The following is a 144179-nucleotide window of genomic DNA, read 5'->3' as shown; positions in this document are numbered from 1 at the left end:
TTTTAAAATAACTTGATTGAGTGTATTCATATTCCTCTTGGAGAGGAAGAAGAAAATTTTTTTTTAGTGAATTTAAAAGATTTTTTTACAAGAAAATAATCAATAATCACTGTAATAGTGTGAATTACTTTTGTAATGTTCAAATTATCGTTCTTGCATGTAAACATCAGCTTTAGGAGGCTAATAAGTGGAAGTTTCATTTGAAGGTCGCATTTGAAAAAAAAGCACATACTTTATTTTCATGTCCATCACAGATGTATATAATTGAGGCTTTTTGCTATTATCATCTTAGAATAGGTCGTATTTTGTCTTCACATTAATTCCACAAAGCTAATGGCCCAATTGGTGAAGTTGACACTCCGCGTTTTGTGTTTTGAATGAGACTTCTTAGTATTTGATGGATCATTTCCCGTTCTTCTTAACCCACCCATTCGAGACAACAAGGGAAGAAAAGGTTGGAAAATTGAAAATTGATTTTTGACCCTTGGAAATGAAAAAAAAAAAAGAGATTAAAATATTTTAAAAAAAGTAATAAGAACTTCGTTTGAATTTTTAAATTCGAATAATCATGTATTGTGAGTTGCACACGACATACAATCTTGTATGAATAATTATAAAGATGACAATGCGGGTCGGTCTGGCTTGTTTAGGTCTGGTCCATTTAGGCTCGGTCTGCATAAGGTTCACACATTGCGGGTTGGGTTCTTTCCTGCACAATTTATGCGGGCTGCATTACTGGTTCGTCCCTCACTTGGCTTTTTTTTTTTTTAATTATTATGATAAAACTTTCAATATTTAAAAATTGAGAAACTTTAAAAAGTTCACAAAATTAAGTAAAGACTTTGGGGATTGGATGATAAATTGATAATTCAACATTTTCATCATATTTATATTCACACTATGAGATACACAATGTATTCTTAAATTTCAATACATTAAAAGATATATAATATTTGTCTTTTCCAGTTATACAATAATTTGGAACATGCAAGAGTCTATAAAAAAAAAGCTACTATACACAAGTATAATTTTTTTTTACACAAACTACGGATCAGTCCATGCAAACTACAAACTTATGCATACGAACTTATGCATGCTGAATTATTATGAGTTCACTACTATAACCTGTCCTGCATTTTTTACCCTGACCTATCCTGATTTTTTTTCACGGACGTGCATACCGATCCCATGCCCATATTTGTCATCCCTAAATAATTATATACGATATTCATGATAACGAAAGGAAAACAAGCTCGTAGAAGGACATGTGTTTATATCATTCTCTCCTACATTTCTGGCAATAAATTAAATTGAAAATAGTTATTTTCAAAAGTTTTATTTTGAAAAATGTACAATTATTTCTAAAATTAGGTTGAATTAAATCTCGACATTACTCGTCGAAAAAGAAACATAACAGTCGAAAGATTTGTATATGAAATGATAACGATAAATCATTTCTTCCATATATTCTCTATGGAATCATTTTTCACCAGTTATCCAAATGTCATATTCATTTACCATATTCGCAGACACTTTAAGATGGGTTGTTGCTTAATATGCTCAGTGGTGGCAAAAATCTGCGCACATATCTAATAAATTTTTATTTCTTTTAAACCCAGAAAAATACATTTTTTAAGAAAATATAGCAATAATATTTAAAATTAAGAAAACAGTGCCATAAACAATGGACTTAAAATATAAAGAATGAGAAAGACGTTATCCCAACAATGTTTAACATTTTATGCACTGGACAATTATCTAAAAACTGTCTCATGAAAACAACAAATATTTTGTTTTGGAAGATGATTATAATGAGAGACGAGGTAGTATGTTTGAATTGGAAATAATAAGAATAAATTATATTAGTTTAGTAGTGTGAAATTAATTCTGTTTTACTTGTATTTTTATTCAAGGAAATATATTAACCTAACACATTTTACGCCTAACGTGATTATTTCTTTTATTAAAATATATACTAATTTAGTCAGGAATTATTATGCGAAACCAATACGTTAGTTTTACCATATTATTAAAATTAATTAATATTTAATAATATATTATACAAAAGATGATTTTGTAATATATATTATACAAAATACAAAAGATGATTTCTTAACGGTGGATGCTTAGTTTTTCCCAGTAAGAGTGGATAATCATTAAACTCATTCACCTTTTCTTCAAGGGATTGAACTCGTTTACTATTTTATAAAAAATAATATCAAAAAAAGATTGTTCAATATCTACTGTTCAGAGCAATCATTCAATCTTAAAAGCATAAAATATATTTAAATTTTTCTCCATCAATGTAATAAATAAGGAATTTGACTGTATCTTCCTATAATGGTCTTATTCATAAAATGATATTGTTTGTATTTTATATTTTCGGAAATAGTAAATACGTTTAGAATATTATGAAGACTAAACAAATAATTATAAACATTAGGTCAAAGCCATCTCGAGAATTGTAGAGGCAATGTGTGCGCGTGAGTATTCTCTGAACCATCATAATTATTTACAGTACACCAAGACTAATCTGCAAACCCGGAATAAATTAAGGTGAAAAAGAGAAAAAATTATATAAAAAAAAGGTGAAACTTACCTTAATAAAAGTTTTATTTTACTTTTTACTTATTAATTAATATATTTTCCTTTTTGACCATGGACATAAAAATAAAGCATATTCTGGGTAATTTGGAAAGGGACAGAACTGGGGAAAAGTATGATCCTTTCCTTGGGGAAAGCCCACGGGTCTGACCTTTATTAATTGGGTGCTCTGCTCCACACACCTCACCGTGTACCTCTCCGTTTTCAAAATCTGTGTTCTGTGTCAAACCCAACGGTTATTTTTCACTTTCTACGGCTTCGCATCTCAAAAGGTTACACGCTTTTTCCTGCCAGGGGTAAATCAGTCACTTTCCCGTCAAGTCAGCGTCTGGTCAAATTTTCAATTTCCTCAAAAACTACACGCGCCAACATCGGAAATTAAATTAAGGTTTCCTCTCCACGTGGCATATTTTCACACTCCTCTAAAACACGGATAAATAATAAATAAATAAATACGCATAAAAATAAGAAATATATATCAATATCATAGTTGCCATACATACATACATACCGATGCAACGCCATAGATAAGTGTGGCGCATTCTCACTCCCTTGACTCTTCTTTTTCTTTATAAGCGCATTCCTTCCATCTTTTTTTCTCAAAGGCACATTTCACTCGACAACAGAGCTCTGTTCCTTAAAACACAAACATGGGAGAGGTTAGTTCTAATTTCTTCTTCCTAATTTCTCGAATCTCGTTCACTGTTCACTTCAGTTGTCGCTGATTTTTTTCTTTTTTATCAGAAAAAAGAGAAGGCGAAGAATGAGGCCGGTAATACGCCTGACTCTGGAGGAAAGCAAAACGACGTACCCGCCCCTGTCGTTCTGAGAATCGAAATGCATTGCGAGGGATGCGTCAAAAAGATCAAACGCGCCGTTCGCAGTTTCAACGGTATTACTCTCATTATTCAGATCTTGATCAAGCGTTTTCCCTTTTCCGTTTATCCATTGAGTTAACTGATAGTGAGATTACAACACTAACATTCATAGTCTGTTGCGGATGCAGGTGTGGAAGACGTTAGGGCCGATCTATTAGGTAACAAGTTAACGGTTATCGGGAAGGTCGACTCTGCCGCAGTGCGAGACAAACTAGCGGACAAGACTAGGAAGAAGGTAGAAATTATTTCTCCTCAACCGAAGAAAGATTCCGGCGCCGCCAGTAAACCACCGGAGAAAAAGGTGGAAGAGAAAAAAACAGAAGAGAAGAAACCGGCAGATAAGAAAACGGAAGAAAAACCCCCGAAACAGGTGCGTTGTTTCAATTCTTCTTTTCTCGCCTTCAGCAATACGGTTAGCGGAGCGTTGACGAAACAGAAAGCAAGTTAATTTCATTGCAATTGAAGCGTTATTTTACTGCTTTACCGTTTTCACTTGAGATTATTTCATTAATTACAATGAGTTGTTCAATTGTGGTGGTATTCATAGTTTTGCTATTTGTCCAGAGCGCGGTGGTGTTGAAGATTCGATTGCACTGTGACGGTTGCATACAGAAAATTCGAAAGATTATTCTCAAGATCAAAGGTTAGGCGTCCGAGTATCTTGACCGACATTTACAATTCTTGCGTAAATTATTTTGAATTAAATTAGGTATGGTATATTAGGATGACGATACCGGAGCCCACAATATAAAATTATAACGTAGGTTGTATATTTATTTTTGAACAACCGGCATTATGAAGAGTTAATTAATAAGGCGAGGTGTTTCTGCAGGGGTTGAATCGGTTAACATAGAGGGAGGGAAAGACTTGGTGACAGTAAATGGCACAATGGAGGTGAAGGAATTGGTAGCGTATCTGAACGAGAAGCTGAAGCGGAACGTTGAGGTGGTCCCACCTAAGAAAGAGGGTGAAAAGAAAGAGGGTAAGAATGAAGAGAAGGAGAAGGAGAAAGAGAAGGAGAAAGGGAAGAAGAAAGAAGGTGGTGGTGGTATTAAGAAAGACGGTGGAGAGAAAGAAGAGGGTGCACCGAAGGTTGAGGTTAACAAAATGGAGCACTACGGGTACGCTTACCCACCTCCTCCTATGTACTGGTACGACGGATATGCACCAGGTCAAAGTAGTACTAGCGGTGGTGGTGGTGGTTACACGGTGGGGGTTCATTCAGGGTATGATGGTAATTACGGGAATTACCATGAGCAATACCATAACGGGTATGGGAACCAAGGGTACATGGTACAGCAACCACCCCCACCTCCGTTCTACTTGAACCCTTACCATCCTCCACCGCAGATGTTCAGTGATGAGAACCCCAACGCGTGTTTCGTGATGTGAGCCACTGTTTCTCAGTACTTTATGGCTATTTTGATGTATAGACTATAAAACTACGTGCAGGCTGTAAATAACAATTTTATATACAAATTCAAAATGAGGTTTATGCTATGTTTTGTATAATAGCTTTGCTTACATCATTATGATGAATAGTGATGTGGTGATGTGGTACGGCCGGCTGACTGGAGAATCCGGTTCGGATAATTTTGTTTAAAAATTTGAGTTCTAGATAGGCCGAGTAGTTCTTGTTTGTTCTGCTTTTTTTGTGTTTTATTTTATTACGCGAACTAATGTACAAAATCAATTCCAGCAGCTTTTGAAGTTATCGATGATGCATTTTAGATTTTGTCAAAGCTGGTATTTCTGGTAGTTTGGATGACTGTATGGTTTTGGTTCCATATGTTTGTGTCTAGGTGGAAATACGTCATTGTATATGTGTTGGAGGGAATCTTTATTTGTTGGATTGTTATCTAATTTTGCGGTTAGTTGTTAATTCTTTCAAATTGTGATAACAAAGTCTAAGATCGAATCTAATCGTGTGTCTCGTTCTTCTACTACATTTCTATCCTTTCGTCAATTAATGCGTTTTTGTCACTACTTTTTCATTAACTCGGTTAACAATGTTGCGAGTCACAATATCTGTGTTTTAGGTTCATTTCATCCCCTTTCGCAACTAATCTCATGGTAGTTTCTTTTGTACTTATGATGTCACGTTCTAGATGGTTAATTTCGCGGTCCACCATAATGTCATAGGTATTTGAAAGAGAGCTACATATATTTAATTTAGAAATTTCATTTCTTACTTTTATTTTTATAATAATTTAAAAATTTTAAATGTAAAAGTATTTCTGTGAACAAAATTTATTTTAGAGATAATGTACATAGATATCGTGCAACATGTTTCTAGAATTATTAAATGTTGAAAGATTAAATTACGGCAAGACTAAATCACGATTTGACTGTACTACACCCCTTTTTTCCGGTGCAAGAAGAGAAATAAATGTATTAAAATAGAAAATAAATAATTTAAGAGAAAATATATAAGAAATTAAACCGAATATTTAGTTGTTTTGATAATATAGAAATAAAATATTCTTTAAATCATGTAATTAGATCAATTTAATAGAAATTATTTAGAGACAGATATATAAATAAAAATAGACAGAAAGATACTGTCACTATTAATTATTTTCCGCTCTACATTTATCTGTCCACTCTCCTCCGGGTTTTGGAAAATCTCTAATAAATAATTTTTTAAGATTTTAATAGTGCAATAACACTATTAAATAAAAAAGGAAGGACTTTAAGTAATTAAAGGAACAATTGAAATATAAATGTAAAAACCTTGAATAACTTGTACATGCTATTCAAATAGTTGAACTACGACACAACATCAACAATACATTAGTTTTTCTCATTTTTTGTCCCATAAATGAAAAAGTTATAGATAGTTTCTTACACGAAAAATATTACATTCAATCCATATTTGTTGAGTAAGAATAACAATTGATTCGTGATTTATGTGAAAACAATGTCCACCAAGCAATTTTCTTTTCTCTGCATCATCTATCTAACTCCTATCTTCATCATTATAACTTATTATTGGATTTTTCAAAATAATAACTCCTTATTGTTTCAAACAATATAACTCTTTCAATGTTTCGATGATCTTATCCAGCCAAAGCACACACTTTGACATTTTGTTACTTTAACCTTGTAAAGTAGCTACCACCAACCATCCACGTACTACGTTAGAAAGAATCATAGAGACTGTATCAACCGTTATTTCAAACCTAGACATATTTGAAGGACAAGATTAGGTTTTTGTCCATTTCTCTGATCACAGCATAGACATTCCCTTTGGAAAAAGTGGTGGTTAGTGTGAAAGTTCCAGGAAGGTGCATCTTGTCGCCACCACCACCATGCCACCATGGCGCTTCTCCCCAACTGTACACCACGTAAGCTTTCATCTCTCACTTCAACTTTCACGTTGTCGAATTAAAATAAATTAAATTACAATTCGCAACGTCCAATTCCACCGACGGTGACTCATGCCAACGAAGAACCAGTGAAACAGAAGCGTTCCTCCATTTTTTAGTGGTAAAATGATCTAAGAGATTAAGACTATAGCAGTTGATTAATTATGTTTATGACCATAATTAAGCCACATAGAGTCTCTGCTGGATACTATAAGAAATTAAAATTTTCTAATTATGCTGGATACCATAATTAACTTTTCTAAATCTTGTAATCAGTTTTTGTCAGTCCTAGATATGTTTCCAAACACACTATAAGAAATTAAATTTCAGAAGATAATGTAATTATTATTAGTCATAAAACTTATTTTCTTTAAGGAAAAAAGAAAAGAAAAAACGTAGTACAAGTACCTTTCTTATGTTATGCATACGTACTACATACGAATATTATAGCATATTCTTTTCAACGATATTATATTTTAACACCTTGTCGTGTGTTCTTGTCAATAATTTATCTTATCTACCTAATAACCTAATAAGAACCTTTCCTTTGCCGTTTTATATAACAATGTACGAGAACTGTAATAACATTATGTTTAGAGTATAAAATCTTTTGGACATATCCACATACATGCAAAATTTCTTTTACAGTGTTCATGATTTTTTGGATGATTGTTTTGTAATATTGCATCAGGATGGTGGATTAGGTGATGAAGACACATCATAGACATTCATTGTACAGAATACGACGCAAGGTTGTTCCTGAAATGGTGACACGTGGATTTGTACAACGTGTCTGGTTGTGAGGAAGAACTAGTTTAGAATAAGTGAAGACAACATTAAAGAGGATTTTGGCAACAACGTTTTGGTGAAATACAAGATACGAAATGAGACGATGTTGTGGTGTTGTTGGGAAGTGAGAATGAAGAGGAAGGTGAGTCATGAGTGAGGTCCCAATTATGACTCACCCTTGATTGTGACACCAAACACTGTGTCGGTTATCATCATGTTACTCGTTTCAAATGTTAACATCAACATGCATACATCATGGATCATGTGTGTCATTGGAATGATTATTGCAATAATATTGGTAATGCAGATTTGGAATGTTCTGGATGAAGAGGTTAAGGAGTTTAGCTGCAGATTTGGAATGATTATCTTAATTTAGTTAAATTGAGTTAAGCCTGGCCATCATGGGCCTAGATTTGGATTTGGTGGGTCCATTCCAAGTCATCGACACGTGGCACTTGGAGTTTGAATCTGCACGCCATAGTGGGGTTTCGTTTTACTCTGTTACACGTCTCTTATCCATGTTCCTTGTGGTTTTCAAAAATTTCGCTATTGTATATACATTTTTTAAAAATGTGTTAAATTACGATGGTTGGTTGAAAATTTAATTTATTTTTTATATTTTTCTAAGGCAACACCTTTTTCCATAACAGCACAAAAGTCTGAATTCTTAAAATACACGTACATTCCATCTAACTTTGGTCGCAATTTGATGTTACACTAAAATTTGCCCAACGTGTGGGCACAACTTGGTTTTTGAGGTGAAAAAACAAAGTTTTGAGATGGATTATTTCAATTCTTGACTTTTAGAGGTTGATGAGAATACGAATTGAAATCCATAACTTTTTAATTTTCATTTCCCACTGTCTGAATTTTCAACTATTTTGACGAAGCAAGAATTGTATATTGGGTTGAATTGGGGACATAATGGGTAGTTTTAGAAATATGAGAAATATAATTAAATGCCTTTTAAATAGACTAAAAATAAAATAATCTCTGTATTAGTCAAATATAAATGCTGTTGAAGAGGCGCTTTTCATGCAATATTGTAATTAAATGCCTTTTAAATAGATTAAAACACATTATGCCTTTTTGAGTGCACATTATGGTATAATGGTAAAAGGTATTTCCTGATTCTGAATTTGACATTTTAAAAAACATTTCGGATTACAGCAAAAAAAAAGTGTTATTCTAATAATAGTTTCGCCATTTTAGATATATTAAATAAAAGAAAAGAGCTAAATAACAAATAAATGGGTTAGGGGTATTTTCGAATAATATCAAACATATTACAGATTATGCATTATCTTTCAAAATAACCATTCGAAATAATCATAAAAAATATCCTGAAATGTGCATTCTAAAATTATGTAAAATAAACACCATTTACCTAATTTTAGAAACTATATTCCTGAAAGAAAATATATTTCAAAATGTGTTAACTGAATCCTAGACACTTTAAAAAAGAGAAGGGAATTTTGAAAATTTGAAAAATGTGAGGGTGCAGGAAATAAAGTATGGGTGGAGAAAGAAGAAGCCTTTATTTTTATATTAAGCTCTTTTTTATGCTATTTTACATTTGTAGTAATGGGCCAAAAAATGATTTTGTTGACTATTTGCACCAAGTCAGATTTGGACTTTGTTTACAAAAGCTTGTAGGGTTAGACTACTTTTAATAGATTGAATTAAATGAGTATTTTGTTTTTGTTCTAACTTGTAAGTAACGTCAAGCTTAAATTTGTCTTACATATTTTTTAAATTTCAATCACAATTTATATTTTTTGACCTAATCTCATTATGATCCCAAACAGGCTTAGTGATAAAAAAAAAAAAAAAAAAACTCAGCCTGTATAAACTTTTTTCTGGAGTCTCATTCCTAAAAGTTAGAATATGATTTTTTTTTTTATTCAAATTCGTTGTACAACTTTCTATTTAGATTAATCTCACGTCTTGTATTTTATATTTCACATTGTAATGAAATACATTTCATTACAGCAATGGCATATGGCCAATTTAGGTATGAGTATGGATAGGGTTGATTGGAGATCTAATCTTAAATATAACTTGAATTTAATATTTTAAATTTTACATTCAATTATTTATTTATTTTATCAGGTTAATTGAATTTCAAATTTTTATATTGTAGATTAATTTAGTCTGTTTTTTTGGAATTTGAATTTATATTAAATTAAACTTTTTAATAAAAGAATTGTTTTTGTTTTTAATAAATGGTATAAATTTAATAAATCTTTAACTTAAAAAAATATATGCATAATTTTCATAATTTAAAAATTTAAAAATATTAAAATATAAATTCAACCTCATTTTACTTAATTTTATTTTTCTAATATTATTTATTTATCATATACTCAATTTCACTTCACATCTCTTCAAATTTAGTAGGATTGTTTGTTATAGCCTATCTCATAACCTTACAAAAATTTATAAAAAAAAAATTAAATATGTTTTTGTCCAAGTGAATTTTGGAATTAGTCTATTTCGAAACTTTGAACCAATCTAGTCTTTTATCTTTCGAAATACGTGGATTTAGTCCTTTTAATCAAATTTTGTTAAATTTATTTAACATTTCAAGCACGTTTCATAATAATATTTGACTTAACAGTAAAGCAAAAATGTGTCAAACAGTATAAACAACTCAAATACAATCCTAAAATGCGTATAAAATGTCAAATAAATCTAACAAAATTTGATTAAAATGACTAATTTTACGTATTTCGAAGAATAAAAGACTAAATTGGTCTAAAATTTTAAAATTTACTAATTTTAAAATTTACTAAAAATGCAACATCTTCATGGTTGTACTTTAAATTCAATATATTATCATGTCTACAAAAAGTAAAAAGCTGGAAAGATAAGGGTATTATTTTCCACCAGAAACTTGAAAGTGGAGGGTACGGAAGAAGTGAAGAAGATAGTTTTTTCATTTGCTTCAACTACCAGAATTTGCTCCAACTTCCAACCACTAGTACAGTAGGTTTGACATTCCCTGCAACTCTGCAATTGAATTCAACAAAATCAATAACATCTTCCCTAATCAAATATTATGCAACTAATCAATCATGTTGGTGGTGTTGGCAGACTCTCCCATTTCCATAATCATCACACTCCTTCTCTTCTTCTTCCTCTTAAGATTTGCTATCATTTTCCTCTTTCTGCTCCTGCTCTTCCTTCTCTGCACCCACCTTGTTCACCTCATCTTCCACTGATTCTCATTCAAAATGGTGAGTTTTCCACATATTAATTTATTACTTTGGTTCTTGCATAGAGCTACACTGCTTAGGGCACCTGTACGTACCCTATCGTACCACATACCATCAAAATACTTTTGCCCCCCTCATGTACGGCTACACTTGTACCTCAGATCGTGTTTCCCCAGCCATGTGCCCGTCCACTTCTATTTATACACACCCTTACAATTTCCTCCTCCCTTACCTTTCTCGATGTGGGACTCTCAGATAACTTAATTCGTTACATCTTCCTTTGCAATTATTATTTTTCCAGTTCTGTGTTCTAGTGGGGGTGGTGGTGGTAGGTTAAGGTTACTATCACGCAGGTGTTAGTTAAGACACAAAATTAATTACCACGCACGTTCCCATCTTCTTCTATGAAAGCTTATTTTTAATTGTCTCTCACTTTTGTCTCCTTGAATTTGGGGTAAAATTAACCCCAGGATCTAAGTTTTGAGTTTAATGCATACCATCTTCTGGTAGAGAAATCGGATTCCGTTTTTGGTGTCTATTATTTTAGAAACTGTTTCTGATCAGAGAGATGTTTTAACTTCAACACAACTAACTACAGGAATTTCTTGTACACGTTGATGTATACTTGAAACGCTATATATTCACAACATAATTTGATTAGAATTTTTCTTTTCTGCTGATTTAATTCTTCAAAGCTTTTACGCTGTTACTTGTTGGGTCCTCCTCCAGGTAAAATAAAAAAGAGGATTACTTTGTAATGTATCCAGATGCTACTACTTTGTCTGCATGTGTTTGTAACATTAACTTCTCCGAAGAATTTACTACACTGTGAAATTGTCCTTATGCAACTTGGTAGAACATACCTGTGATACATGTTCATGTTCTCCATATGCAAAGGATGATATCTCACATCACTGTTGCATAACAAGGTATATGTGAGTAAAAAAGATGAAATGGTGTTCATATAAAACGCACATTAACTTATAATACACTTTCCTAAAAGTGTCTTATCAATAGTTCAGTTTTTGACTTGGTCTTTGCATCCATGTATAAACCTGAAATGGATGAATTTTTCTGTTGACAGTTTTAAAGATGGTGCTACCTTCCTTCACGTGTGAAGTGAGAGGCCCCCTAAAGCCTTACTGAATGAAGGGAAGCTGAAATAGTATTGTACCTTAGTCTTCCTTGCGTATGTTTTTTTTTCTTCTTTGCGTGTAGTGAGTTGAAAGATGATGCATCTAAGGATGGGGGCTAACTTGGTATCCAAAAGGAGTGGAACAGTGACATTAATTAACCTCCAACGAAAGCTCACATGTCATTGTCCCCACCCCGATCGATGCAATTATGAACTCCAATTCCATTGTCACCTGACTCTTATCTTTTGGCCACACATGGCACTATATATATTCCTGCGTTGCATGTAAGAACTTCCAAAAAAACTTGTTCTGGTTATTACTATTTGTTCCTCTCTGGGCATGGGTAAAACATGGAGAAGCTGTTCTTGGGGAGTGTGGATGGGAGGGCTTGGAGTCGTGGTGCCTGTGATGAGGAAACTACAAAACTCTTTCTCACGTTCAAAAGGGGTGAAGCAGGGCCATTTTGTGGTGGTTGCAACTCAAGGGTGGAAGCCTGAGAGATTCTTCATTGAATTGGGGTATTTGGATCACCCTGACTTTGTCATGTTGTTAAAGCAAGCTGAAGAAGAGTTCGGGTTCTCTCAGGTGGGAGCACTTGCAATCCCTTGTCAACCTGATGAACTCAAGAGAATCATTGGAAGGGAAAAGAATAGGAACACGGGGATTCCAGTTGCATGAAATGAGACTTCCCTTGTTGTAATTTTTCTGTTCCTGTTCTACTCACTTTCTTTGTAATAATGTTGTCGCCATATATATATATATGAAATGCAGTGTGAAGTTTGCTAAATGAAAACCTCATGCACACACTCAAACAAATATTACCTGTGTTTAAAGTAACTTTTATTCAAAAACAACTAATAATACTTGGATTACACTTTTGTTTTTATCTTCTGTTTCTCGTCAATTTCTTTTCTGTTCTTAAAATTCTGTACAGAAAGACAGTGCAAAACATTCCTCAAATTTTTATTTGTCAGTTTAACTATTACCATCTGGTTCTCTTATTAGTGTTGTCTCGTTGGGAACGGACATTTTGTTTATTTTCAATAAAGCAAAACATTTTGACCATGGATACCTACTGAATTACATGAATATTTCACAAACGAGTTCTTATATGATATATACAAGGAAGGACATTAATCTTGGAAATAAATAATAACGTAAGCAGATTAGCATGGATATTGCCCCGTAAGTGAATCGTTGTGACATTTTTAAATCTAGCCTTAGCTTTGACTAACTTATATAGTTATGATTATTTTTATGACTTCTTTCAGAATACAGATTAAACTAATATGATTTCTTTAAACACTACAAACAGCAATAGCTTATGAGAGCTTCCAAATTGCTTGTATTTCCTCTCTTTTTTATAAGACTGGTTGCAAATTTTTTGAATACTTAAGACCTTGTCAGTATATATATATATATATATATATATATATATATATATATATATATATATATATATATATATATATATATATATATATATATATATATTTAGTTGCAAAGTTACAGACACCAATTTTTTCCATGTACGTACTGCTATGAGCAGAAGAAAGAAAAATTGATGACTATGATGAAGATGGTCTTGGATATACAATATGGAATGAAGGTTTCTGATATATACAAACTCATCTGTTCCTTTTGTCTCTAGAAATCTTTTTCTTCCTACAAAATAGTATTATTTTTGTCCATTTTGTTTAGTATTGCATATCCTAAGTGAACATACACATGTTGTGAAATGAGAAGGCTTCGGAACCTTTCTTTCTTAATAAAGGGATAAGACAAGGATCCTTTTCCCCTATCTCTGTCTTCTATTTGAAAAGATTCACACATGATTCACACATCTTATTATAAATCTTGTTACCTCCAAAAAATGTTGGAAACCTATTCAACTCTTGTATATTATCTCTCACTATGCTTTGTCGGTGACTTAATTTTGTTTGTTGAAGCGTCCAAAGCTCAGGTACGTGTTATTAAACAAACATCGAACACATTTGTGAGAGTTCTTGATTCAAAATCATCGCTGATAAAATAAAGATTTACTTTTTCAGAAGTATGGACTGAGAAATTAGAGATATCATTACCAATGTGTTTCTTCAAATTTCGTCTAACATTGACTACCGATGTAAAACGGATTTGAAAAAATACTGATACATCCATTTATATATTTATGAATTGATTTTATCTTTAATGAGTACGAGACTTTCAACATATCTCGTCGTACCAATGTATATACATTTTGTAAGTAAAACTTGATATTAATAAATTATTGGACAATGGATAACATAATAAATTTAAAAAATAACATATATCGTTAGAATAAACTCAGCTTCATAACTTTAAAACTATATTAAGAAATTGATTTTAAACAAGCGAAAGACTTAAAATAGTAACTTGTTTCTATGGCTAGCAGAGCAGTCTGCAGGATTCAAACTACTGTTATTCCACCTCTGTGTACAATGCTATTGACCAGAAGTGTTAATCCTTTGTTTGGAGAGACAAAGGTGGAGCTAGAAAAGTGCATGTGATCTCTTCGAAGGAGATATGTGAACGGTGAATGTAAAGATTCTACATGTTTGAGTCAAAGAGTATATAGCTTTACGGAAAAAAGGCCATTTTTATGAAGTTAGAGTGAAAATTAGTGACTGAAAAGTTATGCGGGTGTGAGGTGGCCCAAAGTTTGAAAAAATTGTTGTCGATCAAGTTTTTGTAAGAGTATTCGTGAAACTTGGAAAGATGCTTCAGTGGCGCACTTCTTGAGTCAATAGTTCAGAAATGTAACAACATTTTATGAGGACTATGAGTAACAATGTTCATTAAATATTAATATTAACTTTAGAAAGTTGGACTTTGAAATTTACTTGAAACCTATGTTAATTACAGCAGCTTACCAAAGGCACGTTGAGCAGCAGTGCAACACATGCATGGAGCCCCACCCTGCATACATTAACACCAAAACGGAGCATCCACATTTTCTTTTCTTCCATTCTTGTTCAATATTATTTCATTATGTGTTCAATTCTTTAATTCGTTATAGTGTTGAAGATATCTGAGATTTGTATAAAATATACCCAAGTATGACGTATTGAAAAGACTGTTATGCTCCATAAATCAATGTGAAAATAATAAATAAAGAACTACGTATTTACAAATGAACATATAATGGAGACAAAAACCTGATTTTGGTTATGGTTCTGGATTGAGTGTGACCTAATGATGAATTTTGTAGTGCTTTTTAACTGCTACGTTTTTTAGTAAAAATATCAATGCGATTTAAGTTTATTTTCATAAATTATTTTTAACATGTAATTTTGATAGTTTTTTAAATAATCAGAAATGTTATTAGTGACAAGTTTTAATCGATAAAATTTATAATTTTAACCTTCAGAATGTTAATGTTAATTTTTTATAATTTATGTTAGGAAAATAAGTTTTTGGTGAATGTTAATTTTTAAATATAATGGTATGTATTGAAATATAAAATATAAATAAATAAATAAAATATATATATCTAATATAAATATAAAAGAATAGAATTAGAAATTAATTATGAATTAGTGAGAATAAAATTATGATCAATCGACTATGAATTAACAAAAACATAATCGACAAATTAATTATTGATTAATAAAAATATAATTATGACAAATTAGTTACAGATAAACAATAATAAAATTGTAATAAATTAGTTATGAATTAATAAAAATAAAATTATGATAAATTAGTTACATATCAATAGTGTTATGACGAATTAATTACAAACTCATCTCACTAAAATCGCAAATAAAATCAAATTAGTTAGAAATTATAATACTTTATTACTTCAACTAACGAAGGACAAGCAATAAATTAACTACATGAATAACGGAATTATATCTCTCTAATTAGTTATTTAGATTTAGTTATGAAATATTCTGTAAAAATTTGATAGTTAATTTATGTAAAATTTATCGACGGTTAACTACAGAATAGCTAAAAAAATTTTGTAACTAATATGCAACTTTTTTATATTTTTTATAATGTAACTCTTTTCTCTCTATTTAATATCTATTACATTGATCAGAATGTATGTATCGATTTCATTAGAGTAATATTTTTTAAAATCACTCCTAAATTCCGATTTAAGGAGATGAAACACACAAAAGAAGAATTCAATCTTTGTGTTTTGAATGTATGAAACCTAGTTTCTCTTACTGCATCATCAAGTTCAATCATGCAGACACTGGTGTAGCCCATGTGAATGAGATGAAATACATAAAAGTTGAATTTAGAATTGTGATTGAAGAAACGAAACCTAGTTTGTCTTATTGCATCACAACTTCAATCATGCAGACTCTGCTCTAACCCATGTGAATATACGAAGTTGATCATGCAAGCTTTTAAGTTTTTCTTCGTGTCAGTGCAGATTCCAGTCTCTATCCCCAGGGTATGGAGCAGGGAAGAACATGGGAACAGTTACAGGTGATTTTGACCTAAAACCAAAACTACTATACCTTCCAATTAAAGAATGAAACAACCGACATTGTGTTTTTTCATTGAAGAATAATATTTTGATTACTAAATTTTGACAACTTTATCTTATGATATGATGTGTCATCTTTTAAATAGTTTTGAAATATTAAAAATGAAAAAATTAAAAAATAAAAAATCACTTAAAAGATGACACTTAAATAAAAAAAAGTTGTTAAAATATAGTAGTCAAAAAATCATTTTCCTTTTCTATTACATAAGAACCCTCTACAAGGGAACACACAGTTCATGATTGTGTTTTTTACATGTAAAAACTAGACCGTATCATAGTTTTAATCAATAATAATTAACAATGTTAACAAAACACAATCATAGATTCTAACAGGGTGATCTTATAATGGGTGTGTGATTGATACTACTTTATAAGTGATAAGGACATCGTAGTTCAATTCATAATGGCTTATCAGTGTGTCAAAGAATTGATTTAAAATGTTACTATCATACAATCATTTAATGTAATTACATTTGAAGTGAGTATCTTGACTAAGTTTTTTTTATAATTTCAACACTCAAAATTTCATGTTAATATAGGAAAAGAAAATGCCTCCCAAAAAAAGGTTATCCTAAATTTATAAATAGGCATTCTTTTTTTACTTTTCACAATTCAATTTAATTAAACTTCCTCTCCTTATAAGAAGGCATATACACATGCATGCATGTTAACATGATATTACATTAATTAATTTTATCCATTTTTAATTTAAAATTAAATTATGTCTCTTATTTTTATATTTTATTTTATCTCAGATACTTTAAAACTTTAAGATACTTCTGAATGTGTTTGGATCTTGAGATGGTGAATTAAAATAAAGACTATAGTTTTGAGAGGAAGACATCCAACCACTACGTTGAAAACCACCAAAAGAGATAAGATATAAATAAATAAAAAAATGAAGAATGATGTTTTCTTGTTTTTCAAATATATGTTTATTAAAATATTAAAAAAAGTTAACGTAAGAAGATAAACGAAAAAAAAAAAAAACTAGAATTTGGACATGTGTTACACATGTAGGTGAATTGAGAATAAAATATTTTTTATATGTATAAAATATTTACAACTTTGACAATTTCTTATATTTCTAAAAAGGTATTTCACATTATCTATTATTTTTACAATAAAATAAAACACTTAATTTTCAAACCAAGAAGTTTCTTCATTAACAAAGTTCAAATATAACACCTTGTTTAAGAGAGACAAAATAAAGTACTACTAAAATCAATTGATAGTAAAAGGCATAAATGAAGATGAAAACACTTATTTTATTATATTATAGGGTTAAATATGTTTTTGGTCCGTCAAGTTTCAGTGAAATTTGGAATTAGTCCCTCTTTAAAACTTTATACTAATTTAGTTCTTCATCTTAAAAAATGGGTGAATTTAGTTCTTTTAACCAAATTTTGTTAAGTTTATCTGACGTTTCAAGTGCATTTTATGATAGTATTTGAATTGTTTATACTGTTTGATATATTTTGGCTTCAATGTTAACTCAAATATTATCATAAAATGCGTTTAAAATGTTAAATAAACTTAACAAAAATTGGTAGAAAGAACTAAATCTACGTATTTCTAAAGATGAAGGACTAAATTGGTATAAAGTTTTGAATAAGGACTAATTCCAAAATTCACTGAAACTTAAGGATAAAAACATATTTAATCCTATATTATATTATTGTACACAATAATATATATATATATATATATATATATATATATATATATATATATATTAGATATGAGTTTATTGATTAGCAGTCTTTTTTTGATATAACTATGAAATTAAATGTCATGAAGTCATTCTTGGACGAGAATTTTCATAACCGAATTAAATTACACATTAAAAATAAGAAAATTAATTTCAAAAACACAAACTATTGAAAGAAATTACATGTATAGAGATATTCTATCATGGTGCAAGCTTTTCTCAAAATCTAAAACTTAATCTCAGCCTCCAATCAAGAAATTGAAAGAAAACGCCGCAAAAGCTGATGAATAAAATGGCGTCGACCATATGTTGGAACAAATTTATTTACAAACACTTCTATAAATAAAAAATCAATTTCTCCATTTTAGTTAATATATGAGCTAAAAATCTGATTTTGTATTAATTAATGAAAAATGATTTATAAATTTAATCTTTCTTTATAAAAATTGATTTCATTTTTTTGGAATTGGTTATCAAAATATTTTTGCAAAAGATGTTTGTAATATGATTAAATAGAGTTTAAGCAATAAAACAGATTATTTGCCCATCGCTATTGGGCTCTGAGATCAATAGACCAACCATGAGCCCTCTTTTTTTTTTTTTCTTTTTTTTTTGTCGTTTAAAACCTCTCATCCCCTTTTTGTTTAATGTCTTCATCTTTGTTTTACGTTTTCATTTTCATTTAATATTCACATTAATAAAAACAAATAAAATTGGTAATATGTATGAATAAAAAGAGGGTATTAATAATAAATTAAATATTTGTAAATAATAATTTTAAAATTAAATCATATTTAATTATATTATTTCTTTTGTCTTCTTATTTATTAGACAGAACTATATATAGAAGAAAAAAACTTAAAGAGTATTGAGATAGGATGCTAATTTAATTTAATTAAAAGTATAGTAGTATTAAAAAATTGAGATTGATAGGAGGCACATGTCCCCATATGGTTGAAAATGTGGTTCAAGTATGTATATATAATAACATTAAAAATGGATTTTTTTATAGAATGTTGAAAGAAATGTTTCATTACTTGCAATACACACCAAAGTAGTTGAAACCCTAACCCAGTATCTTACTTCATCCCAAAAAATTCTTAGTATGTGTCAGTCAAAGAGATCAAATAAGCACATGCACAAAAAAGAGTTCAAACTATTTAGCTTTCTTACCTAACAAAATAATTATAAATTCAATTTTTTAATCAGAATATACATACAATTTTCGTTTCGATTGTGCTCAAAAATAATTTTTTTCTTAAATGTTTGTTTTTTTTTTTCTCATTTCTTTTTTGCTATCCTAACTTAATTTGTTTTCTTTCATTTTTCTTAAGTGCTTGAATTCAGTGGTCCAGAAATAAAGCTCATACCATAGTCTAGTACACTAGTTATTTAAGTCGCAGTTATTTATTTATTTTTTTTTAAAGTCACGTTCACTTTCAAATAAGACTTTTTGAATTCTTTTCACTTTTCAATCTTGGTTATCTATAATAATATCTAAGCATTTTTTGAAACTGCTACTTTTTTGGGAAGGAAAATGCTACTTAATTATCATGAAAATCATGACGAAAAAGTACTTCATGAATTATTATTTTTTATTTTAAATTTTTAGTTATATAATTTGTTAACGAATTAATTAATAAATATTTAATTTTATAAAATTTAACAGTTAATCACGATATTAAATAAATTTTAACCTTGATAATTATTAATGTTGTTAATTTTAACCTTGATAATTATTAATGTTGTTTTATTTTATTTAAAGGACAAATTATCTATAAAATATTATAATTTCTTTGATGGAAAAAAAATAAAAATTAATTAAATAATTTTAAAGTAGTTATATTGTATAATCAAAATAATTAAATAATCAAATTTAATATAATCAAATTTAGTATTTCTCTATTATTAATACTGTTTGGTGGAAATCTATATATAACTTTTTTATTCATTCTTCAATTTAACTTTCTATTTTATTTTTGATTACGTAATAAAATTATTTAATGATTTTTATATTATTTAATATTATATTGTGTTAATCATTTTTATTAATATTTATAATTTTTATAATTTTTAATAAAACTTTATTTAACTACATTACAATTACAACTATGTTAAAATTATTTTATTATTTATTTATTTTAACTTTTATTTTTAGCATCAATTAAATTATCAATTATAGTTGTATAATATTTGTGGATGTTTTTGTTTTTTAAAATAAAATAAAATTACATCAATAATTATTGTGGTCAAAACTTATTTAATGTCACACTTAATTATAAATTTTATTATTATTAATTACCTCTTAACTAGTATCCTAACGAAAAACCTCCAACTTAATTTCAATCAAATTCATTGGAAGTAAGGGACTGTTCCAATTAGTTCTACTCAATTCCTTCATCATTCGTGTGAGAGATAGAAAAAGGCAAAGAAATGACAAAGAAAGATAGTATAATAGATTAGAAAAATTGTGTTATCCAGATTAATGGGAACAAGAAGAAATGATAATTTTCTATCTACTTAATGGAAAGAGTGAGTAAAAGGAAAAAAATAATTTATGTGAATATTTTTATACTAATAAAAAAAATAGTTTTCATTGTTATTTAATGATCAATAAATTATTTAATGTTTGTAATAAATATTATAAAATTTATTTAGCTTCTTGACATTTACATTATAACTCAGTATTATGTTAATCTATTGGATTAAAAAATTTTGACATTTAAACCATCCTCTTAATTTCATTAATTTTAATTAAACTTGGTTAAAACTTAAGGTAATTGAACACATATTTAACATTTACTAATTGTAATTATTAAAGATAAAATTAAGGTTAATATATGTTGAGTCTTTCCAGGATTACTGGAGAGATATAACACAAATGAAACATGAGTCAAACCCACATATAACATTTTGACATCACTTTTAACCAAAAACCTTAAAACAACATTCTTATATGGTACTGAATTTTTTCATTTCTACTCAATATGCGACTTAGACTCACACTTAAACTCATAATACTATGCAATAAAAACTTTTTATCCTATTTTTTGTTTTATAAATTTAAAACTCTTAATTTTTCTTTGTGTATTAACAACAATTATTTCTTATTTTAATAAACACAACTGATAATTATCAAAGATTAAACACATATTCAATTACATTAACTATTAATGGAGTTTAAGATGTTAATATTTTCTAATTATATTAAAAATGAAATACGTCAATATTTGTTATACTCAATTGATTATTCATCTCTTAAAAAAATAAATTTTTACAATGATAAAAAAATAAAAAAGGAAAATAGTAGATAGCAATTCGTTCTATAAATCTATATTACCATTGGTGTAATCGATTTTAACTATTCCATCATGTTGTCCAAATTCCACTCTATATCCATTCAACGTGCTTTATTCAACCAAAAACAAATAAATGAAGAAATATTCCTTTCCAAATATTATAACATGCTAAGTAAATGTTAAGGATTGAGTTTGAATTGAACAGTCTCATTCTAAATGATTGGTACAATTAAGAAAATGGACGCATTTAAGACAACAGTAGCAATTATTTTAAGTATATATATATATATATATATATATATATATATATATATATATATATATATATATATATATATATATATATATATAACTGTACCAATGGTTTACTATATAATTAATAAGTTTTTTTAAAGTTGACATGCTCAGAACACAATGGAGAAGTGCTCGTAATTTATTTCTAATATTACTGACAGAATTATGGGCAGAGAGAGGGAAAAAAGAAAAGAAAGGAAAGGGTGTTATTGATGTATGAACACACAGGTTGAAAAATCTCATCGCGCCGACATCTAGAGGACGTACGAAGAACACCGTCATGAAAACCTTGATTTGTTGTGTGGCCACGATGTTTCTGTAGCAAACGTAATCCATGACTTTTGAACTTGACATTACTTTAATTCCACCCGACCAACACCAAATTTGCCTTCACACTTTCGTTGAGTACGTTTGTTAGTAGTTACATATTAAAAAAAAATTATATAATATGATAGTCATAAAGACAGCAAATTAGTCCGAAAAGGATAAAGTACTTTGGTTCTCAATTATGGTACAGCACATTAGGCCTAAACAAATTTGGGGCTAAGAAGAAAAGCCCCGCGTATAAAATTAGAGAACAAACCGACGCGTCAAACTTGCATTAAATGGTACGTACCTAGCTGCAGCACGCGGAAAATTAGACATGGCTCCACATGCAACCAGAGAAACTTCCTGTGTCTTTCATATGCTCTAATATTCCGATTACATTATTTATGCTTTATAAAATCCACACACACACACATATATATATGCTACGGACACTGGCACTGAAAGATCCAAAAGCTGGTTTGTTTCAACACTAACTGAATCTAGCAGCTAGCACACAGTACTATCGTCGTTGTCAATAAGCAAGAACATTGTAGAGTGATGGAGGTTGGAAAGAAGAAGATGCTCAAGTCTTTGATCTCAAAGGTCATAAAGGGTCTTCCGTTATTCTTGGCACCCAATGGAGCGCGTACGAGAAGGGTTTGCTATGTGAGTGACATTGACGAGGAAAACGAAAACGCGACATGGGTGCCGGAAGATGTTAAGGAAGGACATTTTGCTGTTATTGCAATGCATGGTGAAGAGACCAAAAGGTTCGTTGTTGAGTTGGATTATTTAACTGATCCTGCTTTCTTGAAGCTTCTGGAGCAAGCTCGTGAAGAGTATGGGTTTCGACAGAAGGGTGCACTTGCAGTTCCTTGCAGCCCTGAAGAACTTCAGAAGATTATAGAGAATAAACGACTCAATTAACAAACACTCTGTCAATATGTGTTGAGCTGTTACACAGATCTATTCACACATTTGGCAAAGGTTTGACATCTAATTATAAAATGGATGGCTTTACCTTTTGCCATTGCGAATACTCTTTTTTTCTTTTTTTCAATGTAGCTTGAACATATGACATTGTTTGTGTGATGATTTTATTCCACAAATATTACAGAAAGGAAAATATATACGATATAGTTGGTCATGTTTTAGTTTTGATCAGATATACTCGAATTTGTTGCATATATTATGGAAAATGAGTTATAACATGAGAATGCTGAAGCTCATTCAATGCATAGTGCATTATTCATGTTACAGTGATGAAGTAGCTGTCTGGTATACATATATGGCTCTCATCACTCTTACATGGTAAATCAGAAACATAATATCCAGAATGCAAGTGCAGGTATATTTTACATATATAGGATAATGCTACTCATTAAATTTATTTCTTAATTACCAGATAAAAAAAAAATCATATTTCATTAACATTGTGATGACGTAATTACAAAGTTTTACGTAACCCAGACATGTGCGCATCTCCCGAAATATTATTATTATAGGAGAAGGAAAATGAGTGGTGGATGGTTTGACGTAGACAGTTACGAAAAAAGATGGTGATTATTATTATAATCAGTGAGTGTGTATTAATTAGAAATTTGAAATAGGTTCTGTAAATAGGCATAGGAAAAATATAAGTGAAAGGGGAAAAAGAAAATTGAGTGGCACATGACGAATGGTTTCCTTTTACGCGTGAAAAGCCAAACTATGAGATTCCACTTTTTCTCCCTCTGTTTCCCGTACGTACCCTTCCGTTCCATCCATTTAGTTTAAGCTACAGTGTCGTGATTTTTGTTTCGTACACATGAAAGTTCAAAGAATTTTCGAAATTTTAAATGCTGGGAAAATTGTGATAAACAAATTTGAAGGACACCGGCGGAGAATGATTGGGAAATAGTTATGAATCATTGCGAAGTCAATTCATCACACAATTTACTCAAACACATATTTTTATATTTTATCTTTCAGGCCGAGTCTGTTTACAAGGAGGGATTTGAGTAAAGGAATTTGAGAAAAAAGAGTTATAAAAGTGGAATTGTTTGGATCACAGGAAAGATAATAAGAAATTAAATGAATTGTTTGGATAAAAAAAATGATAGTAAGGAATTAAATATGGCAAAATAGTAAATGGTGTGATAAATTTAATAAATTAAAAAAATATTTTAATTATTAAAATTAGAGAATTACTATTTTATCCATAATCATAAAAGTAAGTTAAAATAAAATATAATAAATGTAAGTTATGTTAAAATGAAATGTGAATTATTATTTAAATTAAAAAAGTTTAATATGATAAAATTATATTTAAATAAAATAGGATTGATAGAAATTAAGTTTAAATAAATTGTAGGTGAATAATTAGTTTAAAAAATATTATTATGGAATGTGGGTTAGTATTTAATATAAGAAATTAAAATTGAAAAATTTATATAAAATTAAAATGAATTTTGAATAAATTAAGTTGAAATAAAATATTGATAAATTAAGTAATAAAATATTGATTGTTTAAAGTTAATATAAATTAAAATTGAGTAATTTTATAAGAAAAAAAAAAAAATATATATATATATATATATATATATATATATATATTGTTAAAAATGTACAATGCAACATAAAAGTTTATTTTTGTACTTTAAGATAGACTGACTTTCTTATTTTCATCAGTCATGCAAGAAGAGGTCAATCTATCAAATCTATTTGTGAAATTTACTGTAAATCCCTTTAATCCTATACACTAAATTACTCTAAACAAACACAACATAAATGATAAAAAGTTACAATGAAATATTTTATATAAGAAAAGAGAAAAAAAAGAGAGATTATTGTAAACATAGTCCGTACGATGTCCCGCGTGAAGAGAAAACGACTAAACAAATGAAAATTTTGCATTAAATGACGTGTTTCAGTGCCAACAGGCAAAGACTCCTCCACACCGTCTCTCAACAAATTCATGTTTCTTTTTCTCTTTTTCTCAATCTCATTATTTTGTTTTTTTTATAAAAATCCACATTATCATCTTGTTTTCATCACAATTTCCACATTAAAATCGTGAAATTTCAAAGTTATGTGTCAAGCTAGCCAACCATATCTCTTTTCCCATCTTATCAAGACCAAAATAAATATTCTTCATCAACACCCTAAATTTGTCTTAATCATATTTAATTATTTTTAAATAAAAAAGTTTAATAATTAAACAGTTAGATTACGCACTTAGATGTAGAAGAATTTAAACAAAAGAAATGTAGAAGAGGTTGTGGTTCAAATCTTCTTACAGCTACTAACAATTAAATACAGATAAAAAAAAAATTACGCACCGGATTATATTAGTCCAAGATAAAATTCTTGCTAATGTGGATTTGAGATGTTGATCAGAGCTGGCCCAATCACTAATCAGACCAAACTACCTCATCACAAGTCCAATTCCATTCTCATATATTCATTAGATTGATGCAATAATTTTTATAATTTAAATAAAAATAGTTAAATTATTTCAAGTTGATTTAACTAATTGTTTCATTCATATTATTTATAATAATTTTATTTTTTGGATTTTTTAATCCCAAGCAGCCTGATAATATGGTCAATTATTTTTCCAAGTTTAATATTAGTAGTTTTTATATTTTGATACTCACAGCTCATGAAGCATCACATGGAGTTGTTTTCCCTTTGTTCTGAGCTCGACAATGGGGATGTTGACCATACGCCATGCTCTCATATATTCAATTCTCTCATTTTTTTATTTATATTAAATTTATGTAATTTCCATTTGCGTGTGGAAACCCTATGGCTCATCAAGTGCTTCCGGCATTAGATTATAGTATTCTAAAATGAGACTAGAAAAAGAGACCAACTCTTTAAATAATTAATCATTGGAAGCTCAATATGGAAAGAACTTTTCAACAATGCTTAAACTAATACACCAACAAGAAGACAAAGAATAACAACACGTTTTTTAATAACGGAAAGTGTTGTCATTTAGAGAGAAGGGAGGATCTATAATACCATTGCAACCAAAAGTATCGTCCGGGAAAAATCTTTCTCAACTCTACTATATGTATTCCAGATGAATCTCGACTAATACAATATTTGAAGCATGTCTAACATGATTTCTTAGATTATATAAATGATTGATTCCTCTTGTTGAAAAAATAAAATTAATTTGGTTAAATTTAGAAAGGAAGGTAAGAAAAGTTGTGGTTTAACTCTTCTCACTAATAAAAACTAACAAGAAAATTATTCCCTATCACAGTCAAAATAATCTCAAGAGAATAAGATTGAGCAAGAAATTCAGGAAAGTTGAAAGGTCTTGGTTGTGTTTATAACAAGAAAGGTGATATAATTGTAAGTCTTTAAAAGAAATAGAATAACTCTTGAAAATTCCGTGTATTAATATTTGGCAATTCCTACGTTATATTTATATTTAACAATGCTTTTTGATTAAGATATTACTATAAATTGGTTGTGAACTAATTGTAATGTTAAAGGAAGTTGCCAAATATAATTTTCTTTCTAACAATTATTGTCTTTACATTCAAGTTTTAGTAAATAAGTTTTCTAGTTATCTACCACTATAAAAATATAAAGAAAATCCATAATCAAAATCATTCATTTAATTTTATCCAAGGTTAATGATTCATTCGTTCTTTCTCAAAATTTAATGAACTTCTTATTAATAAAGATTAATCCAACCAATTTTTTTACTATTAAATATTAAATTTACCTTTTTGAAAATTTTAAAAAATATTTTTTTATTTTTTTCCTACAAAATTTATTTTTGAAAACATCTCTAAAAGTATCATTAAAAATATCGTGTATATTTTTTTAAAATAGTATTTTTATGGATGGATTGTATATTCAATCATCAATAAAATTATTAAAACATGAATTAGATTGGATTTTCAATTATATCTTTAACAAATCAAAATAATTTAAATAAATATTAGGCTATTACTTCTTGCACCATATCCCTACACCCTATCATTTCGGAATTTATTTTCCATAACATATTAAAACAAATTTATAAATTTTGTTCAAGTAGACAATTACCTCACTTCTATTAAGTAAATAATTTTCTAGAAGTTTTTTATGGGTGCACCAAGAAATTTGATAGGGTGGAGGAAGTCCTTGTCTAGATATTTTGATCCGATCCATTACGATCTAACAAAAATTGAACTGATCCATTTATTTGACGCTCCTAATTTGAACACGGGTGTTGATTCCTGCACCCATACAAATTTTTTCATCACCACGTCAAAACAGTTATCAGAAACTTTTTAACAGGAAAGCTGATTGCTATCCGTAAAAACAAAACCGGAACTATTTTTGTATTCCAGAAAATTAATTCCGGAAGTGTTTGGGTGCTGGAAGAAAAATGATATTGTGCTGCACTAGCTCGAGGGACGGTTGAAAGAGAACCTTTTCTCTTCAGAAACTTCTGTTTAAGTTCATGGTTGTTTGGAAGTGAAAGTGAAAAATCAGTAACTTAACAGTTTTATGCAAATGGTATTTTTCCTAACCAGGCTGAAATATGCGAATCGCATATGTAAAAATATAACTTCATCCTTGAATTCAAGACTTCTATCGTTAACATCCATTGATTCACAAATCATAATTTACATCCTTGCAACACCAGCTTTGAATTTGAACACCCCATTTTATATTGGGCAAAATTATTGGTAATCATCACACACTCAAGGACTCATTCCTCTAAATGATTGAGATAACTTGCTGTCCTTTTCGACAGACAAAGCATATAACTCCACTAAAATGTTTACTGATGCTTCATTTAGCAAATAATTTTTTAGGACATGGTTGAAAGTGCAAGCTAACTCTTTATAAGTATGATTCAAATAATAACATCCTGTCTAAATTACTATGTCAAGTGGTCAGTAAAGGAAGTACAAGATACAGAAGAAAACTGCCAGACTCATGCATCAAACAACGGACACTCAAATGCGAATCCCAAATTTTTAATTTTCTAGAGTAAATTTTTTCCTCCTCGTGTGAGGGATAGCAGTCCTCATTGTCTCAGCTTCGCATCCAGTTCCACAGGAAAGACCTTACCTCGGTGATTGAAGATCATGAAGTCTAGGTTGGCAGGTAAAGAGACAATCCTGCATAGAGAAAATCAGCTTATGGGGATCCACGTAATTCCATACTATGTAATATTTGTCACTAGTGCCAGAATATAGGACTACTATATGAAGGCATATCCCTCAACCAAGCAAACAACACAACCAAAGAAATGACAATGGTTTTCAAGAAAAACTTTTCAGATAAGTGCCTTTAGATAAATAGCTAAATACCCAGGTGACAATATGATCAAGAATTTTGAAGTAAGGCCCGTCCAATTTATAATTGTAAATGAAATAAGGGGGTCCATACAGATCCAAAGCAGTAGGTTTATTCAGGATTCCATCAAAAAAACTTCTATTCTATATGAAATAATCAGATTTTTTTAGATAAAGTGTCGGAACCTATGGACAAATATAAAATCAAACAAGTTATTAAGCTAATAAAAAGAACTAGAAACTAAGTCAATGTCTTACCAAATATAATCTACGTGCATAAAATTTCCCTTTTTCTTTCTCATTTTTTATTAATGATGTGGATAGTGAGTATATTAGTCAAATCAAACCCAGCCACCCATAATCTACCAACAGAGTATGAATTCAGAACTTGACAAGAGTAACTTAAGTGACCCCTAATAATGGACTCCGGTAACAGAACTGGATTAGAGTATGGAAATAAAACAGTGTACATTGACACAAAAATCCCTATTTCTTGATCTGTATCAATGAAATACAAGTTCTGAGGCAAAATTGAAGATACAACGATAGTCCAGACGAAATAACCCTTGTGCCAGGTACTCGAGATCTGGGCTCTCCTCTACTTGATATTTCAATTAAACCCCAACTGTCCTGAGTTCCCTCCCCACTTTTATTTTTACAGTTCCCATTTGCCTACTAACTGTCTATTAAGCAGACTTACGAGAGGTCCTGATACCTTACATCAATGAAGACATATCAACAATTATTGGTTTCATACATACAGATCATACCTCCTACAATCTCCATTCTAAACCATCAAGGAAGGCATCCACTTCATAAAGCATGATAGAAAACAAAAGATTTGATTGGTACATATCACACAGGAAAATCACAAGAAGAGATTTGCATTAATTAATCATAATCCTATCAAATTATGCCCCTAACGTGAGATCAAAACACACGAAAATAACTAAATAAAATGACAGAAGCCCAAAACAACACCTACTGTGAGAAACTTAAGTTAGTACAATATATACTTCGATAAACGCTTCCAAAGGAAAAGAAAAATACAAAAAATTTCTTCATAAGGGTGCCTAACATAAAGTTCAATCTTCCAAAACTAATAATTAAAAATTTAATTCTCCTAGAAGATTCACTACGTCTAATCCAAACAAAAACATAGAAATAAGAGATGTTATTTCACAATCAGTTTCATCAGTTCACATTCATCTGGTTACAGCTACATCCATCCTAGCATTAATTTTAGTTACCTGTTCTCCTCGGAGTGAGGGTGAATGGATTTAAACTTCCCGGGCACAGTGAGCGCAGCCCAGAAACAAAGCATAAGCCCAACAAACAGCTCAATCACCACCTGCATTATTCCAGAAAAAAAAAATGAGATACATTACATGAAATTAAACCCTAGGTTGCAGCATTAATGAAATTACGTTGTATGGAGGCCCTGAAAACTCCTCCTCTGTAATCTTCAACAGACCCCTGTCTGGAACAAAAATCAGATCCAATTTCAGATCCACGAGCCCTAACGCTCAAACACATAATCAAGAGTAAAACAATCGTAAGAATCGGTAGTAGAATACAGTGGATAGTTGAATAAGCGGCGTGAAATAGAACCAGAACACCGAAGACTCCGACGGTTAAAGCTAGACCCATCTATACGATTTTCTTCGCCTTCCTCTACAACACCTTCACAGGGTTTTCAATCGCCGGCCACAAACGCTAATTTTCGGTTTTACCCGATGCTCGCCTACTATTAGTTTATATTTTCAATTCTTTTAACTACTAAAACATATAAATATACGTTATAATAAACTATACATAATATTTTTAAATAATTGTTAGTAATTTGAAATCACGATGATTTTATTAGATTATCTTAGTTTATAATATCTTTTAAGAACAAAACTTTGTTAAAAAAAGTTAATTGATATTGGTGAAGATTTTATTTGATTAACATAAATCAATACTATTTTATAGTTTATTTCATCACAAATATTTAAAATATTTAGAATTAGAGTTATTTTTATAATGTTGGTTGAAATTTTCTTTATCAACAACAATTGAAAGAGGAAAAAAGTAACTTCAAACTTAAACACAAATTATGCGAATTTTTAAATTAATTTAAAGATGTTAAGTTATAATCCTAGTTCTGAAAACTCGATTTGGCACGCTAGTTTAACTAATCAAATTGGAAACCAAGGTGGTAATGAGTATAATAATTGCATCTTATTGAATATTTTTAGAATAGGTAAAAAACTGACGGATTAAATCAGTTTGAACAAATAACTTTAGAAAGAATTTATATATATATATATATATATATATATATATATATATATATATATATATATATTATTCTCCATATGAATATAGATGTCTTGTATCATCTCACAAATCTGATTTTTGGTCCAACATGAACAGTTGCAACACAGCAAGAACAATCACGGGCCACCGATAAAAAATGGGCCCAAAAGCAGCCCTCCTACTAATACAATAAACTAACCATAAAATCCAAACACGGCTTTATCTGGTGTTTACTTATATACACATATACCGAATCGGATAAGATACGACATATATCCTATATATCGATACATTTATTTTTAAAATTACGATATGATACGTGATAATATGAATATTAAAAAGTGTATAATGATTCTGACAAACATAATAAATATATGATTGTTAATGTGTAAATTCAAATTTTCTAATTAGAAACCAATTATTTTGATAGTCAAAACATGATAGCTAATGTTAGTGACCAATTTTAAAACCAATTATATTTTAAATATCAATTTAGAGATCAACTATCATTTTTTAAAACTATTTTAGTTATCAATTTAGTAACTTTTTAGTGACTAATTATTTTTGTCACTAAAATTTGTCACTGCTCAAATATTTTATTATACTGTATTACAATTTTATAAATTAGATACTTCATTGATAAGTATCATTAAAATATTATAAAATATCAAATATAATACTTGTTAAACATAAATACGTGATCTAAATTAAAATATTGTTCCATCATAACTATTCACGAATCTAATTAAGATTGCAAAATCTAAGACACCATAAAACAACCTCAATCTGTCCGTAACAAAAACAAAACCTAAGGACAGGCAGGTATCTAGTTCGTACATATCGTGCTTTTCTCATGGTCGGATATTAGGGTTGGGCAAAAAATCTAATTTTATTAATCCAATCCACTTTTGCTCCAATCCAATCCATTTATAATCCATTTTATTAAAAATCCAATCCATTTAAAATCCATTTAATGGATCTAGATTTCAATCTAATATACATTTTATATATTTTATGGATTGGATATCCATTTTATAAATCAAGATTTTTAAATATGGATAATCCAAAAAATCCAATCCAAATTTTCAATTTAAATTTTTAGTTGGGTTAGACTAAAGGTTGAGATGTAATATGCTAAATTCAGACATGGACAGGCCTTGCTCGACGACCTATACAGATCGGGCAGGCCCGACAACCATAAAAGGTTGGGTAGGCCTAAAGATATGAACGGGCTAGGCGGTCCCGACAAATCAAACGAGTCAATCAAGCCCAACGATCTGAAAAATTCAAGTGAGCCCGATGATCCGAACGGAGCAGGTGGGCCCAATGACCTGATGAGCTAGGTGTGCCCGAAGACTCGAACGGGCTAAGCGGGCCCGATGACCCGAATGGGTCAAGCGGGCTCGAAGAACCGAACGAATCAGGCAGGCCCTAAGACCCGAATAGGTCAGGCGGGCCTAATGACCCGAACGAATCAGGCGGACTCGAAGAATCGAACGGGTAAGGCGGGCCCGAAGACCCGAATGGGTCAGGCGGACCCGAAGACCCGACAGGGTCAGGCGGACCCGAAGACCCGAACGGACCAGGCAGGACCAATGACGAAAACAGGTCAGGCAGCCCAAAGACCCGAACGAGTCAGGCAAGCCTAAAGACCTGGACGAGCCCAACGACCCGAACGGGCCCGAAGACCCGGATGGGGCGGATGACCTGGACGGGCCAAACGACCCAGACGGGTCTGACCAGCCTGTTCGCGTTGTCGAGCCTGTTCGTGTTGTCGGGCCCGTCCGGGTTGTCTGGCCCGTCCAGGTCGTCGAGCCCGTTCGAGTTGTCGGGCCCGTTTAGGTTGTCCTGGTCATCGGGCCCGTTCGGGTCGTTGGGCCCGTCCAGGTTGTCAAGCCCATCTAGGGCATCCAGGCCTTAATGATACAAGTTTTAAAAAATTCAATTTAAATTTATTTTATAAAAAATGGATTCTGGATTTAGAACTCTATCCAAATATTTGGATTGGATTTAAATCTTGATCCAAATATTTGGATATGGATTTTAATCCAAACTACTTTTGCTAAAAAAATAGATTTGGGTCAAAAATTTAATCCAATTATTTAGATCTAAAATGGATGTGGATTAGATCATTAAAAATCGAATCCATGTCCACCCCTATCGGATATCATTGGGCTTAAACATAAGTAATAATCGTCCGACAAACGTCACATATCATTTCACTGTTTTTCCTTGGGCTCCTTGGGCACTTTTAGTTCACGATAGGCCTTTATTCTAAGCCCGAAAGTATTTATTTATATATTTAAGGCTCACTTCTAAGTATCCAGGCAGTTTATTTCATCACCACCAATTTTTTTTTTGTACACCCCATAAGTACATTGACATAGTAGTTTTACGATGTCTCTTCTCTGCCACCAGCCTCCGGCAGGGAGCTGGTGTGAGGACCACCGCTTGTAATGAGGCGAACCCGAAGACTTCGAACCTCTACCACCTCCCAACGTTGTCCGAGTTTCTCTTCATCATAAAGCTCCACCAAAAGAGTTGCTCCTAACCACAGGGAAGATAATGGGTCGGATTACTTAAGATTTGACTTGTTGGACATCTGTCTAAAAAATACCCGACAAATTTAAAAAATTAGAAGTATTGATGATTATCCGTAAATATTAAAAAATTATATTTTATCAAAATTTAAAATAAAATTAAAATAAAATTACAAAAATACAATATATATTATAAATTAAATTAAATATAAATTTAATTTAATTTTAATTAAATCTAACCTAATAAAATATAAAATAAATCTTAATTTTAATTAAATTTAGCTCAATACAATATAAACTTAATTTTATTTTTATTTTTATTTTTTTACAGATAAATTATATCCGCATAAGAATAGTATGATACACTGATTACGACTACGAAGTCGAAGCCCTCAGTGATGGCTTCATATTTGAGCAGTGAATCGCAATTAGACTACCATGACTTCATCGACTTATTGTGTTGCATGTACTTCCACCGGCTAAATAGATTGTGAGAGTCAATTCCAACGAGTTCGGTCTTTGGCCGTGTCGGTGAGAGCACCTCCTTTGGTGGCTACAAAACATTGTTGGCACTCTGGTGGCGTAGATGCAGTTAAGAATGAGCGATAGTGGTGAAGAATGAGCGAAGAAGATAAAAATACAAATGTGGGGTGGACACTTAATACAGAAGAAGAAATGTAGTCCGGAAATACTTTCCGAATTCTGCAATTTGAATGATCTTTTTAATATATTTCAAAATGTACATTCTCAAACATATTTTTCAAATTTGAAAATAACTTCAAGAAATGTATATTTTGAAGTTTTTTTCAGAATATGCAATCTAGAAAGTATTTTTGAATCCATAAATATGTTTCAAAATATAAATTACTGATTATAATTTTTTAGAAAACATATTTTGAACTGTACAATCCAAAAAGTATTTTTAAATCCAGAAATATTTTTTCAGAATGTATTTTTAAACATATTTTGGAACATGTTTTCGAATCTGAAAATAATTTTTGATTGTACAATTTATAATTCGTTAAAAAGAAAGGGATATGGGAATAACTTTTACTTTTTATTATAATTTGAATGAAGAGTAAATTAGGGTTTATCAATTTTAGGGGGGGTGTAGGAAGAAAACAAAAAGGGAAAGAAGGAAGACACAGTAAGTATGGCGTAACCTGTTGTGTACGTACGTTATATTTTACGAAATCATTGTTATTCAAAGTTTCCGTTATTTGAAATAATTTATGTTAGAACGAAAGCATTTGGTTGGGAAGAGGAAAGAAAGAATAATAAATAGGTGGGCCAGAAAATGATGAAATAGTAAAGAAAATTGTAGAAATTGTATCCTATTTTGTTGTTTGTTTGACTATCCCGTCCCTGTTGTCTCTCCCCCGTTATCCGCAAGCCCGTGCACTTATGATTAAAAGTTTAGGAAAACATAATAGAATCAGAGTCGAAGTGGGTTAGAGAGTGGGTGGAATATTTGTTAGAGTCAAATAAACGGGGTCACATGCTTAACGATGGGACTTGCACAACACAATGACCCAGGTCAAGCTTTGCGGGAGAAACAGGATTCATGTTCCTACGTGCAAAACAACCCACGAGTTTGTAGCCTTAGCGTTGCTGTGGTACAAACATTTTTTCCTTTTTTTCTTTGGGGGTATCTCTATGTCCAACATTACACACATCATTTGAGACCAAGATAGATGGGTTCTGATTAGACTAAATGTCTTTCTCAGGACCACTCTCATGTGCATGCAAACCCAACCTAATCATCACTTTTTGTACCTAATATCATAACATAATTTGCATTTCTAAGTTATGTACTTAAACTTACGTAAACTCATTATTTTAATCAGTTGGTTAAGCACTGATTATAAGTATCGAAGCCTAGGAAAATCTTAGTACTGTTCCAATAGCAACTTGTTTAGTTAGGAAAGTTGGTATGAGAGATCTGAGATGAAATGTTAGCGACGATAGAAGAGAAAAGAAGGATTTGATGAATGATAATGGTGAAGGAGTGGGTTGGTTGGCAATGATGCATTAGTGGCACAATAATTGGAGAGAAACACATCAAATCATATGATATATAGGTTGAACTAATAATGGAGAGAGCAGCATCATATCATACACGTAGATAACAATTATGCTGCAGAGGAAAGAAGGGTGCCTTGTACCCTTCACTTTTCTTTTCTTTTTTTTCATTACTTCACTTGCAACATACACACATCTAGTTATGGATTTTTTTTTTCTTTATGTCTCATAAACTAACTCAAAACTCTTCCAAATATAGACTGAACCATAAATACACAACTATACATCTAAAGTTACCACAAAATCTCTCTCTCTCTCTCTATATATATATATATATATATATATATATATTTATATATATATATATATATATATATATAATACAATGTATTGTTTTTATTATTTTTTTTTTCAAAAATTAGACAAGGAAACAAAAACAAAAGTAATGTAATGTGAAAATATTAGCTAGTAAAATATATAAAATGAGAAACATATCCATAACCATATTTTATGTTAATTTATACCTAATTGTTTTTATGTGTAGATTGAATTTAATAGAATACCCAAAACATCTTTTTTCTTTTATTATTATCGTGGATCGTAAAACATAATATGAAGTGAGTAAATAAATAAAATTATGTGAATATAATAATTAATCTATCAACTTTTATCCTTAACATCTTCAATTTGATTACATATTTATAACATGATTATTTTGTATAATAGTAATTAATATTTTTAATTATTACCTTGGAAAATTATTTAAAGTTAGTTAAAAAATATGTAGTATTTAATGTTAGTATTATTTATAAAATGCATTTTAAAGTGATCAAATGAAAAATAGAATAGAATCTAATATACAATAATTATTTTCTTTATTATTATAAAAACATAATAATTAATTTTGAAAATTATTATTAATTATTTGCAATGCCAAGCTCATAATTATAAAATAATTACTTCAAAACTTGTTCATGAAATAAATTTTAAAGTGGACACTTTTTAAAAGAAAAGGTGGCATGAGTATTAGTATAACATTAACATTATTATAGTATTTACATAAAAATTATAAATAAACATATTCTTAGATAATATACATATTGTATTTAATTAATATAATATATTTTTAACATTAGCACATAATATGATAAATATGATAATTTATCATATATAATATAATTTTTAGTATTGATTTAATATTGTATTATTTTTTAAAATTTACTAGCTATACATATTTATATTGGCGGTAGTAAGTGAAGTGTACTTATAGTTTTATATCAAAGTTGTTTAATCATAAAATGTGACCTATTAGCTCAGCTGGTTAGAACGTCGTGCTAATAACGCGAAGGTTGCAGGTTCGAGACCTGCATGGGCCAAAATTCAGGTTTTTTCGAATAAAACGTTTTGCAACCTATAATTAATGTTGTAATTACTTCTACGTTCAGTCTTTCTTATTTTCCGCATATAAAATATTTTAATGAATTAATATCATGAAGTTTTTCAAATTAAAGGGTGTTGTTATATGATATAAATAAAGAAACATTTTGTTGTATGTATTAATTAAAATAGTGTAATTGATTTTCTTAATCTGCGTTTTAAAAAATCATGACAAAAGTAAAAGTGAATTGTATTATTATTACAAAAATTGTTTCCCTTTTGAGATGAATTGTTTTTTCCAAGGGTCTAAAATGAAGAAAAGATTATTATTTATGTATGATAAAATGTTTATTAAGAAAAATGGTGGAGAAGAAAAGGGAATGGAGAATTATGGCGCACTGACAAGTGGTTGGAGAAGATAACCTAAAAATGGGTTATGATTAAAGAAAAGCATTGAATGATGGGAATGAGGTGTGCAGTAGTTTTATGAACAGGCACACGTGCGTATCCACGTGGGAAGTAGTGAGTGGGTGGTACAGAAAAACACAAGAGATGATGGGCACTCACATATTTCATTTGGTTGTAAAAGAAGAAACAACACATCACACATCACAATAACACTTCACTTACATTTCAACCTTGTCAGTTCTGCACGTGTTTCCCACTAGGTCCCCCTCTCACTGCAAATTCAACCACCATTACTTACCTCATGCATGCAGTTTCTTTCTTTGACTTTTTCCACTCTCATCTTCTATGCTATCACTACCACACCTTTTCACATTTTTATATATAAATATCAAATTTTAATTTTTCTCTTTTCAAATTAATTTTCATATACTTTCATTTTTAAAATATAACATTTTTAATTTTTTTTTACATGTTAAGTATCATTTCAGACTCATTTAAACTAAAATATAAACAATTCAAACATGAAAATTAAATTATTTAAAAATTTGAGATATAAACAAATTTTAATTTTATATTAAAATTTATATATTAAAAACATGTTTAATTTTTATTGTATTAGAGGTGAAGTTTAAATTTAATTTAACTTTACAAGATCGATTTGAAAAATAAGAATTGCACTCATATTATATATATATATATATATATATATATATATATATATATATATATATATATATATATTATAAATTGGTCTAATTTATAGTGAATATCAAACTTCAATCATTTTTTTATTGTTATTATTATAAAAAGAGCAAAGTGTGTATCACTGATCATTTATTTAAACTAATTATAGAAAGACATGGTTAAAGTTAAAGAAAATATAATTTAGATTCTTTTTGAGTTTAATATATTGTTTCTCTGTTATATATTTAAAATAAACTTATTTATAGATACTGATTTTAAGTTGTAAAATATATTAAAATTATTTTCAAAGTATCGATATTGATGTATTTTTAATATTAAATATAAAACGGCACGAAGAAATCCTAACAAACAATTTGGACTAAAAAAAACGTGTGAAAACAAAAAAAAAAATTGGAAAATTTTGTGTAAAGTACTTTTGAGCCTTTGAAATAATATGCAAACTCCATTGAAGGAGACAAAAGAAAAGGAAACAAACAAACACTATACCAACTTATTCCACTCAAACAGTGGAGGCCATATACACCGTGGAAAACATATTTTGGTCCGTTAGATCAATAATTTTTAAAATCAATGGTTAATTTCTGTTGTTTGTTTTATAATTTATTTTCTCTTTGTTTATTTATTTTTCATTATATATGTCATCTACTCTGTTCCTATCTAACTTGTTTAAGAATTAAATTTGCTCAAATTTGACGCCTTCTTTTGGTAGCCTAATTTAAATTAGTATTTACTGCTTTCATATTCATACTATATACATGACAGAATTGATTAAATAAGAATGTAAGTAAATATATCGTCTCGTCAATGCGTTATTTATTTTTGTATAGATTTAAGTACAAATTGAAATTACCTAGCAGAAAATATTTTCATCATTGTCTTTGAAGTACAAATAGATATTAAGAATTTCATTTTGAAGCATATTTTGGAAAACAGCCTATTTAATTATTTAACTAGTTAAACATTCTAACTTGTGGTATATGTATGGAGGAGCAATTAGTTTTAGTAACAAATAAAATACAAAAAATACTCGTATGAAATATTAAATAATTATTTTGATATAAAACATTGCGATGATATATTTAACACTGTTTTTCCTTTATTATTAAAAAAATTGCAAATACTATATTTTGAAATAATATATAGAAGCCGTTCAAACTTTAATCGTTGATAAGTCGTGGTTACCATTTATTTCAAATTTAAAATCAAATGTGTCCGACTGAGTGAGAAGGAAACTGATCAAGATCATCCTTAAAGTCTACTAAGGACGTAATTAACGCAAATAAATTAGTAAACAAATTTATAAGGAATTGAACTGTAATTAGATTGTGCCTAATTGAAAGTTTATAGAAAAAACTATAAATATAGATAAAAAAATTATGAGTTTTATTATATATATATTCATCGATCAGTTGATAATCAAATTATCCGACTCAAAAGGACACGACATCAAAATGAACATACAAAAAAACTATTCAAGTGGATGTTGAATCCTATACTCAAAACAAAAAGACAAAAGACATTAATAAAATTTGAGTATATATAAAATATAATATTTTATGTAATATAAAGTCAATCATCAAGTCTATATATCAATTTGGAACATATGATTTCATTATTACTTTTAAATGTCATCTCATATCAGAAAAATAAAATAGACTTCAATTAAAAAAAATTCTGAAGGAGTTTTTAAATGCTAATATATTCAATTTTTGAAGTGCTTTGGAATCTTCTAAAAATAATGATTTATCTTGATAATTTACTATCAAGAAATTAATATTATTAAAATAATGATTTTATGTATCTTCTTCTTCATTTTTTTTAATTTCTACTTGATATAAAATTGAGTTTTATACATTAATGATATTATATTTTCACTTTATAATAGTTCCGTTTTTCCAGCAAAAATGATCAAAGCTAGATCTCAAAGATTTGTTAATGATTTCATAGCATTGAGACCACAGCAATTCAAGCTTTATTTTAAAGTTACTGAATGTTAATGCCCATTAAAATAACTTCATAAATTAAACTAAATTTTGAAGATTAAAAGTGTTTTGGTCGGACTAGTAATTTATTTGATTAACTTATTTACTAGTTTCACCATGAAAGTGTTTAGTAAATACTTAAAAGTAAACTTTTCTAGGATTTTCTTAACTTATAATTTATTTTATCTATATTATACTTTTTAGTTTATAGCTTACTTAATTTTCTATTTAAATTCAAAACAATAATTTTAATATTGAAGTAACAAAATGTTTTCGTTAGATGATAAAATTACAATTAACAAAAGTTACAATATTTTAATATATAAATAGTTTAAATTAAGGACAAAGATTTATATATATGAAAAACAAATAACAATGGATTTGATAAACTAGATCAATTAATCCAAATAAAATAATTTATTTAAACAAAAAAAATGAAAGTTTTTAAAAATAAATAAAAGAACTAAAAGTTAAATTTTACAACAACTTAATTATTTAAAAAATATATAAAATTATTATATTATAGGATGCTTTTATTTGAAAACACAAATTTCATTTATATAATACAACTTTTATATATATATATATATATATATATATATATATATATATATATTATGTTATTTTTTATATTTAACATATATTTTATCACTTACTAGTGAATTTATCATCTAATTTTACTAAACATACCTAAAATTACCTATCGGCTTAAATGTTGATTGGTTTATAATCTTTGTTTATTTTTTTCAATTTGGTTATTTTTTTCAATTTAATTTGATTATTTGTCAATTTGATAATTTTTACTAATGTTATTTAAATAATTAACGAACAATAAAATCAGGTGTCATTTTATGGTTTTTTTATTTATTTACTTATTTTATTTTTATTTTAAAAAATGTTCACGTAAGTCGGTTTTTTTTTATATTCAATTTCATGCTATATTTGTTATTTTCTTTCTATTCAATCTCATTTTTTTTATTCAAGCAATTCTATTTTGAGACCAAATTTAATTTTATATAAATGTTATAAATATATTTTTATAAATTATCACATTTTTATTAAATATTTTTAATTAGAATTAGAATTGGTTTAAAATTAAAATAAAAATTTTAAAAGAGCGGAATAATAATATTGGTTTAAAATTTTAAGAAGTAAAAAAATCTAATAAAGTAATATAATCGATTAATATCATGTTGTATGATATTTTGATGTAATTTTTAATACTTTGTGATTTTTAACATCTTAAAATTTTAAATAAATGGTAATAGTTCAGTTTTTTAACACTTTCGTTCTAATTTTAAATTATATGTAATCTTAAACCAAAAATATTTCCTAAGATGTGATTTTTTTAAAACATATTATTATAACATTTATATAAAAATAAATTTGATCTTTGAAAAAAAAGTTAAACTGTTCAATTAAAAAAAAACTAAATTGAATAAAAATAACTGAGAAGCAACTTGAATGTAGAAAAATGATTCTAACACATGTTAGGATAAACATGTGGACATTTGTTTGTAAATTAAAAAATAAAAAAAACTGAGATGATATGTGACCCTTATTAATTATTTAAATAACGTTAATAAAAAAAATAAATTAAACAAAATTAACAAATATTATGACAAAATAAAAAAAATATGTAAATAAGAACCAAATAAGAAAAATGAACGAAATTATGATCAAATCAATATTTTTAAACCTTACCTATCCCATCTTCAAAAACAAAATTACCTATCCCAAAATTACATTTCGAAAATCTATAAAGAATTACTCATTCTAGAGATAGATGGTTTTACCTGTGATTTTAGTAGGCTTTATATATATATTAGTGTGAGGGAAAATAGACGAAAAGATTCATTTAATTTTATTTCAGAAGTTTACATGCCTATCTGCAGTGAATTTTGCTTATACAAATGTATAGGATACACGGAACCACTTTTAATTTCTCTTTTCAATATATAGGATCGGATTCCATTTTGAGTGCACTTGTATGTTTCAACAATTACAAATCATTTAAACCCTGAATTATTTTCAACAAATACAAAAAAGGGTCGTTGAAATTTGAATAGGGAATCTAATTTTTAGAAAGGTGTTATCCAAAAGAGGCACGGATCAAATGGACAATCAATTTAAAAAGGGCCAGTCACGGAAAAGCATCAAACAAACACACGTTGGGAATATGTGTACGTCCCATATCCCATATTTCATTTTTTTTATAAATATTATCATATAACTGAAATATTAAATATTTAGTATTGTGAATAATCTAAATGTGAGTTTAAATGTTACATAGGATAAAATGACAAAATTAAACATTACATAAGAAAAAAAAATTCAAAATTCAATATCCAGAAATTTTAATTAAAAATAATGTTCATTTTTATGGTTTGAAATGTAATATATATATATATATATATAATATAATATAATATAATATAATTTTTCTCTGATACAGAATCTTGTCTAAAACATGAGTTTAATTCACATGTAAAGTTTGATACCATTTTTAATCCAAAATTTTAAGGCAGTGATCTTCATCATTATATGTATGGATCTTCATAATTATATGATGCTCAAGTATTTCATTTTTACTCAATACAAGACTTAGACTGACACTTGGATTTTCAACACAATGATAACAAGCCAAAACTTTAGAGAAAAGACATAAAATCACAATATCATGATAAAAGGTTTAGATTACTATTATTTTAACTATAGTAAATTATAGCATTTTTGAAGTGCAAAGCATATAAAAATGATCCAGTTTGCTTGTCAAATGATGGAATAAGATGATCCGGAATAATTCGTTGACTTTTGTGTTCAGGGTTAATGATGAAGTTATCTTCATTTTATATACGTTTATAAGAACACCCTATTACATGATTGGATTGCATTAAGATGCTATGAAATGGTTCTATGACTTTCTTTAAGGCTCTAAGGGTCAATTATGAATTATCCATTCTATAATTATGTCAATAGGCTTTACACCATTTCGTGAATTACTCCCACTTTCATATATTTGGAAGGGAAGAAGCAGAAATATCAGCAACAAAAAAAGGATATGGCAAAAAGAACTCAACCACTCATTTCCATACTCTAAAACATAATGAAGAAAAAAGAATGAAATAGATGTAGAAAATTATGGATGTGTGTGAAGAGAGGAAAAAGAGTGGGTGGAGAGGTGGGACCTGAGGGACGTAAAAGAAGAGAGGCCCACAGTGCAGGAAAAGAGAAGTGAGGGCGCACGAGGGTCGGGGTCAGAGCGAGGGCCAGAGGAGCACCTTGGCTGCTACCCACAACTCTCTTTTTTCTCTTCTCATTACGATTCTTGCTGTCTCCTCTTATGACCCCACTCCCTTCACTAATCCCCATCCACCCTACTATCCTACCTATTCCTATTCCTACCCCTACTCTGTCACACCATGCACACACCATTTTCTTCTGTCTACTGTGAGAGGAGCCTCAAGTAATTCTTGCTTGGCTTCCGAGGGACCCAACTTCAAAGGTTCTTTTTTTTTTGATATAACACATGTTTGAGTTAGTCCTAGGTAAGGTTAATCATATTCCTCACTAGCTTCACACTGGAGGAGGAGTAGGGGCTCACTCACCCATAAACCTAGCAACAGATTTTTGTGAGAAATTTCAGAGTAGAAAAACAGTTACCCTATCGATATATGAGGGGTGGAACAGAAACTCTCTTTTCGATAAGAGGAAAAGAAAATCGCTAAGCTAATGATTTCAGAAAGCAACCAGACGTAAAGTTTGTTTCATGCTGAGTCACAGTTTCACCTACGTAAAATCGAATTGATATAACTTTGTTGCCGTGACTTCTCCGGCTCTTGTTGTTTTCTGACCCAGCCTTAGTGGTGGTTATTATTCATCACCTACAACACTACTATTACGTAACGAGAAGTTCGTTAATTAATTGAAACTTAGAGTGGTGTCTTAATTAGAGTTTTATTTGTTGCCCGGATCGAAACATTTAACACAGACGACGGTGTGGGATTTGAGGACACAGAATATTATAGAAAAAGTGGAAAGTTAAAAAAGGGAATGGCGATGGAACCGAGGAAAAATAAAATTAAATTGAGGCTTGATCTTGTCTGATGTTCCCTCAGCACGAGGACCATTGTCTGAAAAATTGACTAATCATGCATATCGGATTTTGAAGGTGTGGGTTTCATCATAATTGATGCATAAACAACTCATACTCTTCTAAACTCTTCTGCACTTTTGAACCTTTGCTGAGTCCTGCTAACCACCCTGTATCATCACCTCACAACAATCAAACATTTTTTAACTTCAGTTCTTCTTTTCACATGCAGGGCCTGGTGAATGAAATTAAATCTGGGTAACTCAATTTCTTCCTATTAAATAAATACAACAAATGCATGTATTCCTTCATACACGTACAATGGTTTCACCGCAATGCCAAGTTAGTTTCCAATTAGTATCTTCCGTGAGAACTATGCATCAAAGAAGCAAAAGTTAGGAACAGTGATTAATTACATTGATTTGGTACTCACCTACCACCTGGGATCTCTGATTACATATGGTAAAGTTAGTTCATAAAATCTGGGCAGATGAAATATAAAGACATGGTTCTATGCAAACAAAGATATCATCATCATCATCATCATCAACAACATTAAACTGATTGTTGAATCCAGTCCTGGATCATTACAGCAATCAGTGAAAGCCCTTTTTCCCTCATTTGAAACTGAAAAAGATAGAACAAATTACTCTGAAGGAGAAAGATATAGTGGCTTAAGATTTCCAACATTGTAACATATGTGCAGGTTTGAGAGGCTCTTGACATGTGAAAAAGAAGATCTACTCAATAGTGGTTGCGAGAGTTGAAACAGATCTAATCTCTTTCACATGTTAGATGGAGGTAATTACACAGAATGCAATAATAATAGTAGTAATCCTATTAGAAAAAGTAACAATTTTGCAGTGTGACATAGCAGTAATATAGTACCCTCTTTATGTTACAATGATAGAGAGAAAGGGATGGATGATACTGTGTTGCAGGTCTTGGTATTATTATGTCTCACCACGCTCATGCCAACACAAAAGCATGGCGATGCAGCGGCGAAGAATGTAGAATTTGGCACGCTGCTTCTTGACCAAGTGACTGCACTTTTGGCCAAAAGACTTGCAAGGGTCACAAGCTTGTTGCTGTTGCTGCTGCTGCTGCTGTTGCTGCAGCTGAATATTTTGGCTTGTGTTGCTTTCCTTCACTGCCATGAATGATTTTGTTCTGGCAAGTGGTGTACTGATCCTGATTTGGCACCATAAAGCAGTAAATATGGTGGTGGAAACATGGTGGCTAAGGTTTCCACTAGGTATTTATATAGCACAAGTAGACATCTATTTGGGCAAGATGGGAAGCTAGTAATTCTGGGTCTTCTAGATCAAGTATGGACTGTTACTATTACAAAACCACCAGTTGTCAGAACCATATCAAAATAGAATGGGCCAAGGTTGCTACATATTTTACCTCCTAGGTACTACTCATTTCTCCTCCAATCTCAATGTTTTTATTGTTTTTAGGGAGGGACCTAGAGGGATAAAGTTAGAAGGAACATAAATCAACCACCTGATTTACTTTCATGCATAAGTTTCTAAACATATTTTTTAGGGTTAACTAGGTAGAATATGACGCGAGATTGAAATTCATTTTTATTCAAAACTTTAATATATTTTGATCTCCAAACTTTATAAATATATATATATATATATATATATATATATATATATATATATATATAAATTTTTTATGTGTCAAACGTGTTTTATGTCAGTAAATATTTATCTCATTGACTTTTTAATATCAGTTAAAAAACGTGTTTGACATGTAAAAATATAATTGGATTAAAAGAATTATATCCATTCATTCTTAAAATGAAAATCAAAATGTATCAAAGTTTTAAACATAAATTTTAATTTCGTGTCAAAGTTGAAGACTAAGAATGTGATGTTAATTCGGACTATAATAATAACAATACTAATAATAATATATCCCACATTAGATTTGTGGGATTAAAAGGTAATGTTGGATTGAGTAGTTAGTACTAACACACTTGCCCACCGGGAAGGACACAAGCACTGGTCCAGGCTATGTGTATGCCTCATATATGCAATAAGACAGACAGAGCTAGCGGAAACGACCCATCTATAGTGCCTATGAGGTCCCTAAGGATTGTTTTTTGTTCTTAAAATGTTGTGGGTGTGAGCATAATAGAGCTTATCTTTTCTTCTTGTTTCAATGTTGTTTGGGGAAATTGTGACATGAAATTTCCTTCATCAAGCATACATATGTAATGTCCGGGTCATTGCTCACACTTGCTACATCATGTCTAAGGCCTGCACAACTATTCACATTTTGGCATTTCCAGATTCCTTTCTTTTTCTTCTATTCATTTCTACTCCCACCAGAACATAAAGTGAAAAAAGGGTGCAACTTCGATTTTTTATGATCTTAATTATAGCTTCATTTGGGTCACCGTGTTCCTTTTCGTGCCTGCAGTGTACCCTTAAAATGATATCATAAAGCAAAATTTGAAGGGATCGGTGAAAGTTGACACCTTTGTAGCTATCCTTGGATCAAGAACTTAGAATCCCATTTTCTATTTTTGCTAAGAGATTATGAGAATGGAATTAGACAATAAAGTTAGATGGGGTTTGGTTTTATTTCGTGACGTTAACATTTAATTAAACAGAGGTCCACTTCACGGGACCTATCCTGTGTTAAGCCTGTCTTTGATAACTTTTTTGTGTTCAAGATACCTTTTTCTATGTGAGGTCTTTATCTAACGTAATCTAACTCAATTAAACTTTATGATCACCGTCATTCTTTGTAAAAGATTCATACGTTTCCATTTTAAGGATGTAACATAAGTGCTAGTTCTGGAGAAAGATACAAGAAAATCAACCAAGTAGTGCTGTTTGCAAAGCCACCAGTTCATTTCCTTCCACATGTATCATTTTGTCGTTTAAGTGTCTCTAATGTGTCACTCACATGTCGTATACCATATCAAATTAATTGGTTTGTTTTGAAAAGGAAGAAATATCTCGTAGTTTTCAATAAATGTGTGTGGTTCTGATTAATTCAAGTACATATGTCAATGACTCAAAATCAGTCTTATTAAAATCAACTTTTTCAGGCTCTAAATCAATCAGGCCCTTCATAATTAATTCGTGTTGTCTGCATGTGCTTATATCATTTCTCGGTTACTGGCAAATTACTTTTATAGAAATTTTTTTTTTCTTTTTCTGAAGCTTGTTTCTCTAATGACAAATTTAAACCTAAAATCTCTCATATAAACTACCTAGCCCCACCAGAAGAAGTGGCGTGTAAAAATCCGGTTAGTTTAATGTTTTTTTAAGTGTGTTTAGGTAGAAACGTAAACGAATCTAGCAGTAAAACTTATGAACCCTACCATGTATATTTGTATAGGTTCAGTTGAAAAGATCTGCAGCCACATGTGGCTTTTTCTAATAAAATTTGAAAAAGCAAACTTTAGTGGTACCAAAAGGCATTGGGTTTTTAGAGCACTTATTCTTTTGAACAAATAAATTAATTTATTCCCAGGAGAGGATTTTGTTCATAATTAACATTTTGAGTCAATTTATTTTTTTATTATGTAACTCCTATCATGCTTACAAGTCATTAGGATATACTTGAACAAATTTCTGTACAAAAACTTCTAAGAAAAAAAAAAAAAATAGAACGAACTTTTGTATAACTTATTATTATCATTTTTGTTATGTTCAATTTTTTTAAAAATTAATTTAAAAAACTTCTATAAATCAACGTGCATATAAAAAAAATTTAATTATGAAAAAGTTAATTCGAATTATTTTTTATATACTTTCTTTTCTTTTAAAATCCTTTACAAAAAAATTGTTTAAGTAGTCTCTTAACCATTTTGATTTGTATAAATGAATTTAGAGACAAATATGCCAATTATCTAAATTGCATGTTAACTTATTTTTCTCATTTCATATTGAAATGTTTAATATGCTACAACTTATAGTGGTCATTATTTATAGTGGTCATTATGAGCTCCCTCTCCTGTGTAAAAAAGATACAGCTTAGTTCGTTCCAGTGCAATATAGATATATCTCTTCATTTATAAGCAAATAGAAAAATCCCATGTGATTCTACCTATATATTACAGCAGTTTAAATCAAAATATGTTTTTCTTTTCGTTGGCATTGATTTGGCTTCTCAATTTTTACAAACTGCACAAGCTTTTTTAGTTCTTCAATTGTCTTCATCCCCAAAAAGGTACCCGGTTCATCCTCAATTACCATGGTGTCAGTTTTCTCTTCAAAAAGCTTGATCTAGTCATTGCTTTTGCACTTGGCCAGAAAAAAATGTCATAGAGAAATAAGATGAACTGCATAATCTTGGTGTCTACTTATCTATATAAGCAAGTCACTGTATGCGTCGAGTCCTTGACTTTCAAGACACTCCTTGAGCTTGGACAATGCTCGGCTCTCCAACTGTCGGACCCTTTCCTTGGTCAAACCAAATACCTTGCCTATATCTTGCAATGTTTTTTCCTTGCCATCTTCAATACCAAATCTTAGCCTGATTATGCTCTTTTCTTTAGGGCTTAAGATATTTAAGAGGTTGTGCACATGCCTTCTCATTAGCTGTTTTGAAACACACACATCTGGGATCTCAATTGCTGAGTCTGCGGTAATCTCCTGCAATCGTAATAAAATTGGGATCAGTAACGGAAGAGGGTCTATTCTGACCCTACCTAATCCTCCAACATTAGAAGACCAACTTAACAGAAATTTACACCAAAAGCAGAATGACAAATATTAATTCAAAGCGGGGAGGGATTGCTGGACACTAGCACACAAGCTCAAATCAAATATAGGGAACACATGAAAAAGATTATGAAATATTCCCAACCAAGGCCAAAAATGACAAGCCACTTCAATCAATACAAGGGAATTTTAGACTGTCAGTGGACTCTTATGGTCAACAAATCCATATATAGTGGGGATTAACTTTAATATGGAACCAGATAGAGTTTACTGACCAATAGTCCAGTTATTACTTCCAACGTATTCACTTCATTCCTAAAATATACGACAGTTTTTTAGATTTTTGTCCCTTTCAGCAAATCTTATTTCACATTGTCGTTTACTTTAATTAATTTTTTGGTTAAAATATTCTCACTATTTTAGTCAATAAATAATAATGCCATTGTCTCTTTCTCTGTCCTATGAAATATCAGAGAATTAAGAGTTTTGTCTTGAAAATTAAAACTTCACTACTATTATTCTCTATCCATACATTAATTATTGAAGGGTAATTTGAAAAAAATTACAATTACAAACAAATTTAATGTTACTAACTAAATTAACCAACTTTTTTAATATATGTTAATCACTTAAAAGTACCTTATATTTGCGGACGCATGGGTATTTAGTCGGGGACGATCGTGGTCTCTTGAATGTCTTGTTCTGTCCGAGGATCAACCTCAAAACAAACCAAACTTCACAGTTCACGATAAAAAACCGTAATTCATTGGTATTCCAAATTCTACTAGTAAGTATATAATGCACATATGGCATTAATGAAAACATATTTAAAATTATGAATGAGGTCAATTAAATTATTGTTGGAGTGAGACCTACGATTTTCTTAGCGCCACAATAAACCCTTTACCTGATGCTGCTTAGTCATTTCCATCCACACTCAACAGAACGCAATAACTATGCAAATTTGAAATTGTGCACGCAATCAATTGCATTTTCATTTTTTTAATTTTCTTTGCAGTTTGATTTCTGCTCGTTTGTTTATACAGTTATCAATACAGGCAAAATACTAGATACTTTGCCAATGTAAAATGAGAAGCTCAATAATAAGCATCAGCAGTTCTAAGAAATCATTATAAGAATATAGAACTTTTATTTTCCCTTTTTATAAATTTTAGATCTAATAAATCATATCACAGGAGAAAAACAAATTTACTTAAAGGCCTTACCTGGAAAGTTGTCTCTTGGTCCGCCCACACAGTTTGCTGCATGGAAATTGGATGTCTTGAAGCAAATAGTAAAGTTTCCAACTTGTCTATTGTAATTCCCACCCTTCTTGCTAATTCTTCTTTGGATGGGTGAATGTTTCCCTCCTGAATGAATGATTTCTTTGCTTCTATGACCTTGCCCAAAAGTCTATATAAATTCTCCTGATCAAACAATCATTCCATGTTGTGTAAATAGAATTGTTGCTTGTTATACAGATGATATATTATAAAAAAGTTAATGCAGAAGTAACAGTATTTTGTTATTAATCAACATGCAACAATTTCAATAATAACAACACTGCAGAAGGAGTTAGGTTAAATTTGGCTAACTAGATTATAAAGAAATATACAAATTGTTTTTACCGGTATACGGATAGTCCTGGAATGCAGAAATATTGCCTTCCTTATCGAATGCCTTATCCACCAGTATGCGTAAGTACCAAATCGGCAACCAGCTCCTGGTTTAAATTTGTCAATGCTCTTCATAAGACCCGTACTTCCCTCCTATAATGTCACCAGGAAAGGAATGTCAAGATGTACTGGCTAATTATGTATTAAGGTAATGATTGCAACATTTTTCAAAAGAAATAAAAAATATCCTTTAGCCAAATCAATTTTTGCCAAATATTTATCTTACGGTTTTTCTGTTCAACATAATGTGAAGCCATACATGGAAAACTCAGTATTAAGAATTAACAATAACTATGCAACAGTCAAGACATAAAAACTTTGATAGTGGGGAATGGTGACTTTTAATTCCTTGGAGGCTATACCTGTAATAAGTCCTGAAGGCTGAGACCACGTCCCTGATAATGTTTAGCAATGTGAACTACCATGCGCATATTGGCATGAAACAGCTTTTCTTTGCTTCTCTTAACACAATGAAGCTGTGTCTGCAGGGCACAACAACTAAGGCCCAAGACATCAGCCCATTCAGCTAAAGTTGGTTCCCGTCTTAACTGAGATTGAAGCCTGATCTTTACTTCTTCCAATCTTGAGAAATCCTGTTATACATTCCATGTTATGGCAAAAGAACCTTCATAGAACATACCGCACTTTTAAGAAGGATATAGAGTTTCGAGTGACACCTGAAGCTGAGTAATCAATTCAGACTCTTCTTCACGGGTCAAAAGTTGCCTTGATTCAGGACCCGACAAGAACATGCGCAGGGGGTCATTTTGATCAAATCCTTCATTTAATTTCTTTTCTAAACGTAACTTTCTCTGTACATAAGATTTTCTGTCAAGGTAACTTTCTTCATCAAGGAGTATTGACTTTGATGCTTTTCTCTGTTTAGATCGTCTTTCTATAATCCGTGTTGACCTCACAATTTTATTCCTTTTCGGTGAAGAGTCAACCAAACTTGTGGAGGCCAAACTGAATGACATACTTTAGCCATTATTCTTAAAATCAAATTATCCTATAAACAGAATAAACAAATTGATGATGTCAAAGACAACGAGAAAGATAGAACTAACCCAAAAGAAAGTGGATCATCATCATCATCAACTTCAACTGATGAAGCTGCTTGCTTTGAGGCTGACAAAGCTTGCTGAGCAAGAGAAACCGCATTACTTGGCAGACCATCTGCAGGCCTCTCTGAGTCGTTATCCACAGGCTGAAGAGTCAAAGAAGCAGCAAGTTCCCTAGTAGGATAACAAGTCAGTCTGCAATAGGTACACGCACCCTTTAAGAAGACCGGAGACGCAAAAACTTATCAATTACAACAGATGAAGTTAACATGAGGTTGCAATTCAATTTATCTTACAAGTTCTGTAAATGAGACCGGAGATGCAACTGGTGAACAAAATCATGCACCAACTGATCAGGATTTCCTGTGTTGCATTTCTCTTGAACTGAGGACATATCCATCTGCCTTGTATTTAACGTTGCCTTCAGTAAAAGCAAAGGGGTAATGAATTAATTATTAACATGAACAAAAAAAGGGATCATCACATCGAACAACATTAAAAGTCACTCTAAGAAAACAAGTAAAGACTATGAAGCACATAAATGATACTTGTATAAGATATGACACATCCATTAAGATGATATGATAATTCCAAAAATATACAGATTTTGATGTGTAAGATACATGTATTTGCACAAAAATTCATAAAACATAATAAATATATAATAGCAATCCCACAAATCCAAATTAAGAACATAACATACTGGTTGGACTATATTGAAAACAAAATAAAACTTATTGTCGGAGATTTCATGTCAACTAGTAATATATAGGTGTGCAAATCTCTTCCTAAAAGTCACTTTTCTGTGGTTAAGTTAAGTTTGAAATTACTTTCAAAGAATTATAAGTCATAAATCAATTCCTATTGCTTACAAATAGAAATAGTATGATTTGTTGAGATCATCCATAAAGAGAAAGCTTTTATAAGGGGCAATGCTTCAATGTGTCTATAGTATAAATGCTTATATGTCTTATAAGTAGCTATATGAGATCTTCCTAACTTCTTTTAAGGCTTGGATACTTCAGGAATCGATAATATATCCAACAATATTGATATTAGATAAATACGAACATGGATGTCTAAAGCATATAAAGTGTTAGCATTTTATAAGACACTCTTATTATTAATTTGTTTATATAAAATTCTCTGGAAGAATCTTTAGGAGAAGAAAATAAAGAAAAAATGCAAAAAGAATCTCAAGCTAAAATTCATTTATACATACGCCAATCTTTAAAATTCTTTAATATTAATTCTCTAAAGAGTTGATTTTTTAACTTCTACACCACTAGTTTATTTTAGCTTATAGAGAATTTTTTTTCTTTCATTTCTTTATTTTCTTATTTTCTTCTATACACTATAAACAAGCCCAAGAATGAAGAAATTGGTATATAAAAAAGAAAAAAAAAATTGAACCTCCTTATTATACGCGTGCAGTAAGGGCCTATACTCCTCACGCTGTTCTTGTAAAAGAACAGAGGTAGGAAAATGCCGAGCTGTAGAACTAGAGGACCAGGATGCAACTGCTGGAGCAGCTTGTTCATGAAGCATCATAACTGCACACAGTTTTCAACTCAATGAAATTCCACAAGACCGTAGAACGAGAAAATTACTTAGCAGGCATAATACCCCTAAAACCCTCAATTTAAACTATCTCAATAAACAGCTTGCGGGGGAATAATTTGAAAAACAGAGGCATTTGTGAATTGAATATCTTAGGGAAACAAAATCTTTCACTTTACAATTATGATATGTAAAATTGAAATAGAATAAAATGAATGGAGCAGTTGAAACAAGGTTACCGGAAGACGAAGAAGATGAAGGAAACGGTGGAGAGGAAGAGAACATGGTCTTAGACACACTCAATTACTTTCTTCTCTGTGTCTCCAATTTCCAGTTTCTATGGAGGGATTGCAATTGCAGTAGATAATGTTGACATAATTAAAATATCTCTGAGAGAGAAAAAAAAAAAAAAAGTATGAAGCTTAAGGCCTTTTTTATTTTCTAGTTTTCTGTTTATGTCATGAAGTGTAACCTATTGCTACTGCTACTATTCCTCACCTCAAGTTTCGGTCTGGGCAATAATTTTTTTTTCTTAAAAAGAATAAAAAAGACACCCACAGTTACGGCCTTCCCGAAGCCCAATTTTTATTCTTGAAGGGTTTTTACTTCATGCACCTCCCCAATATTTTTGCTCACCTCAAATTTTTAAAATAATTATTTTAGTCTGAGATGACATTTTTCTTATGACTCTTTTATCAACGTGATTTGTGGATTTTAAAAAAATTAATTATAAAATTAAATTAACTCTATAACAAAAATATTAAAAATGGTTGTTAAAATTTAGCGGTTAAAATATTTTTTCTATTTCTTTCATAATGAATGGTAAAGAGTACTTCGGATAGTTCGAAATTGAGTGGAAAAAAAGTCTAATCAATAAATTTTTTCTATAGTTCTATAGAGATTGATTGTTAAAAATATATGAATACTCAACTTTACGAAATAAAACTCAAACAAATTTATGATATATATCACATTATGTTTTTGTCGGATTATATTATTAAATAAATAACTCTCTACATTTCTATAGTATGATTGTTTAAACTTTTTAAACAAGTTCAAAAATATTTTATTTAATGTACATTATTGCTCTTATTTACAAGTTCAAACTTATTTAAATTCTTTCATTCATGTATTGTAACCGTTCCTTGTTATTAATATTTCATTTCACTAATTTTTACCACCAACAATACTCAAATATATAACAAGCTCGTTTTATGGGCTAATAAGCTTTTTGAAATGCATATTAATTATCAGTTCTTTTATTAGTCCTTAATGTAAAATCATTTCTGCGTGTGTTCTAATGAATAATTTCATTATCTCACTTCCAATAGAAAATTTAACTAATCTATCTTAGTTTCGTGTAAATGAAATTTTCATAAACATTTAGAAGTTAAAAAAATTGCACTTATCTCATAAATTAATATAAGCTTAAATTTCAAATTTCTCATAAATTTTATTATTTTTAACTGTGTTCTTATCAAATTTTCTTATATTAAATACTCAAAATATTTATATTATATTTGTTTAATTTTTCTTTTAACTGTTTAATGCGTCTCTTATCTTATCTTCATAACAAATATAAAGTTCTATAATTAATCTAAAATGAATATTGCAGTAAATGTAAAACATCATATAATTTTTATTGCTCCAATTAAAAACGTGATATATAATAAAATGATCATGTTTTCGTATGACTTCCACATCCACCTACAACGATTAAGAGATTATCTCCATCACCACCATTTATTCAACACATTTTCAATTAAAATAATTAAAATTACTTAAAATATCACTTTATATTAATCACATAACCCACTTAAAAAATTAATCGATAAAAATTCAATTAAAAAACAAAAATTTTTTTAGTACGCAATAAAGATTGTTAAAAATATTAAAATTTATCATAATTAATTAAGCCGTTAATTTATACATCTCTAACTTTCGAAGAAATTAAGCAATATAACTTATAGATAAATGAATTGTATAAGCTTATTTTAGCCTTTTTAAGCAGGTCGATACATTTTATATTAATTTATTTTCTAAGTGTTTATGAAATATAGTCTCAAACTATCCATTCAAGAATAGGAAGATGTTCACCTTTCAACTCTTGATCACTAAGAATGTCTATAAACATGTCTAATATTGGATAGAAGAATTATTATCCCAAGCTTTTATAACTTGCTTTTAAAATGATTTTTTTAACATAATTAACATATTTCAAAATCAACTTACTCACACTTTCCCAAGGCTAATCAAGATGGAAACACTTGTATAAAGCAACCATTCATCGTATCTACTTTAAAGTATAATCATTTTTATGTATAAAGTTTAGTTTCTTGGCCAAAGCATCCAAAATGTCACTGGAATGCAACTGTGTGAAGTGAGCAGACCCAAATTTATGATTATAATTAATAGAAGAGGTAAATGAAATTAATTATAAAAAATAAGCAGCTAAAATATGGAGATATAAATTCATTCCTGGAGAAGGAAAATTGTACAGGTTCAAAATGGTGTGTGCTCACTGGCTCAGCTAAGACTCTAATGCTTGCTGCCAAAGCTCCACCACCTTTTCTTCTTTCTAGATTCATTTGATGGTATATCTGGATCACCATGGAAAAACATACACAGGATTAGCCAAAAAATAATAACCAAACTTTTTGACAAATAAATAAACATGTCATCAATAATATATACATATATCCAACCTTAAATTTTATTAAGGTAGTCAGAGTAAATTTTTTCAAACACAAAGAAGCTTCAAGAGAATCTATTCGAACAAACTCCAATCAAGTGTTCAAATAATTTCGGAGCTTGTTTGAGAAATGCAAAATATGAAAAATACCTCCTTGGGGATAAATGGAGTTGTAGTGCACCTCTGCCCAGAAACTCAGGAAAATCACTGCAACAAAACAGACAAATTAGCCAAGTTGTTCATATGATGAAAAATGCAAAAACTACTAATGGCACACGACAAAAAATAATTATCACAATTTGTGAGTATGACAAATTATTTGAAACAAATATCTTGAAGATTTCCAATACAATAGAAACAGATGAAGTTATAGAATCTTGGTAAAAGCATGCACAACATTCCCTTGAAAGGGAAAAAAGGATGAAGTTAAATTATGATCAAGGTTCAGAAAGATTCAAGAAATAATGTGAGGTGAACAAATCAAAGGAAGAAAAAGAAAAGGATTAAAAAGATGAGAGCGAGGAATCAATATTTAGAAAAAAAAAAAAAAAAAAAGTTAAAGGAGAATCCTTTCCCAGACTCTTGAAGAAAACCAACCTCCTTTTGGGTTCTCAAAATGAGGAAGTATCTCTATGCAACAGGTGTCCTTGAAAGAAGTCATCACAAATATTCTTACACCATACTGGAGGAAAAAGAAAGAAGAAAATCAAATACAATAATACAACTAAAAGGACATATAATTTCATAGCCAATTCCAAATATTACTGTAAACTTTGCATTGACAATGTCTACAGAAACAAAATGTAATTTATGGAAAACTAAAAATGGCGAAAAGATTAACAAACTCTACCAGACAATGCCTCAAATGATATATATACACACTCTTAACATTCATCTTTTATTTTTTAAATATTACAAACTCACATTGACAGACTCTATTCATTAAAACCCTATTAATATGAAAGGGTATGACAATTCACACTATAAGAACATCCGACAAATGAATCATTTTATAAGCAGATACAGTAGCTAGGTTGTCCATAACCAAACATTTTGTCTTTGTGCAGAGAATTGAATAATAATCGGACCAGAGAAGTGCGACAGAAAAGTATACATGGAAGAGTAATAGGTTGCAGTCATACCGAATCTGCAGCTGCTTGAAGAGTAACATGATCACCCCATTCGCCACTCCTAGTTCCATTTATGATAAAACCAAGCAAAAGGGTCTGTCAGTTAACAAAACGCAAACTACTCATATATATATATATATATAAAGAGAGAGAGAGAGAGAGAGAGAGAGGGAGATTATTACTTAGACATCTTATCCAAATAATCATCGTACTCCATGGGAACATATCCATCATAAATCTCTGGATTAGATTTAAGCTGGTTAAAAACACAACTAAAGTAAGAATCCGAGAATAATTGCACAAAACCATTAGCAGATATTATAAGCCTGATAGGCATAAAAGAAAAGCGAAACATAATACAGCAAGCAACAAACCTGATTGACAACTTGTCGTCTCACAAACTTGTGGTGATCAGGTGCGTGATACAATTGATCAGACAGTGCTCGGAACTAGAGAGGAATAATCATGAGGAAATTACATGAAAACTATAAAGTACTCTAACTATTGATACAGCAGAAAAATATAAATTATTTTTATGTGATTAGGAAAGTTTTCAAGGTAGGTTGAGCAAGTAGTTACGTGTAGCTCATCCAATGTAAGAGCATAACTGTATTGGGCTTTGGCTGCTCAAAATCTGAGGCTTTGTGTTTGTGGATACTAGGTTAGAAATGAAATATGAGGATGGTGAACAATAGAAGACCCAGAAACCTCCAACAAATGACTTCAGAAATGGAAAACTAACCCGTTTGAAAACTGATATTCAGTATAATGTCGTAATCATATTAAAATAATAGATATTTCTCAATAATTACATTCTAAAACAAATGAAATCTACTCTAGCCAATGGATTTTCAGAACATTAGAATCGAATAAATATGAGTGACACACCTGACAATTACCGTCGCCTTGTACTTTGTTCTCCGCAAAGTCATATAACTGCAATCTGTTTGAAATTTTGACAGCTTAGTTTGGCATGTCAAAAGTACATCAGATAAAAAAAAATGTATGCAACCAATAATATTTTAACCATTAATTTATTTACAAATTCAAAAACAAAACAATTTGAAATGAAGCCCATATGTGACAATAGCTAAAGCTTGAATGACAGAAAAGAAGCAAAAGTGGCACATGACCAAAAAAAAACAACAAAGAAAATAGTGAATACTCAGTTACTGGAGAAAAATTATTCACATTTTAGCAATTATATTAAGTTTTTGTGACTAATACCTATCCAGAAGCCTTTGATGATCTGAAGTTGCTTCGTCAATTGAAGGAATTTCACCATTAATTTTTGGAACATGCTAAACAAGAAAACGAAGGCATTTTAAGCACTGCATTCAAATACAAAAGTCTTACAACTGATCCAAAGAAATGAACTTTCTTAAAATCATACTACAAGTGAAAAGCAGCAGGTTGCCAATGAAGGGACAAAATTCATCATTACAAAGAAAAAGGAAAAATAAAAAAAGTTAAAACTTCTAAAAGTGAGTGCTTGTGAAGCCACATTGTTAGAAAACTAGATAAATTCAGCATCTATTTTGTTCTACTGAATAGACCACTGTATGGTAGATGACTTAACCCAGAAGTTGCTTCACTCATCAATTAGCATGAAAAATAATGCTCTGTAGGACTTAAATATTTCAGACTTTCAACAACCGATAATTTATTATGACTTTCTTACTATAAATACCAATTAATTTGGTAAAATGAAAATGTGGACTAGAAAAAGATCACTATAAGTTGACAAAAGTACAACACAGTGAATTAGCTTCTTGGTACCTAATGAGCATTAAAAGGCATAAATATATATATATATATATATATATATATATATATTTATTGCTTCAATAGCTGATCCAAAAGTGAATCTACAGAAGCAAAGGAGGCTTAACATACGGGAATCGGTATCATTTGACTCAATCTCCTCCCAACTTCATCATCAAGTGGATAATTGTCAGTTAGCTCCAATGAATATTCCTCTGTTTCACAAGGACTAGAACATGAACTAGAGGGTTCTCCATCACCAACTCCTTCTTGAGCATAATCATGATCTGCATGTGCAAAATATTTAATTGAATAAACCAATACCCGGTAAAAAGATAAATAAATCCCAAATATACCAAAGAAAAATAAGTTTACATCTTGAATGATACCTCCCGAACAGTAGTTCATCATTGAAGAGTTATGCCAATCATATGCAGGCTGAGTCTCAGGAACATGGAACTGTTGTTCACCTTGCTGAAAATATCCAGAAGATTCAGCAATCTCTAGCTGTGAAAACTCTTCTTGAAGTGTACGGGCAATGATCTCATCATTCTCTACATGGTTACATTCATTATCATAATGGCTATGGAAGTAGTGTCCATTATAGATGTCTCCAGAATCATGTTGAATTATGTTGCCATAGTATCCAGGACCATAAGCAGGGTCACCATCAAGAAGATTAAGACCCCACTGAAAAACATCTGAATGCTCATACAAAACCATCTCTAAACATTAATCATGACAAGGAGCCAAAAGCCTTTTCTGCTGACAAAGTTGAAATGATTCCAAACCAGAAAGAACCCACCTATACACATAAACTTAGATTAATGCAAATCAATGCAAGTAGTGAAGAAAAGCTAAGCAAATCAATGCAATACCAAGAAAGTATACAATATTCCCCTTGTAAAAAAACCCAACTGAAAGCATTTTCCACGTTAAACTCCAATAGTAATATACAATCCCGCAAGGACAGCTTCCCAGGCATTGGTCAATAAGAAGTTAACTAATTGGAATCGTTCATAAAAGTACTATAAAACTATATATGATAATGACTTTCAACTTTCAACTTTGAACACCACCCAATATTATTAAATCATCAAAGGAAAAAACAGTACACTTTGCTCTCCTTTTCAATTGAACGAATCAAAATGCGCCTCCTTCGAGGATCTTATGCGTCACAAATAAAAAATCACAACACAAAAGTATAAACATTCTTCCATATTCACCATTCATTATTGGGAGATCAAACAACTATTACCCTACACCTCGAGATTACCGCTTACACCAATCTAAAACTAAAGAAACCCAAATATGTTCCACGCTAAGTAATCCAATCCAGTAACATGCAGAGAAGGAAACACTGAAAAATAAAGTGAACTAGAAATTGAAAAGCACAATGGAAGTGGGTGATGAAAAAGAAGAGAGATAAGAAGTTCCCCACCTTCGATTCAGCGCCAACTGAATTGAGAAAGCGCAGAGAAGAGAAGAAGGAAAAAAGGGGTTGTTGAGGTGAAATCACTGTTCACATAGGGAAGGTACAATCGTAATAGATGACGACGATGGATGCATTGAATTGAATGAATATTTATGATACGAAGAGGGAAATATATATTGAAATTAATTAAATAAAAAAAAGGCGCACTCCAATTCACGCTGACGCGCTTATATACGGTTCGCCACGCCGTTAAAGGTCGAACACGTTCGTTTATTACTTATGTTGTGTTTAATTGTACTACTGTTTCTATTTTTGTGTATTGATCACACCCATGATCCTCGATCCTGGAAATCTCCGAACGGTGATGCTCTTCGTGTGTCGGGGATCTTGGGGAAATTTCTGTACTAATGACCGTTGATTAAGGGGTGGGGCTGGGTGTGGATCGAATCTGAGACTGTAGAAAGAAAAGGACGGTTCAGATCTGTTGCTCTGTGAAAAAGACAGAGAATCAACGTCTCTGATTGGTGCAGTATTCTCAGAAATTTGTTTTCAAATAAATAGACTTTTCATTTTCTTTTACCTTTCTCTCCCTTCTTTTCTGAAATTCAGTCTTCCATTTGGATGCCGAAGATCTAGCACACTACTTTCAAACTTTTGTATACCTATTGTTCGTAAAACGTAATCCGGAAAAAGAAAGTGAAAAGATTTTATTCATAATATAATTAAATACAATATATATTTTTTATTTTGAAGATAAATAATTTATAGTATCTTTAGCAATTATTTGGAAGAAAAGAAAAACAAGAATTCAGAAAGAGTTGCTTTCCCTTGAAGCTTTTAAGCAAATAAAATTATTTTCTTAGAAAAATCATTTGAAAATGAGGACCCAACAGCAGAAATTCAGTACGAGATGACGCACTCATGTTTTATTGCAATATATAGTTTTATTTTAGTTTCTGTGTACTAAAATTGTACCCATGAATTTTCTTTTTTACCAAAATAAAACTAAATGGTTAAGACCAGGAATATAAATGGAGGGGGTAGTATATAATTATATAATTATTGGTTTTTTTATTTTATGTGATTGATAAATCCGTTTTGTATTCATATTTGTACGGGTACGAAATAAGATGCAAATATCTAATTTAAATAGTATTTGTTAACTGTTTATAAAAAAATAGAAATTTATTAAAATCAATTAATGAAAAAATCATTCAAAATGAATGAGTTAATATTTTAATCATGTGATTTTTTATTTTTATTTTTTAATTTAAATTAAAGTATAACGGATACGAATATTCACATATACAAATACTATGTATATATATCCCGTCTGTGATATCAATTTGATTGACATTGTATCCTATCCTATTATAGTTAAGTAAAAGAAACTTTTGGTTAATAATGTTAATGAATCAGAATTGTAGAGAATTTTAGAAGTTTGGCTTAATCATGTCTTTAATTACTTATCATAATTTTTATTAATTTAATTTTGTTCCTTTACAGTTTTTTCTTACTTTATCTGCATTATATAATTTGAGTCTATTTCATCAACTATCTTACAACAACAACAAAAAATCATAAATATTTATGGTGGTCACGTAGAAAATATTAGTTACTACAATTTAACTATTGCAATTACTAACTTCATGGAATTATATAAAACGTTGGAGATGGAAATGAGAAGTTACTACTTTTTGTTCATTTCTTTAATATTTATGCTGTTATTCAATTTTATATGTGACTTTCTAACTTACAAGTAATATTTTCTTTCTCTTAACTTCAAGCAGTTTGAAAAATGGTTTCCTATGAAAGAAACTTTTGTTTTTATCTTAAGGTCTGAGTTGGCAAGCGGAATACCATGCAACAAGGAACATCAAATTAATTTCAATACATTTCTTGTAAGCTTTTGGTCTTTGTTAAGCTTAAATAATAATAAAAAAAGCATATTAAATATTTTATGTAAGAAACAAAAATCTAACACAATTATTAATAGTTAGATATTTAAACATATTATTCTCGTACATTCGATTTTTAGACGTATAAAAGCAAAAACCTTTTCAAGAAAAACAAAACTCATTTTCGACAATTTCTAGATTTGAAAAATCAATCTCTTCGATATTAATTGTTTATATTTTGTAGAAATTTGCTTATAAATATTTGGTGTGACTTTACAAAACTCAAAAAATAATTAACAGGAAATTCAAATTTTTATTAAAAAAACTTACAAAATATTAAATATTATAGCATTCAATAAATATTTTTTTAGTAAAAATAATGTTATTTTATTTATGGTCCAGACGAAAGGTTTAAAATCCAATAAATCAGAATACTCAAAATATGTTGTCTCACTTATCTTTTATGTCTACTTTTACGATTTTTGAAATTTTTTGTTCATGTTCATCAAATTTTCCTATTTAATTTATGTCTTTTGTCATGTTTTTAACTATGACCTTTCTAACAGTTACTTAAATTATTAACTTTGAACTCTTTGTACTCATATCCTATCCTATAAATTCTATTAATCTAACAATTATATTACCTTTAGTTGTTACAATTGATCAATCTAAGACGTGATTGACTTTGAGTCTATCACTAAATTTATTTGAACTAAGTAAAAGTGTTTGATAATTTAATCTATTTGTGAGTTTTGTAGCCCTTATATCTTATTTCCTCGTGGGATTGTAAACGATTGATTTCAATCTTATCCGACTACTTTTTTTTTTTCTAAATCTATATATAAAAAATCAACCAAAAAAAACGACAAATCGTAAATGTCAAGACCTAACCCTAAAATATTTGGGGTTTAAAATATTTAATCAAAGTAAAATAGTTAATAAGATTTGGTAAAGAAAATTGAATAAATTTTATTTATTTTATAGTATTATGATATTTAGTTCATTTATATAACATTGTCAAGGTTAATAATTAGATATGATATATCGGTTGTTTTAAAACTTGAAACTATTATTACGGTTTTATCTTTAAAAACTATTTTGGAGAGTTAAAATAATAAGGTACAATATAAATTGTCCTTAACTGGCGAGACTATTTAATGGATTGAAACATGCAAAACGGTTAAATATTTGTGGAGCATGAAAGTTTTATTTTGTATTTTACATTATTATTCGAGGATTTTAACCGATAAAATTGAAGAGTTAAAATAATATACTCAAATTAAACCTAATATTGTTTAAATTTTATACAAAATTTCTAAATTTAGGTAGTTTGAGCTAATTTATCTTGCTGCACCACTTTTACTTGAACATCTGCACACTCCTTAATAGTTAATAAAACTAACTTTTAACTCTATTTAAAAAAAAAAAGTTTGAAAATAATGGATCTATCTAGAGATGTCAACGAGGCTGGTAGGGTACGGGTACTAGCTCCCTCGTACCTTACCTACTGGATAAATATATGTCCCGTTAGATATCCGTTATACGGGTACCCGTCTATTTTTTTCATATTCGCGGGTATCCACGGATATTCGTGGGTATTTACAAAATTATTTAAAAAATAAATATTTAATCACAAATTCAAATAAAATAAAATAAAATATATTACTGTCCTAAATTTTAAATAAAGTTCAAATAAACTCAAGTCCATACAAGTCCAGACAATTATAAAAATAAATAATAAAATGACGTTCAATACTATGGAGATTCTTTAATTAGTACTTTGATCAATAAACTCATTTTCTTCAATTGATTCATGAAAAATAATCAAATAATAAACCTTAACTGTCACGAGTCAAGTATTCTTATTTTGATTCCATCATTTGACAACAAGCATATCATAAACGTCACTATCTATATAGGGTTTAATGTATATGCCCAGTCATGATTTATATAGAGTTTGATGTATATGCCTAATTTCAAAGAAGGGAAAGAGAAGAATGTCAAGAGATGTACTTGGAAGAAGACAATGTACTAATACTTAAAACGGGAAGAATGAAGACAAAAGACAAGATGTGCAATTTAAAAGAAATTAGGTTAAAATATTTTTTACTAATATATATATATATACATATATATATATATATATGTATATATATATATATACACATATATATATATACATATATATATATATGTATATATATATGTATATATATATAAGGGTATTTTTGTGAATTAAATTTTAGCGGGTATGAGTATCCACGAGTAGGGATACTATGATATCCGTACCTGCGGATAACATGTATCCATTTTTAATATTTATTTCCTATCCATTACGAATTTTATCCAAAGGTACCTGTGCCCGTGGATACGAATATTTTTTACATCCCTAGTTCTATCCCATTCGCCTCTATGTCACACAGAGCATATGGTGTAATTTGATTATACGTTATAGTTGTAATAGCCAAATATTTGTTGTTTCTCCTCGTGTCGCTCTCAATCTCATATGTTTTTTCCTTCTTGTTGCCCTTTTTTGAACGTATCAAAAAGTCAGTGCAAGCATCCTAAAATCTTAACGTCAAAGTTAGTATGTCATATAATTCAAAGAATTGGATTATTGTTGCAACTTGTAAGACACACTTCTAATTCTAATCACGTCCACGGAAGAATCACATATGCAATGACGAGTGCAAATCGATACGTTCAATTCAATCCGATTACAATTGCATTCAATCAAATTCATCATTGTTTATACGTTTCAAATAAAATGAAATAAAATTTTTGAAAATAATATAATAAGAAAAACTTGTCTTAAACTACAAAATTCAAAAACTAAGAATTCTTACGTATAATTTTTTTTTTTTTTTTTACATTTTAACTAGAGTTTAGCTCTCTTTTTTAGCACAACTGTTTCCCCATGGAAAATGAAAGGAAAAGCACTTTTCTTTTTCCTTTTCTTTTATCCCAAAAAAGCAAAGTAAAAAGTCAGAATATTAAGCAATCAAAATAACCGCGTTGTCATGGTTATTTCTCTTAAAGTGACAGGACATACATGATCAGATAATGTTTTTAAAAATAACTTATTTTTCAAGTAATTTAAAAAAAAAAAGAGAGAATAACATAGATTTTTGTATAAATTAAAATTACGATTTTTTTTTAAGGGTTAATAATTATTTCTCTAAGGAGTTTCGTTTAAGAAATTGACAAAGATAAATTTTAATTTATAGATAAGTTAAATTGTATACATAGAAAAGTCAGTGTAATTATCTATGTATTAACATCATATATAAACCAGCTTTAATTTATTACCCTTTTAACAATTATAGAAAATTTATCCAAACATATTATTAAACTAATAAGCTACCTCAAAAGATTATTCTAATAGTACTTGCTAAATAAACATAAGGGTGTGTGATTACTTTATTCGCATATAAAGGTATAAAAAAAGTTATTCATGAACTATTTAATTCAATTTATGAAACATTTAAATTAAAAAAAAAAAATTAAGTTCGTGTAAACTTTGATGGCTTGTAGGGAAATGTTTATACATTTATTAGGGAAATGTGTATATTTGTGTTGAGAACATTAAAATGAAATCTGTTTATGCATGTAGGACCCTGCAAAAGCTGTAGAGAACTCTCATGGAAGTAGTAAAACCAGAATATCTTGATGAAGATTTGTTTAAAAATATAGCTAGACTTTTGCAACCATTTTCTCTTGAGTGGTTACTTTTCAGCAATTATGGTTTCTCTAAAAAGTGGAACAGATAGAAGCACCACTAGTATCAGCCAAGATGCCTACAGTGTCTTCCATGGAAAGCTATAGTCTCCCACGAGATTCATAATCAATTTCCTCAATTGCCTTGACAACACAGAAGCAGCACCTATGCTAATTCACAAGTTGCATATGCTGGCACATGGCAGATTTATACACATCTCTAAGAGCAGATAAAAAGGCTGCACTTTTCTGCCACAACATGCCATTGTAAAATATGCATCAGTTCTTCACCAATCATAGCATGGTTCCAGTATGATTAATTTGATCACTTGTTTTTTTATCAAGTCTTCTTATCCTCAATAGCCTCTCTTAAAGCTTAGGATTATGAGCAAAGCAAATAACTTATTCATTCTCAATGATGGGTCATTTTACATATAAATCCCACCCTTATGACTTACCAATGGCTGGATGTTGCTGCTTGAGGTTTAGACGATATTAATGTCAGAAAGGCAATGAAACCCTTTTTGACTTTGGTTTTAAATCTGGTACCATTGATTGTGACATTATTACATGATGATTTGGTAATAATATGAAAATCTTACACAGACAAAATCAACCTATATAAATAAACTATCATAATAATCATTCGTACATTTTTTTAAAGAGCACATAATATCTCAACAATCACAAGTTCACGTAATTTTAAACCTATATCAGTTCAACCAAAGAAACTCAAGGATAAGGTGATTTCCAAGTAGGAATTAATTTCTTGGCTTGTGATCTTAGGCAAGAATCATTCATGCATTTTATGCATTTGTTTCAGACACTGCAGAACTTCCAGGGACCTCTATTAGAAGGAGTAAAATTACAAGATGAGGCTCAAGATTAATTTAAAACTCTATAGCTAAACTATTTTACATCAGAAACCTGTCGTCTCTCCTTAGGTTCACAAATCATCGCAGAAAATTTCCTCAATAACTTGACAAGAAAGAAACAGCTATGGTACTTGGTAAGTAGTATGTGATGGCAGATTTATACACATCCTATCAAGAGAGAAGTTGCACACAGTATTTATGTTATGACAGCATGGATGGAGACACCATATCAAGCATGAGCTCTTCCCTGATCATGAAGAAATTTTTCTCAGGCTTGATGGTTTTAAATTGCAATAATCAACATGTTCTTACAAGCTTTGGTCTCCACATCCTAGCAAACCAATTACTTTCTCCAGGCTTCTGATCCATGGTCCGTTTCTTGTTATTTGTTTCAGTATCCTGGGAACTTTCCACTCTTGACACACTCCTCAAGGGCAATTGTGGACTGGAACAGGATGAGGATGATTCTACCATCCCATTCACCATTTCCAATACCTCACTCATCTTTGGGCGATTCTTTGGATTTTTTACCAAGCATCGGTTTGCTATCATAGAAAGTCTCTGGGCCGATTTGAAGATTTGTTTCTTATCAAGTCTTGGGTCTAATATCAGTTGAAATTTCCTCCCATCTGATAGGTATGGCCTTATCCATTCCAAGAGCTTCTGCTCACCTCTGGGGCGATTTCGATCTATAGGGTGCCTACCGGTGATGAGTTCATAAAGGAAGACACCGTAGCTCCACACATCATTCTTTGATGTTAGACGTCCAGTTTGAACATATTCTGGAGATGCATATCCCATTGTTCCCACAACCTGACAAGCATAGGCAGCCATATGAACACAAGTAATATAGAGTCATGGATTCCAGTTTTTTATGGTTTGGTGCTGTTGAGCAATATGCTACACACTTGAACAACAAAAGGGGTGCTAAAAGGGTAACTTAAATATCTGCATGCCCATGTTGAAATAACAGTGATAAAATGAAAGCTGAATTTAGATTGAGTATACATTATTTGCTGTTATAATTTTTGTTTTCTGTTTTATTTTGTATCAAAATAGTCATTAGTTGGCTTCTTGACTATGTGCTAGTGTTAGTTAACTGTAATCTATGTTCGTAGCTTTTCTGTACAGGTATAGATAGCTTTTGTTCACCCTAAGAAGATAGCTTTTGCATCATTCAGAATTAATAAAGGTTCTTCTTTCTTTATCTGTTATATTAGAGTCTATCTAAAAGGATTACTCGCCATGTTATACACATATGATGTCCAATAGTATCTGATGTGAGGAAGTGTATTGGAAAAAACTTAAAATCTCGTATCAACTATAAATAATGTCAAATACAGAATATAAATGGATATAAACCTCGCCTCATGAGTTAGGCCTTAATCATTTTGTAAGAATAATCAAGAAATGAACTCAACTTTTGACAGAGACTTTCTTACGATTTTCAGAACTGAATCAATATTCATTCTATTATACTTCATATTTGACACAATCTTTATTCAGCCTCACTAGATCTACAGACGACTAAAGATTGATGAGTTATTTTTTTCATATGGGTTGGTCACTAAAAGATTGTGGTTGGACTATTGCCAACACAGATTTACCCTAGTCTTGTTTTGAATTTCTCTACTTTCTCATGTGAATAATTAGTTAAAAAGATTAAAGGCAATTACCGGTCTTCAAATGTTAGCAACATCTATTTACAAAATCATAGATTAATAGTACACATAGGCATACCGCGGTTGAGACATGAGTCAGTCCATCTGATGGTCCCAACCTAGCCAACCCAAAGTCTGAGAGCTTTGCATTCCATTGTTCATCCAAAAGGATATTTGAAGATTTGAAATCTCTGAAAATTATCTGCATTATGCGTACATAGTTAGCATATCATTAATCAACTGCACCAAGATATGAATGGTATATAAATTAAACATGACATTGATCAAAGTACTCAAATTAACTCCTCCGAGATACCTTTCTTCTTTTCTAGCTAAATTACACTTCTCTCGTGAGATATGATTAAATTACAGTGCCTTCCCCAAGAAACTAACATGTTTTATGCTTTAGTCTATTTTAACGTGAACAAGCCTCTTACAACTAGTTTTCCTATCTTTGTGAGTAGAAAGAAAAATTTTAGTTTCCCGTGAATTCTGAAATTGGTAAACTATATTTTGTATGTTTAGTTTACTTTAAAAAATAACACCCTCAAGAAAGATTCTTACGAAAGAAGGTAGGAAGCTAACTTTTCTTAATTAAATACAAATTTTAATGACAAAAACACCATGTTAGCCTTATTACATCATTTAACACAGTAATAAATTAAAAATTTCTAGCAATATTTTTTATTAACCAAATAGAATTTAGTCATTCATGAGTATTATAATTCCTACGATTCATGATTCCCATATATGAAAAAATGTATCAGATAACAAACAGCCTTTTAGCTTAGTAGGTAGACTCTGGAATGCTAGAAGATGAAATAAAGATTTTAAGTTCCAAAGTCATTAACAAGGGTATTTAAAAACATCATTTCATTATTTGAAGTCCTAAAGTCTGTGTAAAATCAATGATAGGATGCTCAAAACTAGCTGAAGTTGTACAGAGGAAAAATGTCCCTGGGGAACTCATTAGTAGTTATTTGCATTAAATGGACTAACACATTTCATGTCATAGGGGGAGGGAGAGGAAAGTATAATGTTAGCATCTATTTGGTGAGGACAGAATAATTCACCTTTTTCCATTGGGGATGTGGATTATATAAATGTGCAGAGAAAGATTTGTAGAGAAAGGCTTATTAAATTGAATAGGAATTTATGAAACTTGTGCCACAAACCTATACCTGAAAACCCATTTCTTCATGCAGGTATGTTAATCCACGAGCTGCATCTCGTGCTATTTTCAATCTCCTACTCCATGAGAGAGGAGCCTCTGATCGGTGGGATAAATGGTGTTCCACACTTCTGTTAGGCATGTATTCATAAATCAGAAGCCGCTGGATTCCTCTTTCATCATCTTCTGCACAATAACCCACTAGTTTCACAAGATTCGGATGCTCAACAACACCCAGAACATTCACTTCTGTCACCCATTCCCTGTGCCCCTACAAGCCAAAAGTAGAGTACCAAAATTTAAAACGGAGGAAACAATACATAGAAACAAATAATTCATATCTTCAGTAGCAACCATAGCATCTTAGTGTGTTTTGGAACGCACATCAAATTCACATCCAACAGAGAAGCTACTCTTCATGGCTTCTATAGTTAACTTTAAGCATGTGCATCGGATGTATGCAATGAAAATATCAAACATCCACATTTCCTTTAAACTTTCTAAAAAAGTAATCGTAAAAGTTTATCGTAGATCAGATAGGAGATCGGATTTTCAAGTAATTTTTTAATGGATCAAAATGGTTTAATGAAATTTTATATCCCACCGATTATTATCCAAAATAAAATTTATCTAATCCATCTAGTTTGCTACCCCTTGTAATATATACATTATATCTCTCCTCGAGATATCAAAAAGCACAGAGAAAACTAATTACAGACTAGTGCATGACAATGCCTTTACTAAGGGCATCTCCAATGCAAGGATCACAGGCTTAAGACAGGAGTATGTTGATGTAACATGAAATTCAAGACTATGAATCATAAGAATAAAAAAATGGATTGTGGGTGTTCTGCAGAGGCAAAAAATGCAAGAAGATTTACAAATGATAGGAACACACATAATAAATGAGACATCATAAGATGAACCCTACATTGGAGAGGGCCTAAGATAAAAACAGAAGCCAAACTCTTACCTGCATTCCTCTTTTACTAAGCTGTTTAACTGCAACTTCAATTCTTCCAGAGGGGACCTCCACACTTTTGATCAATCCCAGGTAGACACACCCAAACCCGCCTTCTCCAATCATAACAGAGCGACTGAAATTCTTTGTGGCTGATTTCAGTTCAGAAACAGTAAACACTCTGAGGTTGCTGGACCTCTGGGACAAACTGGGTATTGCATTCCTCCTGAGAGATTCTGTGCTGCCATTGTCTGAAACTTCCTGAGAATTTAACTCAGAACCAGATCTTCTAATATCAGCACACGTGGAATTCTCCGACCGGCCCGATGTTGATCGCAAGCCTTTAGGCTCATCTTTCTTCTCTCCATAGGAGAATGTAAAACACTTCATGGCTGCTGACTGTACTGCATTTTCATTTTCAGAAGAGAATGTTGAGATTTTTATATTCATTTAGAAGCAACACAGCATCTAATGTAAAGACATATATATGACGAAGAATCCTCAAATTGAATTCACAAAGAAAAAAAAAACCCTTGCTTCAAATAACCATATCATCAAACACCTTCTAGAGCATCCTTGTCAGCCTAATTCCCACTGTCATCGACATCTCCAATTTTAGATAATCCAAATATAAATGTTTTCAATCACTGTTCCATGTCTCTTTTACCCCCAGCAAAAGCTAAACAAGTCAGAAGTATTCAGATAACCAGTCACAATCTAGGAAGTAGCCCAATTAACCATTTATACTAACAGAAACTAAGTTTTGCTTTCGTGAAATACAAAATGAATTCAATTTTTGTCTTTGGGGGCAATACCAAATCTCTATACTTTCAGAAATACCAACAGAAACCATCAACCCGTACCAGATAAGTCAATTTTTAAAACTACAAAAGGTTAAAAATTAGTAATGGAAACAAAATTTTGTTTTCGGGAAATAAGATTAAGACTAGAAAGTGTCCAAATTGGTCATCCATATAACAATCTGAAAGTGTAGAAGCCCGGAATCGTATTAAGGATCATATGGGATCAGTTGCATGCACCCTTTACTCATACAAAAGGAACAACTACAAAAAGGAGAGATTTTTGGGGGTGAAACTCACCTCTGGTTGGTGCAAAAGGAAACTTTTGATCTAACAGAAGTGAGATGTTGGCAGTCCCCTTTGGGTCAAGATTCCGAAGAGGACCAGCACCATTTCATTTGCCTCCAAAAGTGGAGACTTCAGAGAGTGAAAGGAGAAAGAATGAGTTTAAGAGAAGTTTTCCACACGGCAGCAGATGCTGGCTTGGTCACCTTAGTTTACCGAACAAAGTTCAGCCTAATAAAGTAAGTAATAAATATTGGAAGCTTCATTAACATGATAAAAAGAGTGTGAAAAGGGTGTGGTTTTGGATTTGACAAGAGTGACTCTAGAATTTAAGAACCTAAATGTTGAAATTATGAGCTTTAAAATTACGATTATTTAATTCTAATATAATGCTTAGATTATAAATTTCTTACATTAAAAAGAAAATCTTAAAAACAATGTTGTAAAGTAAGTAAAATAAAAACAAAAGACTACTGTAAGAAAATCTCATTATTTTTTATAAATATTCTGATCCATACATTCTCTTACACTAATGGTAGGAACAGTGGATAGTGAAGTGCATAAATGAATATACGCAGAATTTGGACGAAATGAAATAACTTATCCAAAACGTGAAAAGAAAAACTTTGGAAGGAACGTGGAAGAAGCACAATAGAATGAAAAGGAATATAATTGGAAAGTTAAGATAGCAACGATGAAAGAAATGCACATTTCATTTCTTCGTCATAGTCATGTCATGGTGAACCTTCCACCACGCTTCTTCCTTTCATGTTAAGTGTTTGACTGCATACATGGAAGAGTAATTAATTTATTATTTTTCTGCATAGACATGTAACTGCAAAGAGTGTATCTTATTCATACTAATCTCTTAGGATAATTTATAAAAATACGATATTCTAGTGAGTGAGTGTATATAAATGTTTAAATTGAGAGAAGAAGAAAGAGAAAAAAAAAGAAAAAGTGAATGGTGTTTATAAATTAGACTGTTCAAACAATTAGTGACAATTGCTGTATTAGGGGTGTCTTAAAAGATAACTGGAGTCATGATTCAAATATATTTTTACGCATCGGAGTAAACAAGGTACTGGACAAGAGGCCATTTTTTAAAAATATTTTGGATTACTAAATTTTGATAATTTTCTTTTATAACATGATGTGTAATTTTAAGTGGTTTTGAAAGATTGAAACTGAAAAAAATAAAAAATAAAAAATCACTTAAAAGATGACACATAAAATTGTAAGAGAAAATTGTCAAAATTTAGTAGTCAAAAGATCATTTTTTTTTAAATATAATCTTTATAAAAGAAAATAATAAAAATAAACTTATTCCAAATTTATTTACCAAATATTATACCCCATTCATGTGATTTTTATCCATTTTTTGAAATCAATTGACCAAATCTAAAAGATTAGTTAGAAAAATATTAACAATTACAAAATTGTATACAAATAATTTTATATATTTAAATATTTTTTGACTTATGAAATTAAAATTAATTTAATTTGTTTAAATTTATATTTTGTTATTTAACTTCTTTATATTAATATTTTTATTTGGATTATAGTTTAAGATCATTCTTTTTATTTGGTTGTATATTTTAAAATAATATAATAATCTAACATTTAAAAAAAAAAGTATGTGTGAATATTTACGGGTAAAAGAAATCATGAGTATTTATTAAATAAGTATCAAGTAAGTAATAATAAGACAAATTCTCCTAATATCATTTTTGAAAAACAAATAACGCTAATGAGCATCACTTAGCCAATTCGGTCTTACATATCCAACAATGCATATATTATATACTTTGAAATTGCTTAGACCTCTATATTGTCTTTTTTTTTTTTTTAGTTTCAAATCTCAAATAGAAGTTGATGAACATCAATTGTGAGTAATTGACGGTTATCTACTTTGTTTCCATCATTGTGTATAAGTCTTAAAAAAAATTGTCAAAAGTTAAGTTTCTCTCCATAATCAAAAGTTTTTCGAGAATTCTTCTTATATTATTGAACCCAAAATGCTCGTAATCACAGTTACATAAATATTGATAAACTATATATATATATATATATATATATATATATATATATATATATATATATATATATATATATTTGTCCGATCTCTAGAAGTTGATTCATCTTGAAGACCAAAGTCTGATATGAACAATATAAAAGAAATCAGACTTTCCTATTTCATGTAATTGTTACTTACTAATAAAAATAACTATCTCCACACTTTTTATTATATTATTTAAATAAATAAATAAATATGTAAAACAATGAGTTGTTTATAATTTCTTCTATTAAAATATAACTAAATCAACTTGATTATGATATGATATTTTAAGTCCTAAATTGCTCTAATTGGAGATGCTCTAAGTTTATCTATATGCATAAAAAATGTGTGTTGTTTATCATTGCATTTTAAGTTATTCCCTTCTTGTTTTCAAAGAGAAACATTCTACCTGGTTCATGAACTTGATACATGATAAGTTTACCACCATTCTAGATTGTTAGTTTTGACTTATAAATGCTTTACTCTTTATTGTTGTTTTTCTAATCTGTTTTTATATTTTCTAAATAAAAAAAAATTAATACATTGAAATGATAATTTCTTTCAAAATAAAAGACCCTAAATTAAACAAGTTAAACATAAAACAAGATATTTACAAGATTTAAATAAAACATAGTTAAGCAAATGGGGTTAAGAGAAAAAAAATTAAAGTAATAGTATTTTATTAAAAAACTAGTTTGATTTGGAATGATTGTTTTTGTTGTCAAACTCTTGAAACTCATGTAAGGTTATGACAACTTTGATAAAAAAAAATGTAATACATGTCACTTAGGACATGTTAGTTTTTTAGTTAAAATAATCCAAATCTTATGTAAGTATTTTTATATAATTAACAATTTTGAGATGAACCGAAAGGGAAAAAAATGTAAATAACAAATGTAAACATACTCATTATATATACACAGCAGAGCATAGGGATGACAATTGTTCGGGTCAGGCACAGATAATGCCTATTGGCAACTCGACCCGTCAAAAAAAATCTGTCTATTATTCGCTCGTTTACTCGTCGGGTATCCGCTTAAAAAATACATACGAATATTTTTAAAGACCGTGCGATACCCGTAAATATTAAAAAAAAATATTTTATAAATTTTTTAATATAAAATTATAAAAATAAAATATAAATTAAATTAAATTTGACATAATAAAATATACTGTTAATTTTAATTAAATTTAACTTAATAAAATATAAATTAAATTTTAATTTTTTACGAGTAACGGATATCTGCAGATACGAATAGTATGATATCCGTACCTAACCTATTTATAAACAGGTATTAAAATATCTACTACTGCAAATAATAAATATCTACGAATAATAACTATTCATCAAAAATTTTATCCACAAATATCCACGAAGACAGATAATTTTGTTTAGAGCGCCACTAGGCATGCACCAAAAGAAAGGGAAAACGAAAACCTTCACATTAATACCATGCAATATATGAAACCAGCGTTTCGAAATGTGGCTCCCTACTGCCACGTTTTCTCTCGATCCTTAAACCCTAACCCTCTCCTTCTCGTATCCCCGTTTCGGAGACCCGAAACGTTTCACCTTTCAGCCCCCGTTTCGTGCTTCTCCTCCTCAATGGCGGAGCCTCAGTCGTCGCTAGAGAAGCAGTTCGACTCGTTTAGGGTTCAGCTGGAACAATCTGGAACGCTCCGCGACCGAATTCGAAGCGTCGTTTCGGAGATTGAGTCCTCCACTAGGCTCATCTATGCCACTCTTCTTCTCGTTCATCAGTCTCGCCCCACTCCCGGTACCACCGAACACATTATGCTCTTCTTCTTTCCTTAACCCTAACTACTTTGAGGGTTGAAGTGTGTTAAGTTTATTTTGTTTATGATTTAGTTTATTGTAGCAAGGCAATGCATTCTGTCATTCTGTCGTTATCTCATGGATATTTGATTTTTTGGGTTCGAACAGGGCTTTTAGAGAAGGCCAAGTCTCAGGTCAGTGTGTTAAAGGAGCAGTATAAGGAACTCGCTGAAGTTCTTGGAGGAAGCTCTGGGCAATACTATCGGTGATTAAATTCGGAGGAACTTTTCATCTTTTTTTTTTATATGTTTTAATTTTTCGTGTGTTTGTAATTTTGCCTTTTTTTTTTTCTTGTGTAATGTAGGTATCATGGTGATTGGAAGAGTGAAACACAGACTGTAGTTTCGATGCTTACGTTCATGCACTGGCTAGAAACAGGAAGCCTTCTCGAGCACAAAGAGGCTGAGGAAAAACTTGGGTGTATGTCTTAATACTCTTTAAAATTTGAAGTATGCCCTACATATGTTAGAAGTACCAAAGCCTTCCATTCAATCAATCAACGGTTTTATCGCCTCAGATGCCATTGAATTCTTTGTTTGTATTTAAGTGTCTTGCCTTGTGTAAATTTCCCTTAACAGGGGGTTTTAACATCTAAATCAGAGAGCTAAGCATCTTTTGGAAAGTTAAATTTTCGAACCTTTTTCAACACTGTTTTAAATTCTAAGAGGCATTTAAGTTAGGATTGTGGTAATCTTGTATGGTTGATAGTTTATGGCAATTTATCTACTTATCTTCTATATGCACTATACCGCAATTGTATTTCGTCACTCAGAATAAGTGGAAGCAAATTGTGTTGTTTTTTCCTCCCTGTTTTTTTGCCATGACGTCGACTACTTACCATTCATCCCTAGTCACTGAGATTTAGTAATTCTGTATGCTAATTGTTGTTTTGCAGTGGGTTCAGACTTTGGTCTAGACGTTGAAGACTACTTAATAGGTGAGTCTTTTAAAATATGTACTTGGCTGGCATTAACTGTGTAATAATCGTTTCTGGAGATGAATATGATCCTATTGCGCTTATTCTTGGGCTAGCTTCCATCAGGGAGCGTGGTCAACTTAAATATGGTTATAATTTTCAAATGTGTATGTTAGTGTTATATTTAGTCATCATTAGTCATTTCATTAGTACTGATGATTCCTTAATTTTTTTTCCTGATTAAATTAGTCAACCAAAATTTCATATGTTTGTCGTATCGTATGTGTACTGATTCATTTTTTACCATGCAGGTGTCTGTTTTATGTCTAATGAATTGGTAAGAACTAACTTCCTCTGAACTGCTACGTATCATCTTGCACAAAATAGAGGAGATATTCACTAACACTACGTTTTAACCATATTTTGTCAAGAGGAACGTAGACTAGAGATGTGGATAAATGTTTGTATATACAGACACAACAGATTATCATACTTCTGTATTTTTAAGAAAAAAATATCATGACTATTGCAACCTAATTTTCTATTCATTTGACATTGCAGCCAAGGTATGTGGTGAATCAAGTGACAGCTGGGAACTACGATTGTCCAAAGAAGGTCTTAAAGTTCTTGACAGACCTCCATGCTGCATTTCGTATGCTTAATCTTCGCAATGATTTTTTGCGAAAGAAGTTTGATGGTATGTTATTACTTGTACCTTGTCCATGCATTCTCAATGTTGACACAAATATCTATCATCTTAAAGCAAGATTAGTCTACTAACTGCAATGAGTAACGGCATTACCCAGAAACGGGCGATAATTAAAAGAACATATATATACCAGCTATGGCTCACTCTCCCTCCCCAAAAGACGTGCACCAAAGATACTTGCACTGTTTGCATATATTACTTTTTCATAGAGGAGTTGTGTTCACTCATACCGTCCGTTTGGATGATATCTTTCAACCTTTGACATGGCAGGCATGAAGTATGACCTAAGAAAAGTAGAAGAAGTTTATTATGATGTTAAAATTCGGGGTTTGACACCGAATGGTGAGACAATTGGAGACCTGGAGATCAAGGAACCAAAGGACAATCTTTAGTTGTGATAGCTGTTAAGCCAAAGCAAGAGAACTTACTACATGGAGCTTTACTGACTGCTCAACAATTATGCACCTTAAATACTTTAATATGCTGCTGGACTTTCTGTTAGCTGTAACTGGAATTCTATTTGTAATGTTCGATGAAGGCAAGTCAAAAATTCAGTAGCAAGAATACAATTGTCTATATTTGGTGCTGACTCTCAAAACCATTGCGAGAACTGGGAACTCTGTTTTCACAATGTTCTAAATGGAAAATATGGTACGTTCAATTCACCGATGATTGACTTTTTAATCTCACCTCTTTGGTCATCATTGAACTGAATGAAGTAATTTCCAGCTATAAATTGATGTTAATTAAGGAATCCAGGAGACATGAAAGTGAGAATCAAGGAGGTAATTCGTTTATTTAGCAAGTAACACGGTATGTACAAGCTTAAACTGGTGTTGGGATAACCGGTCTGGATTTGATTATACTTGTCTCTATTTTTTATGTAAAAATTAGCATCTATTCTAGATGCTCATTTGGAATTTAGGTTTTATTTATTTTTTGTTAAAGCAATAATATTATCATATTTGTGTCTATATTTGTTTAAATAGTAACTAATTCTCATCTCCAGCACATATAAGAGAAAAAGAAACAATACAACAAAAAATACAAGAAGTTAAATCAAAATCTATGAATTAAGAGAATCTATATTATGACATCAAATCTATTTCTAAAATCAAAATTTATGTGAAGAAGTAACATGTATTCACACTAACTTAATCGTGGCGCATAGGGTTTGCTCGAAAAATGTGAGAAATTTTAAAATTAAAACCATGATACAATCAAATAAAACTTTCAACTTTTCCTGATACAACAAGAAAGCACTAATTGAAAATCAGAGAGCCATTGAAGAATAATTGTATAAAAATATAATGTATAATTTCTTTAAAAAAATAAAAATTATGGGAAAAAGTATATTATATAAAATCTAATTTGAAACAACAAAAAAAAGTTATAAATATAATAATAGAATTCTAAATAAAAATTTCATAAATATCAAATATATTATAAAAAAAAGTAAACACTGAAAAAAAGAGGTGTATATAAAAACAATAACACGGATATATATATATATATATATATATATATATATATATATATATATATATATATATATATTCAAAATCATGACAAATTTAGGCAATGTCTACAAGTAGTTTTATATGCCATTGCATAACAAAGTGAGGTCTTAAAAATTAAACAAATAATAACCTCAAATTTAACCTGTTAAATTAAAATTTTATAATTTTTTGTGATTTTGATTTTGTTGTATATGCTAACAAATACTTCTAGTATTATGTCTTTAAATGCTAATCATGAATGAAACACGAAGCAAATAGTAATTGTTATTTGTTAAATAGTAAATCTGACACTTCAACTTTTGACTTAGGATTTTCATATATGTATTTTTTAATCTTTCTATTTCAGAAAAAATTATAGTTTTGACTTGTTCTTTTAGATTTTCATTAATGAAATTATTTATTTCTGTATCTTAAAACATGTTTGGTTTGAAGTTTAACTAAATGAAGGCAATAAATTAAAGTGTATATAAAATTGGAAATTGATTTTTTTAAAAATATTTAAAACATGAGACCAAAATCCCAAAAGAAGAAAAAAAAAAAACAATATCGTGTATAAAAAATATCAACATTGTAATTCATCAACTTTCCTTTTTTGCAATAGTGTAAGTAAACTAAAGTACCGATCAGAGATGTCAAAAAAAATTCGCAACGGATAGAAAACGAATATTAAAAATGAATACCCGCTATCTGCAGGTACGGATATTTTTGATACCCGCATTTTAACGGGGTGGGACGAGTATCATAGTATCTGTACTCATGGATACCCGTACCCGTTAAACTTTAATTCACAAAAATATCCTCATATATATATATATATATATATATATATATATATATATATATATATATATATATATAGTGTTGCACAAGATGTGGACATTAATGAAGTTAGTAATTTCTTTAATATTTCATTCAAAAATAAACTACAATATAAATTGTTAGTGATTTTTTATTTGTTTGTTTTTCAAGAATCAATCGTAGAAGGTGAACTTGTTAATCCAAACACTAATTATGATTAAATATTTATTTTTGTAAATATCCGTGGGTACCTGTGGATACCCGCAGATATGAAAAACATAGACGGGTATCCACATAACGGATATCCAACGGATATCTAACGAATATGGATACGGGGGAGCTACTACCCGTACCTTACCCGCCCCGTTGATATCCCTAATAGTGATACATTAAAAAAGTTACAAACTACCAACATACACTCCAATCAACTAAGCAACCCAAACGATGTCCCCTGTTATGTTATGTGCCAACAATTCGTATATCTCATGCCAAGTTGATGGGGAAAACAATAACAAACAATATACCAGAGAATGCAGCGGATATAATTTCCCCTAACTTGCAAGAATCTATGAGGAGCAATAATCAAAGAGCAGCAATAATAAACCACCAAAAGCACAAATAAAGGCACCAAGATTTTTAACGTGGAAAACCCCTCAAATCAAGGGTAAAAACCACGAGTCGTCCAGACCAAAGAAATAGCTTCACTATGATCAACAAGAGTACAAAAGAGTCTTAATCAATAGCACAAATTAGTGCCAACACCCAACCAAATAACAAAGCAACAAAGCTTTCAAATAGAGAAGAACAAGAGAGGAAAACCTCTACAAATCACTGCTGCAGTGCGAAATTAATATCTCCCAACTCAGACCTCGTATCAAAGATCCGACCGGTCAGAATGAAGAGCAATGAGTTCCGAACCTGCTGTAAAAATTTCAGCCCGATCCAACGGTGAACGAATCCGCAGCGCCGAATTTACTGCGACAGCTCTATGAAAAACGTGAACAGAATTTTCCCTCTACCTCTCCCTCTATGTGTTAGGGCTTTCAGTGTATTCTTACTCTATTGTTCTGCCTCTCTCTTTATTTTATAGCCTCCTCTCCACTAGGTTTAAGTGAGACATGGGCTTCTCAAATTTTGGGCCTTTTCTCCACATAGGAAGGGAGCCCAATACCCAACAAATCTCCCCCTCACAACTATGTGGAGATAACCGCCAAACCGGCGATCTCACAACAAACTTCAAACTTTCCTCTTGGCAATGCTTTAGTCATCATATCAGCACCATTATCATCTGTATGAACCTTTTTCAACTCCAACAACTTAGCATCCAAAGCATCACGTATCCAATGATACCTCACATCAATATGTTTGGATCTAGAATGAAAAGTTGGATTCTTACCAAGATGGATAGCACTTTGGCTATCAACAAACAATGAATAGTTATCTTGCCTAAAACCAAGCTCCTGCAAGAATTTCTTCAACCATAACACCTCCTTGCATGCTTCAGTAATAGCAATGAACTCTGCTTCTGTAGTAGACAACGCTACACACCTTTGTAGTCTTGATTGCCAAGCCACAGCTCCCCCTGCAAACTTTATCAAATAGCCCGAAGTGGACTTTCTGGAATCAATATCCCCAGCCAAATCTGAGTCTGAGTAACCCATCAAAGTAGGTTTATCACCTCCAAAACAAAGCTTCATATCAACTGTACCATGAAGATACCTCAAAATCCATTTCACAGCATTCCAATGCTCTCTACCTGGGTTTGACAAAAATCGACTAACTGTACCAACAGCATGTGCAATATCTGGTCTTGTACACACCATCGCATACATCAAACTGCCCACCGCAGATGCATAAGGAACTCTACTCATATTGGTCTTCTCAACTTCATTTGAAGGACTCTGTTTAACACTCAGTTTAAAATGAGTAGCAAGAGGAGTACTCACAGCTTTAGCATTTTCCATCTGGAATCTCTGCAACACCTTCCTAATGTATTGCTCTTGTGATAGATAAATCTTCTTTTCTCTCCTATCACGTGAGATATGTATGCCAAGAATCCTTTTAGCAGCTCCCAAGTCTTTCATGGCAAAAGACTCGCCAAGTGTCTTCTTTAACCTGTCAATTTTGGAAATATCACTGCCTTGGAGCCTGCTTCAAACCGTATAGACTCTTTCTTAGTCTACACACATAATCTTCCTTGCCTTTAACAAGAAAACCATCAGGTTGCTTCATGTATATCTCTTCCTCCAAATTACCATGAAGGAAAGCTGTCTTCACATCCATCTGCTCAACCTCCAAATCAAGAGTAGCAGCTAAACTTAGCACAGTTCTGATGGATGACATTTTCACCACAGGTGAGAAAATCTCATTGAAATCAACACCCTTTTTCTGTCTGAAACCTTTCACCACTAATCTGGCCTTGTACCTTGGAAGTGTAGAATTTGAATCTTGTTTCACCCTGAAAATCCACCTAGTTTCCAATGCCCTTTTGCCCTTAGGCAATTTCACCAAGTCGTAAGTGTGATTATCATGCAAAGATTTCATCTCATCTTGCATTGCATCCAGCCACTGTTTCTTCTCTTCACTATCCAAAGCCTCTTCAAAACACTCAGGTTCTCCACCGTCAGTCAAGGTTATGTACTCATCACAGGAATACCTTGTAGAAGGTTGTTTTTGTCTATTAGACCTCCTGAGTTGGACTTGAGGTGATTCAGGTATATCACCAAGATCGTCATCATCATCATGTTCCTCTTGAGCATCATCAATTGGAACCTCTACTCCACTTCCAAACTGTCGATCATCAACATCACCATGTTGCTCATTGTCTTGAGCTTCCGTTTCAACATTCTCCAAATTGTGAGTGGGCAACCTCATCGGATTACCATCAGTGAGATTACTGTCTTTCTCGGGTGTGGTCTTCTTCACCTTATCAATGTCTTCAATGGTCTGATCTTCCATGAATTGTACATCACGGCTTCTAACAAGCTTCTTCTCAACAGGATCATAAAACCTGTAGCCAAATTCATCCTCACCATAGCCAATAAAGATACATTGCCTTGTCTTTTTATCTAACTTGGATCTTTCATCCTTAGGAACATGAACAAATGCCCTGCAACCAAAGACACGCAAATGATCATATCTAACATTCTTACCAAACCAAATTTTGTCTGGCACCTCAGTATTCAAAGCAACTGCGGGACTGAGATTAATAACATGCACAGCTGCAAGCAATGCCTCTCCCCAAAAGTGCTTAGGCAACTTTGCTTCTGAAAGCATACATGTAACCCTTTCAACCAAGGTCCTGTTCATCCTCTCCGCTAGACCATTCAACTGAGGAGTTTTAGGAGGAGTCTTCTCGTGTCTAATACCATGCTGCCTGCAATAAACATCAAAAGGTCCACGGTACTCACCACCATTATCACTACGGATGCATTTCAGCTTCTTGCCTGATTGCCTCTCAACCATAGCATGAAATTCCTTGAACTTTTCAAGTACTTGACCTTTCCGCTGAAGAGCATAGACCCATAGCTTCCTGGAACAATCATCAATAAAAGTAACAAAGTAAAGTGCACCACTAAATGACTTTACCTTTAATGGGCCACAAACGTCAGAATGCACCAATTCAAGCAATTCTGACTTCCTTGAGGGAGGATGCTTCTTAAAAGATACTCTGGTTTGTTTACCAGCCATGCAATGAGAACATTTCTCCAATTCTGCATTTCTCAATCCCATAAGCACATCCTTTTTAGCTAAGCAGTTAAGCCCTTTCTCACTTATATGACCAAGCCTCCGGTGCCACAAAGATGCCTCCATATACATAGCATTCACACTGTCTTTAGCAACCAAAGCTTTAGTCCAATACAATTTAGATTGTCTCTCCCCTCTGGCCATAACCAAGTTACCTTTAGTGAGCTTCCATTTACTAGAACCAAAGTGATTGTCATAACCACAATCATCAAGCAACTGCACAGAGATTAAATTAAAACGAACATCTGGAGCATGTTTGACTCCTTTAAGCAACAACTGCACTCCCATGTTGGTTTGCAGGCAAACATCACCAACACCAATCACTTTAGACTCACCATCATTACCCATCTTCAACACTCCAAAATCACCAGAAGTGTAAGATGTGAAGAACTCCTTCCTAGGTGTAACATGCAGTGTAGCACCACTATCAATAATCCACATGCTCTCATCAGATACAAGATTAACAGACTCAAAGTTACGAAGAAGAACAAGATCACCATCTGTAGCAGTAGTGACACGATCATCATCATCATGATCATTCTCTCTCTGTTTGCCCTTCTTGTCTTTGTTCTCCTTTTTCCACTTAAAACAATATTTCTGAATGTGCCCAGTTTTATGACAAAAATGACACTCTAAATTCTTGTATCTTGACTTGGACTTGCTCCTACTCTTCTCTCTACCACCTTTATGTTCCTTTTTCTGACTTCTCCCCCTAGCTTCTGTAACAAGCATCTCAGACTGAGATGAAGAACCATGTGCCTTCCTTCTCATCTCTTCATTAAGAGCACCGCTCTTTGCCATCTGAAAAGAAACAACACCATTCGAGGCAGAGTTCGTAATTGAAACCCGAAATACCTCCCAAGACTCTGGTAGAGTATTAAGCAACCATAATCCCATAACTTCGTCATCAAACTTTATGCCCATTCCTGACAATTGATCTAGGAGCCCTTGAAACTCATTTAAGTGATCAGAAATAGAAGAATTCTCCCTGTACCTCAAATTCATCAAGCAATTTAACAAATACAATTTATTATTGCCCGACTTAGAAGCATACAAAGACTCAATCTTCTCCCACAAAGCTCTGGCATGTGTCTCATTAGCAATATGATTATAAACATTATCTTCAACATATTGCCGAATAAAACCACATACCTGTTGGTGCTCAAGGTCACATTTTAACAATAGTACCCGCTTGTTGTACCATATATATTGTTAGGTTTTACAGAGGGGGTTTCACCGGGGAGAACAACACCAATGAGACCTGAGCCCAACCACATAAGACATTGACACCACTCTCAACCCAAAACCTTAAGGCAATGGGTTTATGGGCCTTGATCCTTATATGGTGCTCTACTTTCTCAATACTGGTCAATGTGGGACTTAGACTCACACTTGGATTCCTAACATTCTCCCCCTCAAGGGTGAGTCCCTTCAACCACATTGGTACACTCCCCCTCCAGCGGAAGCATTCCCAACCACGAGTACCCCTTCTCGTACCGCCGTTCATCTTAACGGGACACGCTTACCTGGAACTCTTTGCCAGGAAGACTTTCGATACAGGGACCTTACTGCACTCGTCTGAACCGATTTTAACCATCGGCTCTGATACCACTTTGTCAGGTTTTACAGAGGGGGTTTCACCGGGGAGAACAACACCAATGAGACCTGAGCCCAACCACATAAGACATTGACACCACTCTCAACCCAAAACCTTAAGGCGATGGGTTTATGGGCCTTAATCCTTATATGGTGCTCTACTTTCTCATTTCTGGTCAATGTGGGACTTAGACTCACACTTGGATTCCTAACAATCTCCCCCTCAAGGGTGAGTCCCTTCAACCACATTGGTACACTCCCCCTCCAACGGAAGCTGCCCAACCACGAGTACTCCTTTTCTGCCCTTTTTCTGTACCGCCGTTATTCTTAACGGGACACGCTTTACCTGGAACCCTTACCTGGGACCTGTTGCCAGGAAGACTTTCGATACTAGGACCATACTGTACTCGTCTGAGCCGGTATTAACCATCGGCTCTGATACCACTTGTCAGGTTTATAAGGAGGGGGTATTTCACCGGGGAGAACAACACCAATGAGACCTGAGCCCAACCACATAAGACATTGACACCACTCTCAACCCAAAACCTTAAGGCAATGGGTTTATGGGCCTTGATCCTTATATGGTGCTCTACTTTCTCAATACTGGTCAATGTGGGACTTAGACTCACACTTGGATTCCTAACACAAGTCAACCATTTAAAAAAAAAAAAATAATATATTACCACCACCAACAAAGAGCAATCATATATAAGACCATCACATGCAACCTATGCATGCTGAATCATGTTTGAATCGGAACAAAGAAATGAGTTTGACGTTTAACTCAATTTTATAGAATTAATTTTTAAGATGAGATCTGTATCCACTTATATATTAAAATTGGTTTTGATTTTAGTTGATGATGTATGACTTTTAAGAGACTCTCTTCTGTCAAAACATATTCACCTTGAGTGTAAGACAAAAATAGATGATATGATGTGATCCGATAGCGAACCTAATAGTAGACTCAATAAACAACACATTTCTCAAAGATAAACTTTAAGTAGAACTCTGATAGTATATTAAGAGTTGAATTTTAAATATAATTTAATATCACAAAAGTAGCATGTAAGATAAAGTTTGCAAGTGTAATCTTCTTTTCTATTTTCACCATCTTCAGAAAATGCAACTAACATCTGTAAAATTGAAAATGAAAGCCTCAAGTACCCCAGATGCTAATTATGTTATATTATGATTGTTGTGGGTTGTTAGATAAGAAGAGTTTTGCACAATTGCACCAAGGCTCAATTTTTGAATCTCGTGCAATAACAATGTAGGCAAAGGATAATGGTATCTCCTCTTTGATTTCAGTTTTCCCTACCTGTGTCATATCAGATAAAGAAATAATTTGACAGCTCATGGCTTATCCTTTCGGGTTGCTTCTATGATTTTTTTCTTCTTTTTTTTTTTTTTAAGTTTTTCTTTGCAGTGAAAACCATAAAGTTTCTTTCATAAAATGCTTTTAGAGTACCTGAATCGCGATTTCTAGAGTAAGATAATCATTTCATTTCACACAAGAAAATGTCAGAAACATTAATAGATCCACTTAAACTATGATGCAAATGAGTAAGAGATTGAAGATATGTTTATTTCAGGTAAAGAACCAAGTTTTCTCACTAGAGAAATGAAATTAGTTTAATCACGCATCTTAATTATGTTTACTAGCTTTTATCAGTTCTATCTAACATCTGTTCTGTTTAACGTTAAAACAAAGGAACGAACACTGTAATACACATCACATCACATTTTAACAATAGTACCCGCTTGTTGTACCATATATATACATTTTCATGTCAAATGATTGTGTGAGAGGGCCCGAGGAAGATGAAAGACACATGTCAGCCATTAATTTAGCAAAACTTAGATGTTCTTCACTGTTCTTTTTTCATCACAATTGAAATATAGGATAGTATTAGTAAGGTAAATGGGATTCTGATGGAAAACCTCATTCTTTAAGGAAATAAATTTAGAATTACATGTCTGAATTAAAGCTAAGAAAGTTCAAACATAAATTAGTACATCAAAACTTGTAACTGTGTACTGAAGTTTAAAAAGAAAAAAGCAATGTTCAAATTTGAATCCAATCATAGTGAGAAGAAAACAAGAATGCCATTCTTATGAACAATGCTAGCTTCAAGTATGGATAATGCTGATAATGCAGAACATGTACTTATATAATTTGAAGTCCAAAATGAGATACAACCTGCTGTTGCCTATAATTCTGTCTTCCATTTTAGGACATTCTGCAAACCTTATTTCTGACAATCAATCAAGCTCTAAAACATTATTTAAAACTCTTATATATGGAATGACAACTAAAGAAAATAGTAGGTATTAGTTCTCAAAACCAAGGTTTCCACATACTCAACCGACACTAAATTTAAATTTCACACACGATTCTGACATAATGAAATCCCCACAGTAAGTGTACAGAGAGGCATTGCTCCCTAAGAGGAAGCATGGATAGTAATTAATGGAGGGATGTAGATGGGGCACTCAGGAAGAAGAAGTAGTAACAAAGTGATAAAGTGGCCTGTAGCACCAGCTCATGTGAACAGAAAATGCACGTGGAATGGGAGCAAAGTAAGTCAAATCAAATAATTTCAGTGCACAAAATGGATGGTGATTGCAATTGTGTTAGTGTTTTTTTGTAACCAAGTTCCTGTTCTTCCACTTCTCACTCTACAAACAAAGAATATCACTTGCACCATGAATCTTATCATATCTCAATTTGAACAACTACCTCTTTAGCCTTGAAGACCCTATCTTATCTTATGTTGCACAAGTAGTCATTGCATTTGGATCAACAATAATAACTGTTACATCAACAATTGCACAGATATGATCCATTTCAATTTGCAGCAACAATGACTATAATAACACAAACTACAGATAATATAGATAACAGTCGGAAGTCTCAGATCAACTAGAGATAAAATTAATTTACAATAATATATAAGTGGATACAACGAGTCAACTTTGTAAAATTGAGTTAGACTTAAATTTCACTTCTTACTGTAATATCAAGCAAGGTCACTGTAATATCAAGTAAGGTCATGTGTTAAAACCTCTCATAATGAGATTTGTTTGTTTACTGTAAGATTGAGTTTATAGTTTTGAAAGTGGAAGTTGTTGACTTTCATTTGTGACAATTCATGATTTTTCCTTTTCTACACAGATTTGTTAAATTTGGTTATTTGACATGGCAATTTTTATGGAAATAATTGTCCAGATTTATTGTTGAACTAATCTTCTTGTATAAATATAGTATTTCCACTGCAAAATTAATTTTACAAAATCCACAAGAAGGCTTTTCCATAACACATACTTGGCATGGTCCCTCTCATATCTGGAAAACTGTTGAAGGTTGTGTCAAAATAAACATGCTATTCTTTTCAAACAACCCAGCACGACCCACTTTTGTCTACGATCAGCACACTGAGTATCAGTGCTCTCTGAGCATCTGTCTAAGAAGAACAGACCAGAAAAAAAAGATCACAAACCCCATCGCCAATTATTTTCGGTAAAAGTGTCATGATTACTAAATTTGACAACTTTCTCTTACAATCTTAGGTGTCATTTTTTAAGTAATTTTTCATTTTTTTTCTTCATTCTCAATATTTAAAAATCACTCAAAAAATGATATCATAGGAAAAAATTGTCAAAATTTAATAGTTAAAATATCATTGTTTTAAAGTTTTTCTCCGTAGAAAATAGTGTTTCCTGCTCCCTTATAACTTTCTAATTATAGTATGAAAAGGTAAGATTTTAAGAAATACCCTACCTTTTCCTCAACATCTCAACCAAAATAGAATGGCAAAATCATCTGTCTGATACAAATTGTTTGGTTCTTTGATCTTTTTAGTTTATATTTTTGGTTACACTTTCAGTTTATCAGTATAGTATATACTTTCTTATTACAAAATTATCTTTCTTGGTAAAAACCGTTCACCTTCCTTCTCAGAAAGTTTCATGTGCTACAAAATGATAAGATTAAGATCAATAAATAACTGAAACTTGAAAACCAATGAATTTTGCATGAGAAACCGGATTGCGGGAATCAAGTCAAACATGTCACATATATCAAGGCAAAGATTTCAGCAGGGTAAAGAACTGTGAGAGTCATTCTTTTGTCTGCAAATGTATATGTTTTCTTCCATCCCTTATTCAATGTATAGCCCATAAAACAGATATTTTATTCTAACAATTTTCTATCATTTTTTTTACTTATTTATTTTCATTGCATCATTCATTTTATGAGTTATCTTATATATATATATATATATATATATATATTTTCTCCCAAAACTTCCCTGACTATAGAAACAGTTTTGAGGAAACATATTCCTAAATACGTAAGGGCCAAGTAGGAACAATGAAACTCATTTTCTTAAAGGACTGAATAAGTAACATTTTTGTACGGATAAGTACCTCCTCATTCTATGCAAAAGTAAAAGCCTTGGACAAGGTTTTTGTATCTGAAACAAGTCCAAATTTATAAAAAAAATAAATTGACAAAGACACCAACGTTCTACAGTGAAAGTGTCTGAGTAGATCTAAATACACTAAAGAAAATAAACAGATGTGGGTATCACATTCTCTCGAGACACATGTTTGTGGCTTCTCATGTTTATTTATCTGTGATACACAGAAATAATTATACTAGAATTTATTATTATCACTTATATATTGTAAAATAAAAAGGAATATAAAAATATGGAAATTGAAGAGAAATAAGTGGTTTTGCACTTCACCCAAGAAACTTTTTCCCATCCCTCATTCATATCTTATCTTTTCCTACCCAAGTTGTGGGGTCTGAATGTTAAGAACTTCGAAAGGTCACTCCATCAACCACCGGCCTTTAAGAATTACAGAGAAACACACTATCCTTACATCTTAGAATATTGAATTTACTGTCAAGTGGCTTTTATGACCAAACCTTTAATGTTCATAATATAGGTTACTTTTAAACTCTATTTATAATGTTGCAGACTTGTTTACTATTTATACTGTTTTTTCTCTGTCTCTCTTAATCATGTCATATATTTTATCATATATTTCATTCTCTTCTGTATAACTTCTATAAAAAGGTTATGTAAATATGATTCCTCATATTTTAACTGCTGGTATATACTTGACATTTTGGCCTGATTCTAATAGTTCAAGAGCCAATGTAATTGTAAGTACAACTATTCGAACAATACTTATTGTACCATCAAGATTACATAAAACCTAGATTTTTCAATACGTTTACCTGGTTAAAAATCACCTTTTTAACTTAAAATTCAAAACATTCTATAATTAAATTTACTGCTATAAATCAAACACCTGTTAACAGATAATAATACCCTCCGTGTATATAATGTGACATATATATATATATATATAGGGAGAGTTCAAATAAATTTATTTTGACTGTATTTTAACTGAAATTAATTTACTATTTTCTAAATAACCACTCTGTCATTGCATGCTGGTATAATTTGGTAAGTGTAATGGAATTTGGATTTTTTATTGGATTTTGATGTACTGTTTATCTGTTATACATTCAAAATACATCGATGAAAAATAATTTTAAAATTTTAAAATATATTAAAAATATCTTTAAAATACCAAAATTAAATATTTTTAATGCTAAGCAGAACTGGGTACAATACTACAAAGAAGCTGCTATAACAAGTAAAGTCAGCTAAGTATCTGTGACACGCTTTAGAATAATATATATTAGATTTTGATGTATCCAAGTATCTGACACACTTATTGGATATTGATGTTTCCGCCATAATTGTATAGGCAAAAGCTTCGATGTATCATGTCAACCATTTAATTACTGTATCTTTGGTTTTTTTAGCTCAAGTAAAACCTAGCTAGCCGAATGTAACACAAATCCTAAATAAAATGTTTCTCATTGTTAAGAGTCGTGTGTTCAATAGCAAGTTACTTGATGCAGTGCTTATTCTTCCATTTAATGAATTAATTTTTCAGATTGGAGTCTTCCTGCCATGCTTGAATTAATTTAGAAAGACCATTTTAAAATGAAAGTTGCATGTCACACTGAAAACAAAAATCTAAAAGAATAGTAGGTAAGAAAAACGAGTTTTATATCAGACAAGGAGAAAAAAAAAAAGTATCTGACTTAGAAAAGCAAAATCACTCCCATAATGTTCTGGAGCATTTGTACTTCCCATGCCGCAATTATATAAACCTTTTCATGTTCCCAGTACTCCACGTACTTTCTTTCTCTCTCTCTCTCTCTCACACACATTTAGAAGGTTCAAGAGAAGAATAATAATGAAGGGAAAGTTTCTGAGAGGGTGTCTTAACAAGTGGAAGAAAGTGGGGAGTCGAGTGATCCAGTGTGGTGCCTACGGTTACTGCTGCGAATGGGAAGTGTGGCCATCGATGCAGAACGAAGGAGAATCTGATATTCCCAACGATGTGCCAAAGGGTCATTTGGTTGTGTACGTGGGAGAACAGCACAAGAGATATGTGATCAAGATCACGTTGCTCCATCATCCTCTCTTCAAGACCTTGCTGGATCAGGCTCAGGATGAGTACGATTTCATTGCTGACTCAAAGCTCTATATTCCTTGCACTGAGCATCTTTTCCTCACTGTTCTTCGCTGCGCAACCTCTCCGCATAACCAACGACTCTCTCTCTGTGTCTGAGTCATCATTTACCTCTAACAACTACCAGGATATATGTATGTAGCCATAATATTATGTTGTAGATCCAGGTTCTTGTTTGATCTGTGTTTTTTCTCTCATCAGGGAACATGCAGAGTTAATCGGCGCATTGAGTAAATTAAGGGAAGTTCATTAGTTTTCAATATAAGTTAATTACTTGATCCTTGGATTATTTAAGGATGATGAGGATCTCTTGATACCACTAAGAAAATGAACCGCAAATACGCATAATACTCCAAAGGTTAAGAATCAAGTTTATATATTATGAAATTGTTTGATCTCGACGTGGTATCTTTAGCATACTCATTAATAAATGATTTGGTAACGGATAACAATATAGATCCAACAAATAACAAATCTTATTAAGAAATGAGTTTTAAACCTAAATCAATCTTCCAAAATTATATAAAATGAGATTTGTATTTATTTATATATTATAAAATTGTATTATCACGAATAAAAAAACTTAAAGTTTTACGGTATTTTATACACACATGTGCAGACAAACACACATTTTAAGGTACTTACGATTATAAATATATGAAGAAAAGTTAAAAGTTTGTGGAGACATGTGTGCCCACCAAAGTCCAAGGTAGATCTGATTATGTACATTATGAACAGCATTTATATTTTGATAAGGATGTATTTGGAAACTGTTTTAATAATATAAGTTTCTCACGTTGCCATATACAAGAAAATATAGAGAGGAGATTTTAAGTTCTACATGAAAGTAGAAATGATAAAGTAGTCTCTTTATACTATTTTCTTTAGAAGTCAGAGTTATATTTCGATTTAATCTTTAAAAACTGTATAAAAAAATTAAAGGAGGAAAATTAAGGTCTAACTTTTGGGAAGTTCAATTATTGAGAGTTAGCTCTGGTGATCCCTGTGACACCATGTCATACTGAGTTGATGGACACAAGTTTTGTCTTCTCATCCAACACATTCTGTCCTTCTGCAAATGATAGCTCCCAAACAGTTTGTAGCAGAAGCATTGGGCCTAACCTAAAGATATTTGCAGAGGTTGACCTAGATTTTCCGTCTTCATCTGTTGGAGCCATCAAAATCATTGTCAAGGAAAATGTTTCTATTTTTCATATCCAAATCACTTCAAACACTTGCTTTCGAGTAACTATGTGGTGTTTAGGTTAAAGTTTAGAAAATAAATTTAAATGAATTTCACTGTGCAACTTAAGTTTCAAAGAAACTCTGATGTAACTTTCATCTGAAATTTGGTTAAAAATAAAAAAAATATTTTTTAACAATTAAATTTTAACAACTTTTACTTCTTTAAAATAATATTTTTTACGATAGTTTCTCATTTTTTTTCTTTTTTTATTTTTTTATATTTCAAAAATAATTTAAAAGATGTCACTTAATTTGTTAATTTTTAATAGTCAAAATATCATTTTTCTTGTTTTTAATAAATTTCAAATGAAAGTTACTTCATAATTACTTTGGAAAATTTAAGTTCCGCAATGAAATGTATTTAAATTTATTTTTCTAAACTTAAATTTATTTTTCTAAACTTAAAAGGAAAAGAAAATATATAACTTCGAATTATCCTTTTATACTTATAATTATATTATATTTTTATTATATCGGTGACTATAATTATATATATAAATTTTAAATACGTTATTTTGGTTTTAAAAAGCTATTAGTTAAAATCCGTCAAAAGAAAACCTCCATATATTTCAACTTTCACTATCATGGGATGGTGAAATTTAATATCCTTCTCCATACTATACACCAGTTTGCATCCCTCTCTCTCTTTATCCTCTTTTTTTTGTCGAAAAATATATTTCAAGATATATAACCCATAATGTATTTTTTATTTTGTATTTTCAATTAATTTGAAATAAAAATTAAATAAAAAATGTATTATGGATTTCACAATTAAAATGAATGGAAATATTTAGTTATTTTTAAACTCACAATAATACAAAATTAATATATATATATATATATATATATAGGTTGTAAGATTGGACGGGTTAACGAGTACTTTGATCAATATGGATTATGATGATTTATGAAAGATATATTTGTATACATGTTCAAATGTTTAGTGAGCTTCATGCTTTTTTATAGTAGATTGTTGACTAACCACATGGTCTATATTTCACTCTTATTTTTATATATATGACAGAACAATAATTTTAAATTTAAAAATATTAAGATTTTAAAATATAATTAAGTAAAAAATAATAACATAAAATGTGTATTAAAACAAGGAATTGCTAATACACATTGTTATACATATTTAACTCCTATTATATACTATTTTTATTCTAACATATCTCTTTTATCTTTTAAAAACTAACACATGTCAATATATTATTATAAAATATATCAAATTAAGTCTCAAGATTGAAAAAAAAATGATATAAAAATGAGATCGCATACCTTTCACAAGTTAACAATCATTAATATAAAACTTGATTTTTTAAAATTTATTAAAACGATATCATTCACTTAAAAAAAATATGTTTATATATATCATTGGTTGTCCGGATCTATGGATCTCATGCCTTGATTTCAAAAGGCAAAGATGTAATGCATCCAACTTTTTGTTTTTTGTTTTTGTCTTGAGCGCATTTATGAATGAATATCATGTATGGATGAAATGTGTAAATTTTAAGAGTGCTTTATTTACAAGTAAAAAGTGTTTACCAATAGCTTTCACTCCCCTAAAATCCAAGGAGATATTTAAGTTATACAAGCAACAACTAAGACTCTGTAACCACCCAGTGACCGAGCAAAATTACAAATATTATGTAAACAAGATAGCTTAAATACACAATGAAAAAACAATGTCTAATGTCTCCAACATTAAACAATCTCTTTGCTTGGTATGATCCAGATCTTCCGGTTGACAAGCACTTTGGATGTGAGGGTCTGGACTCCAATATAAAAGGAAACCTTCCGATAAAGAAGGGTTATGTTCAGGAGCTAAAATTTTAGCCAAAAATCTGATTGAAACCTTTATATAAGGATTGGTTCAAAGTCAGTAAACCACGACCGTTAACGCCATTCAATATCACCCAAATTTGCTTAGGAGAACCATTTTCAAGTTCAAAAACGTAGAAAAACATGTTAGAGGTCAAAGTTATATCGAAGTGGATAAACAAGATATGTGACTCCCTCACAAAGGCCCAACTATTAGATGAAATTAGATTGGGGAATGAGTTTTTCAAAAACAATGACAAATAAAAGTGCTTATAGGTTCATCAAGGTCACAGGTACCGACTATGACATCTTTCTTATCACTCTTTCATATAGCCTAGCGACGTCTGAAAGCTTTAATTTGTTTTAGCGAGTATAGGGTAGTGTATTCTGTCTTCAGGTTCATGCTTGCCCAAGGATAATAAAGGTCATAAGACATTGCCATGATGGAAGGTCGATTTGTTATAAGTTAGTCAGATGGTTAGTTAGGAGTTTTAAAAGTTCATAAGTGTTTAAAACTCCAAAAATCTAAAAACCCAGAAAGGGGGAAAGAGGGAAAAAGGAATTAAATAATAGCATATAAACAAATAAAGGTATACGAGATCATCACAAATAAACAAGTTCATGTAAACTAGGAATAACACCCAAAAACAAACACCAAACACACATTAAACCTAAAACTAAACAAAAAATTAAAACCCTAGAAAGATTATAGGGAGAAATATGTAGATAACAATCAGAACGAGTATATTGCAAACATTTAAATGGTAGAAATTTATGCTATTTTACCAAGACATGTATGCAGGGAATCGTAGGTGTAGAGGAAAGACGCATATGCACTCATCCAAGAACAAACACTTAAAGAACATGCAAATATGGCCAAATGCAAATAAATATAGAATAGAAACACATATGGAGAAAGAAATGGCAACGAAAAAATGGCAAGAAAAAAGATAAAGGAGCAAAACATCAGGGACTTGTTCAGAGGAAAACGCAAAGTTTGAAGGTGAAGTAGTTTATAAGTAAACATATAAGTAAAAACGTTTTGAAGAGTGTGAAAAAAGAGGGAATAGTAATAATTACTTCTCAAAGTTGAATCTTAACTGTCAAAAAACACAAAAATGCAAGGCACGTGCACTGAAGCTATAAGTTAGGAAAAGTTGTCATAATGAGCCTAGGAGAATATTTTGCAAAAGATTGGAATGCCAACAAACTCAAGGTTGAAGGGTTATGTACCATCTAAGTATTAGTCAATTTTAACATGATCATTCAAATTTCAGAAAGTCAAGTTAGCATTTGGACGCATCTGCACCGAGCAGGGAGGTCGATCAGCATGAAAGTCTTAACCTAACAATTGTTTCACTATGTATTTAAATTACCTTATTTACACAACACGTTTAATTTTGCTCGGTTACTGGTGGTTCCGAGTCTTGATTGTTGCTCGTATAACTAAAATATCTCCCTAGATTTTAAGGAAATGAAAAGTGATTTGTAAACAATTTTTACTTATAAACAATGCAGTAACTCCAGTAACTCCTCTCATCAGACGACAAACCTATTTTGGACAAACCTATTTTGGTCTTATTGTGACTAACTTTGAGTTAAGAGAGTTCTTCTTATGGTCTACAGCTTTTACATACCAAGATATAATAAACAAATAAAAGTAACCATGTAATTGGTCTCTCATTTCGTTCAAGTTTTTAATGCAATGAAAAGAAAGCAAGGTTCATTTTGGAAAACAAATTTTTATGCTTTTCCCTCTCTCCATTTTTTCTTCAATGTACATTTCAAAATTATCTCCTCTATAGTTTTCTTGCAGTAATACTAAGAAATCCTCTGGTCTTTAGGGAAATCACCCTCAAAAAGACAGTTTATTTAGTAAATCATCGAAACTCAAGTATTTTCACTTTTATTTTGCATTTCGTTGTTCCCAAGGACAATACTGTCCAACAATTTTACATATGCTCTGTTAAAAGAACCGGAAAATCCTATCAGTCACAAACAACCAGGAGGAAGAGTACAATTCATTAATTTGCAATCTAGTTGCTTTTACAAATAGTTTATATCACAATTCATCTTCAGGTAAATCCCATTTCCTCTAACAAAACATTTATACATAAAAAATCGCATTCCACGATGCTAGTCAAAGGGAAAGGGTTGTAAATTCAGGAAGACAAATGACTATAAAGTAAAGATACAAAACACCAGACAGAAAACACCAACTGTTTACTCTAACTATCAAATATCAGACTAGCAGAAGTACACACAAAACTCTCCAAAAAATAATTAAAAACTTGGAATGCCCCTTGATGTAGCCCTAGTTTTGTTATCATCAGCCAAAATTTTCCTCTCATTCAAACTTAGTCGAGTAACTCCATGATGCAAAACAAGTTTTATGAACTTTCTACAAGATGATTATATACATACAGCAAATGTGAAGGCTTGTAATGAAAAGGATTTGATAATCATACAGAACAAAAAGTTTTAGCATGAACAGCCTTCCTGGCGAATTTCTAAAAGGGGGACACAATGCAGAACTCAAACTAATAATTGTCCCTATTCTATGTAGCAGGTTAAAGTGCTTTTCATTGTTTGTAGATTATGTCCAAGTCATGCCACCAAATCTCCCTAATAGATGGAGCATCACTCCAAACAAACAGAAGGCTATGCAGTTACTTTTGTCATCACAACATAAGCCCAAGTTGCATGGAGAAAAATCATTACCATTCTTCATTATACCCCAAACCCTGTAATCTGTGACTATCATCACCAACACATATTTGAGTGAACTAATTCAACAATTCCATGAATAATATACATAAGAACTACCCTCATTCAGAATATACACGAGAAGTAATCAGCCTTTTGGTGAAGTACACATTCGACACATCGCTGGTGACAAAACTAGAGAATGGCGGCAACAGCGACGGTAAAAGTGGGAGACACAAAGAACCTTTGAAACATTGCTGCTGCTACTTGTGCATCACAATAAGAAAAAAGAAAGAAAAAACCACGTTCATCCATCCTAGTTCAACCACCCCCAAACATCATCTTAGACCTTCAACCAAGCCCTCTAATTCCCTCTGTCCAAATCTCCTACCATGAAGATCAGCGTCCCTACACCTTGCCGCAAAGTAAAACAAAAGCCAAGTAACCATGAAGTAAACCTCCATGGTGGACTGAAACATCTTGGCGAAGGACCTCCCGCAAACCCGGCCTAAACCCCACCTGACAAAGGACCCACAAAGTATAGCCTCCAAGCACTTAACCTGAATAGCCTGGTTGAACATAGTAGATATCAAATAGCACCCTTCCTTCACAATCTCCCTCCCACTCTTCCTTGAGTCCACAATGGCAACCCAAGCATCCACAGAGAATATAAAAGCAACAAAAGTATCCACCAGAAACCAAGTAAACAAGAACCCAGAAATCTCTCTCTCAAATCCCCTAACCCAAGGAGACATAACAGAGAAGGGCATCAATTTCAACCTCACAAAGAGCTTGAAAAACGAGTACTGATCCTCAATTTCTCCGAAGTACCACAACCCCAGAAGCTGAGTCAACGCGTCCCTCACAGCCCAACGCATCAGAATAAACCCCGAAAGCCTCTTCAGACCTAACCTCGAACCATCCCAAACCAAAACCGTAACGGAGCTAAACCTCCCCAACAGATCATTCACAACGGAAACGAACACAACACCCAACACCCACGAATACGTCACGAGAAAAACGAGAATCACCCATCCGTAGGCGGCGGAGAGGAAACTCACCAGAAAAAACAGCGCCGCCGCGTCCCGACGACCCACCTCGATCCCCTTCACGAAAAATTGCAAATCCACGCCCTCCTTCCTCTCCGCGTTCTCGTTTCGCTTCTCCTCCTCGCTATCGTCGTCGCGAGGCGTTCGCGACGACGGGGAGGACAATCCTTGGGTATTGAAGGTGGTTCCAGAGCGGATGACTTGAGAAACCCTAACTCCGTCGTCGGCGAGGAGATCGGAGAAGGCTGAGGTGGGGGAAAAGGGGAAGAGGGTGAGAAGAGTGGCGTTGGCGGGGGATTTGGGGATGGAGCCGAAGAGGGAGCGGTCGTCGTCGTCGTCGCCGGAGAAGAAGTCATCGTCTAGGGTTCCGACGCGGGTGAGGTGGAGGAAGGGGCGGCGTCGGTGGCGGAGGGCGTGGTTGGCAGCTGTGGATGGGAGGTCGTGGCCGTGGTCGTGATGGTGGGCGTTGCCGGCGAGGTCGAGCCGGGAGAGGAGGGCCCGGAGGGAAGGGTCGCGGTCGATGAAGGAGGTGACATGGGCGGTGCCTGTCTCGACAAGGGTTCGGAAGGAGAGGGTTAGCAAAGAGAGGAAAAGGAATGTGATGAAATTGGATGAGAACGATGACAGAGATTCCTTCAATAGGTGCGATGTGGAACGAAGGTGATGCAGCCGTGGGTGGTGGTCGCTCATGGCGATTCAAAGAATGCCTCCGATTTGTTTCGTTGGTTACGTTCTGATTTCCTTTCTTTTCTTGCGATTTTCTTTCAACAAAGGTAAGAGAAGGTGGTTGTCGCTGGCTGGCTATGACTCTGGGAGTTTTCCTCACGCGCTTCGGTAGGGCCGTGCATTCAACGCTCTAGGTGACAATACGAGAGGAGACTCTGAGGTGAGATGAGAAGATGAGAATGAAAAGATGAGTCGTCTCGTCGGGGATCTTGATTTGGGCTTCCACTTCAGAAACCTTTACTTTACCACGATAAAACAAAACCGTTAAAATGAAACTACCGCTTTTGCAAATCACTCTTTATTCATGTCTTCAATTATTTAAGTTATACAAAAAAAAAAGTTTAAGTAAATTTCAAGTTAACAATAAATTTTATATTTTTATTTATTCAGTATTTAAAAAATTTAAATTTATAAATTAACGTGGTCATTATTTTGTTTTTCACTTTACTTAATTGTTATTACTTATTATTTTGTCAACTTAAGGTTAACATAATATATAAGTTTTATTATTCAGTAAACAAAATTAAGTTGTTTGATATTAAATAGCAAGATATTAATTATATTACTCAATTAAAAATATTAAAGGATAAAAATTCAATTAAAAAAATATAAATGTTGTAGTAACTAAATAAATTTAATAGAAAAAATTATAGAGATGCTTAACATAATCTAATTTGGAATATTTAAAACAAATTAATAGAAACTCAATTAAAAACATTTACGTTCATAATAAATTTGAAATTTAATTAAATTTAAAAAAAAATCATAAATTGATCAATTTGATTACAAAAGTAAAATTATCGTTGAGGTTGATTTAATTTTTATTTTTTTAATTTTGTTTTAAATATTCAATTAGGTTTCCTAAATTTTTTTTCAATTAAGTCATCTTATTTTAAAAGTTGATCCAATTAGTATATACATATGGCGTATACAGAATTTGTGATCAAAACCAAATAAAAGTGATTGTATAACAGACATACATGTTCAACTACACCACTTATATCACAATTAACACTCACATCAACTAGTACTTAAAGATCACCAACTTTTTCATCTATTCCCCTATCACTCAAACCTGACCTTCATACTTAGTCCAACTCTCCACCTAAAACTCAAACACAATCCAAATCTCCACCTCAAACTCCATCTATTTGGGTTACACAACCATGTACTTCTTTCCCACACAATATTACTGACAAATGGCATAAAAAATGACACAATCCACAACATTTTTTACCTAGAAACAAGTGGCAACAGTAAACTAGTGAAAAAAACCCAAAATGAAACCCACGTTCGCATAATAATAATTTAAACTCCCCTTTGATACTGAACGCCTTTGAGACTCCGAGGAAAAACACTCTAATTCACAAAATTGATACATTAATTCTTCTCGCATAATGTTTTAGTTCAAATCTATCACGAATTTTTTCTCCCATCTCTCTCAAGTTAAACAATTTTTCATTCTCAATTTTTACCATAATAATTATAAAGAAAAAGTCCACATTAGAAACAAATAACATCACCACATTGCACACACTTACCAACTATCCATCCGTTGTTAACGATATTAATGTTGTTAATAATTGGGACCAAATTGGATTAAATTTTAAAAAATAGAACTTAATTGAAAAAATAATAGAAGACTTAATTAATAATTGAACTAGGACCAAAAAATTATTTTAATCATTTATTTATATTGTTTTTCCTATTATACTTGCATCTAAAATTTAATTGTTTTTCTTTTATGATGTGCATGTGGATGAAGATTTTGACAACTTGCAATTACATGAATATTATTTTAAGAACAAAGGTAAATGTTGTATTATTTATTCAATAATCATAATAAATACATTTAAATTTCCTTTAATTAATAAAAATATCTATATATAAATATTATTGTATTTTTTAAATAAATTTAAGATCCATTTACAGAAAGAGTGGGTATTTTAGACTAGTATATTATTAGCGCATATTTTTTTTTTGTATAAAATTGAAAGTAATTTATTTAAATGGAATACACTAGTATCGTTAGAATTGATTTAAAAATAATTTCAAAAATATTTAATAAAATTATAAATTTAAATTTAAATAAAAATATAATATTTATAAAAAAATAAATTTGATCTCAATTTAGAAAAAAATAATAGTGTTACATTTAAAAGAAAAATAAAATTGAATTAAATTAAAAAATAAATATAAGAATCAAATTGATTACAAGACAATAATATATAATTGAATCAATTTTTCAAAAAAAAAAACTACCATGGAAATGACTTGTGTTGTTTGAAATAAAAAATGTATTATTTGAAGGTTGATTTAGATTTCGAATTGAATTGAACAGTGAATACCCATGAAAGTAATAGTCATAAAATATCAACCCAAGCTCTGTAATGTCTTTGCTAAACAAAATAAATTTGTTTCTGATAGCTCTAATTAGGCTATTTTGGTTGGAGTAATGTGGTGATTATTTGAACGACCCTTTTACGTACAGAAGTAACGACAAAGCATTGGTCGGTAGCAAAAGAAAAGGAGCACGAATTACGGAAAGTGAGTATAAATGTATGATAAATAGTTTAGGAAAAGTGATAGCAAAACAGTGTTGATAGCTTACACTTTATTATTGATTAAAAAGTATTAAAACTACGGAATTTTAAACATCACTAAATAAAATGTACGATAATATTTTACTAAACTTAATGAGGAAAAGTATGTTGGATGACGATGTTTTAGCGATCCAGCTGCACAAAGCTGTCCTTGTTCCAAACAAGCCGTAGAACCAATCAATTGGTAATATGATCTAAGCAAAGGGATAATCACCTGTTACACGATAATGAAATACTTCGTGACCTTTTTGTCTCCTTCTTGTCCGATAAATTATGTTCATATAAAAAGCATGACATTGCACACAATTTTGAAATAAAATTATTGAAAGAACTAATAAACCACCAGATGAACAAACTCATCAAATTCAATGTTCATATTAAAAAAATTCAGTGCAGCATACTTTCAAATATCTAAAAATGCAATGTGAAAAAGTGTTGTTTTGTTGTTTTTCTCATAAATTAGATAATATTTTTTTAAAAAACACAATTTTTGTAAAGTTAATCAATCGACTTTAAGCAATTGATACTTCCTAAAAAAAGTTCCACTAGAGGTACTCTGTTTCTAAGGATGGTAATATTGTTGAATATAACTAGTCTCTTAAAAATTATAGTCATATCAGTCAGTAATATGCAATTTGAAGTTGTGTCTTGTAATTTGGAAAATCATAGATGACGAATAACAAGAGGATAAAAAAAAAAGATAATTATGTTCCCTAATGACACATTTAACTATGATGGTGCAGGTCTAGTTGCAGCTTAGACAAATATTTTTCAAGTCTCTCATTTGTAAAATGAGATGAAAATTCAATCACCTACTAATAAAATGCAAGTTTGAGTAGAAAATTTCTTATCACTCATTTGTAAAATGTAAATGAGTTGAATATTAGATCTTTTATTTACAAAACACGTGTCATGAGAAATTTGAAGACTCGCTTATAAAACGTATGTATTCTAATTAATTTTTCTAAAATGCTTGTAAAGCTAAAATAAATCTCCTAAAAGGCGATTGGTTGAGCCTTAGACAACATAAGGTATTTACTTTTAAAGTTTTTATGGCATATTTTATTGTGTATTTTAAACTACTTCGAGGAAAACGCTGCATACAATGAATCATTTTGAGATAGGGAACATTTTAATACTTTGGACACTTCATATTTTGGAACATTAGGAAAATGTGATGGATCGCCATGTATTATAGCAGCTTCTTTGGGCCCAATGTTGATTGGGCTCATAATAGGAGTGTTTCATTTAAATTAGAACTTTTTCTAACCTTAGGCTCCAAAGAGCTAAAGGCTAGGGGTTGTGGTGATAGACCCAAACCAATCGGCCCAATACTGGTTATGCTATTAGGTTAGGCATTTCCTAACCTTACGCACAAAAAAGTTAAAAGTTGAAAGACTATGTTGTGACAGGCCCCAACTAGTTAGTTCAATACCGATTGAACACTTTATAGGAAAGAAGATTAAGTGCTACCTAGGATACCACATGATGATAGTTGAGGAAATTAAAGTGTCAAGTCGGATAACAGATAATAGGAGGTAGAGGAGTGCAATAAAAAGGCATTAAAATGAGTGAATAAAAGGCATTAAACTTGTGCACTAGAGAAGCATTAAGGGAGCAAAGAAGTCGAGGAGACATAAAAAGTAGAATAAACAGGAGCACATGAGAAGAGAGACAGGGGATCATATATAGGGATGGCAACTAAGTGGGTTTATGGGTTTCCCTATCTCATATGCAACCCCATAGAAAAAATTCATCCTCATACTTATACCCACACCTAAAAATAATGAATATAAAACTTTTATCTCATCCACATCCCCACCGAATAATGAGTATATTATCGTATCCATTTTTTTAGTGTTTCAATATTAATTAATTTTTATAAAATAAAAAAAATAGTAAATAAAACATAATATTATCAAATATTTAATATTAAGAGGGAGTTGTTTATTTGGTATCAATTATTTAGAAAGAAATCATAAGTGTATACTTCTTAAGTTAGAATACCAAATAAAATTTTATCAAAACTAAAACATTTATTAAATTTGCAAACATTAATAGAATCTATTTGATAAAATTTTAAAATATTTTTAAAAAATATAAAAATTAAATAAATATTCAAATTAAAATATATTTTAAATGTCAGTTTATTTCAATTTTTTAAATTCTAATAAATATTTTTTTATACACTAATAGAAGTTATAATATACCACTTGATTAAAATTACACAAAGAATAAATATTAAAATAATAATAATAATAATAAAATTTTAAAATAGATATTGTATATTTTGAACTTCAATATATGTTGGATGCTAATAAAAAAAAATTCATGGCAATTATATTACATTTTTATATTATAATAAATAAAATTTATTTGTACAATTATAATAACAAAATTATAGTATGATTGATAATAAATTAGAAAATAAAAAATAAGTACATAAAATATATCAAAATAGTATTCTACATGATAAAAATAAATAACAAATAAAAATATAAAAAAATTATCAAATATGTATCTTTAAAACAATTTGAGAGACTATTGAATGAAATTGCACAACACAAAACAAATGTATAATTAAGAGTATGATAAAATGAAAAATTTCTTAGAGATTTAATAAAACCTTTTCAAATATCAAGTCAATGGTTGAAATATAACAAAAAATTGTTTTAGCAAAACAAAAAGAGTTATTCAAATGAAACAAAAATTAATAACAATAGAATAAGAAGATAAATGAAAGATTTACGTTATTAAACACTTAAATTAAAAGGGTTAAATATCATCGTGTGAAAGAAAAATATATAATAAATAAAAATATTCAAATATGAAACATAAAAAATATTTAATTAACATACACTATATGAACATAATTTCATAATTACATAAAGATTATGATAAGATAAAAAATATATTGAAAATACAAATGACAAACCAAAACCAAACAACTAGGAGAAATAATATATATATATATATATATATATATATATATATATAATGTTACATAATTAAATGTAAATATTTTAATAATTTAAATGGGATAAAAATATGGTAGAAACAAATATTATGACAGGTACATGGACGAATATATACATGTCATACCTAATTAAAAAGTTAGAAATTTTTTATACTCATACCCAATCAATACGAGAATTCTTCATTAAAACAGGACGAGTTTAAACAATACCCATAAATATCTAATCATGCTCAAACTGATCGAATTTTTACCTTCGGCTAGAACAAATATCTAATTAAAAAAAGACTTTGTAAGAAACTTGGCAAAAATAAGATTACCATATAAAAAGTTCAATTCTCCGGTGAAACTTTTCCTCGTTTACCCTAGTAGTTCGGGATGAAAAATAAAAAATCAGTTAACAGCAACTATCACAATACAACAAAATGTTTCCTGATGACAATCAAAAGTTCATAAAGGCAACAACACAACCGGGAGAAACCACTCAATGGAAATCAGGCTTCTCTGGATAAGTGCAGCCAGATCTTTGGATGATAACGTTTGCTGCATAAGAGCCAGCTCTCACACATTCTTCAATGGGCTTCTCCTGAACCAATTGTGAAAGAAATCCTCCAACAAATGCATCTCCTACAGAGAAAAAATAAAAGGGATGAAACTAAATCCACATCTTGTTTGGCACCTACCAATGAAACATATCCGTGCCTTAAAAATCATAAATAATGTTATGATCTTTCCATGTTGGTAGCAATGTTGTATGAGAATAATATACAATGCATTTAGGAGAAATGCAGAGAGGAATTATGTATTCGTATAGAGCATATCACAATTGAAGACAACAGAAACATGTGAAAATAGGCTTGCTACACAAAGCCTAAGGCCGGTTTAGCATTTTTCTAAAACATACTCTAGTCTAAAGTCTATTTGGTAAAGAACTCTTTTAAACAGAGGTAAACAACACCCCTGTAAATAGGATATTAAACTTAAACTTACATGTTTATTAAAAAGATTAAGCCTTTAAATAGAACAATAAGAACATATTCTCAAAATACTTAAAAATTTAATATTATAATACTTATAACAGATGCCATAATAATGATATTATTTTAAATAATTATAACAAATGGAGCCTTTCTTCAATATATGGAGTCAAACAATGTTATGTTTTTCATTATGAACTAAATAATCAGAAAATTAATTCCCCATTCGATCTAAGTCATTCCTAACCTAATGATTATGCACCTCTAACTATGGGGCTATTCTTCAACTAATCCACTCTGCCCTGATCATGTATCCGCCTATCACAATGAAAGACCATTACGAGATTTATTTACATAAATAAATACGTAACATAACCGCATTTGAACTCCTAAAAGCAGTAGCACAGTACCTGCTCCGTTTGTGTCAACTAGTTTCTCTTTAGGCAAAAGTTCCACGGGAAACATTTTCACCTGCCCATCCTGAGCAACACATACAGGATCCGCACCCTGTGTGATAACTGTTATCCTTCTATGCTTTCCTGATATCTTTGGCCACTGCGAAATCTTTAGAGCTATCTCCTCGACATTTTCAGTCTAGAAAAAAAAAAAGACCAATAAATGTAATGGTTTAACATTCTACGTCCAAAACCACAACTTCTCTAAAGATCTGATATACAAGGGTTACCTCCCAGCCTTGAATTTTAGAAAATATTTTTGCTTCAATCTCATTTCCAAAAACAAAATCTGTATACCTGAATCACATAATGGACATCCTTAAGAACAAATATGTAAAATTTCAATCATTTTAATTTATCCGAGATGAATCCTTACGGTAGAGCTTTCTCCAGTCTCTCCCTGAATAACTCACAGATGAAAGGGGCCGAAAGGTTCATCGAGAAGATCTGCATACATAAATAAAATTAAGAATCGGAAACCTCCTTCAAAAGAAAAAAACAAAATTTTCAATCATATTTCACCTTGTTATTTGCAGCAGCATGCTCAGCAACTAACAGGATAGAATCTGGTGATACAGTGAGGAAAAAGCCAGCAATATAAATATATTTGGCCTTTTCTACTGTGTGAGGGAAATTTGCACAGCAAAATATGTCAGTCAACCGAAGTTTGAATTACTCAGGCATGAAGAACTTAAAGAAGAAAAAAAAAGTGCCTGCATAGACCAACAACAAAGTACCTAGTGCCCAATTTTCTGGTTTCTTCAAATGCTCAGACCTGTAGCAATTTGCAGCTGCTAAGTTTGCAACAAGCGACCTGTATTCAGAGGCGATCAAAATGTAAGGCTTCCAAAAATTTGCAATCAAGTAGAAGTCAGGCCGAAGGATATACTTTATTTATAAACGGCATAAAATAATTTCAATTATAAAAAACACTGAAGCAAAAGGTACAGAAAATTTTGATTGTCTGACCTTTCGCCACCAATTATACAAACAGCACAAGTTCCAGTAGGTGTGGATTCATCTTCATGATAGTGAACCTGGTGAATGAAAAATAAGATAATTGTTAAGCCAGTACAGAGAAGCACATGCCAGTGAAAGGAGAAAATGAGTGATTAAACCTACATTTACACCAGCAAGCTTTGAGCTCTTCTTCATCTCTTCCCCAAACTTATCCTTTCCAATGCCACCCATGAAACTTGTTGCACCAGGAACTTGGAGCATCCACTACAAGAAGAAGTAATGGTAAATTACTTTAACCAAAGCTACTGCACATCCAGATTATTACTAACTAACTATACAAATACATACCTGAGCAACCTTGATTGAATTCTGAGTAGAACCTGCCGGCACAAAAAACAAATTGTAGCAACAGTCATTACCAATTATGTTTTTCCACTGCTAATCGCTTTCTTTCTTTCTTTTATTGAATTCGCTTTTGACATTAAATATTAAGATATTATCCAATATTCCAGATCTAGTGAAATACCTCCAGAAATGTACTCCACGTCATATTTCTCAACCAATTCTTCATATCTGAAATGGAGCATCTTATCAAATGAACTAAAAAGATATCTTTTAACAAGTAATCATAAAAGAATCTGCAATTAAAGATCAGCAGAGAAAGATCCAAAATCTTATTAAAATATGAGGCTGAATACCCCATGCACTATTGCAACAAGTCTTTACTTTACAATCATGCAAAAATACACACACTGATATCAATTACCATGTATCTAAGGGAAGATAAGCCAGATTCTGAGTATTCCTTCAATAGTTGATATAAAACTTTGATCCAGTTCTGTAAACATTTTCTTGCGTTGTATTTCAATTAAAGTTGAAATTTCACCGTAAATCTTTGAATGCAGATCTTTAGCCTGGTTGTTAAAGTAAATCTTTAATTCTAATTTAAAAAAAAAAATAAGAATCACCAAAGCAACTATTGACCATATATCTGTATCTAAGTTTTGTCCAAATAAGAATAAGCCCACGCAAACCAAGAACCGTATCAAACTAGCACGTTTCTGATATCCCAAAGAACACATTCAAAAGTCATACAACATCACGCTCCAAAGTGTAAAGGACTGCAGTGCTTGCAAGGACACAAAATTCGACGTTCCAATGATAAAAAACCTCAGTCACCAAAGCAAATCAACAAACCGCAAAACTCAACCAAGCAAAACGACGGCGTTACAGGACGAACAAGACCAATAATCAACACAACAGAGAAGAAAAACACAGCGCTGCTTAAACAGAGAAATCCTTACATAGGTTTGTGCTTGTCATGCGCAAGAATCGCATTGTTCAAGGTCAGAGAGTACCTGTCATGTCACAGAAAAACAAAAGAAAGAACATTCAGAAGCAAACCACACGACTTACGACGTCGTTTCACCATCCAAGAAACGAGGTTAATCGTTATCTCAGGAAATTAAAAACAACGACGGTGAAACGAGGTTAATCGTTAAATAACGGCATGCAAAAGAGAAAGGTGGCGAGAGTATATACTTTTTCAAGAACTCAGGGTCGACGGTGGCGGAGATGTCGAGGAGAGGGTTTCCCATGCCGAGAAGAATGCCTTCGGACGCCATTGTAATCGAATCAAACAAAACGGTAAGAGAAGAGTAAGTGACTGTGAGAATGAACGACGAAAATACAATGCTACGCTTTTATACGTGGTGCTTACTTAGCAGCGCCGTGCGTCTCTTGGGCCCACACGTTGAAATTGATATTTTGTTTGCCATTTTCCACGTCATCACACAGATAAAAATAAACTAAAATGATTATTCACCTTCGTCAGGATCCAAATAATCGAAGGTGGATGAAATATCTAAAACTGAACCAAAACTTGGTAAGTTCAAAAACATTAACCTAATTCTATCTTGTAATTAGGTCAAATTTTATTAACAAATACTGTACAAAAAGAAGATGATAGATACGATTATTGTCTTTATAATTTTTCTATTTTGTTATTATCTCTTGTAATTAAAATATATATTTATTTTATAAATATTAACATTTTAGTAGAAAATTATATTTAAAGTAACATGGATAATTGATGGAAACAATAAATTTAATCATAATGGTCGGTCCTTCTAATCAATGATTTTAATTGTATGTAATAAAAAAAATAGGAGAATATTAACTCATTATCGTATAATTAATAAACATAAAATTTATAATTAAGTGTTTCATATGTTTAATACTTTATTTAATACTCATCAATAATAATTAAAAAATAATAATAATAAAATAAATATATTTTAATGTTGTTAAAAATTAAATATAATTAAACATAAAAAATTTCAAATTAACAAAAAAATCTCAGAAAAAAAATAGTGTTCAACATCTAAAATTATAAAAAAATAATAATTAAAGTATTAATTTGAGTTGAGACTTTAAAAATTTTAATGTCCGTATTTTGTATCAAAAATTATTGTCTAAAAATTAAAAGGATATTTTTATCTTTAAACAATTTGCAATATGCATTTATACTATTTTAGTTAATGTATTTAATTATTTCAGTTTTCAATGTAAAAATAATATTACCAATGAACATTAATAATTTTTTAATGAGTGTCTTAAAAGGGTACGAGTTAACATTCTCATTTATTTAAAAAATAAGAATATCCATAAGTATTACATAGTTGTTATAATATTTTATTTAATGTTTACCGATAAAAGTTAAAAAATAATTAAATAATAAAATAACTATATTTTAATGTTATTAAAACTTAAAATATAATTAAACATAAAAAGTTTAAATTAATAGAAAAATTAACAAAAAATAGTATTAAATAACTAAAAAAATTACAAAAAAATAATTAAAGTGTTGATTTGAGATTTAATTGAATTTTCAAAATATTTTTTTATTGTTTATATATTTTAAAGGATATTTTTGTTTTCATAAAATTAGTTATATGTATTTATATTATTTTAATTAATAAAATTAATTATTCCAGTTTTTAATGTAAGAATATAAATCCAACACATAATATTTATTCTTTAACCATTATCCAGGCATTATCCAGGCATTTGTTAACACCCTTCTTTATTGATTGTAAGTATTTATTAATTCTCGTATAAAAACATAATAATGTTGTTATTTATTATTTTTTTATAAAACAAAATATATTAATGTTATTTGTGTCACTTTTTTGATGTGTTTTTTTCATTAAATTTTTTTGGTATTATGTATTCAATTTATTAAATTTTAATATATACAATAATAAGTTATTATGATTATCTTTCGTCTGTTGTTTTATTTTAATTTTGTTTGTATTCTCATATTTTATTACGTTAATTATTTTTAAATATTTTTAAAATTTTAGAGGGTAAAATTGGATTAATCTTCGCTTGCATCCAATGATTATTATTTTTTTAGATAAAACATTACTTATTTAGTGGCACTCAAGGAGTAAAAATTCTACCATATTTTCTTTTGCTTCTCGTTTATTTTCCTGAAAAGATTCACATACTAAAGTTATCTGCACACTCCTTGTTCGTCGACACAACACTTACACTAAAGGTACCTGCACACTCTTTTTATCTCTTCCATCTGTATCTTTGTGTTTTCCTTTGTGTATCGTCTTTTTTACATTTATATATTCATTCTACAAAACAAGAGGCATACGTATGGTTAACATTACAATGGTTTACGATGCTTCTACATGCTTCTACCCTTTATGGTGTCGCTGACAACTTACTAAATGATCACTCTAAAAAGTAGTAAAAAATGAATTTAGTGCAAATTTTGCCAAAATATTATAATAGGAGGGGTTTATCGCTTGAAGCGCCACTTGGCGGGAACTCAAAGGGATGTAATTGCTTGCAAAAGTTTGACGGATGGAGTCAAAAATAAATGTTTGAAGTTGTTATGGGCTTGCAACAAAGATAATGAAAAGACCAAGGTTTGATATCGAGGATAATGATGTAGAGACTGAAAAAAAAAAGTTGAAAAAAAGGACGTGAGCAATAGTAAAAATATTTTTAAGAAGAGAAGAATACATCCTCACGTTACAATCAATCAAATGTTCAAAAAGGATAAAAGAGAAAAGAGAAAGTACTTGTAGAAATGTAGAAAACTTTTTCTTTGAAAATGCCATACCGTTTAATGTGGCAACAAGCAAAACATTTAGGAAAATGATTGATTCAGTTTCAAATTAGGGCAATACCATGAAATTAGAGTAAAGTATTTGAAGGAAGAAATTAAGGCAACAAAAGATGCTTTGGAGATTCATAGGACTGCATGGAATAAAACGAGTTGCATAATAATGACTAATGGGTGGATTGACAAAATTGGAATGACTATTTTAAACTTCTTAGTTAACCGTCCAAAGGAAACCTTTTTTGAAATTTATTGATGCATCTTATATTTAAAAAAAGCTGATAAAAATTTCTAAAAAGTTGGATGACATTTTTTAAGAAATTGGTGAGGAGAATGTTGTCCAGTTATAAAATAGCAGGTGAGTCATTAATGAGAAAAAGGAAGAACTATATTGGAAAAATATTGTCATATATCTTTGAAGGATCCATTTCCTATAATGCAACGGCTTAAAATGATACATTTGGATCAAAAATCAATCATGAATTTCATCTACGAGTCAATGGATCAGGATAAAGAAAATATATAAATAAAGTCGAATGCTGATAAGAAAAAGGTTGGCAATTTACTAATCTTCAAATTAAAATTTTATTTTATCTTTTATATTTTATATCTTAAAATAATACAACATTTGTTTAATTGTATTTTTAGTTATGAAGACACGTGGAATATTATTGATAGGAGATAGGACAATCAACTCTATAGGTCTTTACATGTTGCATATTATTATATAAATTTTGAATTGCATTATTTTTTCGATTTTAAAGCTGAAACAAAAGTTAAAATTGACATACTACAGTGTATACAAAAGATAGTGGCTGACCTAGAGGAATAATGGTTGATTGATTTCTCATTGGAGGGATCTCAAAAACCAAGAAAAATTGTTTGGTAACTCTTTAACTATTAAGACGATTGGGAAAAAACCTTGTTGAGAGTCTTATGAAGATCAACATTCAAAGCTTAAATGTTTGTTATTTGTGTACTTAGTTTAACATGTACTTCTTCTTGTTGGAAAAGATGAGCATAGAGTATTTTAAAGACAAGTTGTGTTAATTAATGTTGTTTAACATCAAACAATTTATATAAATAATTGCATTCAAAATGAGATAAATAATGAATTTGTATTTTCAATGATATTAATACAATAAATGTTAGAAGGGTGATCATAATACTAAAGAAAAAAGAATAATAAAAAGAAGAATAAGAAAATAATTTTGATGTGAATGAATACATTTATTTCATGATTACAACACTCAATATGAACAACTTTTCTAATAACAAATTATAGCACTTATAACTATTATAATTATATTATATCAAATTTTTATATGAAATTCTTCTTCAATAAAAATATATTAGATCATTCCTTTTATATTGTATTACTTTATGGTGATGTATAGAGGTGCATTAGTACTTTCTTTGTAATATTAATTTTATATCTCTTATTTAAGGAACAACCTAATATGTATAGCATTGTCAATTTTTAAATAAAAATACACAACTTTTTGTAAGATCCTGTAAATGTAGTATAAGTGGTTATAATATCAGATAAAAGATTTATAATCAGAAATAGGCTTATTATCAAACAGAGGTAAATATACAATTTCATCTTTTAAATACTAAATTATTGTTCAAAAATGTATTTATTTTATTTTTGTATCAATTTATATATACATTAATATTTTAATTTTTAACTATTGTCTTACAATAATATTTGAAAAATTAGATAAATATTTTAATTTCACCGTTATAAAAAATGAATTAAGTCAATAATTTCTATTTTACTATAAATAAATAAATAAATAAAATTATTTATAAAAACAAAACATTCCTAAATAAGATAATTTGTTTTATTACAAAGTTTTGACTTATGAATAGACGAAGTAGATTAGGTTGATATTTTTAGCTCAATATGTAATAACGAACTCACTCGTTTAAATTAAGTTAACCCACTTTAATATCTAATATATTATGCAATTATAGTTAAATGAATTTTATAATTATTTGATCTAACATATTTTAGCAGGATAACTGTGTATAAAATTTTGGATGTCAATTATTTGAAACATGAAAAATAAAATAAAATAAAAGGATATGGTATTTTGTATTATTATCTGGGTTTAGTTTTTAATGTTAAAGTTATTGTTAAGAAGTTTTTGAACTAAATGATCTGAAACTCTCCATTTTATGTTTAAGAGGATTTAGAAGTTTAATGTCAATTGAAAATGAATAAAAATAATAATATATAGATGGAAATATTTATAAATTTATTATTCAAGAATTTGGGTGAAAAATAATATTATATTTTTAATACAATTTCTTTTTATCAAACTTCTTCTAGTTACTTTTTAAAAAAATTATAACAATATATCAAACTCACATTTATATGTTAGAATAATAATGACGTATATAACAAGAAAAAAAAAATATCATCTTTAACCGTGTGTTTATTTCAAATAAAATATTTGCGAGAGATACAAAAATCGATTAACAAAAAAATAATTAAAAACAAAAAAGCGAAACAAATATTTGAATGTTAACTTTCTTTGTAAATTAGAATAGTTGAGATGGAATACGTTACAATGACGGTTTTCTCCTTACATAGTTGTTTACAGTTGAATAAGTTTAATTTCATGATAACAACAAATATAAATAAATAAAATATTATAATATATTAAATATAATAAATAATCATTATATATATAAATATAGTAATAATAGAATTATAAAATAGTAATGAAAATAATATAAAGAATAATAATATAAAATAATAAATAATAATAATAATAATAAAAATAGAAAACAAAACAAATTATCCTATTTTTATTAATTAAAATATTTTTTAATATATCAAATATATTACATTATTCATTAATTTTTATAAACTCTTCTTTTAAATACTTTATATTTTTTTTTACAATCTTTCTCATTGCAACAATTTCACTTTCACTTTTATTTCCTATATCCATTCTTCCAAGTCTATATTTAACAACGAGTTTTCCTGAAAAACTTTTTAAATAAAAAATCATTTAAAAACTTATTAAAATGTATGTAAATCCTATTTCACTGTATATCGCTACAACTACAAGTAAAAAAATATACTGTTATTACGACATTTAATAAATGATGTCGACTCTCATTAAAAATTTAAATATAATTTTTTTTTATCATACATATATAGATAATTTTATTTATTACTTATAATTATAAATGTTATGTTTTCATTGAGTAAAATCATTTTAAAGTAAAAAGTTGCAGTCTTTTCATCTTCTTTGTTGTGGCCCGGTTTCGGCGCCAATGCAGTACTCGTCTTTCCTTCCCTTATTAAATTATAATTAGTTCTTTTACTAAAAATATTTTAATTTAATATTTTTAAATACAATATTCTCATATTTTTTTTATTATATAAATAAGTTATTTGAATATTAATAAGTTTCTATTTCAAGATTAACTGCATAATTAATTTTAAAATAAATTTTACTTATGAAAAAATTGAAATTTAAGTATTTATTTTAAACAAAAAAGAAATTTAAAATCTTAATATATAAGAGTTCACTATCGAATCTATTTTTCATAATCAAAATCAAATTTTATTATTTTTTACTCATTTTTATATAATTATTTTTAATAATAATTTATATTATAACTTTTTATTTTATATAAAATTATAAATCAAATTCTTCAAAACTTTAAAAGAAAAAAAAAGAGACTTTCATTTCGTTATAAAAAGACGTCATAAACAAATTTATAAAAATAAAAAAGATTGTTGAATTAAAAAATACATATGAATGCTCATTATTGTTTGAATGTATGTGCACATATATGAATACTAGAGAATATATAAATAATAATTATTTAAGATAATTTTGATTATCACTTATCATATTTAGGAGAACATTTAAGTATTAAATAATATATATTCTTGATAAAAATATATACGATCAAAATCAATAAAAAAGTATTATTATAAATTTAAGAAATTTATTAATAAAAAATATCTTCTAAAATTACTGATATATAATTTTTTAAAGATAAATATCATAAATACTTAAAAAAGTCTGAACTTTACAAACTTTAAAATATAATAATTTATTGAATTTAGATGAATTAAATTTATTTACAACATCAAATATTTTAAAATAATTACAAAATTAAAAAATAATGAACAAATTAATATTTTTAATTACATTAAAATAAATATTTCCATAAATATTAAACATATGAATTTTATTAAATACATAAACAAGTTAAATAAAATTAACTACAATAAATTAATAAATAATTTTGAAATAAAATTAAAATATATTTTATTAAAATATAAAACATTTCATTCTTAAATTTATTTTAACTCTCTTCTAACTTCAATTTTATGTATTTTGGTTTAGGTATTTCAAACTATTGGGATTTCACTTTTTGGAAAAAACTCTTGTGATCTCACGGTTTGGGACTACGTGTGATCTCAAGGTGAGACAATAAATTATATGAGGCATGGCCCTGCCTGTGGCCATGGTTCTTCTTCCTTGGTTCTCTTGGTTCTTCTGTGTGTCCGTTCTTCCTCTGGATGCTATTTTTGTTATGTTCTTTTTAACTCTAAACAGTAAATGCAAGGGTAGATGTTGATAAATCACTCTTTAACAGTAGCTAGCTAAACCGACTCATAGTATATATTAGTTGGTGAATGCCATATTTTCATTTCTCACATTTTGCAGTTTAAGGTGGAGTAGCTGTAGTCGATCCATTGCTTTATTTTGCTTTATTTTGCAGTTTCTTTGTTTACTCTGTACAGGCTCGTAGTATATATACCAAAAGTTGCTTGTGATCACAGTAAGGTGAGGGTTATTACACAGTAGGGTTTCGGTGGATTATACGTAAGAAAACTTGTACGGCGGAGTGTTTGAACTTCCGATTTTATTTTCTTGCTGATGAGCTGTTCTCTTCGTCTGACTAAGTTAAGAAAATGAATTTTTATAAGGTAGGTCTGGTGCTCTTTGCTCTAAAAGATGGTATTTTACCTGTAAATTAATTAAGTTAGAAGAATGTAGTTTGGGTTTCAGATTATTTTGTTTGGAGGTTATGCATATTATACGACCCTTTAGAATAGACATTACCGATTCTTCTCCTTTAATGTTTCAGGTAGTCCGTGATTTATATAACAGAGAGATACTTCTCCAGATAACCAGATAACCAGGCTGCTCTGTTTGACATGAGCAACCACACACTTGTTATGGATGAAGTAGGTTTTGTAATTCATTTGGCATTTTGTCGACTACTTTTTTCGCATGCAGAAGTGAAGTGTTCTATTCTTTATTTTAGGGGTTAAATATGTTTTCAAAGCTTTATGTAAAATTGAAATTCATTTATATTCCAAATTTTAATACATTTGATCTCTGAATTTTAAAAATGAATGGAAACTCAATGATGTTAATTTCCGTTTTACGTGTTTAACGACTTTCTGAACTAACATTTGAGTTGGAATGTGTCAGATATTGTAAACGACTCAAATGTTGGTCTTAAACGTCTATTAACACATTCAAAAAATGTATTTAAGTTGGGTTATGAGAACTATATCTATTCATTTTTTAAGATTGAAGATCAAACTGTATCAAAGTTTGGAATAAAGATGAATTATAATTTCACGACGAATTTTGAGAACTAAAAACATATTTAACTATTATTTAAAGTAAATAAATAATAATAGTAATTATCATGTAATGGAGTGAAATGAAATGTCCAATTGAATAAAATGTGAAGTACAAAGAGCTATAATGAAATGAAATGTAGGAAAGTAGTTATATACTCATAGTATACACTAATTAGTGACAAAATTCGGGAGTATGGTTCAAATGTATAAAATTAAGCAGAAAAATACAAAGAGTCTAGATATATGCTTATGAGAAGTATCTTGGGAAGATATTATTAGGGTAAAAGGTGAAGGAGAAATTAGTAAAGATAGTTAGATTATTAATGAGTTTGTTGGTTGAGGTGTTAGTTTGGTATATACAAGGGAAGAAGGATAGGACAAAGGGAGATATGAGTGTTGGTATACTGACATTTAGTTATTTGTGCAAGAATAAATTCTGTATGAAGGGGAAACCTTGGTAGAAGAGTTGGAGGCCAAACCGGTGGACACAACACTATTCAAACAGTTTGTAGGTTCACTAAGGTTTATTTGCAATAGTAGGCCCGACATTAGCTATGGTGTTGGCCTAATCAGTAAATTTATGCATAATCCAAGATCACAATATATGACAGCAACTAAGCACATATTGAGGTATTTGAAAGGCACCTCTGACTTTGGATTGTTATTGCCAAAGGGAGATGAGCAAAGTGAAGCTGTTCATGAAGCTTTTTCGGACTTGGACTGGTGTGGAGACGAAGTAGAAAGGAACAGTACATTTGAATATTTGTTTAAATATCTAAATGCACCAATTTCTTGTAATGTGGCGGCTCTTTTATCCTATGAAGCTGAATACATAGCTCCGGCTGAGGCAACTTCTCAAAGCTTGTGGTTGGAGTCTATGCTAGAGTAGTTGAAACCGGTTTATAAGAAACCAGTACAACTATGTGTTGATAATAAATCAACTGAGTTTGTCAAAGAATCCAGTTTTCCATGGAAGAAGTAAATATATAGATACTAAGTCTCACTTTCTCAGGGATCAAGTGAGCAAAGGGAAACTGCAGCTTGTGTACTACTGCACTGAAGACCAAGAGACAAATATTTTTACCAAACCTTTGAGACAAGCTAGATTTTAAAAACTAAGGGGATGGATAGGTGTTGTGTCACCTAAACTTTTGAATTAAAGGGGAGTGTTGTGTCACCTAAATTTTTGAATTAACGGGGAGTGTTGTGTATAATCCAAAAATAGGCAAAAACTGAAACAAAACTGCTGTTAGTTTATGTTATGACAGTTATCACTTATTAAAAGACATGTACTGTTTCATTGATGTATAATAATCAGAAAGAAATCCTCGTTTCAAGTATTCCTACTTTATGTTCTTTTCATCTATCCTTTTTTTCGTGAGTGTGTGTATTCAATCTGTCCTAATACAAAATTTGCAAGAGAAAAGAGGAAATCAAAATTGATGAAATAAAAAATTGACGAGAAACAAAGATTATGATGGAGGACAAAGCTAATGCATCAATTAGGAGGCAAAAACGCTAGGAAAATAAAGTGAAGATTTTGGGCTACGAAGACCATTTTCTTGGTAACCCAATACTGGAGTTGATCGTGAAGGGAGTTAAAGGGAAAGATGCAAACAAGCATATTATTTTCAAAATCAGATTTCCATACAAGTATTGTTACTTGTTGAACTTAGATTCGATCATGAAGGTGATTTTAATATAAATGCTGTTAGAATCTTGAAATTTCAGCTTGTTGGGTGAACCTATAGCATTAAACTTTGTTGCGTCTTTGGATGATTGCTTGACAATGGAGTTAAGGAAAAATGAAGGTTCAAAGGCAGTCTAAGTGATTCATGTTATACAGGACCCATCTTCATCCCTATTACCACCTTAGCCTTTGGACTTTGGCTTGCATGCAATGTCTGTTGGGTTCCCATTCCTATGGTATGAAAGCATAAAAATGCTTTTAGGAAGTCAAATGAAGATCAAGGTGATGAAGATGAGCCACAAAATATAGCTTCCACAATTGAAGACAAGGTTGATTTTTACAAGGGTGTATTGTTATGGTATAAGGAGAAGAAAAAGTTAGTTAAAATAGTTAGAACATTAATGAGTTAGTTGGTTAAGTGGTAGTTAAATATAAATGTAGGGTAAAGGAATAGGAGAGAGGTTGATAGGTTCATTTGTAGATTGAACATTAACTCTTTGTTGAAGGAGAAATCTGCTTGGTTAAATCTGAAAATTTCAAGGACATAATAGAAACGCCATCCTCCCTTAACACACTAAATTGCTTTTTCAGGACAAACTTGTTATGGAGCCATTGAACATCAAAGGGGATATTATTTTGGATGTGATGGCCCCAATGATGTTTACGGGTTTGTGGTCAAAACATTGATGCTAGAAGGACAATCAATACCACTCTTGTCCTTTAACCTTGATTGTGGGGATTGTTCTATTAGACTTAAAAGTCCCATATTGCGTGCCTCAATTCTTGGAGTTTAACTTATATATCTATTGGGTAATTTCACTTAATGGCAATTGATTTTAAGAGGAGATTTGGAATGGTATGAGAGCCTATAATTCATCCATCTTGGCAAAATTATCTTTTCTTCTATTGTTTCAATGAATTAAAGGTGAAATCTGACACACATTACTTAGGTGTTGAGGTCATGGGTAGTTCATAAATACCCTTCTGTCTTAATCCATCAAGATGTCTTTTCAAGACAAAACTACAATGAAACCATTACCTCATATGGAGGAAGTGCTCTCTCTCTCTCTCTCTCTCTCTATATATATATATATATATATATATATATGGCAAAAACCTCAACTAACCAACTCATCACTATTCCATCTATTTTAGATAACTTCTTATATTCAAACATATATACAATGACTTTAATTGGATCAAGAATAGCAGTCTGTCTAGAGATGCATAGTTTACTTGTTAGTGGTTGTATTGATTTGACTCATACATCTTGCTAGGATGGAGGGGATGCCCGTTCTGGGTGCATTGAGGGATTGGCTAAAGAGTATCAAAATAATGCACAAGCAAATCCGTATATGAAAAATAGAAAAGGTGGCAAGGAAGTTGTATGTTCCAATTGCTTGGGTGGTGGAGTACTTTTGTGAGTTTCCATATTTCACTTTTAAATGTTGATTAGGCTGTTTTCACCTTCATTTTTAAAATTGTAAATTTTCTTTGGATAAAAACATTTTTAAAATAACTCTTGCTGCATGGTAGTCATGTAGATGTCATGTGTCACCCATGTCACACATTGCCACCTCGTTGACACGTGTTGACCAACTTTACTTAGGCTAAAAATGTATTAACCTCTAAGGATATCAGCACGAAAACGAGCATCTCCTGAAATGATTGCTTTTATACTTCCACTTGTCTTTGTAGCAAGTAAAAATATTTTTGTCTATCTGTATTTGTTTAAGATGAACCTGGGCATTTTAAATTAAGACTTCTTTTTTTGTTATCAATTGCTTTTGTTTATCAATGTGGAACGATATTTTAGATGTTGCTCTGGAAAAGGATGCCAGAAGAGGTACCATCCCTCTTGTGTCGATCCTCCTCTCAAGTACATTCCTCTGAGGTTTTGGCATTGTATCTGGTGCACTATGAAAAAAATAGAGTTTGGTGTGCATTCTATTTCTAAAGGAGTGAAATCTATCTTGGATTCTAGAGAAGTGGTTTCGAATAATAAAGGTATGGTCTATAAAATTCCCCTGTTTGCTCACAGGTAGACCTCCCATTTTAGTCTTCGAGATTGAAAGCGTTGGTCAATTTAATCATTAACTTCAAAGAATACTCACTCTTACTGCTATCTTTACAAAAAGTAAATTACTTTAATTTGTTTAACACTGTCTTTTGCAAGATAAAAGACAACTGAATGTGTTTTAGAAAGTCAGGGACCAATGTAATGGACATACAATTTCAGGGACTACAATGGGAGTTCACTCTTTGTATTTCATCTACATTTCTTATTCGTGGATGTATATTAGATAATGCTTGAGATGATGTTTGATAGTAAGTGGCATGTTGCTAGTGATGCAAAGGGATTACTTTGTCAAGTATCAAGGTCTCGCTCATGCTCATAACCGCTGGATTACAGAATCAACAATGCTTCTTGAGGCTCCTAAGCTCTTGGCCAAGTTTAAGAGTAAACCGCAGGTTCAGTTACCTTTTCACATTCTTTGGACCACCAATGGTCCTTTGTTTTGTTATTCTGCACTCCCTTTGGAATTATCCATGAAAATAATTTCTTCTATGTTGCCGAGTTATCAGGTTACCAGGTGGAAAAGAGATTGGAGTATACCTCACCGCTTACTCCTTAAAAGAGAAATTGTGCATTATGCCGCGCATGGTGACAATGATCCAATTTGCTGTTATGAGTGGCTTGTCAAATGGACCGGTCTTGGTTATGATAATGCCACATGGGAGTTACAAGATGCTTCATTTTTGACATCAGCAAAAGGCAGGAAACTCATACGTGATTATGAAAGTCGTCGAAAGAGAGTTGATAAACTGTCAAAAAGTCACTTTGAAGACAATGAGGTGCTTCATTTAGTTTAACATGATATACAAAATTTAATTTTATGGTATATATTACAGTGCCATATTTTTACTAGTTTTGACGGTCAAGGTTTTAACGTGAAGTTTTTAAATAGCTGCATTTTTTACACTCCTGAAAAGTCTGAAGAACGATATTAGTGTCGGGAAGCATAATGTCTTTTACTTCCTGATATAATTTATTTTAATCTGAACTGGTTTTTCAATTCTCTATAAATGTGCTTGCAGGTAAAATTAAATGGTATAACATAGTTTTGTAACCTGCAAAATGTGGAATTATCATCAGCTTTGGACTAATGTTTTATGTTATGAAAATTTCTGTTGCATTGTTCAACTTAAGTTATCAAGGCTATTTAAAAAGTTGATCGGTTACCATGTGCATGAAAAAAAAAAACGAGGGTTGTTTTACACGACAGTTATGTATGTCCATAAAATGGTAGGGATGGTAAAGTGTTATATCGTAAAATTGTTATTTTCACTTGTTTGAGATTTCACCACAAGTCAAGTTGGGAAACACATGTAATTGGAGATTCAAGTCATTTATGATTAGATTTAAACCTATGATGGAGACGATACTTCTGATACAAAAAGCAAAATCTCGACTTTTATTAGCCAATTGACTACCTTTATGAAACATGTCCTAAATTTATGTTAAAAGTATGTTTCTTTAATAAGCAGTTTGTTTGACACTGCAGGAGACAAAATCTTTCATTGTCGACTTATCAGTGTTGCCATTTGGAGATTCACCAGGCCTTTATAACCAGTATTTGAGTTATGTGAACAAGCTTCGCAAGTGTTGGCACAAAGGCCAAAATGCTCTTATTGTAGATGATCAAATTGACCAGGTCAGTTTTTTCTCCATATACTCTAGTTTTTGTGTTATACAGTGACTTCATGTCTTAGCTGTTCGAATTCATCTTTATTAAATGACATTTATCGTGTTTGTAGTACTTCATTTAAATAACATGTATCCAAAAAGCTATGTGAGTCAGTCTTTTAGGGTCTGTTTTAGTTGAGAAAATGTTTTCTATTTTAACAAGTAATTGTAGAAATGCTACCTTGTTTTAAATTTGTATAAGAAATGATGAAAACAATGATTTTGTCAAGAAAATGGAAACACAGTGAACAAACATCTGTGGAAGATAAGGACATGCGATAGTTTGCATACAATTTAGTATGCTTCCAAGGGTTTGAAGATATTGTGTATGATATGTGCACAAATATAGGATATTCAAATGGACAAGCACAAGATGTCAAAATGGATTAGAACTTGGGAGCCAGCTCGGCTTACCACAAGTTCGAGTTGGATTATGTTAACAAAAAATTGCAAATTTCAATACGGACCAAAAATAGAAACCTAGGCATAAAAAAGAAACAAAAACCCACCTCACTCTTAACAGTCCAACCCAAACACAAACAAACTTTTATTTTTTTGAAATTTTGGGGGAGAGAGGCAACAATGATTTGATATTAGATAGTAATTTGTATTTTTGTGATTTTGGATTGTATTTGGAGTTTAACACGATTTTAGATTGTATGTGGAGTTTAACATGATTTTGGATTGTATTGAAATTTAAGTTTTAAGATGAATATGTTGGATTGACTTTTGAGATTATTTTGATTTTATTTAGAATTATGATTTAGTTTTTGGGATGAATGATTTATTTATTGTTTAAGATGAGGAAAAAACAAATTTTTAAGATAGGTTTGAAATTTTTTGATTTTTGTTACATATTAAAAGAAAATGTTAGGTTGAAGAAGAAAAAAATTTCATTTTTTTAGTTAAGTGAGTCAATCTATTTAACCCATCAACCCGTGATGGGTCGGGTCAGACTCAAATTTTTTGAGCTGAGTAATAAGTGGTCAACTCATGGTGGGCTAGATTGGATGACCCGTTTTCACAGCTCTAACTCAGGGGAGAGGGAAGAAAAGAGATTCAGATTCAGTCATCAACCAAGCATGATGGCTATTATTACTTTGGTGCATGCTTATAGTGAAGATGGTGTCAAAAATTTGCAATGTTGATGAGAAGACCTTTTATAAGTATAATATTGCATTTGTTTTCAAACTGTCTAAGAAGTGTGTAGGTTGCAATAACCATCAATTATGATTATGCATATTAGAATTCTTGATTTTTATTGTTAAACTACATTTGCAGGAGCGCATTATAAAGGTGATTTTGTTTGTATTATCTTTGAATTGTAATAGCAAGAGGCCTTTTCTCATCATCTCAACTTCTACTGCCCTCTCTGTATGGGAAACAGAGTTCTTACATTTGGCACCATCTGCCAATCTTGTAGTTTACAAGGGAAACAGAGATGTACGGAGTGGCATCAGGGCATTAGAGTTTTATAGTGAAGAAAATGGTATATTATTTCAAATACTATTGTCATCTTCTGATATTGTTGTTGAGGTATTTTCTTATATCTGAAGTTTCATCTGATAAGTGACTCCAGAAACAATTTTGAATTCTATAATAAGTTTCAAAGTAAAGACTATTAATTTTCTTTTTGTTGCTCATTATTTTTTAATTTGATATACAGGACTTACATGAACTAAGATGCATTCCATGGGAAGCGATAATAATTGATGAATGCCAGCAATCCAGAATTTCAGGACACTTGGACAGTATCAAGATTTTAAAAACTGAAATGAAGCTCCTTCTTGTTAGTGGACAAATAAAGGTAAACTAATTGTGTTTGATATTTATATTTTTCATCCTATTAACTTGTATGTGATATATTTTCAGGAAGATCGATCTGATTATATCAAACTGCTTTCATTCCTCAAGTCTGCACATCATGGGCCAAGTATTGCTCCAATAGAAACTTCTTTCAGTGCTAGCATTTCCAATTTGAAGAGCCAATTGGAAAAATATGTTGTATTCAAATGCAAATCTGGCTCTACTAGGTTTGTAGAGTATTGGGTTCCTGCCTGCCTTTCTCATTTGCAGCTTGAACAGTATTGTTCAATGCTGCTTTCAAACTTAATTTTGTTATGCTCAGGCCAGAAGTCCGACTCAGTTGGTGCACTCCATGAGCTTATTATCTCTACAAGGAAGGTAGACACGAAAAGAAACACAGTTTCAAATAAGCTAAAATCTCATGCATCATATTTTTTTCCATTAGCTTGTAGTTCCGATATTCCTTTCTTCATATTACTTCAAATTTTATAGAAGCTATATCACTAAATGTTAATGCGACAATACGATCATAGTTACATATGTGAATTTATTTTATAGTGCTGTGACCACCCTTATCTCCTGGAGCCGGCACTGCATAATTCTGTTGCTAAGGGTCTACCTGTTGAAGAACATTTAGATATTGGTATAAAAGCAAGCGGAAAACTGCTACTTCTTGAAAAAATCCTTTTGGAAGCAAAATGTCGTGGGTTAAGGGTGTTAATATTATTCCAGGTAGTCATCTATTCAAATTTATTGTTTGTTTATCATTTGTTGTATTATTGTGAGTTCATTGACTTGTTATATTATATTGACAAAGCTCTAATGCTGATTGCTTGATTGTAATATTATGCATGTTTCATCGATGATGTAATACACATCTACCAACTAATATTTTGTTTATAGTGCAAAATTATGGGATGATCTGATAATACAGATATTGCTTGTTATTACATTGTTGTTTTAATCAGTTAATCTTGGAGGTCATATTATCATCATCATCATCATCTTAATATCATATACTTATTCTATACATTTTAACTTATACAGTACTTTTTATTTTTTTATTTTCTTCATTATTGTTTATGATTGTTGTTGTGATTGGAATTTAGATGAGCAGTAGCTCAGTTAGCAAACCTGTCTGTCAACTGAAAGAAGAGAATAAGGTCAAATTTCCCCCCTTATATAATATAAAGAGAGCATTAAGTTTGTTTTTGCTCTTTGACCAGGATATGTCTAGTTTCACTTGTAACTAGCAATAAGTTCCCTTACATAGCATACCTTTAGTATTGTTGCAACTAGGGCGCCCTTCCAAATATTGTGGTATCCTTTTCCAAATGATCATGGTATCCTTGACCTAGGAACCTTAATTCCATGGATGATGCGGACCAAGATAAGTAGTTTTTCCAGTTGAGTTTTGTTGTGGTAATAGTAGGAGTGGCAGCAAAAGAAGTAGAAATAGTAGAAGCCATTCCAGAGACAGCCACAAACATATTTGAGGAGAGGGAATAAAACCCTAAGCTTTGTCGAGAGAGCCTTGACCAGCTATCCAAGTGTGTTGAACTAGGAAGACAAGGGCAGAAGTGTGCCTAGAAGAAGCCAAGAAGATGAATGGCAGTGGTCTGATGTGATTTTAGCACCGTGAGGCGGTGTGTGGGACAAATGCACCTGGTGAGCGGCTGACGGAGATCAGTGCATCACGAAGTTGTGGTCACATGACCTTCAGGGTTAGGTGACACTTCTCAAGGTGCTCCTAACCTTGACTGTGTCAAACAAAATGGTGATGGCTAGAGACAATGGATAGTGGTGGTCCGGTGACAGGGCTCTTGATACCAACTTGAATTTGGATGTGATAAAAATCACTGAGTACTACTTAGCTGATGTGTGTGTGTGTGTGTCAATATATATATATATATATATGTGTGTGTGTGTGTGTGTGTGTATGAAAGAGAGCTTTATGAAAGCTGTAGAATACAAGTAACAATCATAATTTTAACACATACCACGTAATTTTTGGAGAGGAATTACATAAGAGAGCCAAAGCTTTTGATTGACCATAATTACAAGAGTTCTAAAGGTAGAGCTGGGCAGGGATTACAAAATAAATATAAAGGTAAGATAGGATGAAAATAAAGGAGAATAAAATCAAATCAGATCTGAATAATCTGATCCTGATCTTTGCTATCTAAATCTTCTATAATTCTTTTTTAAATTTAAAAGAAAAGCACATACAATTGTCAACAATTTGGTATAGTATTACTGTATTATTTCAGTTGATCACTGTTGTTACTTTAAGCTGTGAATTGTGAATGGAGTCTACTGTCTACTCTTTTATGCTGGTTGGCACAACCCATATTAGGAATATTACAGGGAAGTTGGTAGAATCAGGCCCGCCTAGAATTCTTCAAAGTTTGCGACGAAAATAGGAAGTCCATGGCTAGCATATAAAAATTGTCATCCAATTTTGATTTCTTGATACTGAAATTGAGAGCTTTCTGAAGTAGATTGTCAGATACTTCGTCAGTATTGCATTGCATTATCTTTTACAAGGACATCAGAATATGATTTCCATGAAATGCGTAAACTTGAAGCAGTGCAAGTACTTTGTCGGTACCGTGTCTTATTGAATATGAAAATAGTCTCTTCCTATACATTCTATATACCTTGTGAATATATGATTTTGTGGCTTTCTTTAGTTATTATTTTAACTATGTGTCTATGGTTTAGAAATACGAGAATTGTTGTGTCAGTACTGCGTCCTTGTTGACTTACTCTTGAATATTACATTAGTCTCTCTTCCTTACCTTGTGAATATATGAATTTTTTGTTTTTTTAGTTATTATTTATACTGCATGTCTAGGGTTTAGAAAATACGAGAATTGCTGCTCCAATTAAAACAAGGTATATCATATTGTGGCTGTTAATTGTCGTGGTTGTAAACTGTTTGTTTAAGATTCTTGAGGATTCAGTTAGCTCTTTTTCATTTCGAAAAACTACAGTCATCTTGTGGTTCTGGATCGATTGGAGATATTTTGGATGATGTTCTCTGTCAGAGATTTGGAAAAGATTGCTATGTGCGATATGATAGAGCTTATACCCCTAAAACAAAGGAAGCTGCTTTAGACACATTTAATGATAGAGACAGTGGTAAATTTGTCTTCTTGATGGAAAACCGTGCTTGTCTCCCTAGTGTTAAGCTTTCTTTAGTGGACATTGTTGTACTGTTTGACAGTGATTTTGACCCACAGAATGACCTAAGAGGTTTACAAAAGATGTCTATCAGCACGCAGTTGAAACAGTTAACCATTTTCAGATTGTACTCATATTACACTGTTGAAGAAAATATTTTAATGCTTGCAAAGGAGGGTATATCTCTTGACAGTAACGTGCGGTTGATTAGTCATAGTATTTCTCACACCCTTCTAAAATGGGGCACCTCTCATATGTTCAATAAGCTGGATGATTTACATGCCAGTGTAACTGCTGTTTGTACTCCAGACATTGCAGATCAAACTCTTCTGCATGATGTACTCTGTGAATTATCATCCCAATTGGTTTGTGATGCTGATGATATTGATTATCGTGAATGCTCATTCATATCAACAATACAGCAGAATCGAGGGGAATATTCGAGGAACATTTTATTGCTAGGAGAAAGAATAATGAAGGAACTGCACAGTGAGCCAGGTGCTTTTTCCTGGAGTGATCTTGAAGGAAAGTATCCTCAGTGGAAATTTTTGTCTGTTTCGTCTCGGAGGATGAGGAGTAGGGCCAAGCATTCTGATTACATAATAAATGAATCTGAATGTGAAGATCATACAATTATGGGAAAGAGGACAGCATCAAATGCTTCCAAGAAGAGAAAAGTGACCAAGGATAAAGTTGAGCCCAATAGGAGGAAAGTGTCCAAAGACATTGTTGAAACAGAGGGGAGGGAACTGTCAAATCATGCCATTGATCTTAAGACTAGGAAGGTCGGCAATGGTATTGTTAATTCTGGGCGCAGGAAAATGTCCAAGAAAATGCTTGCTTCCAAATATCGGAAACCAAGATTGAGGAGCAAGAAGAATTCAAGTGTTGCCAATAGTAAAAGTAAATCGAATGGTATGACTAATTTTTTTCTTCCACTTTTATAATTTATTTCTTCAACCAACTTTTTACTTGTAAACCATGAGTTTTATTCATGGCAGAACTATTTTCTTAGGTACTTGCTAGTGCTAATTTATTTTCATGCCCTCAGGTACAAATGGTTTGTCTAGTGTACTTGATTCCCCAGGGCATCAAACTACGGGAGAAACTGTTACAAACATGCAACTTTCAGAGAAAAGGAAACTGCTTGAGGGACCAAATAGCATCAAATTCTTGCAAAAGTCGGATATTTCAGGTCTTTGTGAGATTCTACATTTTCCGGTAGGGTCTCAATACTCACTTAACTATCATTTGCTTAAATATGCATTATTTTTATTAAAACTTTAGAAACACCTTCAGGTGGGGGTCATGGCTCCCCATGGTGGTGCAAGCATACTCTCTCAGGGAGTCCTAGTTCAAACACTACTAAAAATTCTCATATTACATGGAATTTTTTTTGCAAATTTGTTAAAAAAAATTGCAAGAAAAGACTTTTTCCTGTAATTTTTTCTAAGAATTTTAATTGGTAGGTAATTCTTTCGTGGGTAATTATTTCCTACAAAATTATAAAATTCGCAAGTATTTCCTACAAAATTTTATACAAAATATTTTACAAAAAGATTGACAGCAATTTCGTGCAAATTTTTTTTTATAACAAAATTTATAAGTATTTCCTACAAAAAAAATTCAAAACAAAATTGACAGGAAATATGAGTTTTTTTAGTAGTGAAACTTTCAATGACATTGAATCACCCCAAATCAGTTTCAGGCCTTTCTCCTTTCCATAGTATTAGAAAAGAACTGGTGCAACTTCCTCCCAAAACAAAACAATTTTTGTGACCAATGTGAGACATCTTAACATCCACCTTCCTCCATAGGATTGAATATTTGGAGCGTAAATTCTGCAGTGGCTTAAATTCAGGACTGAAGCAAGTATAAAACTATATTAGAAATGAATGAGGCACAACTTAACACCTAAAGCTAGCTGAGGTGAAAGGATCATTTTAGCCCGACCCGCATTTGACCCTCCAATAATGGGCCAGATGGCCTATCAGACAAAAACGGACCAGCAATCTTAACCCACCCTGCCACAGGATAGACCAAACTGCCACTTTTTTTTTTTATTTTTTAATTAAAATTTGTTTATATATACATATAAATGAATATTAAAAACATATTTAATCATATAAATATTTTCTAAACTTTTAATTGATTAATGAATATTTTTAATTAGATAAATTAAAATTAAAATTAAAATAATTATTATATTTACATGTTAAATTATCCTTATATAACTAATGATTGGAACTTAATTTGTAAGTGTTAATGATTTAAATTAAAATACTATTGCATATTTTCATTTTTAGAAAAAATATAATATAGAAAAGTTAATCTTTTAAATTGTTTTTTATTTTAATTTTTAAATTAATAAAAAAGCAGGCTGGGGTTGGCTGGTCTGTCTTTGATCCGCCAATTTGACAGTCCATCTGATTAGTGGACCGGGCAAAACAGACTGGTGGGTTTAAAATTTCAACTTGGCCCTTCCTGTTTTGGGCGGGTCTTGGCCTACTTTACTACCCCTAGTCTTATGAAGAGGGATTTAATCTATTTCAAGCTGATGGGGGATATCTTGATGAAAATCCTCTAAAAGATGGCTCTCTACCTATAGTTATCAGGCTTACAATAATCTTGGGTATATGGTAAAATTCAAGTGTGCAGTACACTATTCATGCAAGTATATGGTACGTAAGGCGTATATATATTGTGTGAAATGGCTTTGTTGCAGATTTTTATACTTTGCCTTAGGTTTCTTTTTCTTGCATTCTCAAACCCATTGAAACTTACCAAGAAAACTACAATAATGCTATGAAAAAAGGGAAGATTTATCATTTTAGTTTACAACCATCATCTACAAGACAAGTGTTGTTCCATTGGGTGATGGTGGCTACATGAATCACATGATGCCATTTGGCTCAGTTAAATATGAAATCCTTTGACATATTATTCACTATACGATTCCTTTTGACAACTTCTTCCAATGACCCTCCTTGTCTCTCTCTCTCTCTCCCTTCTCACAGGACTAAAATAACCATGCAATCTACTCCCTTAACCGGTGCTTCTATTGACCTTCTTTATACGTGTTGAACTAATTTTCTGCATCTTTTCCTGAATTAGTGTTACACCAATATCTGCTCATATATAATCATTTCATATCGTCTCCTTTCTTGTGTAGCCATATATAAACATTTGATTTGAGCATTCTCATTATGCTATTCTCATTTCTCTTTTGATCCCAATGTAGTTCAACTAGTATAGCTGGGTGATTAACAATATGATAAAACCTGCTTTTGAGCTTTGTAGGTTCTTTGTTGATCGTAATTGACCTTGATGCTTTTCTTCATGTGTAGAAAAATGTCAAGGTTGTTGCCCTGAGGATTCTTGAGCACATATTCAAACAGTACAATGTTAATTTCCAAGAAGTTTCTACTGTACAGGCTTTTGAAATATCTGTGGTTAGTATTTGCTCTGAATTTTTATATAAAAAACATTAGTAGCTAGTCATTTCAATTATGGACAAAACGTTGGAGCTACTAGAACTGATATTTTTTCTTTTAAATTCTTCTGCAAATAATTTGAATTCTTACTACCTTGTCCTTGTTTATTGGTTTAAGCTCCCCGATTGTTCATAATGCATGTCTGTCTCAAACTAGGTATGGCTAGCAACAGTTAGTTCTTGAGAACTTCTTTTAGCTTATGCTTTTTGTAGCATATTTTCTACACTTGTTATGAATTTTGGGAAACTGCTGGAATGTTGTGTGAACTTTTATGAATGTTTTGACTGCTAAGTTATGGTAATTTTTTAGGTAGGGCATAGCTTCCTTTAAAAGAAAATTAAGAATTCCAGAAATCTCAAAATAAGCTGAGAATTCACCATTCATTTTCTCTTTTTCTGTCTCAAATCACAGTGTATGGTTGGTCGAAAATCATGTTTGAGTTCAATTTGCCTACTGCACCAAATATGTTGCAAAAGGTGTTTTGGGCTGTCATTTTTGCTCGCTGCTGTTTGTGACTACTTGTTTTGGAGAAAACTTTGTGAAACCAATATTACTAGTCATAAAGCATTATATCATAGTTGTGTGATTAAACTTGTATCTCAGTGTTGGCTAGCAGCATCTTTGTTGAAACATGACATTGATAAGAAGGATTCACTCACTCTAGCAAAACTGTACTTGAATTTCAATTCCACTGAAGAGGAAGCCACCGATGTCTACTCAGAACTTTGGAGACATTTTCTAATTATATACAAAATGGACTGTGTGTTGAGAAATATAATATAAATGGTGCTTCAGAAACTAACGTGCCCGAGCTGAATGATTTGACCGAGGAAAAGCAGAAGGCTTTTCTGGATACTTGTGTTACAGAACTCGTGAAACCTATCACGAATGAACTTGATCTTCAAATGAAATCTCCCACTACAGTGGTTTCATGTGACCAGACTTCTACTCATGAAATTTGTTCATTTCCTAAGACACCTGCAAGTATTCCTGTGGAAGCAATTGCTCTTTCCTCGGAGTTTGGCTCAGAAAATGACGTCATGGAATCTACACCCTTAATAACTTCAGAAGATTCAGCTCTTGAGCACGGAGGCAATGATGTCAACCCTCGTACTGATTATTTGGAAAAACAGAGTCCTATTAGAAGTACAGATATTACACAATCTGATGGCAAAGTTTGCGAAGATCCTCAAATTTTAGTGAATGAATTGGCTGCTATTGAGAATTTTATGAATATGCCTACTCATTCTTTGCAGCTTGAAAGTGTTGAGGCAAATGCTGTAACTTCCATTGGTTCTGCTGTTCCTGAGGCCAGCCAGTGGGGCAGTGTAATGAGTCCTGTATGTGATGAGCCAACTGGTTTGAAGTTTGCTGAGACAACCTTTCCAAATACACAACCATCGGATGCTAATTTGTGGTCGTTGCCTCTGGTTAGTAGTTTTTGTACAAAAAGCCTTTTGGTGTTATTTTTCAAGTTTTTATTGATTATCTGTGTTTTAGAAACAAAACAACAAACTGTGGTCATTTCTTGTGTTGCCTCGTGAACATGACAACAAACTTGAAAGTCATTATGTACATCACTTGGGTGGTTAAGTTTGTAATTCGTTCTTCTAGATGACCCTAGTTTCTAGCCAAACATTTTTTCGAACAATCCAGGCTTTCCTTTTTCTTCCGTTTTCATTTACATTTCTATTGGATAATTATGTTGAGCTTGTGGTTTAGCTACATGTTTAGCGTAATGGTCTTGAGCAAAGGTGATATATAGCTTTTTTAGTTATTATTTAGTAATGTGAAAGCATCTACTATCAGATTCTTCAACATGTTAAAGGAAAAAGGATCTATCTCACTTAAAATTGTTTAGAGGGGTCCTTTTCTTCTAACAACAACCACATTAGCAGCTCTTTGTGAACATAGTTTTACACTTCCTTTAAAATAAAATGATAATCCAATGTTGTCAAGACTCAAAAGATGAAGATCATACTTGGAGTTGGGAGGGGGAGCATTGTTGCAATATCGCAAAACATAGGATGGTAATAAGGATCATAAGATTCTATGATATAAAACATTCCACATGCAGGATTGAGAAGCTTGCTTGATCCTATGATCTTGCTGCTGCAATTTTGCTTCAATCTCACCCCAGTCCAATTTCATGTTTCATATAGCTATATAGTGAAGACTATCGCATGTGCTCTGAGGTTGATACTTCCAGGGATGACATGGTTGACCATGGCTAGGGTGAAGAAACTGAATAGGAGTAGAAGACTGATGCTGTAACAAATGCATTTGTTTAGGAAGCAGAGATTGGTACTTGAAAACGCAGATTCTCAGACTTGGGCTTCACGTCAAATTTGTAGCACCCTTGGCATTAAACTGAACGTCTACCTTTTCCACCAGCACAACCTCTGATATGGTTCTGAGTACAGCTTAATAAGCAAAGCTATTCCACATTACAGTTACAATCCAACTAAGTCTTACTAGGAGTTAGTTAATCACAAGTAGCAGGAGAGACCCATATATACACTAACAGGGGAAGAGAATTGGATAATGCTGAGGGAAATAAGATAGGGGAGGGGCTTGAATGAGTGTATACTTTTGGGGACGGGGAGTTATTAGAGTGTTTCAGACTTTCAAGAGAGGAGGGGACTTTGGTAAGCGAGGAGTACACACTTCCCTATAATGTTCATTCCTATTTTTGATCTTTAGTTTTCCTTAGTCTATTGTGCTCATATTTGTCTGTGTTTTCTGGTTTAGTAGTTTCCTGTGCTGTAAGGAGCCTCTCTATTGAATTGTTTGACTTAGAGGTTACTGAAAAGAAAGATTTTCTTTATTATTCTAACAGAAATAGAATTATTTTTATTTTATCATAATAAATAAGATAAAATGGTCATGGGATGCTTATTTGGAGTGCTCTGAAAATATCCTCATCATATGCATTCACACCTGTTTCTCGTATCTTTCAGATGGCAATGTCATATATTCCATCTTTTCCGGAGCTCAATTCAGGTAGTGCTGTCACGCCTCTAGATGATATTTTTAATCATAGTCGTGAGGATCATTGTCACATTCACGAGGCTGAAGTAATATTGGAAGCACCAAATGACGCTGTGGAACCAGTTAACTCTTCCTTTGGTTCACCTGTGATACTGCAACCCTTCACAAGTGTGCCCATGAATGAAAATAGGACACATGTACCTGACAGCTTTACTATTCCTGGATATATGAACAGTGATTATATTCAACATCACCATGTGGCATCTGAAATATCCGACGTTGCCTATCTAGACTCGCTACTGGATGAAATGGACATAATAGAAAACACAAATGAAGAAGCCTTCATAGATCCACTACTAATTGCAATGGAGAGAATAGAAAAGGATAAAGAAGAAGCCTTCAAGATACATGAAAAGAAGGTATGAGCAGCAATCCATTTCTTTCTTTATCCCCACATTTTTCTTAAATCATAATCTTTGATTCTGATTCCTTCCAATTCCTTCTAGCTTACATTTATTTATCTGTGAAGCAGATATCGCAGCTCCGATCTGAATATAAAGAGGAAGTTGAAAAATTGAATGAAAAGTACAGGATTTTGCTTCAGAATGTTGATACTGAAGCAGCACTCAAAAAAATGGAATTTGAGACACAATGTAAATTAGTGTCAAGCAGTGAGGAATTAGCTGAAGTTTGGATCCATAATATGCTTCATGATTGTGAAATGGTCGTGGGACAATGCTCAGAACAAGGTATCGAGATCATGGTTTGTATATTTATTGAGTCTGTTAATTATCCATTTAGTGTATAATAGTCATTAGATAGAATAGAAACAGATTAGCGAGATTAATGGAAAGAAGTCTACATTAATTATTCCATTAGTAATCACCCATCTTCTTTACATTAGAATCCAACGCACCAATCCAGATTTAAATGTAGTCTAGACTCATTTACTAACTTATGAACCCTGTTTTTCCTAAACATAATTCTTTCAGCTGTTTACCAACCCTGATTTTTAAGTTTAGTTGTTTGTACCTTAACTGCATAATTATTGATGTGGTGAATGCAACTTTGCGTGCCTATTATTTCTATTTCATGCATATGCAACTCCTGGATCTACTTAGTAGTCTTCTTCTTCCCTTCTGCAGAGGGAATTCCCAGTTCTCATCAAGTTCACTCATAATTAACCCATCCTTGTTCACTCCCACTGTGATGGTCGAGGTCAATCCAGAAGAAATCATAGTCAATCCTCGGACAGGACAACCATTCCAGAAGAAATCAACCCCCTCAGAGCATGCTTTGATCCCATGATTCAGTTGTGCAACGATTTCCCATGATGGCTATGGTGTACTTGTCCCCTCTGCAGCTGCTTCATCTTATGCAGCAATTTTGCCTTGACATTATGTACAAATTGCAACCTTAGTATCATTTAGAAGAACCAGGTAAAACATGCTGGTGGGGCGTGTCCTGTAAAACACTAGGCTGATGTATTTGTACATCAAATTTTGAACCACTGTAATCGTCTGGTGAAATGAATGTAAATATGCTATATCACTGAACGACTTTTAAAATTGTCTCTGCTATGTGCTCCCCAGTATATGAAACAGGAAAAATATACTATTGTTAGAAAATAAAAAAATTATTATGTTAGAAATACAAAAATCATTAAGTAAATGCTTAAAGTGGTTTAAATTATTTAGTAAGGTTTAATATTATGCACACGCTAGAGGTTTCAATCCAATGGATTGAATGAGTTAACCTTGTAATCTTAAGAGTCTCTTGATAAGAAATTGAAGTCTTATTCCATTTTAAGGAATAAAACGAGAAATGAAAAAGCTTTATAAAAGCAAAATTTGAACATGGGGAAAGTCATCAGCACTAAATTTATTAGTATTATATTGTTCAGAAATACTATGAACTGATAAAAATGATAATGCCACAACCTATCACCAAAGAGGGGAGGACAAGGCCTATTTAACAGTTGTAGGTTCAGCAGTAGTGAGAAGAAAATAGGGATAAAGACACGATTTGACAATGTCTGACATGGATCTAGTTTGCATTTGGTGAATGGATTGGGAAGTGGAAGGAACAATAGGAGCATGATGTGCAGTCGTGGAAGGAAGAAGAGGTAAGTCAATGGCTAGATGAGTGTGGTAATTCATTGGAGGAATTATCAGGACAAGGTGGAGGTGACTCAGGAGAGGAAAAAATAGATGTTCAACAACACCATTTTTATATGATGAGTGTGTGAACAATTAGTTTATGATGAATCCCAACAGATTGGAGAAAACGAGTTAGAGGCCTAAACTCACCTATCCAATTTGTTTGAACTTCTTTAATTTTCTGGTTTAATTGCAGGTTAACATGGGTTTTAAATTGTTTGAACACTTGCAATGCATCAAATTTGTGCTTGAAAAAATAAATCCAGGTATATCAACTATAAGCATCAACAAAGAAAATGTAATAATTGTATCCTAGGGATGATGGAATGTAGGATGGTCCCCAAAGATCACAAAAAGAAAGTTGCAGGGGACGACTAAACATAGTTAAAGAGGGTTGAGAGTTAAATTGATGAGATTTCCCGTACAACATGAAACAAATAAGTCAATATATCTTTTATTTACTGAAGAGATATTACAACATCTCAGAACATTATGTAAAATAGTAGAGGAAGGTTGGCCTAGTCTATGGTGCCACAAAGAATATCAAGTAACGGTTGGAGATGATGTAGGAGTGGATGATGATTACTGGTGTTAAAAATGGAGTGTCAGGACAGATGACAGTGAGAGGGTCTGGGTGAAGGATGAAATGGAAGAGAAGAAACTAGTATAACCCATTTGGACCAAGATATCTCGTAAGAAGAACAGATTGATTAACCTGTGACTTGAAAAAATAAGTAGATGAGTCAAATCCAAAATAGATATGGTTATCTTCTGCAAATTTACTAACACTCACAATTTTTACTCATGGAAGGAATGTGTAAAGTATTTTTCAGATAAAGTGTGACATGAGGTTTAATATGTTAGAAAAAAGTGGCAGAACCAAAAACGTGTAGAGGCAAACCTTGTCCATTCCCTAGAAAAACATTGGCATCTGCTGGAGTAGGTATGGCTTCCACAAGATTGTTAGGATCAAAAGTGACATGATGCAAAGCTCTTGAATCAATGAGGAGATGGATTGGCAGGAATGAGAGGTGGAGAATTAGACGGTGCTGCATATAAAATTGTGGTTGACCCTAAGGATGTGAAAGTTGCAACTCGAACGATGATTGAGATATCACATTTGGATTGGTGTAGAGGGAAGCCCATTATGGCCACTGCGACAACCTCGATTGCCTTTACCACGATGAACATAACCACCACGATGAAAAGGATGAGGAGAATAAGTCTGAGATGAAGCAGATGATGCTTGAGCAAGCTGAACAGTAGGAACATAAACTGTTTGTGAATTTGCCTGATTGAAAGAGAAATTGTCACCAGATTGTTTAAACTTCTCAATTCTGGCTTCCTAGGCGACAAGTAGAAATTTAATTTCATCATAAGAGAACAAATCAAGTTTGTTATTGATTAACGATATGAAGGATTCATATTCAACTAACTGGAAGCCCTTCAATTAGAATGTCGAGCTGCTCATTTTCGCAGTCAGGATCACCAATGAAGTTAAGAGAATGAAAATTTGTTTTGAGACGGAGTAAAAACCCAGTGATATAGAATAGGAGAAGAGAACCAAGGAGGGAAAAGTGGATGTGTTGGGAATGTCAGCAATAGAAAACAAAAATTACACTCTGGAATTTTACTATAATATTAAATTACAAGGTCCTATTTGACATGTAGGAAACATTAGAATAAGGCTTTCCGTATAGATTTACTAAAAGGCTTGTCAAACCAATTGATTATGGTTTCACTTGCATAAGTACAGAGAAAAAATTTATAAAAGTGACAGTAAAATTAACAAATTGGAAGAGGAGCTCCATTCCACTCCCCGAGGCATTCCAGAAGAGGATCAATGATTTTACCCTGGCATATCGCTGTGAATAATTTGTCAAACTCTTCACCTGGTGACTTCACCTTTTCTCCAGTTAGCAGGCCAGTCCCTAACTCCTCTCTCACAAACTTGTAGAGTGGGTAAGATCTGCATTCTTTGATCTTGTTTGGAATTGCAGCTTTGCCACTCTCATAAGCAGCCCTTGCACTTTCAACCTCCTTTGGCAAGATGGTCTTCAACTCCTCCTCAAAGGTTGCAATCTTTTGAAAGATTGATGTGTTAACGTCCTTCTCATTCTCTGCATTTGCCAGGGCATGGTCTACAAGCACTTGCCTTAGTTTTTGCATCAATGGGTATGTACCACTGCATGCGTCATCTATGTACGAAAATACATACTCCCTGTCAACCACTTTCAGCAGATCCTTTTCGCAAAATCTTGAAGGGTGGAGTTCTCCGTTGCCACCTGTGGTGAGGGTCCTCTTGGAAACTTGACTCACAGTGTTCTTCACCGAGCTTTTCAAATTCTCCTCCAAATGCCTCAAGTCAATTGCTTGGCAAAGTGCCATCAAGAAGGAGGAAGACATGAGCTTAAGGATCTCAATAGATTCATTTGTCTTCCTAGCTGAAATCAAACCAAGAGAGTTCACGTCTTGGTTGTGTTGCTCAGCACTTTGGACATGGCTTGTAACTGGATTTGCGAGATACTGGAGTTCGGAGCAATAGGAAGCCATGGCAATTTCAGCTCCCTTGAAACCATAATCCAAGCTGGGATTTCTGCTAGCAGTGAGATTTGAAGGCAGACCGTTGTTGTAAAAATCATTGACAAGCTCGGAGAATTGAGCAAACATGAGTTTGCCAATGGATGCAAGAGCCAAACGTGTGTTGTCCATGGAGACTCCGATCGGGGTTCCTTGGAAATTACCACCATGCAGTGCCTTGTTCCTTGAAACATCAATGAGAGGGTTGTCATTCACAGAGTTAATCTCTCTCTCGATTGACTTGGTGGAGAAACGGATGACTTCAATGAGAGGACCAAGCCACTGAGGTGAAGTTCTGAGGGCGTATCTATCTTGTTTAGGCTTTTGCAAAGGATCAATTTCGTGGAGCTTCTTAGCATCCTTCATGTAGGAACTTCCATCCAAAATGTGCTCCATGATGGCAGCAGCCTCAATTTGACCAGGGTGGTGCTTTAACTTGTGTGTCAAATGATCAGTGAACTCGGGCTTTCCTTGCATCACTTCGGCAAAAATGGCTGATAGAACTTCAGACAACACAGCCAGTATATTTGCCTCAAAGAGAACAATAGAAGCCAAGCCAGAACCCACAGCCGTGCCATTAACAAGGGCAAGGCCTTCCTTGGGCTGCAATTCAAAGAACTCAGAATTGATGTGAGCCGATTCAAAAGCTTGCTTGGCATTAAGTACTTCTCCTGAAGGTCCAACAGCTTTGGAGTTGGGTCTGCCAGTTAGCAAACCAGCAATATAGGAAAGTGGAACAAGATCTCCAGAAGCTGTGATTGTACCACGAAGAGGCAAGCATGGGGTAACGTTGTTGTTAAGGAGCTTGGTGATGGCTTCCAAGATTTCAAATCTGATGCCTGAATAGCCTTGAAGAAGAGTGTTGATCCTCACTAGCATGGCTGCTCTAGTTGCTGTGTGTGGCAGTGTGTGGCTTGATTCAGTCCCATTTCCAAATATTCCAGAGTTTAAAAACCTGAAAAGGAATAAAAGAATCATAATTAGGAATTCCTGTTTTAAATTAATTAAAAAATTGATCCATGTTTAAGAAAGCGCGTAGTTACATACAATTAATACAAAAACATTTAAGATAAGACTCAGATAATTCAGGTAAGTGAGAAATCATAACTAAAAGAGATAATGTAAAGACTTATTCTTTGAAATAAAAAATATTTTCACTTTAGCGTAAAACCTTTTCACTTTGATATCGTTGATATAAAAGTTGAATCTTTTTAGCCGTGAAAGTATAAGTGGCAGTTTGATAGCAATTTTCCGATCTGGGTACAGTTTGGTGAGAGCCGTCCAATATAAAATAAAATAAAACAAAATTAGAAAATGACATCAATGGGAAGAACTTGAGTCAAACATGGGTAGTAGTAGTTGCGATGATACGAGGGGTTGCAGTCTCACCAACCCCCCCTACTTAAAGATGCCATGCTAATAAATTACATTTTTTTTTTCTCCATCTCAAACTCCCACCCAAACCCTTTCATCACTGTTTTCACATCGAAGTCATATTTCCAAAAAATGTGATTATTTTTCGGGACGGTTAATTTGGTCCACTCCACCCCTTTTATACACTTAATCTTTTAATATTATTTCTGTCTATTAATAATAATTTAAAAAAATAATTGTAATAAATCATAAAAGCCACAATTCCTTCTAAGAAAACATGTTTCTTCATCATAGAATGATATACATAAAAGCAATAATAGAATGATATATATAATTTTAGTGTTCTACTGTAAGCCAACACTAAGTTATCCGATTTTACTTATTTTAAAAAATAAAAATATCTTTAAACCAACTTTATTACAAATAATTTTAAATAAAGAAAATATGACAATTCAATCATAAACTAAAAATTCAATATCAAGAAATACGCAAGTAAAGTTATATATCTAAAACTTTACTTTTAAGTTGTAGTAATTTATGAAACGGTTACATTATTTATAGGTAACCCGATGAGTACCGTACCCAGAAAATACATTCGACTACGAAACGTATATATACGTAGAGTGTATGTGTACAGAGAGAGGGGGGAGTAGAGTAGAGTTAGTTAGTTACCTGATGAGTTCTTTCTGCAGTGCACCGCCTTGTTTGGTTCGGCGGTGTGAGGTGGCACCGAAGCCGGTGGTGACACCGTAACTGTCAGTGCCATTGTTCATGCTGTTCATCACCCACTCACTGCTCGCCTTAACACCTTCCCGAGCGGACTCCGACAGCTCCACCCTCACGCCTTGGTCGTGTGCAGACACCGCCGCCACCTGAGCGATGGTGAGCGTCTCGCCACCGAGGCGGACCAGCGGCTGCCGGTATTCTGCCACCATGCGCTTGACCTCATCGAGGTGGCTCCCCTTCAGCGCCTCCGCGGCCGTTCCCCAATTCAGCGGATCACTGCTCTTGGTGGAAGTCAAGCAGAAGGAACCGTTTTGGTGACCGTTGGTAAGGGTAGTTGCTTCCATGTTGATAGAATGAAGAGAATGAACAAATGGAGTTGAGTTTTGTATAGAGAGATAGGATTGAGAGAGGAAATGCTTAGAAGTTTATGTGTTTGAGGATTTCCTGAGAGGAAAAGAGTTTGGTTGAGATTTATATAGAGGTCTGGTTCGTGTGGTGTCATGCAACGGTGTTTGGTAGGTAGCTGAAGGGAATGTGAAATGGGGTTTGTTGAAAATGAATTAGTAGCGTTGGATTGGAGCTTTGCGTGGGATTGTGACACGTGGGATAGCGCATTGGGGTTGTTTCTTGGTAGCTGAGTGTGGTGGCGCCCAACGGGATGGACCAAACTAAAGTAGTTGGTGAGACTTGCTACGAACAACACATTCTATGTAGCACTTGGTCAAGTCTCTATCCATCTATATTTTTTATATTAATCCTTTACTTCAAATTAGTGTGCGCAATAATCAATTTTTTTAATCACTCCTAATCTCACTCATTATCTCATTAGTATTCACATATTACATTTTTCTACATTAAATATAATTTTTTTCTGTAATAAAATTATATATACGTCATGTTTACGGCAAATAATTGTTTCTCGGATAAATCTAGAGTATAAGTTTTGTTTATGTAAGGCTTACGATACGCGTACTCCTTCTAATCAAACGTAGCAATACTTCAAACTAAAATTTTAATTTATGTTTTTTTATTAATATAGAAAGCCATTTATAAGTTTTTCAAGAAGTTAACTTTTTTTTTTAATATATATGATGGAGTTTTGAAAGTGAAGGAATATGAGATAATGAAATTCTACGTCAAAATTGACATATTGTAGAAGAATACGGTGTTCATGTGTTTACAGGTATAAAGATGACTCAATGAATACATCATCTTCGATTTTTTATATTGGTGTAGTTAGTTTATAATGTTTTAAAATTCTTTCTTGCCCCTCCTAAACAATCCGAGAAAGTCTTTTACTATATACACCATTCTCTTCAGAGAAATGTTTATAGTGTTCTTTCCTTTTTAAATTTTAAAGATTACTTATTTGAAAATTTATTGTGATAAGTGGTAGTCAATTTTCTAACGTTAATTATGTCTTTGGTTCTCATTTTCGTAAAAAAATATCAATTTAATTCTTTTACTTTTTTTTCTCTCAATTTGGTCCATTCCGTTAATGGTACAGTAACTCTGGATTTTTTGACTTTTGACTTCTTTTCTTTCTTTTTTTTTGAATTTTCTGTTATCTTTCTGAATTTTTTAAAAAAATAATAAGAAAAAACAATTGTCACGTGGCAGTGATAGTGACAATGACACGTGACTTATATATGACAGGTATCATTTTCACTTTCTCAATTTGGTCCCTTTATTTTAACTTTTGTCTCAATTTAGTTCTAATTTTTGTAAAATTTTAGCAATTTTGTCCCTCTCCAAATTGAAATCAAATTTAATTTCTATATAAATATATCCAAATATTTCTATCAAAATTGATATTTCAAGTAAATATTTTTAACAAAATTAAGTTCATTTAATTAATAATTTACATTGAACTTTATTTAAATTTTTTTAAAATTGTTAATAGAAAATAATTTTAATAAAAAAAATTCATAAATTAACTAATTCATGTAACAATAAAAAACATATAAATTTGAAATTTGAAAATAATTTTAAGTAAAGTTGAATGTGAAACACAAATTTAAATAAACTTAGCTATGTTAAAAATATATAATCAAAATATCAATTTGAATAAAAATATTTGAATAATATTTATATAAAACTTAATATTTGTTTCAGTTTAGAGAGGGACGAAATTGTATTATTTTTACAAAAATATGGATTAAATTGAGACAAAAATTAGAATACAGGGACCAAATTGAGAGACTGAGGAAATGATACCTGGCATAATACTAACACCTGACATTATCACTGCCTTATCACTCTGTCATTACCACATGGCACGACGACATTTTGACACGTGGCAATTTTTTTTATTATTTTTTAAAAACAATTCAAAAAAACAAATCGAGGAACTGACACGTGACATCCCATTTAATGTTGTTACTGTGCCACTGACGGAAAGAACTAAATTGATATCAAATTTCCCAAAATAGGGACCAAATTGAGATAAAAAATAAAGGGACCAAATTGAGATTTCGCTACGAAAATGGAGACCAAAGACATGATTAAACCATTTTCTAATCAAATTTGGTGGTAGTTGTAAGTAGAGCTGTCAAAACGGGTAACCCGACCCGATCCGATCTGATCCACCATGGGTTGATCACTTAGTGAGCCAACCTAACCTGACTCACTTATTAGTGAGCCAAAAAAATTCGAACCCGACCTGACCCACCACGGGTTGGTAGGTTAAACAGGTTGGCTCAGAAGTTCACTTAATTAAAAATAATACAATTTTTTATTTTTTTTCAGTCAAAACTCAATTATAAATCTAATTAAAATCTAAATAAACTTTAATACAATCGAAAAACAAGCCAAAATCACAAAAATACAAATTATCTATGTATTGGCTAAAAAAAAAACAACCTAACATGATCTAAATGCAAAGCCTAACTTAACAAAAAATACTTATGTAACCATTTATCTGTGGGTTGGTGAGCCAACCCGACTTACCATGGATTCAATTTGGGTGAGCTGGGTTCTAAGTGGGTCGGATCAAAAATCAACATGTATTAAAATTTATAAAAGAATTCCAACCCAATCTAGCTTGAACCTGTAGTGAGCTGAATTAGCTCGCGAATTCCAACTTATTTTAATAGCTCTAGTTGTAAGTAAAGTTCTTTTACAAAACCGCGTAGCTTTTTTATTAGTAAAAATTTGAAAGTACGTATGCTTATTTTTATCTTTGTTAGAAGGTATTAAAAGTATTAGAATATATATTTTATTCTTAAAAAAGTTATATTTCTTATTTGTACAATATAGATTTCTACGTTAAGAGCTTGAGTAAATTATAATAATTGGAAATAAAAGAAGTTATTTTATAGGCTTGATTGTAACTTTATTTTTTATTTTAATTATAATTTAAAAAGTAGTACTAGGAATATGAAAAGTTCACTCTATAGGTACTTTTAGACAAGTTTACGATTTTTTTTATAATTCTCTCTTTCGTCCATAAAAAATATATTTAGGAATAATTATTGACACGGATACGCTATTCAAATGAAAGTATTTATATATCATAAATTAAAATTAACCAAAAATTATTAAAAAAAACATCATTAAGGAATTTTTTCTTAAAATATAACAATATATGAAATCCTTTATATGGGATATATAATAAATCTAAACTCATTCATTTGACGAATTAAAATGGTATATATTAAACATACTTTATATAGCATCAAAGGGAAATCATGTGCAAATATGAATAGTAACTCCAAGTCAAAGAAATGTGTGAATCACATGGCCTGATCTATAACATGCGAATTCAAGTCAACTGCTCTAATCATCCATCTTTTATATTTTTTTTTACTTCAACGAAAATTCCTTTTTTTTTTCTTTTTTTATACGAAGGAACCACTGTTGACTGGCTACACAATTCAGACCAGTCTTACCTCTTTGGGTCCAAAAACACCAAATAAAAACAGATTTTATATTGATTAAAAATAAAAGTAATTTATATTATATATATGAAATATTAAATTAATATTGAAAAATTTAAATTTTATTATATTAATATGATATATGAGAGTCCTATTTATTTAATCTGTATTTGGGTTGCTTCTTCCATTACTATTAAACCTATTGTGTTGTGTGTTACAAATTATATTTTAACTAAAAATACAGTCAAATTATAATATATAA

The 144179-nt window shown here is 31.4% G+C and overlaps 12 protein-coding genes, 1 non-coding gene and 2 pseudogenes across 22 annotated transcripts; 7 read left to right on the top strand and 8 right to left on the bottom strand.

The window, feature by feature from the left end:
- Nucleotides 1-3104: 3104 nt before the first annotated feature.
- LOC114187269 (heavy metal-associated isoprenylated plant protein 6-like) lies at nt 3105-5196 on the top strand. Its single transcript, XM_085673263.1, has 5 exons — nt 3105-3263; nt 3349-3496; nt 3611-3852; nt 4047-4125; nt 4315-5196. Exons 1-5 carry the CDS (start codon nt 3255-3257, stop codon nt 4872-4874), a joined length of 1038 nt encoding a protein of 345 aa, XP_085529389.1. The 5' UTR covers nt 3105-3254; the 3' UTR covers nt 4875-5196.
- A 7136-nt stretch (nt 5197-12332) lies between these two features.
- On the top strand, nt 12333-12671 carry LOC146888986 (auxin-induced protein X15-like). Its single transcript, XM_085666908.1, has one exon. The coding sequence runs from the start codon at nt 12333-12335 to the stop codon at nt 12669-12671; it is 339 nt and encodes a 112-aa protein (XP_085523034.1).
- A 9905-nt stretch (nt 12672-22576) lies between these two features.
- On the top strand, nt 22577-23275 carry LOC114164698 (auxin-induced protein X15-like). Its single transcript, XM_028049447.2, has one exon. The coding sequence runs from the start codon at nt 22687-22689 to the stop codon at nt 23053-23055; it is 369 nt and encodes a 122-aa protein (XP_027905248.1). The 5' UTR covers nt 22577-22686; the 3' UTR covers nt 23056-23275.
- Nucleotides 23276-27945: 4670 nt separating this feature from the next.
- Nucleotides 27946-30196, bottom strand: LOC114174131 (membrane magnesium transporter-like protein). Its single transcript, XM_028058900.2, has 4 exons — nt 30002-30196; nt 29852-29904; nt 29675-29775; nt 27946-28247 (listed from the first exon to the last, which is right to left on the bottom strand). Exons 1-4 carry the CDS (start codon nt 30072-30074, stop codon nt 28154-28156), a joined length of 321 nt encoding a protein of 106 aa, XP_027914701.1. The 5' UTR covers nt 30075-30196; the 3' UTR covers nt 27946-28153.
- Nucleotides 30197-36589: 6393 nt separating this feature from the next.
- Nucleotides 36590-36663, top strand: TRNAI-AAU (transfer RNA isoleucine (anticodon AAU)). The gene has a single exon. It is a non-coding gene; the product is annotated as a tRNA-Ile (tRNA).
- A 7118-nt stretch (nt 36664-43781) lies between these two features.
- ROT4 (DVL family protein) lies at nt 43782-45275 on the bottom strand. Of its 4 annotated transcripts, XM_085665197.1 has the most exons (3): nt 44741-45275; nt 44173-44225; nt 43782-44022 (listed from the first exon to the last, which is right to left on the bottom strand). In XM_085665197.1, the coding sequence occupies exon 1, from the start codon at nt 45007-45009 to the stop codon at nt 44806-44808; it is 204 nt and encodes a 67-aa protein (XP_085521323.1). In that variant the 5' UTR covers nt 45010-45275; the 3' UTR covers nt 43782-44022; nt 44173-44225; nt 44741-44805. The 4 variants fall into 4 exon arrangements, 2 of the variants coding, with proteins under 2 accessions (XP_085521323.1, XP_027905395.1); XR_014983933.1 differs by having other exon boundaries at nt 43782-44087; nt 44173-44810; XR_014983934.1 differs by having other exon boundaries at nt 43782-44034; nt 44173-44810.
- A 2588-nt stretch (nt 45276-47863) lies between these two features.
- Nucleotides 47864-53280, bottom strand: LOC114191898 (RNA polymerase sigma factor sigF, chloroplastic-like). Of its 4 annotated transcripts, none has more exons than XR_003606034.2 (10): nt 53086-53279; nt 52700-52839; nt 51583-51707; nt 51293-51481; nt 50903-51191; nt 50588-50818; nt 50178-50318; nt 49776-49976; nt 49189-49283; nt 48430-48480 (listed from the first exon to the last, which is right to left on the bottom strand). XR_003606034.2 is itself a non-coding variant. In XM_028081365.2 (10 exons), exons 1-9 carry the CDS (start codon nt 53129-53131, stop codon nt 49214-49216), a joined length of 1416 nt encoding a protein of 471 aa, XP_027937166.1. In that variant the 5' UTR covers nt 53132-53280; the 3' UTR covers nt 48430-48480; nt 49189-49213. The 4 variants fall into 4 exon arrangements, 3 of the variants coding, with proteins under 3 accessions (XP_027937158.1, XP_027937149.1, XP_027937166.1); XM_028081365.2 differs by having other exon boundaries at nt 49189-49267; nt 53086-53280; XM_028081357.2 differs by lacking the exon at nt 49189-49283 and having other exon boundaries at nt 47864-48480; nt 51293-51460; nt 53086-53274.
- A 1860-nt stretch (nt 53281-55140) lies between these two features.
- LOC114171481 (Cysteine proteinases superfamily protein) lies at nt 55141-60171 on the bottom strand. The gene is made up of 11 exons (XM_028056487.2): nt 59874-60171; nt 58822-59237; nt 58565-58719; nt 57896-57969; nt 57557-57611; nt 57043-57117; nt 56851-56924; nt 56681-56729; nt 56136-56220; nt 55689-55745; nt 55141-55446 (listed from the first exon to the last, which is right to left on the bottom strand). The coding sequence occupies exons 2-11, from the start codon at nt 59153-59155 to the stop codon at nt 55385-55387; spliced, it is 1020 nt and encodes a 339-aa protein (XP_027912288.1). The 5' UTR covers nt 59156-59237; nt 59874-60171; the 3' UTR covers nt 55141-55384.
- Nucleotides 60172-66080: 5909 nt separating this feature from the next.
- On the bottom strand, nt 66081-71555 carry LOC114187162 (serine/threonine-protein kinase PCRK1-like). Of its 3 annotated transcripts, none has more exons than XM_028075320.2 (5): nt 71251-71555; nt 70163-70554; nt 69200-69460; nt 68098-68220; nt 66081-67170 (listed from the first exon to the last, which is right to left on the bottom strand). In XM_028075320.2, exons 2-5 carry the CDS (start codon nt 70538-70540, stop codon nt 66655-66657), a joined length of 1278 nt encoding a protein of 425 aa, XP_027931121.1. In that variant the 5' UTR covers nt 70541-70554; nt 71251-71555; the 3' UTR covers nt 66081-66654. The 3 variants fall into 3 exon arrangements, with proteins under 3 accessions (XP_027931121.1, XP_027931130.1, XP_085529381.1); XM_028075329.2 differs by having other exon boundaries at nt 70163-70549; nt 71251-71466; XM_085673255.1 differs by lacking the exon at nt 71251-71555 and adding an exon at nt 70713-71157.
- Nucleotides 71556-74732: 3177 nt separating this feature from the next.
- LOC114173168 (Translin family protein) lies at nt 74733-77421 on the top strand. The gene is made up of 7 exons (XM_028057417.2): nt 74733-75072; nt 75240-75336; nt 75436-75551; nt 76027-76068; nt 76359-76384; nt 76609-76744; nt 77027-77421. The coding sequence occupies exons 1-7, from the start codon at nt 74748-74750 to the stop codon at nt 77146-77148; spliced, it is 864 nt and encodes a 287-aa protein (XP_027913218.2). The 5' UTR covers nt 74733-74747; the 3' UTR covers nt 77149-77421.
- A 13198-nt stretch (nt 77422-90619) lies between these two features.
- On the top strand, nt 90620-91222 carry LOC114187581 (auxin-responsive protein SAUR50 pseudogene; annotated as a pseudogene).
- A 4824-nt stretch (nt 91223-96046) lies between these two features.
- LOC114185008 (uncharacterized) lies at nt 96047-98742 on the bottom strand. Its single transcript, XM_028072481.2, has one exon. The coding sequence runs from the start codon at nt 98499-98501 to the stop codon at nt 97101-97103; it is 1401 nt and encodes a 466-aa protein (XP_027928282.2). The 5' UTR covers nt 98502-98742; the 3' UTR covers nt 96047-97100.
- Nucleotides 98743-104403: 5661 nt separating this feature from the next.
- LOC114180669 (adenosine kinase 2-like) lies at nt 104404-108197 on the bottom strand. Its single transcript, XM_028066972.2, has 12 exons — nt 108049-108197; nt 107811-107864; nt 107033-107079; nt 106855-106886; nt 106669-106770; nt 106516-106583; nt 106284-106360; nt 106069-106166; nt 105923-105993; nt 105777-105843; nt 105502-105685; nt 104404-104741 (listed from the first exon to the last, which is right to left on the bottom strand). The coding sequence occupies exons 1-12, from the start codon at nt 108129-108131 to the stop codon at nt 104599-104601; spliced, it is 1026 nt and encodes a 341-aa protein (XP_027922773.2). The 5' UTR covers nt 108132-108197; the 3' UTR covers nt 104404-104598.
- Nucleotides 108198-115024: 6827 nt separating this feature from the next.
- LOC114165148 (uncharacterized) lies at nt 115025-134775 on the top strand (annotated as a pseudogene). Its single transcript, XR_014995050.1, has 17 exons — nt 115025-115877; nt 119253-119395; nt 119792-119982; nt 120323-120447; nt 120562-120831; nt 121542-121691; nt 123005-123259; nt 123390-123530; nt 123596-123907; nt 124088-124261; nt 126526-127630; nt 127767-127936; nt 130063-130167; nt 130813-131639; nt 133170-133619; nt 133730-133949; nt 134346-134775. The product of XR_014995050.1 is annotated as an uncharacterized LOC114165148 (transcript).
- Nucleotides 134776-136961: 2186 nt separating this feature from the next.
- Nucleotides 136962-140466, bottom strand: LOC114165156 (phenylalanine ammonia-lyase 1). Its single transcript, XM_028049822.2, has 2 exons — nt 139986-140466; nt 136962-138894 (listed from the first exon to the last, which is right to left on the bottom strand). The coding sequence occupies exons 1-2, from the start codon at nt 140381-140383 to the stop codon at nt 137145-137147; spliced, it is 2148 nt and encodes a 715-aa protein (XP_027905623.2). The 5' UTR covers nt 140384-140466; the 3' UTR covers nt 136962-137144.
- Between the last annotated feature and the right edge of the window lie 3713 nt (nt 140467-144179).

Source organism: Vigna unguiculata, chromosome 1, assembly GCF_037176805.1.
Source record: "Vigna unguiculata cultivar grain cowpea cultivar isolate G323 ecotype 2 chromosome 1, ASM3717680v1, whole genome shotgun sequence".
Taxonomy (NCBI): domain Eukaryota; kingdom Viridiplantae; phylum Streptophyta; class Magnoliopsida; order Fabales; family Fabaceae; genus Vigna; species Vigna unguiculata.
The sequence above is the reverse complement of the archived record's forward strand: the minus strand, read 5'-3'. Positions and strand labels throughout refer to the sequence as shown.

Bases quoted from the DNA above. Each gene is read 5' to 3' on its own strand.
- LOC114187269 (XM_085673263.1), top strand. The intron at 3,497-3,610 runs GTATTACTCTCA...TTGCGGATGCAG, and splicing joins CGCCGTTCGCAGTTTCAACG to GTGTGGAAGACGTTAGGGCC. The intron at 4,126-4,314 runs GTTAGGCGTCCG...GTGTTTCTGCAG, and splicing joins GATTATTCTCAAGATCAAAG to GGGTTGAATCGGTTAACATA.
- LOC146888986 (XM_085666908.1), top strand. From the start codon at position 12,333: ATGGGTAAAACATGGAGAAGCTGTTCTTGGGGAGTGTGGATGGGAGGG.
- LOC114164698 (XM_028049447.2), top strand. From the start codon at position 22,687: ATGGAGGTTGGAAAGAAGAAGATGCTCAAGTCTTTGATCTCAAAGGTC.
- LOC114174131 (XM_028058900.2), bottom strand. From the start codon at position 30,074: ATGGGTCTAGCTTTAACCGTCGGAGTCTTCGGTGTTCTGGTTCTATTT. The intron at 29,905-30,001 runs GTATTCTACTAC...TTTTTGTTCCAG, and splicing joins CGCTTATTCAACTATCCACT to ACAGGGGTCTGTTGAAGATT. The intron at 29,776-29,851 runs GTAATTTCATTA...GGAATAATGCAG, and splicing joins TTTCAGGGCCTCCATACAAC to GTGGTGATTGAGCTGTTTGT.
- ROT4 (XM_028049594.2), bottom strand. From the start codon at position 45,009: ATGGCAGTGAAGGAAAGCAACACAAGCCAAAATATTCAGCTGCAGCAA.
- LOC114191898 (XM_028081348.2), bottom strand. From the start codon at position 53,131: ATGTTCTCTTCCTCTCCACCGTTTCCTTCATCTTCTTCGTCTTCCG. The intron at 51,482-51,582 runs GTAAGATAAATT...TACCTATTGCAG, and splicing joins CGGTCTCATTTACAGAACTT to ACTGACTTGTTATCCTACTA. The intron at 51,192-51,292 runs GTTAGTTCTATC...TATGTCATTCAG, and splicing joins GATGATCCACTTTCTTTTGG to TTTGGCCTCCACAAGTTTGG.
- LOC114171481 (XM_028056487.2), bottom strand. From the start codon at position 59,155: ATGGTTTTGTATGAGCATTCAGATGTTTTTCAGTGGGGTCTTAATCTT. The intron at 56,730-56,850 runs GTAATAATCTCC...AAATGGAACTAG, and splicing joins TATTTGGATAAGATGTCTAA to GAGTGGCGAATGGGGTGATC. The intron at 55,447-55,688 runs GTATTTTTCATA...ATGGTGATCCAG, and splicing joins CTCCATTTATCCCCAAGGAG to ATATACCATCAAATGAATCT.
- LOC114187162 (XM_028075320.2), bottom strand. From the start codon at position 70,540: ATGAAGTGTTTTACATTCTCCTATGGAGAGAAGAAAGATGAGCCTAAA. The intron at 69,461-70,162 runs GTAAGAGTTTGG...TTTGGCTTGTAG, and splicing joins TTAGTAAAAGAGGAATGCAG to GGGCACAGGGAATGGGTGAC. The intron at 67,171-68,097 runs GTATGCCTATGT...TATGCTTGTCAG, and splicing joins TGACTCATGTCTCAACCGCG to GTTGTGGGAACAATGGGATA.
- LOC114173168 (XM_028057417.2), top strand. From the start codon at position 74,748: ATGCAATATATGAAACCAGCGTTTCGAAATGTGGCTCCCTACTGCCAC. The intron at 75,552-76,026 runs GTATGTCTTAAT...GTTGTTTTGCAG, and splicing joins GGCTGAGGAAAAACTTGGGT to TGGGTTCAGACTTTGGTCTA. The intron at 76,385-76,608 runs GTAAGAACTAAC...TTGACATTGCAG, and splicing joins GTTTTATGTCTAATGAATTG to CCAAGGTATGTGGTGAATCA.
- LOC114185008 (XM_028072481.2), bottom strand. From the start codon at position 98,501: ATGAGCGACCACCACCCACGGCTGCATCACCTTCGTTCCACATCGCAC.
- LOC114180669 (XM_028066972.2), bottom strand. From the start codon at position 108,131: ATGGCGTCCGAAGGCATTCTTCTCGGCATGGGAAACCCTCTCCTCGAC. The intron at 106,771-106,854 runs GTATGTATTTGT...TTCTTCTTGTAG, and splicing joins ATTCAATCAAGGTTGCTCAG to TGGATGCTCCAAGTTCCTGG. The intron at 105,994-106,068 runs GTGAAATATGAT...TTATGTATGCAG, and splicing joins ATGCTGCTGCAAATAACAAG to ATCTTCTCGATGAACCTTTC.
- LOC114165156 (XM_028049822.2), bottom strand. From the start codon at position 140,383: ATGGAAGCAACTACCCTTACCAACGGTCACCAAAACGGTTCCTTCTGC. The intron at 138,895-139,985 runs GTAACTAACTAA...ATTCCTTTTCAG, and splicing joins CTGCAGAAAGAACTCATCAG to GTTTTTAAACTCTGGAATAT.